Source organism: Polypterus senegalus, chromosome 8 (genome assembly GCF_016835505.1).
Source record: "Polypterus senegalus isolate Bchr_013 chromosome 8, ASM1683550v1, whole genome shotgun sequence".
NCBI lineage: Eukaryota > Metazoa > Chordata > Cladistia > Polypteriformes > Polypteridae > Polypterus > Polypterus senegalus.
In genome coordinates, this window is record NC_053161.1 from 118,854,709 (window position 1) to 118,998,887 (window position 144,179).

The 144,179-nt window shown below is 36.9% G+C and overlaps 1 protein-coding gene across 1 annotated transcript; it reads right to left on the bottom strand.

The window, feature by feature from the left end:
- Positions 1-825: 825 nt before the first annotated feature.
- Positions 826-98,016, bottom strand: igf1 (insulin-like growth factor 1). Its single transcript, XM_039761713.1, has 4 exons — positions 97,800-98,016; positions 96,161-96,317; positions 9,855-10,030; positions 826-1,898 (listed from the first exon to the last, which is right to left on the bottom strand). The coding sequence occupies exons 1-4, from the start codon at positions 97,854-97,856 to the stop codon at positions 1,839-1,841; spliced, it is 450 nt and encodes a 149-aa protein (XP_039617647.1). The 5' UTR covers positions 97,857-98,016; the 3' UTR covers positions 826-1,838.
- Between the last annotated feature and the right edge of the window lie 46,163 nt (positions 98,017-144,179).

Below are 144,179 nucleotides of genomic sequence, written 5' to 3' on the forward strand. Positions count from 1 at the left end.
TCTGTGGCTTAGTTGTGTTTTTGTGTTCTAGATTATGATTTTGCAAATGCGTTAGGATAGGTAAGTGACTTAGGCTAGGGTGTGTTTCGACTTACATCAAAATTCGGGTTACATCACTGTTGTAGGAATGGAACTGTGCCATAACCCGAAGACCCCCTGTAGTTTTGTAAATCTTTTTAAGTTTTCCGAGCTTATCCTTTGATAAAACTGCTATAGAATACATGCATTTGAATTTAAAATATTCTGTTAATATAAGCAACAAAGAGGTTAAGAAGTCATGGAATGAACAAGTGATGCAAAAGAAGCAGAAAAAGATACAGACATATGCAGTTCCATACTATTGTAAAGGAAATTTCATATATCTTTTGATATTTTTGTAAGTTACCTGTGCACATTGGCAGAAAATACATAGAGATTAAAGGTAAAAAATGTGTGTTTGCTTCATGTACACCAAAACATGAAAGTGGAAAAATCAGTAAATAAAAATGAGAAAGGTGGAAACTGTGAAGTACGAATTTGAAATTGTTCTTACAATAATCACATACAGTAATATAACTATCTACTGCATATTACAGAAAGCTGTGTTCATAGAATATGGTCTTCAGAATTAAGAGACAGCAGGACTGACAAGATGGTGAAAGAGTAATAATGAAGACTGTGGAATAAAGTTATCTAGAGGAAATACCACAAATGTTACTAAAATGATTGAAATCGAAAATCGGATCTTAGAGGAATGTTGACGCTGGTGTAAGTCTCAACACATTGCAAAACTTGATATGTAGCAGAAGAATTTTTTCCCAATAAATGATTCATTTTGACGAGAACTTGAATGTTGTTTCTTTTGTGCTTTTTTATTTTGAATTTTTGGATAGAAAATGACATCTGTTGGGTATCTAATAGCAATTTAAACACCTATAAGTGTTGGTCACTTTATCTGTGGAATATTCTGAAAAGAATGGAAAAGACAGAGCAAACAAAAGAATAGGAAAATGTATCACAAAACATGAAGTCGAGGGTTTTTTTTTTCTTACAGATTAAAATTAAATTATAAAGCAGTTACAGTTTTTCCAGTCATTGCCAGCAGGCTTAAAGCACAAATAATTCTCTTTTGTGACATCTCTTCAGCCATCCTTTCATGCATACTGTTGAAAAGATCGAATCCTCCATCCAAAACGCACATGAATTCAGTCCATGTGAAAACTGTTCCTTAGTTGTTACATGGCTCGTAACTTCTGTGGGATCACCGCTTCTGTTTTAGCTGAGGTAAGATGAACATTCATTATATGCTTATTTCCTTGGGTCCTTCATTTTACACTTTATGCACTTCTGTAACATGGAACTGTATTATTTCAAGATAGCCCTTTCATAGTCATTAAATTTCAATTTCAAATAAGCTTTCAATAGAAATCTCCCATTTCAACAATGTTAGGGCCAGAAGTGGATAGAAATGTGTAAGTACTTAATTCCATTTAACACACATCTTCAGATGTGCTGAAGCATACGGGTATAAAGTTCTCATCATCTGTAGGTGCTAAATAACAGCTTCATGTTCTTCACTTGTTGTGCAGAAATGAAACCAATGAGACATGCACGCATGGCCCAGTTCACAGTAGCTACCTTATTAGAAAACATTATATTTTTGAATAAAGATATTTTCTTAACTCATTTTGTATAGTGCCGTTATTCAGCAGAGAGACATAAATTTGAGCTTATCTCAACTAGTTTCCAACATTGACCAAAACTTGCACTTAAAATGTACAATTTGTGCAGTGGTATGCTCATTGTTGTCTTTTTAATTTGTTTTTGTTCTTTTTAATCTAATTCTGAAATTCCTTTTCCTATATCCGGTAGTTTCTGTTGCCTGAATTTCCACGACTTGAGTTCTTCAAATGTACCTCCTAGAAAGAGAGAGAGAGAGAAAGAGAGAGAGAGAAAGAAAACTTTAATTTTCTTTTTTGAAAGGCAAAAAAACACAATATAAAATTATTAGAGCTGAGGACATTGACACATCATGCTCATCTAAAATGCTCAAACTGTGCCTCTGTGCTATGTGGAACTAATATGGATCCTCAGAATGCTCATACTTACTGATAAAGATGATCCGGCAGACTTCCTTCACCTAAACCTCAAATCAATGTCTGAGTTCGACAGTAAAATCAGTGCTGAGCTACTTGGATGCCTTTGCTGACCTACAAAGTGAGTTGGGGGTAATCAGGAGACGTGCTAGAAGTTGACAAGATAATGAACTCACTTTTCTTACCACTACACCTTTACAAGAAGTGATAGTAACCGAGAGTAAGAAACAGAAGAAATGTAGAAGGGGTACAAATGTCCAGATATCTCTGCGGAGCCTTTGCACTGGTGCATTATTCACCATAAAATGATAGCTTCCAGTGAAAGGAGAGTACAGACATACAGTAAAAAGAAAATAACACAGTTATGGAAATTAGTTAATGTCAAATCAAGCATCATTCTGATCCACTTGCAGATGGTCCCACAAAGTTAAAAAGTTCTTAACAGGCACCACGTGAGAATCTTTTGAATTTTTGAGTCTCTGAATTTAACATAAAAGAAGATTGCATGCTGTTTCATTTATTTTTGGTTATCATGGCATTTGGAAGTCATGTGGTGTGGGACTAATCTGGATCCTCAAAATGCTCAACGTTACTGATAAAGATGATCTTTCAGTTATATGCTCAATTGCATACAAGTAAAAATTAAGGAGCAATGTGTTTAATATGGAAATCAGGAAAGACTTCTTCACAAGGTAGGTTACATGTGTCTGAAACAAACTGTCTGAAGTGGAGATCCTGACAGATTTAAATATGTGGAGGAGATACTGGAATAAATTAGTTTTGGAGAAATGAAACAGCTTGATAGACTGAACAGTCTCCTTTGTAAATGTTTTATGTTCCTATTCTGAAGTGGCAAGTTAGGTAGTTTTTTGTTACCTGTACATTCTCATTAATATAAAAACAAATGTATTTACTGTAATTCAATATATTGTGTTTTCTCTTAATTAAAAATACTTTCAAAATGCCTTAAAGGCATGTTGTAATCTGACAGTTTTTTGTCTTGCAGCCAACACTGACAGTATCAGCTCTAATGGTTCTAAAAGGAAAAGATGGGTATAAAAATGGGACAATACATTTTAACTGCCTTTCATTGTGCTCACAATTTTGTTCAAGGGCCATTTACAAAATGACAAATTAGTTGTTCTTATGCTTACGTTGATATGTCTTTATTCTTCCACTCAATCTAATGACTGTTTCATTGCTGAGTTTTGAAGATAAAGCTTCCAAGCTTTATAACTAAAAACAAACTTTAAGCTTGAACCTAAAGCTTCCTTGTTTTTAGCTCAATTTAATTTTACATAATAATGCTGTAATACCACATACAAATTCTTTCAAATTAAATCTTTGTGATTCAATCATATTTAATTACTGTTTTCCTACCAATCAGCATACTGCCTGACCTCAGTTCTCTAAAATGAACTTCCCCATGGATCTGGCCAATATGGAGTAGCTCTAAAGCAACTCTCTGACTTTTTTTAAAAACAGTAATACGTTTTACTTCGACTCTTCTTCTCCTGTTTGCTTGTTGTGATCACAGATGTCTCTTCTTATACACAAATCACATACTGTGTGTAGATCGGAGGATCTATGTCTGGGACCCGTTCGGGGGTCTGCAGATCTTCTTGAATCAGGAGCTGCATTGGACATCCAATTGAATCGTGCCATTTTGTTGCTTGGTTTACTTGACTTGAGTCAGATAACTCCCCCCACAATCATACTTTTGACCATAGTGTAATTGGCTATATCTTGTAACATCACTGATGTATAATGCAATGCGGCAATCTCATCAACAGAGCTGAAGTCTGGGGGTCCACAGCTTGACTCTGTTGGAGTTATTGCTGTCTCATGAATCGTCAAATTAACATCATTGACAGTCACCTATTGAGATCATTTTCCATTAACGAGCAGAGAAATGGCTTCAAGTCAACACCAATTAGGAGCACAGAAAAGGAAAAATCAAAGAGCAGAAAAACAAAAAAATGAAATATATATTTGACCAATTTACAGTAATCTGGGTAATGTTACATCAATCGCCACTACACTAGAGTTAGCGGTATACTGGAGCAATAACAGCATTATGTGTAATAGTTTTGACATCTAGTGTTTAACAGATATCTGATGTTACAGTACTTAGTTGACACATTTTTGTGGATTAGTTATTATCGCCATGTAGACCTCTACGTGTTGTTGCTTTGAGGGCATCTGTTACTTTCACCAACACACAGTCTCTTTTGCCTACTTGTTAGTTACTGGTTGAATTGTGGAAAAGAACCATAAAAGCAACTTTGACATTCAAAAAGAGCAATTAGTGCAGAATAACTTCAATTGTTGGTTAATTTTATTGGCACTGATTTAGTTCATGTCTTATTACTATTTGCCGTCATTGGAAGGACAAAATGAAGTTTGGATTAATTCAAAAGTATAGGAGATATATTCTCATATTCATTTCTTAAATATCTAAATATTAGCTTTATTTGACCCAGTATTTACTGCATTAAGAAAGTTTATTAAGCCAGTTTAGTAGTAGTAGAAGTAGTTTTCATTTTATTATTATTACTAGTAATCATATTCTATATATTTGTAGTAGTAGCAGCAATAGTTGTTGTCATATTTTGTCATATTTTATGTTATTACTTTTATTACTTTCATTATTATTATTATTAGTAGTAGTAGTACTAGTATTAAAATTGTTATTGTTGTATAATGTCACAAGTGATACTGTTGGCTATATTAAGTAACAAAGAGTAAGAGCACATTGATACCCTGGACCATTATTATATTTATTATGACAAATTAGGCCTTCATTTATAAAGGATACAATTCATTTGGTATATCATTGACATTAAATGCCATTGAAGTCCAAGTCTATTGGTTGCTCTCCAGATTTCAGCAACCCTCCCAACTACCAGTTTTTCAAAAGTTCAGCTCATCAGGACATACTTAAGGTCATCAATGACACAAGAAAGTATAGCTTGCATAAAAGCTGTCTTGTGGTGACTATATATATATGTAGATGACTTTGCCATCAAAAAATGTAGAAATGTGCTGTTGTGATATGCAACGAACAAAATGGAAAAAACCATCACTTTCAGATTTTAAAATATTTTAAAAAACATGTTTGCATTCAACATTAAAAGTTACTAGCCAACCCACGGCGTAGCATACGCCGCATAATCAGGCCGCTTTTTAAATGATTTTTAAGCACAGAGGAAAAAATAAACATTTGAAAATCTGTAATTTAATAAACCACCAAGAAAAGTAACATTGCAACAATGCATGCTACGAACCAACATACAATTGTCCGTGACTGAAAACCGGAGGAGCGCCGTCGCGCTTTCTCCTTCTAAAGCGAAGGACGGGGTTGAACGGCGCTTGTTCAGTACACACTGCCCGCTTATGTGCCTGCCCCCAACTCTCTACCTGAGTCGCTTTCGTCTGTGTACAGTCCACACGCACCTGTGAGTCATACCAAGTCACCCGACCATGGGGGTCTTTACAAAGGGCAGGGACGTAATCAGTGCGAGCGTATGACCCGCACGTACTGGGAATTTCTCGTTCGTGGGGACAAATTGGATGCCACGGTCTCTATCACGAATGGGGTTCAACAGCCTCCCCGCGCCGGATAGACACACGTTGATCCATTCAGTGTATCGCGCGTGCAGTACCGGACATACAAGTGCATCACAGACCTGCTCAATCTCACGTGGCTGAAAGCCACTTGTCCCTCTAAGAATTTGGACGCCGACCGCTGTTGGGTCGTGTAACTAATTAGCAGGCGGGAGTCTCGTTCGTTTTCAGAAATAACCAGCCAAATCGCTCCACCAACTAAGAACTGCCATGCACCACCACCCACAGAATCGAGAAAGAGCTATCAATCTGTCAATCCTGTCCGTGTCCGGGCTGGGTGAGGTTACCTGTGTTGAGTCAAATGAAGCGAAAGGCTCCACACCTGGTGGTGCCCTTCCGTCAATTCCTTTAAGTTTCAGCTTTGTAACCATACTCCCCCCCTGAACCCAAAGACTTTGGTTACCCAGTTGGCTGCCCTGTTGCGGGGCCTGCATTGGTGAAGCAGGTGAGACGGTAATGAAACAGAGGCACAGGGCTTATTGGTTTTTAAAGACTGCTTCTTTCATTGTGTTCTAACCTCAGTTGTAAAGGAATGTTTTAAGGATCCCATGGGATACCCCTCGCAAATCATTTTACACGCTGCATATGGCGATTCACCTCCGCGAGAAATATGACTCTATGAACAGTCAGCATGGGTCGGAGCTGCTCTACGACAGACGAATATAAATTACGCTATTTTTTCTGTGTCGTCGCGTCTGAGTTGGTGGGCGTGGCTCTGTGAGTTGTCGTCGTATCCAATGGTCTTGGAGTTGGTGGGCGTGGCTCCTTCCTGCGTTCGCCATAGGTGTCTCACTTGTCGGCGGCTTAGTGAATCCACGCCCCTTCCGGCGTGCTTTCCATGGTCGTCTTGCCTTAGTGAATTATATATATAGATAGTTAGGTTTGTGATGTCTGCTTCCTTGTTTATTTATTAATATATTTATAGCTCAAATTAAAGCTGTTATAAGAAATACTAATGTAATGGATCAGGGAGATGTGGGGTGGCCTTCAGAAGGTTCTGCTTAGGGCCCCCTTTTGGCTTTGGATGGCACTGGCTGTGACTGCCTACTTGCACTCAGCACTTCTTTAAAATCCCAGTGCCCATCCACTGTGCAAGAATCTCTTTTAAATGCAGCTTGATGTGGGCCTTGAGAGCCAACCTGAAGAAAAGCAGTCCTTTATTCTATATGGCAGAGTTAAAATATATTGTGTTCAAGACCAAAGTTATATTATGAAACATTGCCTGAAATCTGGGACCTTGAAATGCATATCCAGGAGCGATGGATTGGATTTTTAGAATTATTGACATACATGAAAATAAATACATTAATTGTCATTCTGAATTACGGATGTGAGTGTGTGACCACTTCATCTTTGACTTTTCAGCATATTCCTCCGAGACCCAAGCTTCAACTTGTTAATGTGAACCCACTAGCTACTAATACTCTACACATTGATTCTCTAATTTATAGCATGCATTTAAACTACATAAAATGTCAATTAGACGACAGCAAAAATGGTTCAGCAGTGTGGACTAGCAGCACTTAAACTAAGCTTCTACTCTTTAGTCTTGTCTATGTGCTTTGTAAAAATAGATGAGATGAAAAATGGGTGGTATAGTTACCTAAAACTATTTTTCTCCACCCTTTTTTAGCAACATAAAACTTTTCAAAACAAGATAAAGGGCACAGAAATAAGAAATTAGTGACTAGAACTTAAATTTAGCTTGGTCAGCTTCAATATGTGAATAAGCTCTTCTGTTCAAGATGTGTTGACACAGCTTATGACCTGCACTGTAAGACTCTACAGTGAGCAGTTGCACAGAAGAAAAAACGCATGTAGCTGCTGAAAGATTAGTCATTAGACAAACATTTGGACAAAAGACAAGAAAAATAGTTTTTTGACTTGAGAGGCACAGGAGCATGGACAGTACTGTTGATTTCAGTATTTCTGGATATGCAGTACTTCTGTATTATTCAAGTATAGGTGGTGGAATAATTAGTGCTACTGCCTCACAGCCCTAGAATTCTGAGTTTGAGTCTGGCCCAAGAGTTGCCTGGGTAGACTATGACTGTCTTCATTCTGTGTCTGCTTTTCTCTTGAAACTCTGGCATTTTCACTTTATAATGGTGTGTGAACTGATTGATTAAGGGGTCTAAATTGACACTATAATAATAAGTGGATGTGTGTTTTAAGTATTGTATTTGATGGACTGGAGCTCTAGCTGTAGACGATTCCTTCATTACACCTGATGATGTGATGCTAGGATAGGCTCTGGCTTTCAAAAAACCCTGAATTGAATTCAGTGAATTCAATAAGGGTTGGATGGGTAATTTCTCTTATCCCAGGATTGATCAGAGAAACAAAGTTTGGTCCATCAATAATAAGCTATTGCCCTTCATAGAAAGTCATACCTTTGGTGTTTTATGTGTTTTTGCTTATTTAAAATATAGTAGTGCCTATGGTTATTATATAATGTGACATTTTTGGAAATTAGACCCTTTCGCCTAACACGGTAATTTACATATTACAGTATATCTCTAACATTTGCTCAAGGTGTGGTGTAACACACATAAACCCTTATGCTAATGTGAGATACTGTACAGCACCACCTTCAATTCATGCTCATCTTGGTGAATTCAAAACTGCATCCGTATTTAAAATGATGGTCAGCATTCTAAAATTCTTTCAAGATCAGGGACAAAGAGTATATATAGGGTCCTTGGAAGAAATGCTACTGAAATATAAGGTTTTTACCAACACATTAGAAGACTGACTGCTGAGAAGAAAAACATGCAGAGACGGGTGTCCTGGCTCTGATCGGTTCCATTCACTTAACCAGACGGGAGGTCAATATGAAGGAACAATGGAGAGAGGCTTCAGTCATCAGTCAGTCATTTTACAACCTGCTATATCCTAACACAGGGTCACGGGGGTCTGCTGGAGCCAATCCCAGCCAACACAGGGCACAAGGCAGGAACAAACCCTGGGCAGGGTGCCAGCCCACCGCATAATCAATAATTTATTTTATTTTATATATTGCAATAGAGGCTTGGTTCCAGAAATATATGCGTCCCCAAAGCGCTTGAAGGCAACATTTCTTACACTTATGGACAACCGCAGGGCTTGCTGGAACTTGTTGTGCCATGAGAGGTCCGTGGGTGCCACCAGAGGGTGCTACTGGGAGTTATGCTCCCTACTTTCGATTCAGTGGGAAGTAATTCCATCGGGCTAAGGCCTGGCACTGGATGTACTCCTGGGTCCAAAATAAAATGAGCCACTTGACCTCATATGATCAAGTTGGAGTCGGGAGGAAGAAGGTAACACTTTTGGGAGGAAGAGGAGTCAGAAAAAAGAGGGGATAGGTATTCCTGATAGTTATCTGTGAATGTCTCTGTGAAGAAAGGTATTGAGGATAATAAAATATCCTTTATTTGAACCCGTGACTCTGCGCATGTCAGTTGTGTCTTGGTTTTGGGGCTCTGTGGTGCCTCCTGTAATCCACACTGCATTTGCACTCATTTATTCTAAACATTCATCCATCCCCACATCCACTCTTTTTTCATTATAGGGTCGCACATTCCAAACATTAGCCTGTTTTATGTTCCAGTTCAGCTTTGTTGTCATACTAGCTGTGCTACCCATCTAAGACAGGTTAAAATCTAAGTATTTAACATAGACCTCAGTGTTAATGTTGGCAGAGTACAATCTATTGGAATGTATTAGTTAATGCATGCAGTAATAAAATGCATTGCATTTGTCATTCCAACAGATGGCACATCATAAACATTTGTACTAATAAAATGCATTAATGTCCAGATGTTTCCAAAGGCAGGTGGTGTGCATTTCAGGGAGTATGACAAATAGAAGTAATGATCAGTGTCATTCCTCTTGAGTGTCATTTGATTAGCTAACATGCAGCAACAGATAAGGAAGTCCAAGAAATATTGCGATTCATAAATTTACAGAGGAAGGGCATAATACTTTAAAAAATATACTTTATCAAACACTAAAAACATATCAATAATTTGCAATTACTGAAGTTAAACAAATGACCAAAGAAGCCATTCAGCAGGAAGGTGTTTATGACTGATAGCATGAACTTTCTTATTGTCTCTTCCTAGTTAAACATTATACTTATACAAACAGCAGAGGTAGAGAAGCCAGTCCTACCTTTTGTGCTTTTGGCATATCCGTATGGCGCTGAGCACGTACAGAGCGTGCCGACTTAGGTTTGATAGGTGCACAGTACATCTCCAGTCTCCGCAGGTCACAACTTTGAAAGCAGCATTCGTCGACAATTCCTCTATTGTGTGACCTTCTCATGCTCGGACCATAACCTTGCTTGTCTATAGGAAGATAACACAAAAATGAAGACATAAAAAAAAAACATAGAACACACTGCATCTGTAAAGCATTTGTCTGTCATTTATAGTAATGCAATTGTAGTCAATGTTTGCCTTATAGATTTGTGTCCTTAACTTAATCTGATGATGATTCCATTTTTAAAGCAGTTAATAAAAATTTTACAGTACAGAAGTGGATAATACCTTTTTATGAGTATTAAAAAAAATATTAAAAAGATTTTCAAGCCTAGGAAGCAGTAAGAATTAAAATGACAGTGGTAAAATTCAACCTCCATGGTTGAAATACAATATCTGGGTGGTGTTCGTGTGGGCGAGATAATAGGCATGACTGCATTGAAACAGGTGCCTGTTTCATTTGTTACAGAATTGATGATGGCAAAGCCACTTGAGAATGGAAGTGTTTCAGTAATAAGAATGTATTTGAGGAAGTTTTCTTTACCAGTATTTACACTTTAACAGGAGGCTCGTAAAGTTATTCAGAAAACAAAGCAACCAAAAATTACCAGGTGTCACATCCAAGCAATGTGAGAAAAAATCCCCCAAATAACAAAACAGCTCACTTTTCTTCAATCAAAAGAACAATCTTTAAGGTCTTTAATTATATCTATACTGGTGAAATAATTTCCCTTTCAGGAACTTTTTTCTGTATTCATGTATCAATTTTCAAAGTTTAAACATCTTAAAAGGCCAGTGCATAAGAAAATTCTACTGCTCAAAGGTTGATCTTAGATGGCACTTAAAAGAGATTCTCATGTATGTTTCATTTAAGAATCAAGGAAAATTTCTTAGGAGAAATACTTTTAGATAAAAAGGAGGCATGAGATACAATTTAAGTAATAGGAGACAAAGAATTTGGTTTGAAAAGCATGTTATATTTTGTGAGATGTCTTTCTAACCTTGTTTTCATCTCTTTCAAGACTTCATATTTTTTACTTATTGACTATTGCCTTTATCCAAGGTGACTTACAACATTTGAGATATAATCGGTTACATTTATTGTTTTATTTGGAGCTGAGGCAGATTAAGTGACTTGCTTGTGGTCACTCATTTTCAACAGTGGGATTTGAACCTACAACCTCAGAGTTTGAAGTCAAAAGTTTTAACCACTACGTTATACTGTCTGTCTTTTCTTCCAGACTGAGTATGATCTAATTGGAGCACAGCACTATAACTTAGAGCAACTAGTAGTATTAGTCAGAAGCAAGGACTACAGTTTTTATTACCACAAACAACTGTCCATACATTTCACCTTATATTACGGAGCAGAGAATGCACATACTTTCAAAATGCAAAAAAAAAAAGTGTCAAGACACTACTTGGAAAATCTGAGTTCATTATGTGAGTTTGCTGAGATCTCAGCTGGAACTCAAGAGAAAGACATTTAAGACACCAGAAAAAAATGTCTCCATTGTACTGATCTCATTGTTGTCTAGGAATTACCAAAAAGATATTAAGTAGATCTCTTTTTTAATTATGCATTCCTATGGGAAATGTTCTTCATGCAACACCATTAATGAACAATGATGCACTACAAAAAAGACTAAGTACACAGAATTGATCAATTAATTCACATCTGCTTGTTGTGATTCCAGGAGACTACCCCAATCTCTGTTAACTGTCTTACTTGAATCCTAGTGTAAGCTAACATTCTGCAAGGCAGATATTAACCCTAGTTTGGGGATATCAGCCTATCACTGAGCTCACAATCCCAGTGTTTTGTCTCCAAAACTTTGAGTTGTTTACTCAGCTAGAGTCTGTACTTATTGTGGGAACCAGAATTGTATCACCTACAGTTAGGTCCATAAATATTTGGACAGAGGCAACGTTTTTCTAATTTTGGTTCTGTACATTATCACAATGAATTTTAAATGAAACAACTCAGATACAGTTGAAGTGCAGACTTTCAGCTTTAATTCAGTGGGTTGAACAAAAAGATTGCATAAAAATATGAGGCAACTAAAGCATTTTTTTAACACAATCCCTTCATTTCAGGGGCTCAAAAGTAATTGGACAAATTAACTCAAATTCTATTTCATGGGCAGGTGTGGGCAAGTCTGTCGTTATGTCTTATCAATTAAGCAGATAAAAGGCCTGGAGTTGATTTGAGGTGTGGTGCTTGCATGTGGAAGATTTTTCTGTGAACAGACAACATGCGGTCAAAGGAGCTCTCCATGCAGGTGAAAGAAGCCATCCTTAAGCTGCAAAAACAGAAAAAACCCATCCGAGAAATTGCCACAATATTACAAGTGGCAAAATCTACAGTTTGGTACATCCTGAGAAAGAAAGCAAACACTGGTGAACTCAGCAACCCAAAAAGACCTGGGCGTCCATGGAAGAAAACAGTTGGATATGATCGCAGAATCATATCCATGGTGAAGAGAAACCCCTTCACAACAGCCAACCAAGTGAACAACACTCTCCAGATGGTAGGCGTATCGATATCCAAGTCTACCATAAAGAGAAGACTGCATGAAAGTAAATACAGAGGGTGCACTGCAAGGTGCAAGCCATTCATAAGCCTCAAGAATAGAAAGGCTAGATTGGACTTTGCTAAAGAACATCTTAAAAATCCAGCACAGTTGTGGAAAAACATTCTTTGGACAGATGAAACCAAGATCAACTCCTACCAGAATGATGGCAAGAAAAAAGTATGGAGAAGGTGTGGAACAGCTCATTATCCAAAGCATATCACATCATCTGTAAAACACGGTGGAGGCAGTGTGATGGCTTGGGCGTGCATGGCTGCCAGTAGCACTGAGACACTAGTGTTTATTGATGATGTGACACAGGACAGAGGCAGCCGAATGAATTCTGAGGTGTTCAGAGACATACTCTCTGCACCTCAACTGCATCCGAGTTGTTTCATTTAAAATTCATTGTGGTAATGTACAGAACCAAAATTAGAAAAAGTTGTCCAAATATTTATGGCCCTAACTGTATATATATATATATATATATATTGTGATAGGGCTTGGCGTCCTTACCTAGCCGGGACGCCCTTGCACACTATATTCAGGGGGAACAGCCATGGACGTTGCTAGTTGGCCACTTCCCTGGGATGGAACAATGTCTTGGGTTCCCGCAGGGCATCCTGGGAATTGGAGTTGGGTGCAGCCCTGTTGCGTCCCACAGGTACCACCAGGGGGCACTGTATTTGGGACTCCTGAGCCCGTATGGCCAACTAATTCGTCAAACCCGGAAGTGCAGCCGGAAATCAGGGATCAAGCACCTGGAGCACTTCCAAGTGAACTAGAAAGGGAGCCAGCAAGAAGGACTTTCAAATGAGTTAATGTCCATAAGGCCTCTGGTTTGGATACGAGTTCAGGATTGTGTAATAAAACCTGTAGAGACCAATTAGCAGATTTCTTTGGTGATATCTTTAATATTTCACTGAAAGAATCTGTGTCTCATTCCTGCTTCAAAAGAACATCTACCATCTTTGTACCCAAAGAAAGCAAAATCAGATTGTTTAAATAATTACATAATGGAGGCACTCACTACAATCATGATAAACGGCTTTGAGAGACTGGTGCTTGGACACATTTAAAAGAATATTCCAAATAGTCATGATCTCCTCCAGGCTACATATTATCACAATCAGTCCAAAGAGAATATCATAGGCTTTGCACTCCATAGCATAACAGAAAATGCTGTGTCAGAATCCTCTTTATAAACTACAGGCTAGCGTTTATCCCTGTTCTACCAGTGAAGCTGACCATCAAACCTCTAATTTTACGACTTAGTGCTGCCTTCCACAATTGGATTTTGGTCTTCCTTACGAGAAGATCTCAGCACGTGTGTATTGGCCACATCACCTCTTCCACTCTGCTCCAAGATTTGGATTCACTTTTAAACCACTAAAAGATGAGAGTTAGTTGTGTCTGAACTAACTCCCTTTTAAGCAGACAGCCAGTGGATGAAAGGGATGTGGAGAAGTAAATCATGAGAAGGTTATGTTGCAAAAAACAGACTATCTGTAAGCAATACCTTTCCTCAATATGTGCTCCAAGAACAGTACAACAAAGAGGATAACATATCTGCTTCTTTCTCTCTGTCAGTAGGGGCTTTATTGGTTCAGATACCTCTTAAATACATACTTTAAACAAAGATAGTGTAGACATGAAGTAGCAAACCATGACAAAATATGAAGATGCTGTAGATTTTCTCAATACTAAACAGTATTTGTTTTCAGTTCTTGACTCCCTGGTGCCAAGTTTCTTGCTAGGTACAGATCAAGAGATTGCTATTATGAAGTCTTCTTGTGCTGATGTTACTCCTTTTATTGCACACCCATCGCAATGTGGTTTTTTAGTCTGGCTGGAGTCCTACTACCCTCAAGCCCTGTTTACATTTTCCTCAAATGTATCTTTTTTTATATAAAACACTTAAGAACATCACGAAGATGAGGCCAGTCTACTCAAACACTATGGTTAACTACATATTGAAGTCTATTGATAGTGTTGCAGCTACCACAAAATCCACAGGGAACAAAAACATATCCTCTAATACAGATGAAAACCATGATTAGTATGTTGTCTACCTTTTTTGGCAAGACCCTATTTTTCTTTTAAAAAGACCCAGAATATCAGCTTTCACACTGTATTATGGTGTTATATACAGCAATGGTAAGTGAAATTTAGCAGTTTTGCTTTTTCGATGTTTCCTTTTTTTATCCTTCTGGATAAAACAAATGCTCAATTCAAACCCCCTGTCAAGTCTGCCTAATCCAACTGGTGGAGGAAATGAAAAGAATTGAGGATATTCAGAGAAAAGCCTGTGCAGTAGTCATGTCATTACAGCTGCTACTGTGAACACCACAAAGACTGGCCAATTTATGTTCCTTAGCTGACTCTAATCATGTAACAACTTCCAAAAGAGTGACAAGGTGATGAAAATAAAATAAGGGACACTACATCCCATAAAGGAATGACTTATAATAGGTCTGTTACGATAATCTGCAGAAGAATGAATGCTGCAGGTTCAAATTTCACAGTAAGGTCCTGACCAAGACAATTAACTTGTTACTGTTAAAACTCTGCAGTAAGATGCGGTAGTATGCATCGAATTCACTAATACTTGGTATAAAATGGAACTCTCTGTATTTTAATTACTTACTTACTTTCACTTACAGCATAATGAAATCCCACCTTATGCTGAAGACGATAAAAAGAACTTGAAATATTTTACCTTAGTATAATCAGCTTGGCAGGCTTTGTAAAAGAAAAGGAGATTCATGGACACAAAAGGGACCAACAGTGGTTCAAAAACCAGAAAACAGAACATGACTAGAGATAAAATCCTGGGTACATTTTCCAGCTTCATAAAAAATGTTTACAACAAATTTAACATAAAATTATTGATTACACAATAGGAAGTCCCATATTTTTTTATCTAAATTCAGTAGTATCTCCAGCTTTTCTGGGGAACTACAAATTGAATAACCCATTATGTGGTTTTCTTTCAAAGATATTAAAATTTCTAAAAGGTTAACACTGGACCCTCATGCTAACTTGAGGAGAACATGAATATGTTCTTTCAAAATTCTAAAAAAATTTTGGATAGTCCAGCGAATGAGGAATTGTATTTTTTTCTCATTTTAAATAGAATAAAGCATACTTTTCTGAGTATCTGATCTCCTAAAATGATGGAGAAAAGCATCTGAACAATTAAACAAAAGTCTGGGTTACAATGAAATGTTATATAGTTTGGTAAGTATCTTCTTATGATTTTGGATCAATTATTCTCATTTACATATTTGTGGCATATTCCTTCTGCTTTAGGGACTTCACTTTTCGGATTTCCTTTTTGTTGATTATTTGTTGTTTGTTCTTCACCCTAAGTTCCTTTGAGTTAGTTTTGTTTGTAGTTTTTTATTTTTTCATTTGTTTCCCTGTTCACTTGCTCAATCATCACTATTTTTTGATTCTTTTGATTTTCTTGCTTGTAATATTGATCTTTACTTGTTCTATGTTTTGTTAAATCTGAATAGGTTAAAATTGATACATCTGTATAATAATTCTAATAATAATAATAATTCTTTACTTTTATTTAGCGCCTTTCTCACTACTCAAACCGCTATTCAGTTCAGGGAGGTCCCGGGATGTGAACCCATGATCTACTTATAAGGTATTTGCTAAATAACTGCCTGATAAACATGCATAATTTACAGTATTATATTGTTGGTGGCTTAGTGTTTTTGGAAGGTTTTCCTTTGGCAATACTCATAACTGTCTTCAGTTGTATATTATACATTGAACATTTCTCAAGAGTTCAATAATATTTGCCGTTCTTTAAGAAATCCGGCTTGCCACATGGAAGAACTTTTCCCATCAGGGCTTGAGCTGGCAACTAAAACTATTGCAATTGTGAACTCCCCATCCTCACTTTCTCTCTATTGATGACTGGGAGGTATACTTCCTACCTCAACCCATCACTCCATCACACCCCATCACACCCCAAAGCCCATATCTGTACCACATCACTCTAGAATGACTTTAATAACTTAATCAGTGATCAGCTTTGGTGGATCTGTTCAATATAATCACTTGCTTCAATTAAAAATACACTTCTATCTGACTAATGCCACATCTCATGCTCTAATTTTAAACATACTGGTCCGATAATAGTGTCAAGTTTGTTAACTGACATGATAAGTGAATTACAAGTTTAGGATAAAGATACAGAAGGACAGCCAGCTGTTGGAAAGTTTAAACATCATGGATACAGGAGGTGGCTAAGGCACAGTATAGAGAAGAAGACCAGTAATTGTGAAGGAGGGAAGTTAAATTTCTGGGGGGCAACTGAATTTATCAGTGGTTAGCATGATTTGAAAAAATAAATTGAGAGAAAACACAGTATAAGTCAAAGGTAAATACCTGAAAGATTCTTTGTGATTGCTAAGAACACACCTAGACACAAAATGAAAGGATGAAAAAGGAAGTTGACTTACAGTATATGACTTCTTATGAAGAATTGCCATCAAATATATTCAATTCTCAAATTGCACTAATGAAAAAGAATGGGTTGAATGTACCAAAGGCAATAACGATGACAAATGACAATAAGACATATTGTGTTCTCAGTTTGATTTTGATATACTTTGTGAATCCCCAAGGAAAAATTGTCTTTTCAAATGATGTTTAGATGTCAGAACATAGGGTCAGCCATTGTACAGCACCTCTGGGACAATTTTCAGGTTAAGGACCTTGATCAAGGGCCCAATGGAAGAGGAACCCTTCTGACAGTAATGAGATTTGAACCGGCAGCCTTCCAGATACCAGCCCAGCATTGCAGATTAAATTAAAGGAAATGTCCTGGAAGAAACACATAAACCCCATAGCAACAGATAATAGCACAGGTATATCATTGTACAGTATGTAGCTGGCAAGCTTCTACAGGCATAACAATAAATCTCAACCATTAGAAATCAACCACAATACTGGATATCTGTCTGGGCCTGTTGTTTTGTAGCTCTCTAAAGATGTGATAGGCCATGTTTACAATGCCTGGTCTCGGTGCATGAAGTGGAATTGGTAAAGAAATCCAGTCCGATGTCTATTACATTACACTAGTGTTTCTCAAACCTTTTGGTGTTGTGACCCACTTTTTCTCATGTGAGTGTCTTTTAATAACCCAACTTCCCTCCTTGGTTATTCGAGCGCAATCGTCAGAGCAGGATAGTGTCCCCTTGATGATTTAGCAGGGGATGTCCCCAACGATAATTTAAGTACAAATATGAGAACAGAGGTGGAATCAAGCATGACTGTCAGGGCGGCAGCCCTGCACAACCCACTTACGACCCTCAACGACTTACCCATCGGCGACAGAACACAACCGATTGTGGCTGAGAATAACTGCATCACACAGTCTAAGTTTGACCTGATCATTTACATACACATTCAACTTAACGTGGAATGTATATATCAGGAGTATGTTTTGATGTAGTGATACAGGTAAGGTGAAAGCTTGGAACCCTACATGTTTTTGCTGCTGGCACACTTCAATTTCTATATTTTTGGAGCAGACCTTGTTTGCAAAATATAGTTGCACAGAAATGTGTTTCTATGTTGCAGCACTGACTGTTTACTTCTTCTATCATGTCATTTTTAACCTGTTGCATGATACACAAAAGTCACAAAATCAAGCCACATGAATGAGTGAAGATCTGATCCGAAAGGTTCAACAAAGGTAGAACACAGGCAGAGAGAATTATATTGAAATTCAGTACCAAATATTGAAGTGTCCTGTATCCTGTCTTAAAAAAAATCGGATACTGTATGTATTTTTGAGGGTTTACACTAAAAAATAATCTGTGGATAAATTGGAATTGGATTACATCACAGTGGGAGCCTGTTGAATCTCATAAAACCTCCACAGTTTTTCCACACATGGTCATTTCCGTTATATAAAGAAAGTCTTGTGCTTCTGTGTGTGTATAACATTGTATATAATTTGTTAAATTTATCTCTTATTTTATTATGGTCAGTAACTTTAATTCCACCTACAGTATTGATTTTTGAAAATTCCAAACTACCTTCTTATGGAACAGCTTGGTCACATTCTTAGTAGCCTTTTCCCTTCGCTCATAATAAAAGTTTTGTAGATAAAAATGAGTCTTCAAAGCAGAATATCACAGATTCAGATCTACAGTATAGTTTCCTTTGCTTATTGTGTGACCCATCTGCATTTGTTGTGAGAAAAACGTTAGTTTGCTTATCAAGGAAGTTTTGTATTACGGCTAATCAAAACACAATGGAGTAGTTTTTATAGGTAAAAACATTATCTATCACAATATATAAAATAAAATTAATTATTGATTATGTGGTGGGCTGGCACCCTGCCCAGGGTTTGTTTCCTGCCTTGTGCCCAGTGTTGGCTGGGATTGGCTCCAGCAGACCCCCGTGACCCTGTAGTTAGGATATAGCGGGTTGGATAATAGATGGATGGATGGAATTATTGATTAATAATAAAACTTTTAAGTGCGTACTCCATCAAAATAAATACTGAACTAACCCTGAGCAAACCATGAGACAGAACCAGTTATGGAAGCAATTTAAAATACCATTTTGCCATGACCACTCACATGAGTTTAACACCTAGTAATGTTGAAGTATGATACCAATTTTAAATAATTTCAAGAGCAGAAGAAATAGTTGAATGTCTTCCATATGGAACAGTTAGATTTGCACTGAAGGCAGAATGCCCAAAGTCTGTTTTTATCATGCTAGAGCTCAAATAATATTTTGGTACTTCAGAAAATTTAATGAAGTTGAGACTTACTTTACATATTACTTTGTACAAATGAATTTATGGGTGACTAAATATACTCTATAGAAGAAGAAAGGAACTGGGTCATGCCAACAGATACTTTTTTGATTACAAAACAGTAATCAAAATATTACTATTACAGTCTATACCCCAAAATAGAAACCAGAAACAAAGCAGGAGGTCAGCACACAAAAAGGTATTAAAACTTTAAAAGGTATTAAAAAAGTAGATAAAAAGCAAAATCCAAGAGTCATTCAAAATAGTTAAAGCACTAGGTCACCTGACTCTAAATGTAACAGTAAACCCAACTACTAGTTCCCCAGTGGCTGATGCCAAATTAATGTTTTTCTATTCACTATCTCTGTTGGAAGTACAGTGTCATTCCATTTGGACATCATGCTTGCCAGCCACATCTCAATAATCCTGGGAAAATTCTCATGCACCCTCAGAAATGAACCATGTACGGTATATGTTATATTATCTTACGTCATGTTATCTTAATTATATTGTTGGAGACGAAAATCTTGAATTTTCAAATATCACCGAGGAGGCAATGCAGCAGTGCAAAATAACGTCTAACAAAATGAATTTACAAATTTGTCTTTTTTAAAACTATTTTTTTTAACACTTTTCATGTGTTACACCAGTGAGAAAAGACATGTCATGAGGACATGAGAGACAGGGATAGGTAGACAGAAGGAGTTGAAAACAAAAGTAAAAGATCAAATCCAGAAAGTCAATAAAATCTACTGTCAAAGGCAAAATGTGATCCTAACTCAAAGTCGATAACTAGAAACAAAATAATTATCTTGAAGAACTTTAAATACATGGGTGCTTTGAATTTCTTTTGACCATCCTGTAGTGGACGGCCAGTGCCCTTACCTGGCCAGGATGCTTTTTTAGTGGAAGGACCTGGATAGAGAGCATTAATTAATCTCCCCTGGGACACTAGATGGCAGCCACACTGGGTTGCTGCAGCACCATGGATTCCCTCAGGGCTTCATTATTCAGTCCTGTTGGGTCCCGTGGGCACCATCAGGGGGCACTGCAGGGACTCCTGAGCCCTACTTCATCAGGCTCCCATCTCACCGTGAAGTGTCTCTCGACCATGGTAAAGGGGCACCAGAAGTACTCCCGGGTACTGCAGGAAAGGAGCTCTGAGAGCCAGAGTTGGGAGGAAGAGGATGAAGCTTGGGAGTAGTGGAGGTAGAGAGGAAGAGAGAGAAAGAGAAAACTAAGAAGAAAAAATTCACTGTTGTTTGCTTATTTGTACTTGAGTTTATGCTGTGGAAAACTCTTACAGACAAGAGTTTCCCAAATTAAAGCCATATATTGTGCTGGACTTGTTCCTGTGTCCGTCCGTGTCATGTTTGGGCAGTTGGAGTGGTCCTTTCAGGCCACAATCCACAAACTCAGAAAATTAGGAAGCCCGAAGGGCTGAATTATACACCTTACCCTTTGATGTCATGCCATTTGTCACCCCTGACATCACCTCTGATGCCCAAATAGCAACCACTATAGAAATCTGCACAAAACTGCAAGAAAAGTGTATCTTTTCAAATAAAATGTGCCAGATCTCTTTTCATTTTACAAACTTTTCTAACAATGGGTTTGAGGCAATTTATTGTCAGTAAAACATAACAATGAACATCCAACCCTTTATTTCAGCCAGAAATGAATATCTGAAAAACCAAGGAGTGTACCTTTGAAAGGTGTAAGCTGATTTTGCCAGTTAAAATCCTGAAACACTACTGAGCTGATGGATCAATGGTCTGAAACTCATGAAGAGCCACAAACATTTTAGGTCACAGTGACATTTAGACCATAGCTGGCTTTATAGGAGTTCATATGGTGGGTATATAGTAACTGGTACTTCAACTAAGCATCCATTTTTAGAATCAATTATTTCCAGGAAAAAGTCAATGAAAACCACCTTAGTGTGAAGCAGTAGAAGAAACAGACATACAGTGGATTGGACCCTGGTCCATTATGGGGCACATTAACATACACCAGACTACAATAATTAACCATCCCCGTGCCACTCTATCGCATGACTTTGGGTTGTAGGAGTAAACCAGGTTCTGAACAAGTAGGTTATAAAAACACTTTTGGGAATTGAGGCTGGGTCAAAACACTGTGGGGTGCCAATTTATCTGCCAACCCTATATATCATATGCCATGTTGGTCCATATAAGTAGCAACTGAAAACTTTGAGTTAAACCTGAGAAGTGCTGCAGTTACACCCTACTAATTTGCCTCTAGCCTTGGATCATATTTGGTGGTGACCCGAACGTTGAGTTCTTCACCTTTTCTTTTTGTTCCTGTGGTGTAGAAACACAAAAATCTACATAAAGAACATTTTTTTAGAATACATGTACAAATACATATACAAACTGAGATGGTTTTCTAAAGAGGCCAAACAGAATGAAATTCCTTTTAAAATATATATAACAGACTATATTTTTTCAGGTCCATATGTTTTCATTCATAAACATAAAATGATTTTTGACTTATTATGAATGACTGAAGTGCTAATTATTATCTTTTTCTTTAATGAATGAACTCAAGTCTGGAGGCATGTATATCTTCTGGCCTTACTCTACATGGAAAAAGAAATCAGATGGGGCTGCTTATAGAAACGGGGAGAAGAAAACCTTCCATGCATTGGTCCTGAAACTCAACATAACAGAGTTCAAATTCACCCTCAAGAAAATAAAAACCTGCTAGCAAAAAACAAATTGTGTGCAGGATCACACTGAAGATTTTGGATCACTAAAATTAAAACTCACAACAAATGAGAATACTGTCTGACCAATTCAAAATACAAAAAAGAAATAAACCCTTGTGATGGACGGCCGGCAGTTCATCCCGGTCGACACATGCAGGACACTAGATGGCGTCCTCCCTGCAGCCTAGAGGTGCCCCTGATTCCTGCAGGGCATCATGGAAAATGGAGTTTGGCTTCACATCTGTGCTGGGTACCGTGGGTGCTGCCAGGGGATGCTGCAGGGAGACACGAAGACTTCTGTTTCTATTATAGCCCGGAGGTACTTTCAAGTCTCGGGGACGGAAGAACTGAAGTACTTCCAGGCTGAAGAAGAAGAAGAGTTTTCATCTGACCCAGAAGTGCTATGGAAGCACATGGACTGAAGGACAGAAGCACTTTCGGGTTAAGGACTATGAAATGGACTGTGGGAAACCCAGCAGACTGAGCTGGAGTTGGGAGGGAGTGTCACAGAGCTGCTGGGAGGAGAGGAGGATTATTGTATTGTGATTAATGATTATTGTGGTGGAGTAGGTGCTTTGTGCACTTTATAGGAGAAATGAAAATACTTCTGGGTGCTTTTAAACAGTGTTTGTATCTGTCTGTTGGGAGAAAGCTGGGCATAGTGCCACCAAGCGTCCATTAACTTACACCCCTTAACCAAATACAGGCACAGTGACAATCAATATTTTACAGTTATTGAAAAGTTGAGCCTTATAAGATATTCTAATGAATTATTTAATTGTATTTGAATTATTTGATTTTGTGATTTACTGTATTTTAGATGGTCTCTCTCTCTCTCTTTCATTTTTTCTAAAATGCTCTGTGAATCCTAAATGAATCTTAAATTAAAGTCCTGATTGAAACTTCAACCACTCAGTTTCGCTGTAACTATTATGTCCCATTGAACTTTGAAGTAGGCAAAATGGTCTCCTCAATAATAATAGGGTTCTATTTTGATACAAGGAAATCAGTAAGTATTCAGGTCCTTTCCCTTTTTCACATTTTCCTATGTTACAGCCATGTGCTAAAATCTTTTAAATTCAAAACAGGGTTTTGGAAATTTTTGCAAATTTATTAAAAATATAAAACTTTAGACCCTTGACAAGGCACTTGAAATCTGGCTCAGGTGCATCCCATGATAGTAATTATCATTAAGATGTTTCTATACCTTGTTTGGGCCCCACCTGTGATGAATTTGGTTGATTGGTCATAGTTAAGAACGGCACATACTTGTCTACATAAAGTCCCATAGCTGACAATATGTATCGGAGGAAAGCCCAAGCCACGAGGTTGAATGAATTGCCTGTAGAGCTTAGAGACAGGATTGTATTGAGACACAGATCTGGGAAATACTATTAAAATTCCTGTAGCATTGAACATTAGAACAATCTAGATAAGAACAGGCCATTCAGCCCAACAAAGCTCACCAATCCTATCCACTTAAGTCTTTCTATTCACCACACTACTTGGTAGCTTATTCCAAATATCTATGGTTCTCTGTGTAAAGAAAAACTTCCTAATGTTTGTGTGAAATTTACCCTTAACAAGTTTCTAACTGTGCCCCCATGTTCTTGAAGAACTCATTTTATAATAACAGTCTCAATCCACTGTATTATTTCCCTTCATAATTTTAAACACTTGAATCATGTCATCTCCTGAGCTTCTTTTGCTTTAACTGAAAAGGCTCAGCTCTTCAAATCTTGTGCCATAATTCACCAACTGTAGCCTTCAAATGAGCCTAGTCACTTTTGTCTGGATCTTTTCTAGTGCTACTATTTCGTTTTTGCAGCCTGGAGACCAAAACTGAACACAGTACTGAGGCCTCACCAGTGCATTATAAACCTTGATGGTTCCCAAGAGCACAGTGGCCTTCATAATTCCTAAACGAAAGAACCACCAAAACTCTTTCTAGAGCAGAGGGCCTTGATAAGAGAGGTGATGGTCATTCTGGCTGAGCTCCAGGGAAAATATGTTGAGATGGAAGAAACGTCCAGAAAGGTAACCATCACTGCAATACTCCACCAATCTGGGATTTATAAAGAGTGGACAGACAGAATCCTCTCCTCAGGAAAAGACACACGAAAGCCCACTTAGAGTTAGCAAAAAGATGCCTGAAGGGCTCTCAGACTACAAGAAGCAAGATTCTTGTCTTTTCTGGAGGAAACAAGACTCCAGTCATCACCTGTGCAATGATATTCCTTTGAAGTATGATTGTGGCAGCAGCAAACCGTGGAGTTGTTTTGAAACATCAGGGAATGAGAGATTAGACAGGGTTGAAGGAAAGTTCAGTGGAGCAAAGAATAGAGATATCCTTAATGGAAACATGCTCCAGAGTGCTCTAGACCTTAGACTGGGCCAAATGTTCACCTTCCAACAGGACAATGACACTAAGTACAAAGCGAATTGGCTTAGGGACAACACTGTGAATATTCTTGAGTAGCCCAACCACAGCCTAGATGTGAACCCAATCAAACATCTCTGGAGATACCTGAAAATAGCTCTCCACCAATGTTCTCTATTCAACAGGACAGAGCTTAAGAGGATCTGAAGAGTAGAATGACAGAAAAGTGTGCAAAGCTTGTCACATCAAACTCAAGAAAACCTCAAGCCAAAATCACAGCCAAATTCTTTAATCAACGTGATATTTCAGGTTTTTGTTTTTATTAAATTTACAAAAACTTCTAAAGTCTTGTTTTTGTGTTGTCATTCTTGGGTATTAAGAGTTGTTTGATGTAGGGAGAAATTAATTTAAATTTTTTTAGTACAAGGCGGGAACATAGCAAAATGTGAAAAAAGTAAAGAAGTCTAAATAATTTCTGAATCCACTGTAACGCAAGTTTGTTTTGATGTTTTCATATTCCAGAAAAGCCAAATGACATGTTCAAACTAAGTGGTCTATTACAAATGTTGTGTTTCTAACACACATTTGCCTTGTTCTGTTAGTTACAGTTAGTTGCGAGACGCATATTTTTCAGTCCTAATAATGAACTTCATCCATCAGTTTTTGGATTCACCTTTTCAATTGAGTACTAATGAGAGCAAAAGACAATTCTCAAATCATCAGACACAGGGCAGGAAGCAACTTGAATGGATCAGAAGGCCAGCACAGTGGCACTTTCTCATATAGGAACTATTTGGAGTCACTAGTCAGTAGATTTATTTATCCTTAGTCACTTTACAAAGTAGAAAATGCTTTCTTGTGACTTGCCAGTTTTCAAATACATTTCAATGGAAATGCTAGTCTTTACTTCCAGTATAGGCAAAGAGTTTTGCATTGATGCTTTTGCAACCGAAAAAAATGACTAGATTGACAATATTTACATCTGAGTTTATGAAAGAATCCTATGACCCAGTGCTCTGGTTCACTTTTTGGATATAAAAAAACTGACAATGATGTGTACTTTTTGGTGTGAACTTTACAGGCTGTTACACAGCGTGATGTAAGGCACGTCTTGGCAGTCGCCCTGCAACCAGGGAGGTTGCCATCTCAAAATGCTGAAATGTCATATTTCACACTTCATATGATGCCTTTGTTTGGCTGAGAATCCAGTACCATGGGAGCATGCTGGCTCCTTCTGTTTCTCATCAGTCATGGGGAAACAGAGATGCACCTGCGAGTTTTAATAGTTCTACATTCCAGATCTGAACACTCTGAACAGGAACACAGGATAATCTGTTTCTCATTCAACAATTCCTTTATAATTCTGGATTGAAGTGCTGACAGCAGTGCTGAGATTACAAGCCATTGGGTGTGTCAAAACACAGAAAACAGCAGGACTGCACATGCTGTAAACAAAATTAAAAGATAAAAAACATGCACACATGTTAAAACATTTTGTTACAGGAAGTAGTAAATAAACATCCACATATGGTCAGTCAATCAATCCACTGATCATAAGTTCATATAGGAGGTTTCATAATAATTCTTCACTTGTGTTTTTCTAAACCATTCAAGATCAATATTAAGCAAATCTAAAGGGTGTCAGTCTGACCATATGTGTTTTCAATGAAAAAGATGAGAAGTCAGTCATCAAATCTTGATTTCAGTGCTAGAAATGAAGGAGCTTAATTCATACACATACATTTTGCAAGGGGTCCAGATACTGCTTGCCAATCATGGTTAAAATTAAACTTTGGAAAAATGATGCATGGCGTACACAGTTATTTCAGACTTTCTAGTTCTCAACACTCTCAGCTTCTGGGGAGAATGAATCATGCCCTGGTCATTTTGTGGTCTCCCTTTTCATGGGTGGGTTTTTCTCTGTGGACTCTGGTTTTCTTCGGCATCACAGGTTACAGTGGGCTGATTGTCAACTGTAAATTGGACTGGCATGAAGGAGTGTGGGTGTACACATGAGTATGCCCTGAGATGAACTGTTGAGATCTTCAGTTTTCATTCCTATCTTGTGTCTGATGCTCATAGGATAGGTCCATGCAAACAATTCACTTAAGTCAATAATAACAGTCAATAATAAAGTTCATGGCTTAGGGAAATAAACAAAGAGATATTTGTATTTTGATCTTTGTTTAGGAGTTACTATGTTTTAAATAGCATTTTGTAATGAATACATTTAAGTCAATAGATGGTATATATTGTAACTGGGCTTGGAATTTGATTTGAGTCAGAGGTCCATAAGGATCAGCAGCATATGTTTCAAACTAGAGATTATTCAGAGTAACCTATCACAGATCATTTAAGATGGAGTTTGCACTTCCTTTGATCAGCAAAGAGGAAGGTCTATCACCTCTGAAATGGAAAGATAAGTAGAACGTACAAGTCTCTCAATCACTGTGAAAAGAAGATAGATAGATAGATAGATAGATAGATAGATAGATAGATAGATAGATAGATAGATAGATAGATAGAACTTAATTTGTTCCCGGGGGAAGTTAAATTAGAATCAAGTAGTTGTTTTACTCTTGCTTTTTCTTTCTTAGTACCAGTATTCTCTGTCAATTACCTACAGTTAGTGCAATGACTTGCCTTCCTATTTAATGAATGCATTTATTTTTCCACTTAGATGCGAATAAATATTTAAACACCAGCATAAGCTGTGATATCTGGCACCCCTGAGACTGTGGCAGCACCAGATATGATATCATACAGTACCAACAATGCCATACAGTACCATTTTGTTTGATATCACAAGGAAATAATAACATAAACTGAATGGAAACGTTATTTATAACAAGAAATATGACTTCAGCATCACATTTCACAAAAAAAACATCAGTACAATTGGATATAACAATTAACAAAATGACTCAGCCAATATCCAAAATTAGGATCAAAATGTATTTTTTTTACAGATGCCACATTAGGATGGTCAGATATCTCTTAATTAGGTGTGTCATGAGAGGCAAGCGCATTAAGAACTCTGCTCATGAGCACAAAATGATATTGGCCAGTCATATTGTTCTAATCGCTCTTAAAAATAAAGGTGCCTGGAGTGGTCCTTCAGATATATGAAACTGTATAGGGATCCCAAAAGACCCATTCACATGAAGGTTCCTGAAAGAGCCTTTATTTATTTAAATTTGTAACATGTTCCGTACAGTAAATAACCATGAATAAACAGTAACAGATTTGTGAACTCTCAATATGTTCCTTATTTAAAGGATTCTTGTACAGACTTAATCCAGGTTTTATTAATCTGTTAGTGTCCTGCTAGGTAGCTTACCATACATTAAAGAAGTCTTCAAAGATGAAAAGTCTCTATCCTGACCCACCATACACATAATGTCTATTCAGCTCACTCATTACCAGAAATGATTTTTTTTTTTTTTGTCACGCTCTGGAGATAATCTGATTCATAATGAGAAGATATCAAGCGGCTCAATGCCCTTACTGTGTCCTTTGTATTTGTACAGTATGTTGGCATTCACCATACCAATACAATACATGTTACACAAGTACTTAAATGCATAATTGAAGGAAAGCCAAATTTAGTCATTGAACTGAACTTTATTATCTTCCATCCATTCCTTATTCCAATTACAGAGTGCCGGAAGCAATCCTAGCTGAAATAGGAGGAATTATCTTTTAATAGGGTGGCACTCTGTTCCATGAGACATTAAATCTAAGTCAAATGGAGTGATTTTAGAGTTGTTAGTAAATCTAGCTAATTTGAATGTAGGAGGACCCAGCAGTGAATGTGTAAACTAAGCACACATAATCACAAGGCTGCATTTCTTGATATAGTTTATTGGATTTGTGAGGCAGCAGCATTGTACAGCACCATGCTGCCCTTCTAGTAAACAGTGAGTAGAATGCACTATCTTTGGACTTCAAGATCTACCTGTATGGCATACATTTCACTCTCCTTCTGTAGAACAGGAAAACAAGTCTGGGTTTAACAGTAACCTATTATATAGTGGATATAATAACTGATAATCATATGATATACCCAGGATATGCGAAAAGGAATCCAATCAAGAGCCAAATCACTAAGGAAGATTTGATAATTCACACCACAACACCTGAACTCACAAAACTGAAGGAAACTCCAGATACAATGTACTGTAGTACATCAGGCAAAAGGCATGAATTAGGTCTCGTCCATTACGGGAGATGGACGTCTGAAGCGGAGCTCCGTTGCAGTGGCTTTATTTATTCTCTTATTTCTTATTACCCTGAGGTATCCTGTATTTACCCAACCCGAGGAGTTTCTACAACAGTATATAAACATGAGTAACAAGAAAGGGGGTCAGAAAGAAACGGAAAAGAAACCTAAAACTGCACACACGTCTAGACAGGCATCAAGCCCAAGTGCAAGGTACTGCCTTTCAGAGACTGACCTGGAACAGGCAGGTGAAAGCACAGACTTCCAGCTCCACTGCGTCATCTCCAGTCGAGAGCGAAAATGTGAGTGAAGATGCAAGTGATGCAGGTCACGATAGCTCACCAATTCCAGAAGATCACTTGAAACTAGAAATGGCCTTGTAGTCCACACATTTATCTACTCCTCGCAAGCTGGAAGCATTGGCTGTAATGGGGGTTGCCACTTCACTCGCGGAGCATGAAAGCTGAAACAATTTGTCCGAACTGAAGGAAATGATTGCAACATTGGCCAAGGCCATAAATGAGCTCAAGAAAGACATTCAGAAAAATATGAAGAAAGAAATAAATGGCTTGCTCAAGACAAACGAGAAGCTGCGGCTGGAGCTGCAAGAGCTGTGGCAGGATAATAAAGACTTGTATCTAATCTATCCTTTTAATCCTTATAATTATAACTTCCAACGTAACAATAAGCTGCATGGCAATATCTCGTTGGAAAATTATAAATTAAGGTTAAAGCTGTCTCACTTCCAGTTAAGACTACAAAATGACATCAAAAATTCAGAATCAATGTCTCCATGATGGGACAGTTAACTTTGTGAGCTGGAATGTTAAAGACCTGAATCATGAATTAAAGAGAAAGAAAGTATTCTCTCACCTAACAGGTCTAAATGCTAAAATAGTATTTTTGCAGGAGACCCACTTACTAAGCAAGGATCAGTTCCGGCTGCAAAAAGACTGGACTGGCCAAATGTTCCATTCCAGATTTACAAAGAAAACTAGAGGTGTGGGAATTCTCATACATAGAACAGTCTCATTTGTAGCATCAGATGTAGTATCTGATCCTGAAGGGAGATATGCGATTTTCATGGGCAATTTATTTAACTGTAAAGTGATTTTGATAAATGTTTATGCACCCAATGTCGATGATAGGGAATTCATGCAAAATGTATTTGCATCCATTCCCAATGTGAACACGCATAGAATTATAATGGCTGGAGACTTTAACTGTGTTTTAAATCCACTCTTACAGTGCATCTGGAAAGTATTCACAGCGCATCACTTTTTCCACATTTTGTTGTTACAGCCTTATTCCAAAATGGATTAAATTCATTTTTTTCCTCAGAATTCTATACACAACACCCCACAATGACAATGTGAAAGAAGTTTACTTGAGGTTTTTGTAAATTTATTAAAAATAAAAACACTGAGAGATCACATGTACATAAGTATTCACAGCCTTTGCTCAATACTTTGTCGATGCACCTTTGGCAGCAATTACAGTCTAAAGTCTTTTTGAATATGATGCCACAAGCTTGGCACACCTATCCTTGGCCAGTCTCGCCCATTCCTTTGGCACCACCACTCAAGCTCCATCAGGTTGGATGGGAAGCGCTGGTGCACAGCCATTTTAAGATCTCTCCAGAGATGTTCAATCGGATTCAAGTCTGGGCTCTGGCCAGGCCACTCAAGGACATTCACAGAGTTGTCCTGAAGCCACTTCATTGATATCTTGGCTGTGTGCTTAGCGTCATTGTCCTGCTGAAAGATGAACCGCCACCCCAGTCTGAGGTCAAGAACGCTCTGGAGCAGGTTTTCATCCAGGATGTCACTGTACATTGCTGCAGTCATCTTTCCCTTTATCCTGACTAGTCTCCCAGTTCCTGCCGCTGAAAAACATCCCCACAGCATGATGCTGCCACCACCATGCTTCACTGTAGGGATGGTATTAGCCTGGTGATGAGCGGTGCCTGGTTTTCTCAAAACGTGACACCTGGCATTCACACCAAAGAGTTCAATCTTTTGCTCAACAGACCAGAGAATTTAGTTTGTCATGGTCTGAGAGTCCTTCAGGTGCCTTTTGGCAAACTCCAGGCAGGCTGCCATGTGCCTTTTACTAAGGAGTGGCTTCTGTCTGGCCACTCTACCATACAGGCCTGATTGGTGGATTGCTGCAGAGATGGTTGTCCTTCTGGAAGGTTCTCCTCTCTCCACAGAGGACCTCTGGAGCTCTGACAGAGTGAACATCAGGCTCTTGGTCACCTCCCTGACTAAGGCCTTTCTCACCCGATTGCTCAGTTTAGATGGCCGGCCAGCTCTAGGAAGAGTCCTGGTAGTTTCGAACTTCTTCCACTTACGGATGATGGAGGCCAATATGCTCATTGGGACCTTCAAAGCAGCAGAAAGTTTTCTGTAACCTTCCCCAGATTTGTGCCTCAAGACATTCCTGTCTCGGAGGTCTACAGACAATTCCTTTGACCTCATGCTTGGTTTGTGTTCTGATATGAACTGTCAACTGTGGGACCTTATATAGACAGGTGTGTGCCTTTCCAAATCACGTCCAATCAACTGAATTTACCACAGGTGGACTCCAATTAAGCTGTAGAAACATCTGAAGGATGATCAGGGGAAACAGGATGCACCTGAGCTCAATTTTGATCTTCATGGCAAAGGCTGTGAATACTTATGTACATGTGCTTTCTCAATTTTTTTATTTTTAATAAATTTGCAAAAACCTCAAGTAAACGTTTTTCATGTTGTGATTATGGGGTGTTGTGTAGAATTCTGAGGAAAAAAAATTAATTTAATCCATTTTGGAATAAGGCTGTAACATAACAAAATGTGGAAAAAGTGATGCGCTGTGAATACGTTCCAGATGCACTGTAGATAGGTCTCCTGTCACAGGGTGGATGACATCTAACACTGCAAAGATAATTACACAGTTTTAAACTGACCCCAACTTATCAGACCCCAGGAGGTTTCTAAACCCAAACTCAAGAACATATTCTTTCTACTCACCAGTACATCATTGCTACTCAAAAATTGATTATTTCTTTATAGATAATAATTTCTTGCCTATGATAAATCTTGCAAGTATGATGCTATTGTTATTTCTGACCATGCCCCTCTGATCTTGGAGCTAAAATCATTATGCCCCACATACTCATCTCGCAGATGGTGTCTTAACCCACTTCTATTAGCAGATGAGAACTGTACAGAATTTATATCAAAACAAATTAGTTTCTTCCTAGAGACAAATACATCCCCAGAGGTCTCTCCAGGAATACTCTGGGAAACTCTAAAGGCCTTCTTGAGAGGACAGATTATTTCATATCTTTCCCACAGAAATAAATTAGAAACCAAGAAGGTATCAGAGCTAACCTAGCGAAATTACTAGAATAGATCAAGAACATGCCAGATGTCCAAGTGAGGCTCTTCATAGGAAAAGGCAGGTTCTGCATTCAGAGCTCAACTTCTTAACAACCAAAGAAACAGAACAACTCATTTCTAAATCAAGACATCATTACTATGAACACGGAGAGAAAGCTAATAAGCTCTTAGCTCAAGAAATCCACAAGCAGGAAGATCACAATGCAATCCCAGCAATCACCAACAAACAGAGATAAAATCATTGACCACAGAAATACAATGCACACATTTAGAGACTACTATAAATCCTTATATTCTACTGAGTTTAATGAATACAACACACTATCTAATGCATTTCTGGATACATTACAGATACCACAAATGGATACTTTTAGTGCAGAGGAACTGGATAAACCTCTGGCGCTAACAGCATTACTAGATGCTATAAAGTCACTTCAGAGCGGGAAGCAGCAGGCCCTGATGGCTACCCTGTCGAACTTTATAAGAAATTCTCCATTCAGCTAGCTCCCCTCTTGTTAGCAACATTTACAGAAGCTAGAGACAATCAAATTTTACCTCAAACTTTTCATCAAGCATTAATCATCGCCTTTCCTAAGCAAAATAAGGACTTATTACAATGTGCATCATACAGACCAATTTCACTTCTGAATAATGATGTTAAGATACTCTCCAAAGTCCTAGCTAGAAGGATGGAGAAAGTGCTGCCTTCGGTAATATCACAAGATCAAACTGGATTGGACAGCTTCCAATCTTTGATGCCTGTTTAATGTAACATATTCACCTGCAAAGTCAAACACCCCAGAGATATTATTATCGTTGGGTACAGAAAAAGCATTTGATATGATAGAATGGAACTACCTTTTCACATTAGAGAAATTTGGGTTTGGTCCGAACATTTGTGCCTTTATCAAACTACTGTACACCAATCCAGAAGCTTCAGTTAGTATTAACAACATTTGTTCAGACTACTTTAAGCTAGAACGTAGTGCTGGGCAGTATACCGGTTCATACCAAAAACCATTTTTTATTTTTGTTATGATATGGATTTTTCTTATACCACAACACTGGTTTAAATTGCCTAAACAACGCTTGGAATGTGGCTCAGCGGGAAACTGTTTAAGGGGGACCTTTTTCACTGCTACACCGCTAAACAAGCATACAACGGAGTACAGTACATGTGTTAGTGGAGGTATTGTGTGGTGAAAATGGACAGAGAACATTCCGAAACTGAATCTGTAGCAGATGATAAAGTTGAACATGATGACACAGAAGAGTCATGTCTGTTGTCTGGAGATAGTTTGGATTTAAAAGGTCGGATGTGGACCATTATGTTCAAATGTGTGAATACTGTGTCTATACTACTAATTAATACTGTAAGCCAAGTTGTATTTTTTTCAATACTGTGTAATGTACCTGGGTACTGTGTAATAGTGTGACGACATGTTGACTTTATTCTCAACATTTCCAGTTTAATCTCAACGCTTATGATGAGAATAAAGTCGACATTTCTACTTCATTCTCACCATTTGTTGAGATTAAAGTTGACATGTTGACTTTATTCTCGTAATTTGTTATTAAAGTAGAACATCGTAAACTAAACTTCATCTTAAAATGAATATTTAATTTACTAGATTTTCTCAAACCCCTTCATAAGTTATGTAGCACATTAAATGCTTTGTGTTGTGTTCCCCGAGCCATGTTAATCAGTACGTGCTTCTTAAAGTGACTTCCTCTTGCACTAAGAGGAGGTGCAGACAGCACACAGAATACATTAATTTCATGCTATTCCTGCTCCCTGAACATTTAGAATGCTAAGATAAATACTTAATATAATTTTCATGATGAAATGCATTAAAGCATGTATTAATCATGTTGGGGGCACGGTGGCTTGGAGTTGCACTGCTGCCTCACGGCAGTGGGATCCCAGGTGTTCCCTGATTTGAATTTGCATGTTTTTCTGGTGGGTTTACTAGGCGTGCTTCAGTTTCCTTTCAAAGTCATGTAGGATGGTGGGTTTTGTTATGCTATACTAACCCTGCTAGTGTATGTATTGCTCGTATTTACCCTGCGATGTTCAGGATTTCCTCCTGCCTTGCACACAATTCTTGCTGGGATGGGCGCAAACCTGAATGGATGGCATAATTAAACATGTATAACAAAGATTTTTTTTTAAAGTTCTGAACACTCCATGGTCTAAGTTTACAACTAGTTTTAATTTCACAAAGATGTTTATCGTGTGGTTATTGGTTATGTGGAGAAAGAAAAAGGAAGGATAGGAACTGGGGGTTTGGTACATCAGACAGAGACAGCACACATGCAATATAGAAAGTCCGCTCAGAAGAACATCCATTGAATTCTGTGTTTGTGTCTTCGACCACCAGATCATGAACCCAACATTTACACAGTATTTAAGTTAAACCTGTGCGATACCCATTCATACATCCAGTTTTTTGGAACCTTGTCACATCTGCCATAAAGTACTCTACACTGAACGTACACTTGGGGACCTCTTACTGCAAGGGAGCAGCACTACCGTGCATGTTTAATACCTGCTTTAATGCATTTCATCATGAAAAATTATCATAGCATTCTTCATTTTCAGAGAGCGGGAATATCATGAAGTGAAGGTATTCTGTGCAGCGATTGCTGCCTCTTAGTGCATGAGGAAGTCAGTTTTGGAAGAGCGTAGCGATTAACAACTGGGTCGGGGAACACTTAGCAAAGCATTTAATGTGCTACCTAACTTATTACAGGGTTTAAAAAAAATCTACTGAATTAAACATTGATTTTAGGATGAAGTTTAGTTTACAACATTCTACAGTAATTTAATGACAAAATATACTACGAGAATAAAGTGGAAATGTCGACTTTAATCTCGACATATCGTTTTTTTTCTTCACTGTGTCCGTATTTTTTTTCTTCACTGTGGCCCTAATATGATTCTGTATTTATTTATTAGTTTAAATATTATGCAGTTTAATGATGGTAAATATGTTTTAAAAGTCACTTTAACATGTCAGTGGACAGAGATTGTTAACATTAACAAAGTGTAGTTGGTTTACAAAAAATATTTACTATTTATTCCTTTTCTAAGACATTGTTCAGTGCAATATAACTTTTGACAAGCACCTTTGGATATTTTACTAAGTCTAAATGCCTCTTTGAATGGTTGAAAATATGTTGTCAAAATTTTAGTTTAAGTTGTTTGCAAATATTGTTCAATAAAAAGGCTCTGTATTTTGACTGCATCTGTCATGCAATGTGATTCCTTCTCTTCATTAGTGCCACCCCCTTGAAAACTATCACTTTATGGGGCCATGCAAACCTGTATTAATACTTGTGTGCACATTAAAATGTTTTTTTTTGTACAATGTACAATTCTCATGACAGTGGAATAGGTTATTCTTAGTCAGTAATTGCAGTGGAAATGTGGTTAACATCCACTCGTGCATGGGGAAAAAATACCGTTCAATACCGTGAAACAGGTACAATTTTGAAAAATACCGTGATATAGAATTTTGGTCATACTGCCCATCACTACTGGAATGTGGTACCAGAAAAGGATGCCCCTTGTCACCACTGCTGTTTGCAATCACCATTGAACCACTGGCAGTTCACTGTTGAAATGCTTATCAGATAAAGGGGATTATCAGAGAAGGACTTGAACAGAAAATTTCTCTATATGCAGATTATATGGTACTGTATATATCAGACCCAGAAAATTCTGTGCCTTCAGTCTTAACAGCACTTACACAATTTCAAAAGATCTCTGGTCTCAGAATTAATTTGACTAAAAGTGCACTCTTTCCAGTGAATTCTCAAGCACACAATACTAGATTGGAACCTTCCCTTTTATCATTGCAGATCAGTTTAAATACCTAGGGGTAAATATCACAAGTAAACATAAAGCTCTTTATCAAAAAAAGTTCGCCGTCTGTATGGAAAAAATTAAACAAGACTTTCATAGATGGTCAAACCTTCATCTCACTCTAGCTGGGAGAATTAACATTGTTAAGATGAATATCCTTCCTAAGCTTCTCTTTTTATTTTAAAACATTCCAATATACATCAATAAATCATTCTTTAAGCAATTAGATTCAACCATAACCTAATTTATTTACTAAGACCTAAGGCGGAAGGTGGCATGGCTCTACCTAACTTTCAGTTTTATTACTGGGCAGCAAACATACAAGATATAAAAACCTGGACACAAATACATAACCAGGCTTGGTCCACAATAGAAATAAAATCCTTCAGTAATTCTTTATATTCCCTACTTTGTGCCCCAATAAATGCAAGTTATTGCCGACATACTAACCCAATTGTGCTTCGCTCACTCAGAATATGGAACCAATGTAGGAAGTGTTTTAAGATGGATAATCTTTTCTCTGTGGCACCTCTGCATGAGAACCACTTTTTTCAACCCCCGCAAACATATACAGTTTTTAATATCTGGAAATTATTTGGGATTAAATTGCTTAGAGATCTTTATATAGACAAAATCTTTGCATCCTATGAACAATTACATTCCAAATTGAACTTTTCAGCTACACATTTCTTTCACGATCTTCAAATTAGAAGTTTTGTTAAACAGAACCCGCCCGATTTTCCTCATCTCCCACCTTTCTATATGCAGGAAAACATATTGCTCAGTTTTGAGGACTCAGACAGTATTTCTGCAATATATAAAATTATTTTACAGTCCCTCCCTTTCAAAGATCCAAGAGGACACTGGGAAAAAGATCTCTTAATCAATATATAAGAAAAGGAGTGGAAGGTAGCAATGTACAGAATGCGCAAAGCATACAATTATTCAACTCAAAATAATATATCAAGCACATCTGTCTCGCTTAAAACTGTCCAAAATGTTTCCAGGGCAAGATCCAACCTGTGAACGCTGCAATCAAGTTCCAGCCTCACTGGGTCACATATTTTGGGCCTGCAACAAATTAACATCATTCTGGACCAAAATCTTTAAATGCCTTTCAGACAGCCTTGATGTCACAATCCCTCCTAACCCAATAACAGCTGTGTTTGGTGTTCTTCCAGATGGGATTAAAGTGGAGAAGGACAAACAAACTGTGATTGCCTTCACTACACTATTGGCACACAGACTTATTTTGCTAAACTGGAAGAATCCTAACTCTCCTCTTTTAAGTGGGTAACTGATGTTTTATATTATTTAAAATTGGAAAAAATCTAATTCTCAGTTAGAGGATCTGTGCAGAAACTTTTTCAAAACCTGGCAGGATCTAATCAATAATATTTTAGAATAAGCTCTTAAAGCACTGAGGAAGCAGATTCTCTTCCCATTTCTTTATCTTCTCCATTTATCTTTATCTGCCTATTAAACTCATCAGTTTATTTATTTTTACTAGCTTTAAGTTTTATTCCGTTGGCCATGGTCTCTTTCTCAGGGATGGGGGTTGATTTGTTTTCAATCCTATTTTTTGTAAAAATGTATCTATTTGTATGGAACAATTTCAATAAAATCAATAAAGTTAAAAAATGGCAGAATGTAAATGCTTGAGCAATGCCATGTTTCAATATTGCCCTTTTGATGCCTCCTGTCACTGTGAGTAATGGCTGGCAAAAGGAGGGATGGAGTGGGAGCAGCCCATTCCTGGCAATATATGCAGTGTGCACATGCAGAGGTAGAGAACTTTACGGCTGAATAAACTGTATAAGAAGTTACTTTTTAAATCAGTACCTGACTGGGTTTGTAGCCTGAAAGTGAACAAAGGTACCCTGTCTCCTGAGCGTGAATACTTTTGTGGTTAAGTACAACTTTATAATCCTGCAAACTCTGCTACAATAAAATCCAAATTTTTTTTTGCTTGGATATTATTGTATATAGAAAAAAAGCAAAACGTGTTTGTGTTTTTTTCGCTGACTGAAATGAAATTGTCATATCCATTATCTACAATATCTGTCTGATAGCTATTTCTGCTCTCAAGAGTTGAGAATTTGTTCTTTTTAGGTGTGATAGGTTTCCATAATTGTGGAAACTCCTTGCTGGGTTGGAACCATGACCACTACCTCTTTGCACTTCTGCACTTTGTGTGGTTTCATGAATAGATGTTTAATCTCCACATTAATAAACTGGATGGCTTGATAAATAGTTGAATCCACAAGCTGAGAAATGTACTTATAGTAGTGGGGGCCAGTGGGACTCGAGTTCATAGACATTGCTGCAGGTCTCTGCACCAGTAATGGTATTTGATAAAGTTCTAAAGATGAATCAATGTTGATTTATTCAACATTTATTTAAAATTGCTGCAAATCACAATACTGTATTGGCATTGAGACCTAAAATTATAAATGGTGCATCATAAAATGGACTTGAATAAATTTTTGCCATCAACATACAGTAAAAGGTTCTAATGCCATCCTCAATCATTCAGTTTCTGCCATATTCAGAACAGCAACTCATTGCTGGCTTTTTCAAAAATGCAAGGTTTTACTTTGGTGAAAAATGTAGTTCATTTCAGAGTTATTACCTTGTAAGATTCTACAACCCCAAAAGTCACTGAAAAGGACATTTTAGAGTTTTAAAATTTTTTAGGTGGTTGAAAGAAAGGAATAATGTTTGGCAACACAATACTAGATCCGAGGTGTGGCAGAAAATTAATGAGACTGATTTTTTATTTACCAAAGTTTTTATTTTTTTCAAACATCAATGTTATCCCCTTCAAAGTAGTTCCCTTGGGCAGCTACACACCGATGGAGACGTTGTTCCCACTGTTGGTAGCAGCGCTGGAAGTCTTCAACCGGTATGGTCTTCAGCATGTCCGTTACACTCTTTTGGATGTTTTCTAAAGTCCCGAAATGAAGTCCTTTGAGGACATTTTTCAGTTTAGGAAAAAGGAAAAAGTCACACGGACTGAGGTCAGGTGAATAAGGGGGCTGGGGAACCACAGGAACGCCTTTTGAGGTCAACAATTCTGTTATGGAGAGAGCAGTTTTTCGGCACCATTTTGGCACGGACCTTTAGCATGTGCAAATGTTCAGTCAAAATTTGATGAACGGTAAATCTGTTCAAATTTAATTGTTCACTCAACATTCTTAATGTTAAACGATGGTCTGATCTCACAAGAGTGTTCACCCGTTCAATGTTTTCATTGGTTTTCGAAGTTGAAGTCCTCCCTGAACGGTGTTCATCTTCAACGTGTTTTCTGCCTTCCAAAAATGATTTGTGCCAGCGAAAAACTTGAGCTCAGGATAAAGAATGTTCCCCATAGGCCTATTTTAACTTTTCAAACGTCACACTTGCCGTTTAATGGCACAACGTTGCTCCAAATTCCGCAGTTCCATTTTGCGTGACACACAACCAAAAACACAACTTCGCTAATAGCAGTCACAAAAATCACGTAGTTAACAGAAGGAGTTGAAACTCGCTCTGAGCTATGGGAGGGTACTGATACACGTGCTCTATCAAGGACAACAGCGCAGCGTTGCCAGAACACTTGCAGTTTTGCCAGTCTCATTACTTTTCTGCCACACCTCGTAGTCTGAACAATGTGGAATTTTATTTTAGAAGGAACATACGATGACAGCAGCTCACGTCATCACTGCTTGACCAGTCACAACTACAGAGACAGCCAGTTTACTTGAACCTTACCAGCTTTTAACATGCTAAAACTGTAGCAGACACTGCTAGCGTGCAGTCTGTTATGGATACTCCAGTCTTCTTCCCAAATTTCAAAGATATGCAGGTAAACTTATCTGATAACTCAAACTTGGCTTCATATGATTAACTATGGATGTGTGTGTGTGTGTGTGAGTGAAGCACCCCATATTGATACACGTGCTCTATCAAGGACAACAGCGCAGCATTGACGGATCGCTTGCAGTGTTGCCAGTCTGATTACTTTTCTGCCACACCTCATATTTCTCAGAAAAGGGTTTAAATGCACAGACAAAATGAATTACTGTTAGACAAAAGCTGTAATCCAGTAAGGCAATTCATTTTTCATTCCAATTAATTGAGAAAAACTGTACCTTCAGTCTTATATGAGATGCCTTGTTGGCAGATGCAAAACTTTGTGTGCACTAATAAAGGTTTCCTCCCATCAGCCCCAGTCCACTTCTGCTGCCTAATGGAAACTGTAGTTTCCTTGTCAGTAAAAATTTTTGAGATGTCCCCTTATTAAAACCCCTTTCCGTGATACACCAAATAGCCTATATTTTAAGTTGGACCAATGGCAATGCATATGCATAATTTTGTGAAAATCAGTTCAAGCTTTTTGTGCAATTGGCAATCAAACAAACAGACAAACAAAATAAGTTATGATTTTATTTATCTACTGTTGATTATTCTTTCATAATAATATGCTACAGCTTGCATTTCTTTATTTTTAACAATAATTTTTACATGGCTATTCTGCTAAATGTACATTGTCTGAATCATCTCAGGTAACTCACTTGTGACATTTCCTAAGACTGCTAAAGGAATTTTCACTGCGCTCTGAGACCATTGATTGATTTCTAAAATTTCAATAGACAGGCCCTGTAGGGCACTAGGTTTTTGTTATTTTTATTCTTATTTCCCTATTGATGCTGAATTGGATTAAATGGGTTTGACAAATTATAGACGGAGGTTGATGCTAGGTCCACAGTCCCATTGTTCTGGCTGTGGTAGACATCTTAAGCAACAGAGACTACTCCTGACCACCAACCCTGCAACTGTCTTCCACCATAAAACATTTACATTACATTTACTTATTTGACGGATGCCTTTATCGAAGGCAACTTACAACATTAATGATACAATTGGTTACAAGTGACTTGCTTATAGTCTCATAGCGTCACTAGCAGGATCTGAAACCCTAGCTTCAGGGTTTAAAGTCCAAAGCCTGCACCACTACAACACACTGTCTGAAAGAAGATGATATTCTCATGTGGTCCTTCCAGTAAACTAACCAGTGCCCCACCCATTCTCCGCCCCAGTGCCTGCCTGACTGAAATGCCTCACTTGGAAAATAAGCCGCTTCTTCAGGAAGTGTGCTGCTCAGCAGCTGTCCAGACACATAGCCCCCTGCATCCTCAACAGGGTCATTACATTTTAAATAGGAATCAGTTACAAGTAAAAAGAAAAACTAAAAGAGAAAAAAATAACTTGCTTAGAGATCTATAGGAGTAATGTCTGGCCTTGCCCATTTTTTTCAACAGGGCAACTAATACACAGAGTTTCAAGACTCTTGGATTTCTGAAACTATACCAATATGTATAAAAAATAAGAACATGGCAGTCATGTCAAAGTGTTGGGACACCAAAAGATGACACATTGTTTTTCAGTGGTAGTGAACAGAGGTTAAAGTAATCAAATACAAAAATGAGTGTTTATTTTTCTTGCCAAATGAATAATCAGCTTCACGGTAGTGTCTTCTTGGTACAAAACTGGACTACTGATGCCTTTATAACTGAGTGCCCAGGAGTCATTTGAAAGCTGGTGGATACAGGTTTACCTTAGACATATTGTCTTGGATGTTCAGGCTGAGAAGAAAGTAGAAGAATATGTGTCTGTTCTAATAAAGTTCTATCTATCTATCTATCTATCTATCTATCTATCTATCTATCTATCTATCTATCTATCTATCTATCTATCACCAGATATTTATCCGTTGAAACTTTAAAATTTGTTCCCATAAGCTATAGAGAGTGGTCACTGTTATGATAAGAGTGGTCTTCTTTGAAGTGCAATGAGTGTTTCTAAATCTTGGTAATATGGATAGCAGAAAGACAGAAGGAAATATATTTATGGGACATTTAAGTGCCTTCTAGAACTGGTAGGACCTGTTACGCATGCCCATGTTGCATTGGAAGTGTTGGGGCAATGATGTTTTAGGCCTAAGCATACATTAGGTTAGTTATGGGCTGTTTGAACTAGAGAATAGTGCTGCATTGAGTATAGGACAGGACAGATCTAAAAGTCTATTTGAAGTCAGACAATAATTATAAAATACCAATCTGAAATGACTAGTTATAGGAATAATTTTAAAGGTGCTTATCATAAAGATGGAAGAATTCTAAATTAAGCTGCTGGTCCACTGTATCAGCAACAGAAACCTGGCTGAATTCTAGAGATAATACTGAGTATAAATAAAATACACAAAGATTATTTAGAAAGACTGGCAAGACTGAAAAGGTGAAGAAGCAGGATTTAAGTAAAGGGTGTCTTAAATATGAATCTTTTTTAATTGACAGATTGGCCACACACAGTACAATCACTACATCTGTTACCTGTGATTGTATTAAAACAACAGTTTGAGCAATTATAGAAAAGTCCAAAAGAATCAAATAGTGGTGACATTGTATGTATAAAAAGAAATGCTGTGGAGTAGTGGGGTCACTGTGAAACTATATTTCATAAAATCCTCAGTGGATTAGTGAAAATCACGAAAAGAAATCACAGAGGAAGAATTAGGAATACAAATGAAACAAAGCTTCGGCTAGCCATTGTGTTTTTAAGAATATAGGCATTGTAGCAAAAAGAGAAATTAGGACAGCTATAATGCGGCTAGAGAAGAATATTGCTGAAAATGCAAAAATCATTCCTTAGAGGTTCTTTCAGCATTTCAGCTACAGGAGAATAGCCAAAATGTAGATGAAGTCTATTAGGAAAAGTCAGAAAGAAACAGAATATACATAAGAGGAAATAAGAAATGCTCTAAGGTTTTCACCTACGAAGAAGTTGGACTCTTACAATAATTATAAGGAATGTCAATACAAGTAATAAAGAAGAGAGATGTAGCACCACAATTTAAACAATCTGGAATCAAATAAATCATTGGGACCGGATAACATTTACTCAGGAAGCTACCAATTAGATAGACAAACCCTTACTGTTTATTTTTCAGGAAATCAGTGCATTGTTTGGAAATTCCTAAAGACTGAAATATTGCCCAGTTACATTAAAAATGTAATGGGCTAGATTAATATACATCACTGGTAGTGTCAGTTAAAAGAAACAATTAAAGACAACATTGAGCACTTCATATTTAAAGTATAGGTATCAGCGAACATTTAATATGTGATTAGATGATGGGAAACATGTCTCATATGAATGTGGGAATCTTATGAGGAAAAATAAAAAATCTGAGCAATGCATACAGAGCTTGTCAAAGCCCATTTGGAGCCCAATGTGGGCTTCACTGATGTGGCCCCTCATTGTCCATAGTGGGTACTTAATATTATTAAACTTCGGCATCCTGTGTACCCCTTAACTTTCTTAAATGTCAGATGACAGTGCCCTAGGCAGCCATATTTGTCTCCTAATGGATTAACTGGTTTTCGGTGCATGTGATATTATTTGCCTCACTGTGATAAGGCATTACCTGAGAGGCTACCGATTGAACTAAATGAAGAGGAAACTCAATGTGCAACTTGGTTTGAATGCCGAAAATGATGAAGTATGGTGTAAAGACCTTTTCTGATATGACTATTTTTAAATTATCTAAATGTTGTAGATGACATTAAAGTGAGTGTAACAACTTACAGCAAATTCATTGCATACATGACCAGGCTGGTATTAAACCCTAAGAAGATAAGTGACACATACATTTTTATGTACAGCAGTAAATGTAAAATTTAAAACAGAGAAATGTTATGGTATAATTACCCAACAGAAAGCCTGAAATTTGAAAGTGCAACTTATAACAATAAATTAAGAGTCATATTATAAATGTCCACAACCAGACATTCTAGCAAAGTATGCAATATCAAGCACAAGTCAATGCAGGTTATATATTCAGTTTTGGTCTCAATAATACAAAAACAACATGCAAGAAATACAAAAAGTTTAGAGATGAGTTTCTAGACTGAATCCAAGACTGCAGGCAGTGTTCTCCCTTTAGGGTGAGTGAGCACTTATACAGATGCACACAGACTATGTACACAGCACGAATTGCAAGTAAGAAAACAAAATAATTCTCTTCCCTGGAACAATAGTGAAAACACAAGAAACATTTTTTTTTTCTCCCAACTGCTTTTTTCTTGCTAAACAGGGAAACTGCAAGGCTTTGTTTGTATTGTAGGAGCTGAGCTGTTTACTGATTGTTACTTTTCTCACGTTAATACTTCATTTAAATAATTGAAAGTTAAATTAATTTTGCTTAAACATTTTAATGTATGTGCTTCTTAAGGCTTCTGAAAAGAAATGCATTTAATTTTATCAAGAGAATGTGATACAAATATAGAGAGATCATCTTTGCACCCTTATGCTGTTGCTTTTTTGGAACTGAGGGATTCAATGTGGAATTATGCCTCATAAAATGGGCAGAAAAATACATCCCTTAACATAAACTGGACAGAGAGTTTCCTACATTCTGTAGAACCACATTTAAAAGAAAAGCCCGATTTGGTCATGATGCCAAACCACTACTGCTGGCTATAAAGTTGCCAGTAGGATACATTATTTTTGAACTAGGCACAGTAATTTCAATGTGGCTTACTGGTGGAGTTGAAAGATGCAGCTAAAGTCGCTACATCTGAATTTAATCGCACTACATATAGCATCAGCAATCCTGCTGTTGTTTGTCTTTGTTAATGAGCTTACCATCTAAAAAAAGTATATTAAATAGATGAAGTATTCTTGGCCAAAATAAGCAGTCCAGCTCAACTCTAAGCTATGTTTATTAACCTAGAGTATCAGAAAATACTGTAGAATGAAATATAGTTGGTCTCAGTGGATAGAAAAGCAGTGCCTTGATAATTTTTCATATATTTAGCAAAACAACCCTGGGCTTTCTCTGTGAGTTTTCGTTGTGTTCCTTCTTTCTTTCCAATGCACTTGGAATTGATCGCCACAAAGCTCACTGCTATGAAAACCATCATCATACTCCTGTCCCAAGAGGCTATGTTATTGTTAGAAATGTATATTTACTGAAATTGTTCTAAAATGCTATGTTTGTATTTCACTTTTTAATATTACTGCAAAAGCCTGACAATAACAGGTGAAAAGCAGAACGCTACCTAGGCCAGACAGTATCACTTATGAATAATCCACTTTGGAAGAACACAATTACATGTAACACCATACAGGTTTGTAACCACTACAGGAAATAATTTTCTGTATTTGTATACAATATTTCAGACATAGTGGATGTAATTAATATTTACCAAAAGAAAGTCGTATTTGTACCAAAAATACCTTTACATAGTTTATTGCAAGTAACAAACCATTAAAAAATTGAAAAACCTAAATGAAAATCCTTAAGATAAACTGATTTGACAGGTAGTGTCCCGGAAAGGGACATATGCTTTTCTACAATTGCTTGGTTCAGAAAATAATCAGATTTCAAATTGTGGGATCAGAACAGCTTAATGGTGTGATATGTATAAACAAAAGTTAAACCATTCAACACGGCAAACAAGCAAAGTTAAATCCATAATGCAGTTAATGTTCCATAGTGTACAATTACGAGGCTGCTTAATCCAGTGGTCTATTTCTACTGCACTCCTTTACATGTATTTAGCACTAAATGTAGCATAAATTCAAATATTCAGCTTACATTTCTTCTCAGTATTTCTCTACGACAAAAACACACGTTGTAATCCATTTAATGTGAAAACTGGCAAACAAGACAGTAATACTTTAGTTTAGGTACTGCAAAAATGAATCTATTACTCATTTATTATTATGTAATAAGACCTTAACATTAACTTCTTTGAATCTTAATAAAAAAATAACATGATACTGATGCTTACAAACCATTAGTGAAATGTTTATTCATCTCTACCATGTGACCTACTAAAAAAACATCACTTTGGGTGGTCTTAGGTGGCTTAACTGAAACGCATTTCTCTTGGTATTACATATTTAGTATAAGACCTGTCAATCCCTAACAAGTAATGTTACCATCATGTCAATATGCCACGCTGCACAGAGCTACTAATGTTTAATAAGTGTAAAAGAAGCCTTTGTTACATGACAATAAATGAGTAGATCCATGCATTTACCCAGATGATTAGTAACATAACAGGAATTGTTTCAGTAACTACTGTAAATGAAAGATTAATTGGTTCAGCACAGGCCTATCATTTGTATTTAGTAAAATGTGCAGCTGTTGTCAAGACAAGAAAACATACAGAAATCACACAATGTCCTAAGGTGCATCTAAGGTACATCTAACCAAATATTAGACATAAGGTTGGCAGAGCTGTACGAGTGGCATAACTGGTGTTCCAGAATATCACACAGGTTTTCTCCTGGAAGAGGATGAGTGTTCAGATACCAGTTAAACATGGCTTGAGAGTGTTTTAAACAGAAAAAGTAGGGAGGGCTGCTGAAAAAGGTAATAAGATATGCTAATAGATTTCCTTCATGTGCTGACATGCTGTCATGATGCCCCTAAGAAGCAATAGAGCTGACTGGTTATCATACAGGTTACGTACGGTGCTTCATGTCATGCATGAGACCTGCTGTTCTGGAGCTCCGCTATTCAGGAAAATGATTGCAGTTTTACAATTCGTGAGTGAATTAAGTGTCTACCAGCTCCAAAACAGTAAAAAGCAGGAAAATATTGTGAATGAATGAATCTGACCATGGAATTACGTTTTTTTAGTTTGTATGGAACATAGAGCTAGGTAGCAAATGACGGCAGATTTTATAACTATCATAATTATTTCTATAATGTAATATCAGACTAAAAGTCTCTCATATTTCCTAAATAGTATCCAAAAGTTTTAATTTTATATGTGCCTTTCAGAACACTCTTACCCTTGTGAAATAAATTCAGAAGATTTTAACATACAGTCGAAAGATAATTGTTATTAAAAAAAACTGAGTTTTGTGATGCCATGTACATCAAAACAACATTTGCAACTTATCAATGACAACTACTTGTTTGGTTTAGTTGATGGTTTGTGGCACAAGGAATATAAAGCATAAAAATAATAAAATTAATTCATTCTTTAATTGACTATCAAAAAAAAAAATTAGCAGGTTAAATATATATTTAACACGAAGGATACATCGCTAAAGATTTCCTGTTGCCAGTCCTCGTTACTGCACTGCGCTTATACCTTAAACCACTCCACTGTACCAGTGTCAAAGGGCAAATATTACTATGGTGACATCCCACCCATGCAGAGTTATCAGGCAATACTCTAGGACATTACCTGTTGAGCTATGGAGGCCACCATACTAATGTAGACAGTGGAAAGCATTGATACATGTTGCCTGATCTAGTAGTCTTCCATTGCTTTGGATTTTTGGACAAGCTCCCACATGCTTTTTGACAGGCACAAAAGGCCTTCACCTACTAGTTTGTCAGCATTATCCTTACATGTCAAACATTATCCAGCCTTGTGAAGGCCAATGATTTGGTCTGTAGTAGATAAAATAGTTTTTGCATCTGACTAACTTATTATAAAGGCAGTCCTGGTCAATTGTGTTAGCAGCTCAGTTATTCTGAAGCTACCAGAGACAAAAACGTGTTGTCACCAGTAATCAGAGAATCAAGCAAATTTCAATTTATATATAGTTTTGTGAGATTAACACTGAAACTTGTTTTGCAGGTCATTTCGTAATTGCGAGATGGAAAACTCACTAAAAAAGCAATGTATGTAGGTTTTAAGGGTTTGTTTTTGAGGTAGAAAACAAGGCAAACTGCTCCCTAAAGCCTCATTCACACTTGTGTGTTTAACTGCTTAATGCATGCAGTCTGTAGCACACCCGTAAGGCCAATTCTGTTCATGCCTCATAGTCACATCTTTGCAGAGGAGCACAGTGTATTTTTTTTTTAAAAAGGGATATGCTGTATATTTTCCAAACATAGACATACTAAATCATACTATTGTGCACATTCCTGTTTTTCACTCACTATAAGAGAACCCATCTCCCCAGCCCTGCTTTTGTCTGTTTCTTGTTTCCTGCAGAAGAGCTTGAGGATATGCACTCTGAAGGCACCATAGAGACTCAAATTTCTTTTCTTCCTTTGATACATCTTTAGGATTGCAGTTGCCAAGGTCATTGTAATTATCAAAGCTGCAATCATACCATGGCTGGCAAAATATTTTTGCACATGACAGAAAACAAGTGCAGTGATTTTTGTTTTTTTCAATTGAGATCTTTATTTAAATACTAAATAACAGGAAGACACATGCAGAATAAATGTATATAAATGCTTCCAGACAGGAATAAAAACCTCTATTCCTGTGTCAGTAGTATGAATTTTTTTTGCCTAGTGAAACAGTGAGTTGCACCTAAAATTCAACTGATTGTGACTGTCAGTATTAGTCACAAAGGAAGAAAGGAATTCAGACATTACATAATTCCATAAATAGTAATTTTTATACAGAAACTTATGTCCTACAATTTGAATTTTAAGCATTAAATAAAAAAGGAAATACCATTAACTGCCTTCTTAAACAGTCAATCAGAAGAGATATCGCCAGGCAACGCTCATATATTTTTGTAATTTCTATGTTAATTGACAATGTCACACATGAGGAAAATAGATATCTAAATCTTGCCAAAATAAAAACAACAGAATAAAAGTAAGCATGCAAAGCAATCTTGTGATGAACACAAAATGTAAACAGAAATAACAGAAAAATTGCAACTGAAAACAACATTCTCTAATCTGCCTAATCCAATTCATAAACATGGGGAACCTGAGCCTGTTATGGAAGCCATGGGCACAAGGCAGTAAGCGGCCTTTAATAGGATGTTGTATCATCACAGGCTCTTTCACACACACACATTCACCCACACTGTGCCAATTTGGAACTAAAAATTGAACTGGATCTAAATGTCTTTGGGGATGTAGAAGGGAAAACTCTCACAGACACAAGGAAACTCAGAAAATCCAGACTCATAATGACCTTAATTGTGTTTTGGATCAAGAATACTGAATCCATGAGCTTGCTGCACCTCCCAAGTTGCAACATAAGTAACAAATACAAATATTACATGAAGACCAACAACTTATCAGCTTCATATAATTAATTTCTCCACAAGAAACTCTTACTTTGCAGAAATATAGCACTCACCTGCACCAATATAGAGAATCACACTATAGAGAGTGATACTAAAAACATCTCAAAATATCTGCTGAAGAATCCATACATCACTGGCTGTAGTCTTGCATAGTAGGAACGCAGTTACTCTAGGTTGAAACAGCTTACTTTGTACGGTGTAAGTAAGCCAGTCAGGGACAAAAATGAATAAGAACACATGTTGTTGGATTCATGCTATTAAAAAAGAACAAATTCAATACAGTAATAATGAAGACCTACTGAAAATCCCTTGACAACAGTAAAATTTCACTTTAAAGTTTAAAGTACGCTCATCTATGACTTGAGTTACACATTATATGTCTGTTATTATTATTACAGTGTGTTCTAATTGTTTCTACTCCTGAAAACATACATTGTTTGTTGGTGCAGTGTTTCCATTTTTAGAAAGGCTTACAATATTCTCACTGAGGCGTGCAATCTAAAATGAATGCGTCACATAGATGATTATACTCAAGTCAAATTGTACAGTAAGTAGCAATGAAGGTCACATTCACTCACTCATAAACACTTTTATGATGCAGGAGTAATTTTTACAATGTTAAGAACAAACTACGCTCACTTCACACATCTGATAATGCTTTTCTCAAATAAATTGAAGTTGCTTTTATTTTCACTGGGGCAGAATGCAATTCAAAACATAACAGACACAGGGTTGAGATTTCTATTATTCATTTACACTGTGATTTCTTTTAACATTAACTTGTCACTTCTTCAAATCTTCATGGAAATCCAAAAATACAAAGAAAAAGAAAAAAAAAAAGGGAAATCAAAAGACAGAGCTAGTTACCAGTTGCATACTGGAATTGTGCAAAAACACGCTGTCCATGAGTTAAATTTTAAAACAAGTCATCAGGATAGCCTTCATCTGAACTGCATTGATCAGATTTGTGTGGTAAATGCATATGTCCAGAGTACATAATATCATAAATTCAATCCCGAGAAAAAAATTAGAATGCTGACAAAAGTTTAGAAGTCAAAATAATTTTTTTATGTTTCAGCATGGAGATTTTGTAATTCTTTACCTTTTGCAGATGAACACTATCCACAATATTAACTCTTGTCTGAAATAAAACAACAATCACATTATTTTAAACATAAATAATTCTCTGCACAATTTTCATAAATATTTACAGGTACACGTCAAGACCTGTATTTACTGGTATGCATTTCCACAGTGTGAAGTGGCATCTTGCATATCATATTAATCTTCTTCTTTCGGCTGCTCCTGTTAGGGGTTGCCACAGTGGATCATCTTCTTTCATATCTTTCTGTCCTCTGCATCTTCCTCTGTAACACCCATCACCTGGATGTCCTCTCTCACCACATCCATAAACCTTTGCTTAGGCCTTCCTCTTTTCCTCTTCACCCCTCATCTCTCCTCTGCACATATCCAAACCAATGCAATCTCGCCTCTCCGACTATGTCTCCCAACCGTCCAACTTGAGCTGACCCTCTAATGTACTCATTTCTAATCCTGTTCATCCTCGTCACACCCAATGCAAATCTTCGCATCTTTAACTCTGCTACCTCCCGCTCTGTCTCCTGCTTTCTGGTCAGTGCCACTGTCTCGAACCCATATAACATAGCTGGTCTCACTACCGTCCTGTAGACCTTCCCTTTCACTCTTGCTGATATCCGTCTGTCACAAATTACTCCTGAGACTCTTCTCCACCCATTCCACCCTGCCTGCACTCACATTTTGAGGTGTCACGACTCAATTTTTCCCATGTTAGTTTCTTCATGTCCCACCAGGCTATCCCTTGGTAATTTGAGAGCAGTTGTCGCAACTTTGTCCTTTGGTGATTTACGACCCACTTCCATTATAAACAATAGCAACTCGTGACTCACCAGTGGTAAACCTATGACCAAAAAGCAGGTTGTGACTCACTAGTTGAGAAGCACTGCTTTAGGGGCAGCATAATCAACAGACATTACTTGAAGGTTTCTTGGGTTTTCATGTTTTTGGTGCTCCTCTAAGGTTTTCTAATGTTATTTTTATACATCATATCCTCAGTTATATCACCAGATGATTCTGTACAATTGTAGATTCACATCATGTGTCATCCTCATACTCAAAAAGTTAAAAAAAAAACATTCATCAGCTTTTTCTTCCATCCTGCTTGTTCTAATGCCCTCTAAATGAACTCTATTTCTCTATATAGTGTTATTCTAATGAATTTTATAGAGCATTAAGCATTAATTTAATTATCACAAAAAAGATTATAATTAACAGTCTGCAGTCCTTGCTTATTTTGACTTCACCTTTGTTGTATTTAAAATATTTTGCCTGTTGCAGGTCACACTGTGATCCAGTGCTAAGAGAGGTTTTAGCAATAATTAGATTATTATTTTCCTTACTATTACTTTTATTTTCTGCTTATTATTTGTCTGTAATAATATAATATAATATTACTAGCAAAATACCCACGCTTCGCAGCGGAGAAGTAGTGTGTTAAAGAAGTTATGAAAAAGAAAAGGAAACATTTTAAAAATAACGTAACATGATTGTCAATGTAATTGTTTTGTCACTGTTATGAGTGTTGCTGTCATATATATATATATATATATATATATATACAGACACATATAAACATATATACATATACATATATACATATCTATATATATATATATATACATATACAAACACATACACATACATACAGTATATACAGTATATATACACATACATACACACATATATATACATATCCACATATATACATATATATATAAATATCTACATATATGTATATACTGTATATAGCAAAATTCCTGCACTTCGCAGAGACGAAGTACTGCTTTTAAATTTTTATTAAGAAGAAAAGAAAACTTTTTAAACTGAGGGAAAATATACCAATAACTATCTGTTAAGGATCTCTTTGTATACCACGTTGTCAGTTCAGCACTCCGGTTGTAATATGACCAAGCTGTGTGAGCTCACTCTTGAAAATGCAACGTATAGTTGTCCAGGAGAAAAGCAATGTTGCCTCAAATCAATGGCAACCTTTTGTAGGGTATGTCCCTGAGACTGTCATTGTCATTGCGAAGCAGAGCCTTACTGGAAATTGGAGGCATTTGAATTGAAATGGGAGATCAGAGGGTATAACGGTGATGCGAGGAATACATTGAGTGTGGAGAAACTCTGGAGACAGCGTGTGTATTAACTTGTGGATTTTTCTGTGAGTATTTAGTGGCAGCGTGACGAAGTTGCTTCCGCAAGACCGCGTTAGCTGTGGAGCTCAGCTCGGAGCATACTTCTTTTCCTACCTTGTCAATTGTGTAATGCGTTTTTTGTACAGGTTTGATGCATGGAAGTGATCACTCGTACTGCGTTCAGTCAGTTCACGTGAGCTGCTCTCTTGTGTGATGTTGTGATGTACACGTCTTTATTTAATGTTAGCTAAGACCCAGCACTTAAAAGTTTCTCGCTACAGCAATTTTAACTCAGTTGCAAAGTGATCCAAAGTCTCATTTATACCTCATGTCTTTTCATTAAACTTGTATCTCGCGAATAAAGTATTCGTTGAAGGCATGACAAATGGCAGAGGGAGCGTGTCCATAAACTTAATTTAAACTTACGGTTTATACCGTGCTTTGTTTCCGCAGTAGCTGCACTTTCGACATACTGCGTTCACAGTCAGTTCACGTGATTATGTGATAGGCGTGATGATGTGAGACGCAACTCCGCCCCCCACTACCATCGTGCTGAAGTCCATTACAGTATATGGAGAAAAATAGGTTCCAGTTATGACCATTACACGTAGAATTAGAAATGAAACCTGCTTAACTTTTGTAAGGAAGCTGTAAGGAATGAGCCTGCCAAATTTCAGCCTTCTACGTACACGGGAAGTTGGAGAATTAGTGATGAGTGAGTGAGTGAGTGAGTGAGTGAGTCAGTCAGTCAGTCAGTCAGTCAGTCAGTCAGTGAAGGCTTTGCCTTTTATTAGTATAGATTTGTATTTTTCAATTGTTTACATTTTGAATTCCTAGTGTAATGCAATGACATTACCAATTTGACTGTTTATGGCAAGCCATGGCTAGAGATATTGGCATTTTGCCATGTGTGAGTGCGTATGTGTTGGGTTGTGATGTTACAGTGGCTATCTATATATCTATATAAATATATATTAAAATGTCTGTCTTTCTGTATGTTTCCTATAGAATCCCATACCCTTTGACCGATCTGGACCAAATTTTGCATAGTTGCTATTGCATACAGACAAGATAGACTACTTTGGAATCCAAAATTTAGAATCATGGGGGTCCTAGTTGGTTTTTTTTCCCCTGCGTGCTACACTTTGCACATTAGTGCCATCTGCTGGTCTAAACTAACTGAAGTAAAGTCAGACTAGCATATAGATTGACCACAACTTAACTTTACTTACTTGGGCAACACAGTGTGCTGCTTCTATCTAATGTAATATTAAAAGGAGTTTTGTGTGCTTTTGCAGGAGGTGTTGGGTGAGGCTTGATTGAGAGTGGAAGTGCACCACAATACAAAGGATAATCAAAGGTTTGTTTTTTAAGTCCTGCTTTGACAGCTTTTATTATATTATTAATGTAAGCACTGTGTACTGTCCACCTTGACGAGTCACACATAACAGTTTTCATGGTTATAGCCCAGCAAAAAGTCCTGCAATTCTGGAATCCAATCAGACCCGAAAGGAACAAATTCTCAACTCATGATAGCAGAGACATTGATAGAGAGGCAGTGTGGATGGCAGATGGGACATCTAGCAATAACAACAGGGTAGTATTGAAAAAAAACACATAAGCCTTTAGTTTCTTTCCTTAGCTCATTCTACAAATAGTAGTCTTAGATAAGAACAAGCTCTATATAAGAAGCTTAAATCAGCACGTTTTTTGCAAAACATTAATTTTTTATTTGCTGTACGAGAGCTTGCTTGCATTCTTCATTGTTTGTGTCCTTTAGGAGATTACATGACTCTCAAGTAGTACTAGGGTGTTGTACCATGTTAGCCATTATGAATGTGGTGAGAAGTCAGCCTTTTATTCTTATTCCCAACTGTTTAATTCCTTACCTTTTCGGTTTTAATGCTTTCCAAAGGCACCGTTTTCTCACGACTCCTATAGATGTGACAGGGAAAGCATGAAAAAGTTTGATAGCCTTTTCCCTGTGATAGACCGTCCCCTAAAGCCACACTTTTGTGTGACCCTTTGACACTGTATATCAAAACTGAAGTTGTCAAAAAAAAAAAAAGAAAAAAGAAAGGCCTCCAGTAGTTACTGGGTTTAAGGTCCATTTAATCTCAATCTCTGAGGACATTTAGTTGTAATGAATATCACTCCTGCAGTTTAGTGCTGTTGTCCTCTGAGGCTGTCTGGCTATTCTAGAACTGGAGCAAAGCTAGACAGATGTATCTGCCTTAGTCACTTGTGGCCAGTATAGCTAGCTAAGTAAAAATAATTGACGGTCAGTTGTAAGGCGTCAGTCACGAGGAAAACTGGACTCGATACATTACAAACTATATTTTGCAAAAATGCATAAAGAATTCTTAAAAAGTACTTGTGCCAATTACTTATTTCTTGCATGTTTCTGTCTACAGCAGTATAACTTATTCAATTGTTTGGGCAGCTGGAGTGATTTGTACATTAACTTATTAGGAAGTTTAGCTTCCTTCATGTATCCCCTGAGCTCATTAAATCAGTTATATTCTTAGCCTCTATTGTTCTTAAGGTAATGTATTTAACCATAACTATGTACCCCATTGAGAAAATGCTATTAATCCTTTTTTTTAAACTTTCACTTAAAACTGCATGTGGTGAATTGTTCTCAGCAATGTAAATGTATTAAGTGAAATGCGTGTTGAAGTAATAGCCATCTTATACATTCATATGTACTGTTTCACTACTTATATGCTTATCTTTCGAAACACCACAGAGTAAAAAGGAATTTCTTTGAGGATAGTTTTGCTCACTGCTCCTAACTCCATGTGTCATTCATATTAAAGTAATCTAAACTGTGCAGTAAATAACTATACAAAAGAACTTCAAACTTGTTTTTCTTTGACTTTGATGTTATTAGGTAAATATTTCCTGATCCTGCCAAAATGAAGCAGTGCTTTTTCAAAACTGCACTATTGTATTTCCAAATATTCTTTATTTTGCCTACTTACTTTTTGAAGAGATGTCAGATAGGGGCTCCAAGAAATTTTTGGACAAAATACAATTACAACGCCTAAATCAACCTTTTACTGGTACTGCCATCTTCCACAAATATTTTTCCAGAATTAAAGCAAAGCATTAATTATAGGTGGTTGACATTGCCTATAAATTTATCTAGGTACTCAATTTCCAGAAATCCCATTGAGTGAAAGTGGTTTACAAATATATCTCCATAAACCTTTTAGGAGTGCAACTGATACTATTGTTCTTCTAATCATATTCACTTTGCATGTGTTAATGTTAGCCTGGGGTAATTTTATACAATATTTTGTAATTTATTGCTTTTGTATTCCTCTCCTTTTTAAGTGGCCAGGTATCATGAGTACATACCTAGTATGTTATTATATTAATATAGCTGCTCGATCTGTTTCTTTTGTTTTCTGGTTGTATATACTGTCATGCACGTGAACATGTTAGGCAGCTTAAGAGTTTTAATGATGGTAATTACCCACCGAACCAGGGGCTGGTGCTGTGTTTTAATGCATTCTGTCTTCTTCCCTCTACAAAATGGAAGACTGATGGCCATTTCACTGCTGATGTCACTTCCATTGCCTACCCTCATGGAACTTGCCTCTTCCTGCCTGGGACCCATATGAATAGACGTTCGGCCATTTTGAAATTAGCTCTATTTTGAGCTCTCATTAGAACATTAGAACAGTTTAGACAAGAACAGGACATTCAGCCCAACAAAGCTCGCCAGTCTTATCCACTTATTTTAGAACACTCTAGATTTCTATCTACTTATTTCCTCCAAGAAAACATCAAGTCGAGTTTTGAAAGTCCCTAACGTCTTACTGTCTACCACACTACTTGGTAGTTTATTCCAAGTGTCTATCGTTCTTTGTGTAAAGAAAAACTTCCTAATGTTTGTGCGAAATTTACCCTTACCAAGTTTCCAACTGTGTCCCCGTGTTCTTGATGAGCTCATTTTAAAATACAAGTCTCGATCCACTGTACTAATTCCCTTCATAATTTTAAACACTTCAATCATGTCACCTCTTAATCTTCTTTTGCTTAAACTGTAAAGGCTCAGCTCTTTTAATCTTTCCTCATAATTCAACCCCTGTAGACCTGGAATCAGCCTAGTCGCTCTTCTCTGGACCTTTTCTAGTGCTGCTATGTCCTTTTTGTAGCCTGGAGACCAAAACTGCACACAGTACTCAAGATGAGGCCTCTGAAAAGATGCATCTGCAGCTTGTGTGTATTGAAAAATTTGTAATGATACTTCACATATCATTTGCCAATATATTAGTATGTTAAATAAGTTGGTGGTTGTAATTTAGAATGTCATAAGTGAGCATGAGTGAATGTGCCTCCTGATGGACTGGCATCTTGTTCAGGGTAGTTTTGCCCTTGTAACTGGTAATGCCTGAATAAGCTCTGGTTCAACTGAACCCTGCAATAGACATTCAACCACAAAAAAAGGGACAGCTGAATAGTTTGCATGAATATTGGTTTGTGGCACTGCATAATGAAAATGTTAATGCACTTAAAAAAATTGTAGTCTACTGTACATGAATCAAAATATCAGAAGATTATATTTTGGAGAATTCTTCAGTGACTTGGGAGTGTATAATACTTCCTTCACCTCTGCCTTTGATGCCACTTTGTTTTAGAAATTTACAGTGGGATGCAAAAGTTTGGGCAACCTTGTTAATAGTCATTATTTTCCTGTATAAATCGTTGATTGTTATGATAAAAAAATGTCAGTTAAATATATCATATAGGAGACACACACAGTGATATTTGAGAAGTGAAATGAAGTTTATTGGATTTACAGAAAGTGTGCAATGATTGTTCAAACAAAATCAGGCAGGTGCATAAATTTGGGCACCACAAAAAAGAAATGAAATCAATATTTAGTAGATCTGCTTTTTGCAGAAATTACAGCCTCTAAACGCTTCCTGTAGGTTCCAATGAGAGTCTGGATTGTGGTTGAAGGTATTTTGGACCATTCCTCTTTACAAAACATCTCTAGTTCATTCAGGTTTGATGGCTTCCGAGCATGGACAGCTCTCTTTAACTCACACCACAGATTTTCAATTATATTCAGGTCTGGGGACTGAGATGGCCATTCCAGAACGTTGTACTTGTTCCTCTGCATGAATGCCTTAGTGGATTTTGAACAGTGTTTCGGGTCGTTGTCTTGTTGAAAGATCCAGCCCCAGTGCAGCTTCAGCTTTGTCACTGATTCCTGGACATTGGTCTCCAGAATCTGCTGATACTGAGTGGAATCCATGCGTCCCTCAACTTTGACAAGATTCCCAGTCCCTGCACTGGCCACACAGCCCCACAGCATGATGGAACCACCACCATATTTTACTGTAGGTAGCAGGTGTTTTTCTTGGAATGCTGTGTTCTTTTTCCTCCATGCATAACGCCCTTTGTTATGCCCAAATAACTCAATTTTAGTTTCATCAGTCCACAGCACCTTATTCCAAAATGAAGCTGGCTTGTCCAAATGTGCTTGAGCATACCTCAATCGGCTCTGTTTGTGCTGTGGGCGGAGAAAAGGCTTCCTCTGCATCACTCTCGCATACAGCATCTCCTTGTGTAAAGTCGCGAATGGTTGAACGATGTACAGTGACTCCATCTGCTGCAAGATGATGTTGTAGGTCTTTGGTGCTGGTCTGTGGGTTGACTCTGACTGTTCTCACCATTCGTCACTTCTGTCTATCCGAAATCTTTCTTGGTCTGCCACTTCGAGCCTTAACTTGAACTGAGCCTGTGGTCTTCCATTTCCTCAATATGTTCCTAACTGTGGAAACAGACAGCTTAAATCTCTGGGACAGCTTTCTGTATCCTTCCCCTAAACCATGATGGTGAACAATCTTTGTCTTCAGGTCATTAGAGAGTTGTTTTGTGACCCCCATGTTGCTACTCTTCAGAGAAAATTAAAGGAGGAGGGAAACTTACAATTGACCCCCTTAAATACTCTTTCTCATTATAGGATTCACCTGTGTATGTAGGTCAGGGGTCACTGAGCTTACCAAGCCAATTTGAGTTTCAATAATTAGTTCTAAAAGTTTTGGAATCAATAAAATGACAACGGTGCCCAAATTTATGCACCTGCCTGATTTTGTTTGAACAATTATTGCACACTTTCTGTAAATCCAATAAACTTCATTTCACTTCTCAAATATCACTGTGTGTGTCTCCTATATGATATATTTAACTGACATTTTTTATCGTAACAACTAACGATTTATACAGGAAAATAATGACTATTAACAAGGTTGCCCAAACGTTTGCATCCCACTGTATATTATATGAGCAGGTTAGGAAGGTTGAGTGATGGATGTTTATATCCAAATTGTTATTTGCCCTACATTATTTCATTCCTTCTAAGAAGACCTCGGCCTCTTCCCTTTACTCCAAAATTTTCACTACTTTTCAACAATCAGATTCAGCAAATCATTCATCTGCAAGGCATGTTTTTATTTACACTCTTCTTACTTTTCAAAAAATGAGGGTTTTTCATTGTCCGTGGAATTTATGGAATTGAATAGCTTTTATTTCATGTTCAAGCTCTAATTTATTGACATTTGTATATAGTACAATAAAATGTTTACTTGGATGTCTACGCACAGAATAGTAAGAGTTGTATAAAACAAACATCAGACAGTAAATATACAGGCAGTGTTTATATATTTCTCCATAAACGAGTGCTGCTCTGGTGAAAAGGACTGCAACATGATAGTAGTGAGGTCTGGGGCTGAGCCCAGACTCAGTGGAAGTGGTCCTGAGGCAAAAGCTCTGGTGTTGTCAAAACACTGACTAGACACAATAATACATACACAATTAACAATATTGAGATTGGGAACTTTTTTGTTGTCTCTGTGTTATTGACATACACACTTATATGAAAAGACCCCTATAAACACTCAGATCATTAGATGGTTACACTTGCTCTTATATGAAAGGTAATGCTGAATGATATTCTGCTAGTATATTGGCCTGTCAACTTCTAAGATTTATTACTTGCAACCATTAAATTATTTTTCACTACTCTGCATAGCAGACCAAAAAGTTAAAAAAGCTACCACATGTACAGTACACTTAGACATTTTCTAAAACAACATCATCTTGCTTCATATCACCAATAGACTTTATATGCTTTCATTTTTAAATAGATGAAGGTTAAAAAGCAAGTTGCAAAGCTACTCCTTTGTTGGATTGTCATGCATAGCAGATGAAATGTAGGAATTTAAACCATTATAATGTTAGTTTACTGCTAATTAACTGATAATCCACACGGAGTGTACTTGTCAGGATTTGGTCTATGCTCTGCCAAAATGATCTTGTTTTCAGTTAATTTATGTCACAGCCTAATTGGAGTTATTGTTTTCTGATATGCCTAATTCTTAAACTGACTAACTTTCATGGGTTAGGTGTAGTGCTGCTATATCTAATTAGAACACTAAGATATATAGGTAATCAAGAATTAAGATTAATGTTTAGATTAATGATTGTATTCAGCCAGTTTTTGGATGATTCTGGTTTACATTCTAATTTTCTAATAATTATAATTAAAATTCTAATTTTCTTCAATATGCAAATAGTGAAGCATACTTTCAGATGCTTAGATCCATCCATCCATTTTCTAACCTGCTGAATCCGAATACAGGGTCACGGGGGTTTGCTGGAGCCAATCCCAGCCAACACAGGGCAGGAACCAATCCCGGGCAGGGTGCCAACCCACTGCAGGACACACACAAACACACCAAGCACACACTAGGGCCAATTTAGAATCGCCAATCCACCTAACCTGCATGTCTCTGGATTGTGGGAGGAAACCCACGCAGACACGGGGAGAACATGCAAACTCCACACAGGGAGAAGACCCGGGAAGCGAACCTGGGTCTCCTAACTGCGAGGCAGCAGCGCTACCACTGCGCCACCCTACTTAGATCCTAGCCTGTAATATTCTGTTTTGAGAGGTCTAGAAAACTTAAATGTAAATGTGAATATTAGTTTGACATTAATGAATATCAGTTATCTTTAGAATTTATTCGACTAAATAAATAACAATATAAGGTGTATCCCAGTTACACTAGACTGATCCGACACAGTAAGTCTATGTCAAAATATTGAACCGGGGAATCTGTCTGAGAGATGAACCTCTGATTTAAGAGAGACAGTGTGGATTCCATTCTAATTGGACAATGGAGAGCAAACTGTTCACCCCTGCACAGATCTCTGAGGAGTTATAAGAAATGCCAGACTGTGTATACAGTATGTGCTTTGCGGCTTTGGAAAACACTATGATCATTCACCTTGTAGTATTTGGTGGTAAACATAGAAATCTGAGATATTATTAATTGGTAGGAATAATATAGACGTTGTGGATAGTAGGGGGCGTTCCAGCTCCCTAAACAACCAATAAAAATAGGCACAGATACAGGTTACACGGCAGAGAGCATTTTATTATGGGAAAACTCTTCTTTTATAAGGGTTTCCCACTATCACTGCCACAAGTACACTGTGCACAATACAGCACACTCTTTGTCTTCTCTCTCTCTCTGTCTCTCTCACTGCCTCCTCCACTCCTCCTGCAAGCTTTGTCCTCTTTCCTCCTGACTCTGGCTCTCTGATGCCAGGTAGGCAGAACCTTTTACTTTAGCCGCCCTGGAAGTGCATGACAAACCCCATGATATAGGGCCTCCCCAATCCTGTAGCTTCCCCTGGTGGGCCCCCAGGGGCCCAACTTGGCTGTTCCCTAGGACTACAATACCCAGCATGCCCTGTGGGCACCCATGTGGGAATCTGAGCCTGGGCTTGCTGCCATCTTGTGTCCTGGGGGAGCCTTGTGTAAGCTGCCTCTCCCTGTCCTTTTCATCCAAAGAGCATCCCGGCCAGGTAAAAACACCGGCTGTCCTTCACAATGGTTCCTATCACATTTTAACTTGTTGGGCCTAATGTTAGATGCAGTGAATGAGCATGCAATTTAGTTTTAACTTTGATTCCAGTCTGCCTTTTACCACAATCACATTACAATACCACTTTAAATCATAAAATTATAGGAAAATTATGTTGTTTTCCAACTATAGAAAATACAGACAGGTTAATTCATCCAAATATTCCTAATAGAATTAATGACAACCATGGTAAGCTGTACAAACTGCTCTATTTGTATCTTTAAGTTCATTTTGAATGGCTGCTGCAAGAATGAATACTCTTACCAGGAATTACAATGACATAACCATGGTTCTTAAGTCTTTACGCTGGCTTCTAGGAAGGTTTAGAGCTGGTTTCAAAATCCTTCTTCTTACATAAAAGGCTTTAAGTGGACTAGGCCCTGCTTACTTATCTAAACTCATCAATATGTACATATCGGAGCATATGTTACATTCTCCAGATGTTGGTCCACTAAAGTGTTAAAGGATTAAAGCAACGACAGTGAGTAGTCAAGATTTTAGCTGCAAGTGATCTATCTGCTTGTGTAAGGAGTGCTCCATTTCTCACAGTATTTATATGTGGAGTCATTTCTTTAGTTTGGCATTCACTGGTTGTAATTATTGGATTAAAAGTTGAAGAAGTAATCAGAAGGTTAAAAATTCAAGTGAGAACACTGAATATTGCCTTAGTGAAGAGATACCTGAAGTCTGCAAGAGTCCTATTTAATTGGGCCTGCAAAAAGGTGTCAGATTACTATGGCACAATGAGTGATAAACTGTAAGACAAAAGTGACCACAAACAGGGGGTACGATAAAGAGCAGGACCAGGTATCAAGCATCACACTTACTTTTCAATCAATCAGAACTTTATATAGTTAAACATTTTAATTGTGTGTTGTCTCACTTCTCCATGAAAATTAGTTTGAATACATCACCTGTCATTGTAGAATAACTGCATAACCTTATATCTAGGTAATCTGTTTTTCTTGTACATCCCAAAGACCTGTGTGTGAAATGTTAACTAGCTAAGAATTACGGATGGTGGATGAATCAATGAGTGAGTGAAACCCGCAATAGACCAGTATCATATCGAAAGGCTGATGGCTCCCTGAAACTCTGAAATTGTTCACTTTCCTTTTTATGCTGACATCAGCTTTTGTGCTTTAATAAGAAAACTTTTCATATAGTATAAAAAGAATGACTAAGGTCACCTTAATATAAAGGATTATAAGTGATTACGTGGACAGAGGTAGCACTAGGAAGCTACAGCACAGGACTCATGGACCAAAAGAAACTCAGTGTGACAATAGGAAGCAAGTAAATCATCTAGGAGCACCCACGTTAGAAGCAATGGAGGACTAGCAGAAAATCAGAAAGATAAGTGGAGCTGCTGACTACAGTGGAGTGTAGGTGTTCAAAGGGACTTTGATATCTGGCAGTTTTAATTGAGAAGGAGATCCTCACAGTGAAGAAAGCTCAAAGAAGGCCAGATGAAGCTCAACTAAGGAGTCTGCTGAAGGACACGTTCAGTTTCAGGAATAATGGTCACAGGGTAGTGTGGCTGCAAGCTTTTATAAACTGCTCTTGAGTCCAGAAGTTACTTTGGGTAATGCCAAGATTTAAACCAGGGAGGGGTCCAAAGGTTGCTCTCAGTCAATGTATAACTGAGTTTAGAGTTGACTGGGTAGTTGACAAAGATAAGAAAACAGAGAAAGTAACAAAGAGATGGCAAGGTAGATGCAAAATGATTTTGTGGAGTATTAGAAAGTGGGAAGATGTCAGCAGAGAGGCTGAGACTTTGTCCCATTCATTGTTCTTGAAAATTCATCTTGGGTCCCCTCCTGACAATGCCTGTTGCTGGGTAGCATTAATCGTCTGGCAGACATGTGACAAGATAAATAAAACAGGGAGCTAGGCGTTGTGCATCCTGCATTAGTGTTATGTAATTTCTGTTAATTTTTCCTGCTTTTTCTGTGATGGTTGATTGTTTGCCTTGCTTTTGGTTTTGATTTAGTGCTCTTCTTTCTTAGATACCTTTACATGATCCTGTTTGTGTCCTTCTTTCTACTTTGAACATCCCTGCTTAGGCTGCTGCCCCCGCGACCTGACCTCGGATAAACGGTGGATAATGGATGGACAATGAACGTTGTAATACATATTTGTTGTTTTCTTATTCACAACATTTATGTCCTTTTCTCAGTTTTTCCATGTTTTGCATTTATTTTATTATTTTTTTATTTTTTAAAGTTATTTCATTGATGTCTTTCTGTTTCTGGTTTTCATGGGCGTTGTCATTTTGAGTGTCTGGTCAAAGAGATGCTACATGGTTGCTATGCATGTGATGTACAAGTATGTATCATTTGACCCATTATAGCCTTTATAGATATGATGGTTGAAGTATTGTTGGAACATTTTTGGAAAATAAAGGAAACACCTCATGAAAATTTTTTTTAGCATAGGTACTTTTCATATGTACTTTTGACTAGTTCATAGTTTTGGCTATGAATGTTGTTATTTTCCTTGTACTCTCTTGCATTGTGATTGACGACTTTGGTTATTTGTTGGTGGGAATGCCTAAATAGATTTTAGCAACCTACACCTACAAAGAATCCAATTCTGATGTTTGTTTCTACTCAGCAGTTGTCTTGAAGAACTTGTAATATTTTTGTGTCTTCCCGCAATGCAATTTTGTTTGTTTACAGCTGTCATCATTTTGTACTGTTCGCTCCACCTGCCACTTCGGCAAACATTCCCACTATCACCTTGGAGTGTGCGACGTGTGATGTTATCAGTGTGACGGTATAAAGGTTGGCAAGTGTTGCCAACTCATCGAAATTCAGGATTAAAACAATAATGCTTGGTGTTCTATTTTTGTAATTTAAACTTATTCTGACTAACAAACTTCTTTTTGGTATAAAGGTCCTTGGTTTTGTTTAGAATTCTAATTTTTGATGACAGATTGGGTTGATTTTTGGTTTTAACCTTGGTTCAGCCTCCTGATTGAGTTTCATTTCCTGTTCCCATTCATTAAAAATAAATGCGTTCTCATTATGAAGCAGAGCACCTTGAACTTGACGATCAGTTTATTGACATTTCATGTTGTGACTCAGTTTTAGATTTTAATTGAAAGCGTGGTCATGCAGCTTTTTTTTTCTTTTGAAAAAACCAGCACTTACATTGACCAGAGCTCTCTTCTACTTCTATGGGTATGTCTGGTCAGTGTGATTTCAATGCACGTCAACGAAAACTGCTTCAAAAGTGCCAGGTGGACAGCAAACGTTTTACTTTAACTTATACAAGGGATGTTCAAAAAGTTTCTGCACTTTTATATTTTCGTTGGAAACGGTGAAGGTGGGAGAAGTAGTAATTGGGCATTAAAAGTTGGTATGATGCTGGGAAAATTGCATCGCAAACAAAGGTGAGTATATAGAAAAGTGATGTAATTTGTTTTTGAAATTCTTAATAAACAGAGTGCGGAAACCTCCTTCATGGTTTGGTTTGAATTAAACCTGTAATTTTGGGCACTTTTCAGTTTTTTAGCTATTTTATTTTGAGTTGGATTGACTTCTGGTGGTTTCCCCTTTTACGCGATGAGATAAGGCACAATCTGCTGGAAAAATGTAAGGTATTAAATGAATCTGTTCCTCCTTGGAAGTATTGTGAAGAGCATCAATGTTTCTTCTTTTACCTGGTAATCGTAATGGAAAGCTTTGTCTTAGATCTTCTTCTGCCACCACTCCCCTTTAGCAAATTGAACTCTTGATCTATTGTTCATCCTTCTAAAAACTAAACCATTTATGCTAGGTTGCCATACTGAGCATGGCAGATGTGCATTTTTTCCATTGGCCATGTCACTAATGGGATACACACAGGAGCCTCATTGAAAGAATACTATTGGAGTCAATGAGGAGTCTTGTATCCAGTTTTATACCTTAGGGATGCAGCTCATTCTTTCATTGGTGATCTACAAGCACTCTTAGATAAATCAGCAAATATACATGAAGAACCTTTGTTCTGTTATCATTTTTAAAAAAATTAATGACCAAACTGTAAAACTACTGGATCGCCATTTGGTATTAAAAGAACTGCAGCATATGTGGACAACTTCTCTATCAATGTAGCCACAGGTGTTGTGAAGGAGAAATTACATTCACCTCTCCATGCTTGAGAAATTCGGTTGCTCAATTAAAAAATGCAAAAAAATAATACATTGTTTAGTTAAAACATGTTGCAAAAATTGGAAAATTCTTTTGTCTGACAAGCTGCTGAATGATGAATGTACAAATGAGCTCCACCTTTTAAACTGCCATCATTGACATCTGCATTTTGACTTGAGAGTCTCATCGTAGCAATCATCGAACCACATGGATCCAAATAATAATTTCAAAAAAAGTTGAGTAAAGAAAACATTTCAACATTTAATAATACATTTTTGTAAGTGAACAAAGTAGGAAAATAAAGAAAGTTCCACACTTAAAGCCCTCACTTAAAACAAAAATATCAAAATGAATAATTGGGTCTGGACATGTGATTAATGAAGACAGAGTAAGAAATGTTTTGCTGAAAATAGCATATACTGTCAGAAAAAAAAAAACATTTCTTATATTTTATAGTTGATACCAAAACATGGCAAAGTCAAGTTGGTCAAAATCATTTATGTGTCACTTGGTGTTGTGATTAGTATAAGATTTGCCTACAGAACTTTACCGAACTACAATAGCTGTTCTCATGTTGTTGCTACATGATATCTTTGTAGTGTGGCCACAATAAAAATCAAGATTTCAAAATGAATAGATTAAGCTGGAAAAAGTTCAAAAGTGCTCTAAGGTTGATTTTAGCAAAACAAAGTGAAAGTCCCGCTGTCATTCAGTCCTCTGATAGACAGTTAATCTGTTGTAACATGATTTACCTCATTTGGTAGCAAACAATTATACAGCATATCACTGTGCCAACTGCTTTTATGTAAATGCCAAAAGCTGGGTGCACTGTTCTCTTAATTATGTTAAAAAATGTAATTTGTTTTCTTTATTATTGTGGAAATTCCCTCTGCAGCTATCTGTTATGAAACATTTCTATCTTTCTTTGAACATGTGACAATATAATCATACATCAATGTGTTGGGGCAAAAACTTGCACAGTTGGCCTGAATGTAGACTCCATTGAAGTAATTGCACAGTTTAACACTCTGTAGCTTGAGTGTCCTGTGTTTTAAGATAATCATTATTAGATGGTCTCTCTGGATACTAAATTCTTGTCTTTTTCTGCTTGCAAATACTTGTAGTAAGCTGTCACTGTATGGATGTCAAATAATGTTGCATGTAACAATATTCTTATAGTTTTTGCAAGTCGATAATAGTGCAATGTTTTCCCATGTGACGGATGGCCGGGGCCCATGCCTGGCCAGGATGCTTCTTCACCACATCTGCCAGGGGGACAAGGATGGAAAGCCCAGTATCTCCCCCTGGATGCTAGATGGTAGCCTCCCTGGGTTGCAGCGGTGCCTTGGACTCCCCCAGGGCTTTGTGGGGGTTGGAGTTCTGTGTAGTTCTGTGGGGTTCTGCAGGCGCCGGCCAGGGGGTGCTGCAACAGGAGCAGCTGTCCCCTTTTGGGCACTGGTTTCGCCTTACCTGGAAGTGCAGCCAGATGTCGGCAATCAACCACCTGGAGCACTTCTGGGTGCTTGATTAAAGGGAGCCAGCGACCACCATTCAGCAGCCAGAGTCGGGAGGTGGAGGACAAAGCTTGCTGAGTAGGAGTGGTGGAGGAAGAGAAAGTGCTTGGTGTACTTGGGACTGTGCTGTGGCTGGAGGGATTGTGGGAAAGACATGCCCTTCAGCTGAAGAAAAATAAATACTTGGTTTATTTTAACAGTGTCTCCCTTGGGAATCTGTGTTGGGTCGGGTGCTATATAGAGCCTTTCTTACACCCATAAATGAAAATTATTTTTAAATGTTGGAAAAATGAAATCTCATATAGTGCCTTTATTATCAAGCATCTACAGAAAGATAATATGAACATGCAGGTAGTGGATTCTTTAACATAGATAGATAGACAGACTGTATATATATATATATATATAAATATATATGTGTGTGTGTCTGTATAGTTGCACTGTATATACAGTATACGTATATAAAGATATTTTTTGGTTCAATAGATGCAGTGATCCCTCGCTATATCTCGCTTCGACCTTCGCGGCTTCACTCCATTGGGGATTTTAAATGTAAGCATATCTAAATATAGTCCAGAACTGTGACTTTGGGTTTTGTGCACTAATTTGGGGTCTGAGTGACCAATTATTATTGTATATATTTGTAAATAAACGTGTGGTGGTATTTTAACAACATGTCCGCCTGTCTGTGTCCAGGTCGGCTCCACACTTTTTATACTTGTAAATATCTGTTGGTGGAATATGTTATGCTTATAGGTGTTAGTTAGTTAGTTTAAATGAATCACATTCAGTCAGTCAGTCATTGTCCAACCCGCTATATCCTAACACAGGGTCACGGGGGTCTGCTGGAGCCAATCTCAGCCAGCACAGAGCGCAAGGCAAGAAACAAACCCCGGGCAGGGCACCAGCCCACCGCAGGGCACACACACCAAGCACATACTTCAGACAATTTATGATCGCCAATGCATCTAACCTGCATGTCTTTGGACATGCAGACACGGGGAGAACATGCAAACTCCATGCAGGGAGGATCCTGGAAGAGAACCCGGGTCTCCTTTCTGAGAGGCAGCAGCACTACCACTGTGCCGCCCAAAAACATTCATTATATCAATAAAACTTTACTATAATTGATTTTTGAACATAGAAATCAAAGATCATTTAAACACAAAATAAATATTGAGACTTTGGAAAGAACCTGCAGATATCCAATAATTAAAGCAGTAACTGCATTTACTTTGAGGCCGAGCCACATTAAGAGTCAATAGTTAGTACAGAAGAGTCCAAATCAATATATTTTTTCAAAACATTTACTTAAAAAATGAAAGAGAGAAATTAAATAAAAATGAATAAATCGAAAGTGAGAATGGTGGCATAGTAATTAGAGCTGTTGTTTCATAATTCTACAGACCAGAATCTGATTCTCCTGGCCCATATTGTGGCATTTGCACGTTGTATCCTGAACCACACTGAGTTTTCTTTGGGTACATATGTTTCAAATATGTCTGTGAGGTCAGTTGGTGACTATAAAATTGTCCTGGCAAGAGTGATTCATGTTATGTGCATAAATACATCCTGTGATTGGCGGGTGACTTGCTCAGAGTTTATTCCTTGTTAGTGGAATGTTACTGTTACATCCTGCAACTCAGTATTGGACAAAGTTGTTCCTGTAAATGGATGGATGAGCTGACAGAAATTAAAAAATAAATTAGAAATTTACAAATAAATAAAACACAGCAAAAATAAAAGATGACATTTTCTTTTTTGTACTCGTGGACAGTACAACAGTACACTTTTCTGTCATTGCAGTTAATGTACAGTTTTGTAATAGAATACACTTGAACTTCTGTAATTCAAGATGTGTTCTGCTTTTGCAATTTTTAATATGGTGTACGTTTGTTTAATGTTTTTTTCTATGTAATTTTCTCAACTATATTTCTTTATTCCAACATCCTGTGTCAAATGGTGCTTTACATCTTTGTTGACCCATATGTCACTTTGGTTTCCTCTTCGATATAGGGAAGGGTAGCCAGTATAAATGATTCTTAAATATCTAAATATTTCCCTCTGTTACCCTTGGTGTGTGAGAGTAAACTGCCGTGAAAGATGTAAAATAAATAAAGTCACTGGGTTTTGTTATCTGGCCCATACTTTTTGCATAGAGTCAGAAATTGGAAGGAGTATTTCTAGGCTCCCTTTGATTTCATATATAAAGCTCAAGTGCAGTGGCCTGAATGGACCAGTGGAAACCTGGGATCAGCAGCTATCTGAGGAAAGCATGCCCTACAATGAAATGAAATGAAAAGGGGAAATGATTTAATTTATTCTCTGGGAACAGCCCCAATTCCCAGGAGAGTACGCACCTTGCCAGCACAGCACAATTTACAGGCCTAGGTCAGAATCCAACAGTGGAAAGGCAGTGTCCTTGCCAATAAATTCACTTTTGGCAGGAGAATTGCTTTGCTGTTCAAATTATTATTACTTTTTTTCTCAGCAAATGACTATTCTTTCAAGGTCTGTGATAAGATAGGTAAATGCCATTGATATGTGGTATTATTTATTCAAGTATTTCCAGAATGGAAGCTCCACGAATCATTTTTCTGTGTAAGAAATGTGCTCCAGATTTTCTTTGCCCACTTTGTGCACCTCACAGTGGAGATGCTATGAACCAGGAGGCTGAATGTATGGTGTAACTGTCAGCAAATCAAAACAAAGATAATGGCAAAAGTGCCTTTGTTTATGTCCTTTTTAAAAAATGAAGAGTATTTATTTTATAAAATGCCTTACTATAAGAAACATCCTTGTGAGTTTTTTTTATATAAGTACGCTGTCATTGTACAAGTCATGACCTATATTTCTAGAGATAGAGCATAGGCACAATGAATAATTGGGAGGCACACTGATTGCTTACGTAGTTGAATAGATAAACAGCTATCACACCAGTTTATTAAATTATACTTTTATTTCCTATAATAGATTCACAAACAAAAATTAAAAAATTGACACAGGGGCTCGTCATCTGCAAGCCAAGTGACAATGGTGAATGGAAGTGCCAGTCTTAAGGCTGCAGAACCCACATTTAATGTGTAACTTTTGCCCTACCCCTTATCAAATTTACAAAGCAGCGATTGTGTAAATTAATGGTAAGGATGGCTAACATCAATGTGTTGACAGAATCAAGAGCATTGTTTCATTCCAGTTTTCCAGTTGAAGGTTATAGGACAACACATTGTGTTGGACTGATTAGGTCATCATATTATGAGCAACGTGCACCACCTTATCCTAAGGAATTCACAGATGTTCTCTGTACAGTCCAGTCATGAGATATAATCCCTCCAATGCATCCTGTGTCTCCCTCTAGGTGTTCTTCTATTTGGACTATGCCTGGGACATCTCCTGTGGGAGACACTCAGGTGGTATCTTAGCCAGATGCCCACACAACTTCATTTGGCTTTGAATCTGAAGAAGCAGTGGTTCTGCCATGAAGTCCTTCCATATTGCTGTGCTCCTCAACTTATCAGAAAGAGTAATCACTGAAATGCATGCAGGACACCCATTTTAGTTGCTTATACTCAAAATCTCACTCTTTTCATTACAACCAAAATCTCATCTGCAAGCTCTGAAATAACATAACTGTTGTTACTACCATGATTTGTTAATCTGCAGAAATGGAGTAATGAAATAGTCATCCTGACCTTGCAACCTATAAGTAACTCTTCCCTTTCTATACTTGAGGGGTTATGTGAGTTTGCTAATCCTGTACATAAATCTAACTTAAAAAGATAAAGTGCCTGTGTGTCCGTCCTGTTGCTATGTCTCTGTCATTCCAAAAGACGGAACATAACAAACATTTTTAATAATATCATGCATTACATTTGTCATTCCAACAGAAAGCGCACCACAAACCTCAACACTACTTTTATGAATCCCATATTAAATGAGATATAACAGAGACATATGTAGTGCATGGTGAACTGAAAACATTTATGCTGAGGTCTGCGTTGATTACATAGATTTATTCCTGTCTTAGATAGGTAGCACAACTAGTATATCTATATTTGTTAGATTATATAAAATTAGAATTATTAATCCCAAGGAGAAATTCATACTTATATGGTGTGATGGACAGCACATTCATAGGCGGACATCCCAGCCAAGAAGGATTATGGTTCCTTAAGTGGACTGGAGGACAGCCCAATGCCATCACAATAAACACAGCAAAGATTATCCTGTCTCTCACAGAAGACAGGCAGAAGATGCCAATGCCAGGCTGAGTTGAACCCAGGAACAATACCCAGCTAGGGGGACAGTATAATGGAAGGATAGGAGAGACAATGAGCTCCAACAAAACAATTCCTTGGGTGATGTTACCTCCATGGCACTCTGGATATTGTAGTTTCCTAGAACAGCCTTGTTGGGTTCCATGGGGCCACAAGTGGATGCTGCAGGGATTACTCATCCCTCCCTTATGGGACTTGAGCCAGAAGTGCTTCCATTGGGACGTGCTGTAGCCATGGAAGTATCCCTAGGTGCAGGATAAAAGAAGCCAGTCAAACTCATCCAGGAGAGTCAGATTCAGGTGGAAGCGGACAAAGCTTACTTGGGAGGTGGAGAGGAGGAGATGGGAACGAGACAGAGACAGAGTGGAAAGATTTGTGTTTATTGCACCTTTGGAACCTCCATGGAATGTAGTTGTATAAATAAACCAGTTTTATTTAAACAGAACTTGTGTCTGTGAGGTTGTTTCTGGGGTTGGGTAATCTCTGGCACCCTCTACTGTCTACAGTATGTACATGTATTATATGTATTATATATATACTGTATATATATATACACACACATAAAGCATATGACCCTGTATATCTTATAGAGATGGGGTTTCTGCTGTATGCCGCTCTGTTCCCACATTTGCTCATTGAGAGCTGTTTTGTAGGGTTGACATTAAGTCAGATTCATTTAATGTGAATGTAGGACTTTGCCCAGTGTACATCTTGTTTTCTTTCCACTAAATGTCAAGTTTTCAGGAATATCTATTTTGGGAACCTAAGTGTTGCATCTCTCTTTTTTCCAGGTGAGATTAAACATTTGGTGTCATCAGAATGTCATGTTCAGTGCTCACTGGAACAATCTGCTGCTTATTGTGATGCTGGTGGATGAACATTATCACATAAAATCTGAAGACCAGTTCTAAACAAACGTGGATTGTTCCCTGCAGGCAGGGAAAGGGTGTGCAGCTGCTCCAGATGGAGGAATTTTGGGTCTTGTTCATGAGTGAATCACTGGTATAGATAGATAGATAGATAGATAGATAGATAGATAGATAGATAGATAGATAGATAGATAGATAGATAGATAGATAGATAGATAGATAGATAGATAGATAGATAGATAGATAGAACTTTATTTGCCCCTAGGGGAAATGTGAGCTTCTATGGAAATGCATTATATAAATTATTAAATAAATAACAAATATATATACAAAAATATGGTGTGAACACATAACATAATGTATAAAAGAAAAGTATAAAGAAAGAAAACCTCCAACTTGGCAGTCCCAGTCCTAGTGAAGCATTATGCAGGCATACTGTTGTTGGTATAAAGGAATAATTTGTGGACTGAAAGTCCTCAGACTTAGTGTATTAGAGAGGGGATTGTGCAGCTTTGTTCATAATGGCACTCAGTTTTGTTTTAATCCTCTCCTTTGCTACCAGTTGTAGAGGTTCAAGAGTGTGTCTCATAACAGAGTCTGCACTTTTAATTAGCTTGTTGATTCAGTGGGCCTTTCTTGAAGTGATTCTATCAGCCCATAGCACCCCAACATAGAAAATCGCACTGGTGATCACAGAGTTGTAGATCATGTGAAGGAAGTCATAACCCACATTTTTTTAATGTGATGAACACAGTAGCTCAAAGAACATTAAATGTGGAGCTTGTTTTAGAAATTATTTTACTGCTCTTAACCATTTAAATAAAAAGAGCATCATTTTTGCATGGTTAATAAGAGTGTAATTGACTGACTAGCTATACTGGCTGGATGACCTACAGTATATTTCAAAATAGTACCATATGTAATTGGTATGCAGCAAAATAAGTTGATAACAGTACTCTGTAATTAAGAATTCAGTATTTGAAAGTTAGCAACGATGTGAATAAAACAAATAAAGTTTGTAAAAAAATAAAACAGGAAAGATTTGGTTTGTTATATATACCTTTGCTACATGCTAATTTACTGTAGATATAGTAGCAATGATTAACTTGACAGCTATGCCTCAGCCACTGTACTTACAGGATACAAAAGTATTTATGAGGAAGCATATAATAAAATGTCATTTGCCAATCTTGCTGGATATTCATGTAAACAGGAAAGATGGTTAATAAATCATTTCACAATCTGACATTATGATAGCACTCTATGATCATTACCATACAATAACTTTAAAAAATGCACACTTCTACATTTGAAGCACAGATGAAAGTAGCAGCCTGATGATTTCTCAGAAAGACACCCTAAGACCTGTGAAACACAAGCATTAGGTTCATTTGAGTTTCTAAATTGGCACAGTCTGAGTGCATGTGTGTTAGATGGATTGATATACCTCCTAGGGTTAGTTCCTGTCTTCCACTACATGCGCACATTTAGAAAATGGATGGATGTATAGATGAATTTCGACACCATTAACAGCAGAGAGAGCCAGCTTAATGCACAAACTATCAAATGTAAAGCAGAGAAAATCCAAAAATAATAAGGAATAAAAAGAGTATATATTAAAATATGTCGTGTTCTTATTAACTACAGTAAGCATCCATAAAAGTATATATATGAAAGAAACTGTTTAAAAGGAGTTACTTAATCTAAACAGATAAAATCATCTTTGGCAACTTGCAGAAGAGGCCCAGAATAAAAACTTTATGCCAGTCTTCTCATTACAAAATATTGTATGTAAGCCTGCAGGCTTTAGCTGGGAGGCTCCAGGATGTAATTTCAGATTTAACTATCCGAGCAGGGCAATTTATCAATTTCCATTTGCCAGAAGAGCTGTGATAGTGAAGCCAACTGGAGTTTTCCTGAGGTACGGATTTGCTGAATTTCTGGAAGTGTCAAGTACACACGTGCTGTTCCACACATAAGTATGGAATACGTTCTTTTGCTTGAACCACAAAAGAGGCCCATTCAATCAGTGTGTGGGTAGTTATAAATGTGTCAGCAAACACTCCAGGTTCATTTCAGGACATGCACTTCTTTACTGTTTTGCAGCTTTTGCACTTATTTAACAAAACAATGGCTGCCCTCTGAATTACCAGCCAAAAGCACTACTCATAAATTTAATGTCTTTTTTTTCCCTGAAAGACTAGTGTATGCCTCATTCCAGTTTTAGAAAGTGAATGACTTTGGCCTAGAGTTTTTTTCTATTATTTGTTTCCTCACACGGTATAAGACATGCAGTTAGAATGATTGATGATTCTGTATTAACCAAGTGTTAGTGAGAGAATTAGTTAGTGACTGTGTGCAAGAATGCCCTGTAATCGACTAGCCTGCTATTCACACTTAATTTCTAACTGTGGGAGCAGGAACAGACCCTGGTACCCTGTAGCTTTAATCAGAATAGAGCTAGCTTCAAAAATAGATACATATTTTTTTAATCTTATCCAGAAGTCAGGCATGAATGCTTGAGGAACCTCTAGTCCTACAATTTCTTCCATCCATCCATTATTCAACCCGCTATATCCTAACTACTGGGTCACGGGGGTCTGCTGGATCCAATCCCAGCCAACACAGGGCACAAGGCAGGGAACAAACCCTGGGCAGGGTGCCAGCCCACCACAGGGCACTCACACACACACACACACACACACCCACACACCAAGCACACACTAGGGACAATTTAGAATTGCCAATGCACCTAACCCACATGACTTTGGACTGTGGAAGGAAACCGGAGCACCCGGAGGAAACCCATTTAGACACGGGGAGAACATGCAAACTCCACGCAGGGAGGACCTGGTAAGCAAACCTAGGTCTCCTAACTGCGAGGCAGCAGCGCTACCCACTGCGCCACCATGCCGCCCCCTACAATTTCTTTTTTTTTTTTAATTATAACTAGTTAGCCTTCAATTAATTACTCAAAAAGAAGCTTTCTTTGGCACAGAGTATATGATGCCTCCAAATTAAGCACCAAAATCAAAAAATAACTCATTTGGCCATTCTGATTGAAAACCATAATTGAAAGGTGGATATTGGATGGGCAGGCACAAGCCTTGACCAACCTGATGCCACCCTGCACAAACAGGCACGCATGTCACAAACCATACACAGGCTAATGAACAGACGGGTTTCAGTTTAAACTGCTATTCAAACTCTACTCAAAAGGGAGCAGTTGAATGATGAGTTCTTCAAACATACTAGAAATACAGCATTGTCTATAAACAGACAACACGTGGTAGAGACCATTCTGCAAGGGTTGCATTTCATTACACATGACGATTTATTATATTTTGTGTTAGATCACCAGAGTGAAAAGAGGCAGCAGCTATTAGTTCTGCACTCATACCACAATGAAATATCCAAGCTGGGGCACACTCATACATTATTATAGGAGGACACTTGGGGGCTGATGAGACTTAAGAGCGAAATAAACAAAGCTTCTCTTTGCCTAGAATAGACCAGGAGATTCTCTTACAGAGAATGTTGATTATACAAAATTCTAAGATGTCTAAAGGCTCTTTTTGTGCTTCTTCCTGTAACTGACATACGATTTGAACGCAATGGGCACTGTAGGTCCAGTGAAGTCCTATGTTCACAATAACAAATGCCAGCCAGTATCCTGAAGCCATTGCTATTGCTCTTCTTGTTGCTACCTGAAAAACCTTTGCCTTGGAACTAGAGAGGATGTTTGAGCGATTTGGCATTCCTAAAGATATTTTTACTAACCAAAAAAAAACCAAAACAAAACACCATACACACTTACAAACCAGTTAAACATTGAAACTGTTATAATCATGGACCAGACTCATATAAAAGTTATGATTTAATCTATGTTCCCAAACTCACTTATGGTCATGAACTCTCTAGTTCTTAAACTGAGGAAACATGGGTTCAGATGTTCTACATGAAATTAGTCAGATTTACATAGCAAAGAAGAGTAACGCTTTTAAAATGAGGGACGGACAGAATCAGGCCAACACCTAAGCCCTGCAGTATTTCCACCCTGCCTCCTGAATATTAACAACACCCCAGGAAAATTCTTATATAGATTAAACACATTGATCACTCAACTATATAAATATCCCTTATTTACTATAATAACTACTTACAAACTTGGTGAAGAAAAACAGTGACAAAAGTGCTAAACAAAGACCACGAACAAACCCCTATACAATCATATTTACAGTCCTAGAAAAAGTCATGACTGTAGGCAATGGAAGTGGTTCTGGAAACGTAAATAGTGCTTAAAGGATGGAAATATGTGTGGAACACCTCCTTTTAATAAACTGCTACGAGGAATTTGAATAGTAAATACATTCCTACCACCAGAATCCAAAAGAATAATAATCATCTCAAAGAGCAACGGTGGAGTGTATCGGGAGGAAAAAGAAACCACCACCATCCTTAAATCCGGTGGCCGAGCACCATCTTTCTTTGTTATGAATGTGCAGTTGATAAAAGTTTTGGGGGCTACTGGCAATGGAAAATGGTACAATCATTCTTCTCTTCTGGTTTTATCAGCACAATGCATACAAAGCACAGATTAAAAATCCAACAAGCCCCTCTGCATCAGTGCAAACCTGTTTAAAAGGACAAACCCCAATTTACAAATATGAACCGCAGCAACCAGTGTTGTTATTCACATTTAACAAACACTCAATAGGACGTATAAACAGTATATATTTAATTATATATATATATATATATATATATATATATATATATATATATATATATATTAATATATATATATATTGTGATGATATATGTTCCGGGGGAGCCATCATGGACAGCTCAATACCTCCCCCGGGACGCTAGGTGGCAGCCTCCCTGGCCAATATTCCACTCTCCCACGTGGCTCCATGGGACATGGAGTCCTCTACAGCCTGGTTGGGAGAGGGGGTGGCCGCTAGGGGGCGCTGCCATGACTCAAGAGCCTGGCTGGACGAATCTTCAGCCCCACACTTCCGGGTGGGGTAAAAAACGAACCAGCCTCCACCATTGAGGGACCAGAATCGGGAGGAAGAGGACAAGGTTGCCTGGGAGGAGTGGTGGTGCCAGAAAGGGTTGTTTAAAGTCTGTGTTTTGTGCTTGTGGGACTGTGTTGGGCCTGTGGGACACGGGGAAGACGTGCCCCACGGCTGAAGAGAAAAATAAAAGCCTATTTGTTTTACACGTGCCTCTGTGTAAGTCTGTGCCGGGTCGGGCGCTATATAGCGCCTTTTACAATTACTACACAAGTAAAATTCCGTTACAACGAATATCTTTACAACAAAATTTTCATTACAACAAAGTATTTTTATGGTCCCGACAGTTTCCCCATATGACACAAGTCTATAGAAATCTTGTTACTACGAAGTACATTCAGCAGACACTTTCATTACAACGAAGTGACCTTGAAATGCCTGAATGAATCATCCTGAGAGCAGTTAGTTCTGTGGTTGCAGCTCAGTTGTGCACAATGATCCCTAAACAGAAACATTGTAAAAAAAAATTTTCTTTCTTCGAACTTTCCTTGTACTGTTTTTTTTTTGCTGTTTTTGTTTTAGGTGGTTTTCAGTGATACCTTTTGCTTATTGCTCGTCAACATTTGGAAAACGTCCATTGGAATTTAACTCATTGTCACACTCCTATAGAAACGGCAGACACGAAAAAATGATAACAGTTCATATTAAAAAAAAATAATAATTTTTGCAGCTCTCAATTGCAGCAAAAAGAAAAAAGACATTGCCAGTGAATTCAGAATTTCACAATTGGCACTGTCAACTTTCTTGAAAGACTTAGCAAAAAAAAAAGAAAAATCTCGGGTTGCAAATGTATGTGAACTGTTGCATTTGAAGATGCAGAAGAAGCTGCTTTTATGTGGTTCAGTGATGCTCGTTCAAGAAACATTCCTATTAATGCAGCACTTATTCAAGAAAATGTAAGGTTCATAAACTCTCTTGGGACCTCCCCCAACTGGACAACACGCCGAAGACCGTCCTGAAGTGTGATCACCACGTCTGTGGAAGACTGTTTATCTGTTGCAGGCTCACAGCTCTGCTGTGGCTCGGCACTGAAGCAAACAGAAAAGATCTTGAAAGGTGATGAAAGGAATATTGTAAATGCAGGGAACAGGATTGCTTGGCCACTAACCTGGTCACAACCCTGTCTGACTGCTGTGTCTGTTTATAGGTGAGTGGCAGATCCCACTACAATAAATAACCATGCTGCTCCTGTTTCAAGCTGAATAAAGCTGGTTTTGCTAAAGTACTGAGACTCAGCCTCATGTTTTGGGGTGTAAGACAGGGACAGCATGCCTATGGTCTTTTAGGGTTCACTTCTGTGGAGCTTCACTGCAGCACTTTGAGCCTGCTGTTGCCCTGCCCCAACAACGGACAAACAATCTTCCACAGATGCTGCAATGGATGCACTTCTGTCTGTTTGGTCCCAAAAGAGTTCAGAAACCTCACAATATTAAGAAGAAGAAAAGGATGATTTGACTTCTGATTGATAACTGTGCTGCCCACAACATGCTTCTGCATTTAGATAATGTTCGCGTTGAATTCCTCCCACCCAATTGCACAGCAGTGCTTCAGCCATTGGGTTTGGGCATCATTCACATCATGAAAGTGTATTATCGCAAGGAAATGCTGAGAAAAATTCTTGTCAGCATATCTTGTAGACAGGAGAAAATGAAAATTAACGTGAAAGAAGCTATTGAAATGATTGCAAACGCCTGGACACAAGTTAAAGAAAGCACCATAGCGACAAATACAGAATCTCATTACAACGAAATTTTCATTACAACGAAATATGTTTTAGGTCCCTGGCAGTTCGTTGTAATGGAATATTACCTGTATATAAAAATATGTATATATATATGTACACTATATATTTATTTATTTATATATATATATATATAGCTGGGACTTGGAGTTTGTGTTTCGGACGTGCCACCAGGGGGTCTTGCAGGAATCAGTGAGCTCTATTTCGTCAGGCTTCTGCCACACCCGTGAGTACTTCTGGATCATGCTATTTGGACCAACTGTAGCACTCCTAGGTACAGCATAAAAGGGATCACCTCACTTCATTTGGGGAGCCAGAGTTGAGAGGTAGACAGAAAAGAGTGAAAAAGAGAGAAAGAAGAGGAAGTGTTTCCCACAGAAAAAATAAAAAACGTGTTGCTGAACTTGTGCCCCCTGGTGGCCACTATACATATCTACATATATACTGTACTAGCAGAATACCCGCGCTTCACAGCGGAAAAGTACTGTGTTAAAGAAGTTATGAAAAAGAAAAGGAAACATTTTAAAAATAGCATAACATGATTGTCAGTGTAATTGTTTTGTCACTGCTATGAGTGTTGCTGTCATTAAGGATTTGATTATCATTATTTGTTTCAATCAGGTTTGTATTTGGAGGACATGTTGTGTTCAAGTTACATTCCGTGTTTGTCAACCGTTGTAAAGATAGCAGGTTTCATTCATCGAAGTGTTCACTACCCAAATCGCTACTCATGAATCTAAGATATTTAAAAGGCATTCCCGGTATTAACTTGTGGATTTGCCTGCGAATATTTAGCGGCAGCGTGTCTATGAGGTTGTGGAATTGCCTGCGAGTATTTAGCGACAGCGTCTCTATTAAGTTGTGGATTTCCTGTGAGTATTTAGCGACAGCATGTCTATTAACTTGTGGATTTTTCTGCGAGTATTTAGCGACAGTGTCACAAAGTTGTTTCTGTCTAGCTGCATCAGAAAATGTACCACGACATCTGACACACCTCCTTTTTACTGTTTTCTCACAGCTTGGATTGCTACTGTCATAATTGGTTTGAGTTTCATGGTTTGTTTCAATTACGTTAGTATTTGCAGGACTTGTGTTGAAGTGACATTCGGCATCTGTCAAGCGTTGTAAGCATACAACCGGCTTCATTGATAACTTCACATTCAGCTTTTGACAGTTGAAACATTCATAAACATCAAAGTTTCCACTACTGAAATCGACACCTGTGAATCTAAGATGTTTAAGAGGCATTGGCGGTTGTCCAAAGGTGTAAAATATTTGGCCATTTCGGTACACTTGAAAGCGACAACCGAACAATTCAGCGTCAGCCATCTACTCACATGCAGAAGCATAGGTGAAGGGCTTAAGCATTTCACTCTTATAGTGCCCCTGTGTAGTATAATTATCTCCTGTACCGTCATCAGTCCACACCTTGAACCTGTCCCAGTCATTCAATACATAAGACACACTGTTCCTCCAGATGTCAAGATTGAGCCCGATATGGCCGTGCAATATGTAACACAGAGAATGGAAAAGGCAGGCGGCATCTCCGGGCATGGAAACCACTCAGTAAGTGACAGTTCTTTGATCGATGGTGATCACCTCGATAGACATGGTAATGGGAGTACGGTTGGAACGGTAAAAGTCTCAGTAATCTATGCATGTATACTGTATATATTTTATTAAAAAAACAGTCATTTTAAGTAGATGACATATTGCTATTACTTCCTATATTCATTCTTTCAGAAAGCAAAAGCTCATACCTAAAACACTAGGCCATGTATTATTTCTGTTTTCCCAAGAAAAATAAAATCCTTGTATAATGTGCATCCAACAGGCCAATTTTTCTACTAAACACATATGTTAAGCATCTGGCCAAAGTGCTTCCTTCTATTATTTCACAAGGTCAGATTGGATTTGTTAAAGGCAGACAATTACTGCCAAAGCCTTGACTTGTGCTCAGCTTAATGCATACCTCAGCAGCAGCAGCAGAGCTTCCTGATGTGTTGCTATCTTTGGATGCAGAAGAAAATGTTAAAAAAATGAGTTGAATGGGTTTACTTAATAACAGAAAAGACATAAATCTGAGTTTGGACTCTGTTTATCTGCATGGATTTAAAGTAACATACTCTAAAAGATTAATTTCATGTAAATAATATAAATTCTGATTTCTTTGTTGAAGAATATGGAACCAGACAAGTGTACTCTTTATTGCTGATAGTTTTGGCTCTATTATCAAACCTCTTGCCATCTAACTGAGGCAACTGTTGAAGAATTAGGTAACTGTAATAGAAGTATCTGAACTAAAAAATATGTTTAGGCAGATGACAAGCTCCTTTATGCTACTGATCCATACTCATTTTTCTTTAGCTCCATACAAAACCTTGCTCATCATCCTAGCATGAATACATTTTAGTGGTTGGAGGAAACCATAGGATCCTCCTCTCAGACAGGAAACAGTCCTGTTGCTAAGACTTTATATATGTAATCAATTTAGAAAAAGTCTCTAAAAGTGTTAAACACTATACCACTGTGCTCTACAGAAGAAGGCAAGTTATAAACAACAGTGAACATGTTTTGCTTGCCTTCCATGTCTGTTGTATTATATGTATCAAACAACTGTGAGGTGGTAGAACATACTACACTCATGAAGATTTTGATCATTGTTACTGTATTTCAAACATGATTGCAAACTTGGAGCTCTTTGATGTAACCTTTCCTTAATTATAATGAATCAAAGAGCTACTCACTCATTGTATAGCTCCTCTAAGTTTGCTTCAGTGCAGCATCTCTTTATGTAGCTGTTAGGGACTGGAAATTGAGAGCTTTCTCTAGTATTTAAGAATAAATGCGTAACTATTAAAAGTCATTAACAGTAAATTAGCAACCAGGTATTAAGATAAAATTAAAAAAAAAAAAAGTTGTTGAAGACATTTCCGTTTTCAATCATATTATCATGCCATAATAAAAAGTAGAAAATCACCTTGCTGTCAACAGTGATTCATTTTTAAGTACTACAAAAATTATTTTTTTTCAGTCACTGAGATCTATATATAGTGGGTTGCATGTGTGATTATTTCATTTTTTGGCTATTTTTCAGACTGTGGTCTGAACAGCAAAAAAACAACAAGGAACCGTTGTCAAAAAAACAAAACAAAAGCCGAAATACAAAGCCAATGAGGTCTTGATACTTTATTAATATCTCTTCCCCATTTACACTTTTTAAGATGTGAATCCAGAACTAACAGTGAGAGTGGACAACATTATGGCTGAGGCTATGCCCAGAGAAACACAAAATGGTGGAAAACTGAGTAAAAGCACAAATTAGTTTTGCAATATCAACACCATAACAATAACTACATTAACAATGAAACATCCCAAATAAAGTGAATCTGTAAATTCTAAAAATAAGATTATGACACTCCCTAACTATTATGGTTATCTTTTGCATTAGTAGAAATGTTGTTCTGCATCAGTTTTTTGCCATATCTAACATCATTTTAAGCTGTTATTGTCATATTTTTTATAGAGCCTACAGTCATTGTCGATAATATACTGTATAGGAGTTGAAGAACTGTCTTTACTTCTGCACTTTTTTTTATATCATTGCTAATTCACAGGTCAGATCTCCTACATTTATTATTGATTTTCTTTGTTGATGTAAATATCCCGTGGTATATGAAGTATACTTTTAAGTACTTTATGGCTTGAGTGAGCATTGTAGAGACTGTGAGATCAAACGAGTTAAGCAGTGAAAGTGTCGAATGTATGATTTAATCTACTTTCCCATCCTCACTTACGATCATGAACGCTGGAGATCTTAAACTAAGAAAACATGAGTACAACTGGTCTAAATGAGAGTAGTCTCTATATCTGTGGACCTGAGTCTCCAATATCTTTACACACTCTCTCTACAGGATATTTAAATGTACTCCTCCAGTTTCCTAGTTGGTAACACTCTTCTTCTCAAGGTCTGTAGCGCTGCTAGAAACAGGTGTAAATACCAACATCAACGTCAAACAAGACTGACATTACAACAGCCTCATTTATACAATTTCTGAATGAAACGTATTTTTGTAAATTATTTATGAGATAGATAGATAGATAGATAGATAGATAGATAGATAGATAGATAGATAGATAGATAGACAGATAGATAGAACTTAATTTGTTTGTTGGGAAGTTTAATTTGAATCAAGTAGTTGTTTTACTCTTGATTTTTCTTTCTTAGTACCAGTATTCTCTGTCAATTACCTACAGTTAGTGCAATAACTTGCCTTCCTATTTAATTAATGTATTTATTTTTCCACTCAGATGCAAATAAACATTTAAACACCAGCATAAGCTGTGCTATCTGGCACCTCTGAGACCGTGGCAGCACCAGATATTGATATCATACAGTACCAACAACACTATACAGTACCATTTTGTTGGATATTACAATGAAATAATAACATAAACTGAATGGAAACTCTAGTAATGGTGGGAATTAGTATAGAAGCAACTGATTACACAAACTTGAAGAATCATGTCGTTCTGGAATCTTCTAGAAGGTTAACAAGGAAATGTGACATTTTAGAATATGGAGAAAGTAATTAGGTGAGCTTCAGAACGTTTAAAAAAGATGTGTAAGAGAAAACAGTGCTTGCAGTTGAATATTTCAGATTAGAAAATGAGATTATATGTAACATTTAATGAAACGTCTTGTTTATTATACTTAGAACTTTTAATACGTTTAACTAGTTTTACATAATAATTATTTCAGAGGTGTGTTTCCAGAGTATACAGTTTATCTAAAGACGATTGGTGAAAACTAAAATACATTGAAATATGGTACGTAAAACCACAGTTTTCTGTTAGATGTCTTCAGTCTGCCCTCATGCTTTGATGAAAGAACACGGGGGGCTCCACTTATTGATGCAAATAAACAATGTCCATCTTTGAACTTCTGATATAACAATAGCGCAAGACTCTTCTGTATTCAGTATTTTCCGCAACAGATGCAAGCATTGTCAGACAAATTGGTTCATTAAGTAGTTATGATGAAACAAAACAAAACCTGAAAAAGTAATAGGAATATGGTAGAACGACAAATTACAAAAATCTACAATGTTCAAAGACTGAGCTAAGCGCAGTGCTGAGTTAAGTACTGAGACCTAATGAAAGGATGTGATGTCAAAGAAACCAGACAGAAAGTCACATATTACTTTATTGCTATTTTAATTACCATCTTGCTAAAAGAATTTGCCAAATTAAAATGTTGTGGATGTTGGAGGTACTGGATGTTGGAGATACTATCAACCATTTTTTTTATCTTTTGGAGAAATTGCACTAAAATGAAAATGCTAAAGGACATTCATGACAACCATTTTAAATGATAAATTAAATTAGGTTATATGATTTCATTTTCCTCAGAGACCCAACATTCTGATAGAACAACAACATTTAGCAGTTTTTAGAACGTTGTCTAATCACATAGCATTCTCAGACATTTGCAAACCTTATTGGCGATTGCAAGTTAAGATAACAGCAAATACAGAATATAGAAGTACATCTGTTTGTGTGGTTAAAATAGTTAAGATGTACCAGATGGTGGGCAGGGCAAATTAATCCACTGACGTCTTTAATGCTCCTTCCTTTTATTTTTCTATTTATTTTCTCAGATTTCACACGGTTACGATTTTATTTATTTTAATTTCTCATTGCTTGGCTCACTGTAACACTGAGTATAAGAACACATTTAACTGGCAGTGCCTTACTTTATGATTTATAGGAATGGCAAACTAATTGGATAATTAAGTGAAAACGGAAAAAGGGGAAAAAAAAGAAAGCCTGAATAAGGTATTGGGAAGCCATGAGTGTTAGTGGAGAGTAGAAAGGAGGGCTTAGCGTTTCTAGCTGAGGACACAGGAACCTGGGCACCTTGGCATGCTTTTATTTTCAGCAGATGCAATTTTAAAATGACCTGGCCCATGCCACTGTGCATTTCTGAAGCACTCTGGATGCAATCCAGAAGATTATTTAACCTGAACTGCACTCTTTATTTTTGTCTCACTGGGACACTGACTAAATACGTATTTTCAGGAAGCAAGGTACTATTGCTTTGATGTGCGGCTTTTGCTATTTTGAATGGGAAATCTGATTTTAAGCTTATTTTAATCAATGTTTATTTTAACAGTCATTGTACTGTACATTTGTGGGTGTGGTGTGGCGGGGCTGTTGCTGGCCTGAAAGTGTCAAGCCAGCTGGGGAAATGCTATGGGATGTTTATTTCTGCTGTATTTGTTTAGCATTCAATTATCATGCATATGTCTTTCATTAGTACTAATTCTTCATTTCAGTCCTAATTATGCCCTCATATACTTTTCTTTCCTGCTTAATTTATTATCTTTTGGGTTCATTTTGGATTTTAACTTTTTTATTCAGAGGCTCCTAGAGATAAAAAAAGGAACATAAACCCAGCCCTGAGTTGTTAAGCATAACTAGGGTAATATTTTTATGGTTTAAATCACACCCAGTTAATATCACTTGAGTGATACATAGGGAATACTCCTATCTAACCCCATTGTGAAAACATTTTATGGCCATTATCTGCAAGAAACAGTAAAAGGTCAGAAAGACCTCAACAATATGAAATAACTCAGTGTCTCAGAGGCCTTCAGGCAGCACACTACAACTACATCTTTGTCTCTTGTACAATATTTTGCTTGCTTTCATTAATGTTTGCTTAGCTTAATTAAAATATAGTTTAGAGGTTTTAGATGTTGGGAACACTATCATAATGTGCTATGTTTAGATAGAATGAGAATGTTTAAGGGACACCAATGAAAATAAATATAGAGAACATTGTCATTTTTCACGTATTCTGAGATAGTGTCACCCTTCATTTGGTCTTTTTTTATCATAAACAGTTATAAGAACAAAGAAAATAGAACATGTACAATTCTATGCAGAAAGAGTCCTAATGAAGAACTGTGGCACAATTCATGTTCAAGTATGTACTAAAATTAAATTCTTAATTGCATGTCTCCTCAGAACAATTAGGAAAGGTGTGAAACAACAGAAAAGAAGGCTGTGGAAATACAAAGGCACCCTCTTAAAAATACTGGCTCTTTAATGGCATTTTATGGTTCTTTACTGGGCTGTGTAGTTCCTTGTACAACCATCATTTGATCAAACACCACTTCATTCTGGGAAAGGCCCTTTGCATGTGAAGTTAGTTCTTTATGGTTTGAAAAACTTCATAATATGTAAAAGAGAACTGTAATTGTTAATGTATGATAGGCTACCTAGCAGGACACTAACAGATTAAGAAAATCTGAACTTAATCTGAGTTAGTGTATGTAGCCTTTAATGTACCTTTTAAAATCAGGAACACTTTGGTATTTCACAAATCTGTTACCTTCTATTTATGCTTACTGTATGAAGCCTGTTACACATCTAAATAAATACAGATTCTTTCTGGAACCTTCATGTGGATGTATCTTTGGGGAAACAAAAATGGTTCCCCTATGGCATTTCTCTGAAGAACCACTCAGGCATCTTTATTTTTAAGAATGCATAAAGATAGGGTGGATTGATACTAAGAGGAAAGTACAAGAATCTTATACTGTATGTCTTGAATCTTATACTGTATTAGCATACCACATAGGAAAAGAATATTGTATACTGAATAAGAAGCCTGAGATCTATCTATCCATCTATTCACTGAACCTAACTGTTTAGATTCTATACCAAGAGAAACTGCTGTAAGCCAGGAATCAACCCCGAATGTCATGCCAGTCTGAGGCAGAACACACTAACACATGCATTGAAATCTGCAACATGATTTAAAAATGATGATCTAAAAAAAAAACACAAACATTGTACACTCCAAGATGTAAAGTAGCTAATATGGCATATGTTAGCTTAACTAAATATTAACTCATACTTATGCAAGCTGTGCATTTTAGTTTTAACTTTAAAATCATCAAAAATAAATATAATGATATTTTTCAACACATTTTGGTAACAGTATGAAAATAAATCAATCAAGATACTAACAAGTGATTTCCCCTCCATCTCACATTTGCAGAGAGACTCAATACTGTCAAGATAAACATCCTTCACAATCTTCTTTTCCTACTTTAGAGCATCCCCATACACATAAACAAATTGCTCTTTACGAGAATCTAGACTCAACTATAACCTCATTTATCTGCAATTCGAGACATTCACAGTTTCAAAAGGCAACTCTACAAAGACCTATAGCTGAAGGTGGCATGGCACTTCCTAACTTTCAACTTTATTACTGGGTGGCTACTACTGTACTTCTTTATATGCCCTGCTGTTTGCCCCAGTAAATACTATTATTGTCAATACACCAATAATCCAATTGTTCATCAATCACTCTGAATATGGAACCAATGCAGGACGCACTTCAGGGAAGAGAAGCTTTTATCTATTGCACCTCTACATGATAACCACCTTTTTTAACCCTCTCAAGCCTACACACAATTTAATCTTTGGAACACTTAGGGAACTGTATATAGAGAATGTTTGTGTATCTTATGAACAATTATGGTGTAAATTTAACTTCCCAGAATCACAATTTTTCTACTACTTGCAAATCAGAAACTTTTTTCCATACTTCCCACCCATTTTTATTTTAGAAGAAATACTGATCAATATTGTAGACACAGACAGTATCTCAACAATATATAAAAACATCTCAAAGTCTCTTCCTTTCAAAGATCCCAGGGTATAGTAGGGAAATGATCTTTCAATTAACATCTCAGAAAAGGAGTGGAGTAAGCCATACGTAGAATTCATTTACATGCAAAGTATTCAATAATGAAACTTAAAATCTTTCATCAATCACATTTATCTTGTTTAAAATTGTCAAAATGCATCCAGGACAAGATCCAACCTACAACTGCTGCAATCTAGCACCAGTCTCGCAGGTTCACATGTTTTGGGAGTGCACCAAATTAATATCACTTGGATAAAAAGCTTTAAATACTTATCAGACAGCCTTGGCGTCACAATCGCTCCTAACAAAATTAACAGCCAGGTTTGGTGTACACTCAGATGGGCTTGAAGTGGAGAAGGACAAATTGATTGTAATTGCCTTTACCGTACTAATAGCACACAGACTTATCTTGCTTAACTTGAAGAATCTTAGCCCACTTTTATAACTCAGTGGGTTACAGACTTTCTTTATTATTTGAAATTGGAAATATTCGAAATTTTCATTTAGAAGACCTACCCAAAATGTTTTCAAAACATGGCAAGACCTAATTAAAAAAATTAGAATAAGCATTCATTTACGGGGAAAAGAATGTTTTAACATGTTTTATTAATTAATTAATTTATTTATTTATTTGTTTATTTTCAATGCTCTTGGCTCTTCTGTCTTTCTCTTGGGTGTGGGTTGATTTTTTGTTTTGTTCTGTTAGGTTTTTGAAGTTATTTGTTGCATAAGTTCTGTATTTTATTTTGTGGGTAGAGAGTGGGTATGAAAAGGTATGGACTCCAACTCTATCTATCTATCTATCTATCTATCTATCTATCTCTCTATCTATCAGTGTTTTCACATCTATCTATCTATCTATCTATCTATCTATCTATCTATCTATCTATCTATCTATCTATCTATCTATCTGAAGGCTGGAAATTATGGTACATGGCAGGGTTAGTGCTTGCCAAAACCTAAATGAAAGAAAAGAAGTAGAAGGTAGGCTGTGACAATGCATGTTGCAATGAATGTGTAGAATAAAGTACACTGCTATACTGCAAGGCGGTAGCATGTCCTGTGTCTGTGTTCATCTGCACAAAGAGAATATGGCAGTCTGGACAGATAACCCGATGGTTAGTGATGTTGCTTGACCATTTGAAATAGAAAGAAGGCCCAGAGGAGAAAATTGCAAGAGGTCTCAACACACTGCTACCCTATGTACAGACCACGTAACACAATATTACTCCTGGAAATCTGTCTTTTTAAGACTAACTGAAAGCTTAAGGATGCAAGGACACCAGGAACTGTTAAAGAGAATTCTAACCAGATACCTCTGGTGGAATTTTAGAGGAGGCCTAGCTGGAAGTGGAAGTTAAAATAAGCAGAAGTCAATTGAGTGTATATGAGAAAGAGTGGTCAGATTTAGGACAGAAAAGAGAGACAGACAGAGATGAGTGGTACAAGGGAGTCTGGGAAAACCACATCAGAAGGTACAGTAAGTGAAAAAGCCTCAAAGGCAGCAACTAAAAACTGTGCAGGTGGCACCAAAAGGCAGTTCGATTTACTTTCTACTTCTATTGAATCAATATGATTTTTTTCTCTCTAATTTGTCCCCTTTTGTACATTAGGCTTTCTTTGGCATTATTTGTGTTACGATCATGTTTTTTTTAGCATTATTTTGTTTTTTTTCTGATTCTTTTTTGATTTTATATATATTGTGAATGTACTGCCGTTAACTCATTTGTTACTTGTCAAGTAAACTTAATAATGAATACAATACATGTCTGATGAGAAGCATATTGTTTTTATTATGGATGTTGCCATGTTTTTGTTGCTTTTATGGTGTTGCTATATTTGGGTACTGGAGGTCATGATGGGTGACGTGATTTCCTGGTATACAACTTTACTGACATTTCAGTCTAAATCTCTGTGCGTTGATGTATTGTTATGAAAAGGATTTTGATTTTCGAGTTTGTTTTATTGACTTCAAATTAATGTTAAAGTTTTGAGGACTGATTATCTGGCACAAACCTAACTTTGTTTAAACGTCCCCAGGTTGCTATCTTTCGTTACAATTATCTGTCTCGCTGGGGGTGTCATATCAATATGAATGTAGTGAAGCCACCTGAGTACCTCAGTTGTGCACTACAAATAGTCAGATATTAATAAATTACTATTTTAGAGAAGGCCCAGACTGTGCCCTGGGTTGCAGGCAATTTTATACCATATACCACATATAAAAGCCCTGACAAAGGAATCACTGGTAATAGGTGCTTTTGTGGCAATATTAGTTTATCTGGGTTTCCAACTCAATGTTAAGTCATGCTCCATAGTTCGGTATTGGATGCTGGGCAGTCAACCTGGTATTTGACAGAGCTGGATGACCCTCTGTCAAATGAAACAATCTATGGTAGCTGAAGCCCTGTACTGTAATGTCCAGGTGAAATAGGTGGCAGAAGGGAAAACTGCTGTGTTATATGCAGCTCCCTGTGAGATACTGGAGTAGGTAGACTATCTGGAGGATGTCTGGTCCTTTAGCAATGTGCTGCGGTTCAGAATTGCAGGGACACTTGGAGCCACCAAGGTGAGTTCTAAGAGGGCAGTGGCCCTGTAAATGATTACCATGATATCCCTTGAACTGGTGTATGGCTGGGGTTTAAAAGCTTCTTTCTGACAGTTCCTCAGTTATTATGGAGTTGTGTTAATATTAAGGAGTGATAGAAATGCTGGAAGTGATAGTCATTTTAAACTGAACACTGGATAACTTAGTAAATATATGACTTCTGAGTATCCTCTTCAGTTATGCAGCTCTCAGTCAATCATAAGTTTGTAGTGTAGTCCGGATAAGTTGCCCCCTACATTTCACCCCAACACATTTTGCCCCAGGTAAATTACAAAGATATTAATTTAGTACATAATTGTATTTCATGTATGTTTTTTTCGCAACAACATGTGATATTAATTTTTGTAAAATCTTTTGGATTCGTTTAATCAAAATAAAAATGTATATATGTTTACAGAGCGTTTCATTTAAGTGATGCACTATATGCTTTTTTATCATTTTGCTACAAAAATGTTTAAATTAGGAAAGTCAGTTTTGAACGCTGAGAAAAATTATTCACTTTATTTTTTCTAGGAACTTCCAACACTCAAAACGTCTGGGTGTGGTTATTAGAAGTTACTGGGGTGGGGGAGAAATATCATGGAGGTGAAATGTAGTGGGGGCGAAACGTGCTGGGGTGAAATGTTGAGGGCAAAATGTGAGAGGCGAAATTTCTGTAAACTTTTTGTAGTGCCCTACCAATGTAAATTGATTTACCTCAGTACTCTGCAGCTAAAGTACATCTTGCTTGTCACTGAAAGACCACTCAACTTGTTACTATAAACAACTGGATATCTTTCAATTTAACTTACCCTAAAGTGTCATCATCAAAGATCAATAATGAGTCTAGCAAATCAAATGAAAAGTGGAATGAATAAATCGCGTTGTTCAAATGCTGCCTCTATGTTGCCTTGTAAGGCAGTTTTAGTCCAATGCTGCTGTTTGTCATTTTAGTGGTGATGTTTGGTTTCCTTTTCCTCCTTATTTTCTGGACATTAGGTAATCCTATAATAGCTGCCTCTTGGCTCAAATTGAAATGATAAGGTTAGTGTGTTGTTTTACCTTTATGGTTTTGCTCCTATTTCATTTCCTGTTGCTATTATATATTTGATTTAATAAATAAAAATAAGAAAATTATTACAAAAAATAAGTAAGCTAGTTTCTTGAACTGCTCCCAACATGTATATGCAGGTCAAGGAAAAGTAGCATGTTGCTATATTTGGCTTAATCTTTGCACAGTTAAAACATTTTATTCTTTTTTTATTGCAGTTTCATTCACTTTTCTGGTGGAGATGAGGGTTGTTTTTTCGGTTGGATAAATGTTTATGATGGATGGTAATTATCAGTAGTACATCTGTTAATCACAGGTATTTATTGAAATCTGAGCCATGACCTTATTTGTTTGTGATAAAACTTTGCAAGTGCCTTTAGAAGTGTCATGCACATATTATGATTTTAAAACTTAACTTGAATTTCTAGCGAAGTGCGCCTATTGCAAAACAACCACATAAATTCAAGACAAGACAGATAATTAAGTGAAAGAACTTCTGTTTGCTTGTTGCTAGCTCTGCATGTGTAGGACTGGACACAAGTTTGAATCCTGCTAAGGACTGAGCAAAACTCATAATTAACACAAGGAACACTGAGACATTCCTTGATATCTCGCATTTATGCACATAATAATTTGCTGTTGCCTTTCTAATGTGCCCAACACCTGCAAAGTACTCAAATATAGAGACTGTAGAGATTTAGCATAAAGTAGAATGACTGAAGTTGCAGTCATGCACTTCTCCTGTTCGAGAGCACTGTGTTAATTTGTTGAGACTGAGGTCAATTAGAACAATATTGAACAAAACCATATTGAAAATGTTATATTTTTGTATTGTGAACTTTAAATTGATACATGTTTCATATTGGGAGGTTTGCATAGTTTTTTGTCGTAAATATATACATAAACTAGCAGTGTTACCAGACTTCAGCTGTGAAATTTCCTAAGACAAAGCACCTTGGTTATATTGTCGATAACTGGATGTATCTAACGTACTATATAACTAAGTACTTTTCTGTATACAATTTTTGTTAATTTTTTTTAACTAGAGGCTAATATATTGAATATGCTACATGCAATTGGCAAAGATTAAAAAATTCCTGCCATAGATCGATTTGTACTTTTCATAGTGACTGACCTTGTCTTTTGTTGACAGTCATTGAAAAACACAACTTTACAGGTAATTAGTAGGAATAATAAGAATTTGGGGTATAAATATAATTTCTGCTGTAGCACATCTTGTAAAAAAAAGAATGTAATGCTTTGATTTATAATCTTATAGCATTAAAAGGTTTTGGAGGCTTTAGATCAAAAACAATATACACTGACTCATGGTTTAATTTAACTTATTATTACATACAGCATTGGTGTTTATAGGCTGCACATTTATGTTGCACATGTAATCATTTTAAGCACAGTACATAAAAGAACAGATGAAAAGAAATAATACAGTGAACTATCTACAATGTATACCTCTTAAATGTTCTGTCTGTGCTTATTCTTGTCCTTTTACTGAGCTGCACAAAGCATTTAAGCTTTCCAAGGCATGCTCTCTTTTCTGGTTTATGATGAAGTGGTTCGGTATGCTGTACTGCAAATGGGAGCATAGCTGAATGAGGAAAGGGGAGACCCCAGTTCTCCACAATATTGCATGCCCCACACTCCACTCTTCGCAGTAGATTTACTGTATATACAGTAAGTGTGACTGACAATCCAAGCATGACAACTCTTACACTCACCCTTGCCCTTCAACCTTATTTGAATTTGCATGTGTTTTATACTTTGTCATGAGGAGTAGGAAGAAGCCAGCAGATTAGGGAGTGCTGTCTGTGCCTAAGGACCTGCTAAGGATGTCTTCTTTGAGCTTCACAAAACTCTGTTTCTGGTAGCAGCCTTCATTTGGATAAAGCTTTAGCCCCTTTGATCTGCGCGATTCCTTCAACTCCTTCACGGTGCTCAGCTGAAAAAAGGACACTGTGCCTAAGGATACCCCACTTGCTACAGCATTTTTAACGACGAATATCGAAAAATAAAAGAGAATTGGGAGAGCTCATTTTCTTTTCTATAATGCCACCAAATTTCATTCAATTCAGTCATAGTGTTTTTGAGATTTGGGCGTATACCTGTAAAATATTATACATTTATTCTATGCATAGCTGTGAAAGTGGTAGAAAATTACTTTAATGCCAGAAAGTATTGTCACATAGTGTTAATAGTAAAAGGATCTCAATTTCCTGAATAATTTTTCAATAGGGTTAAAAACTAGACATTTTCAAGTGTTTTAAACATTTATTCTGTTGATGGGAGCTACGTGTTCTTGTCCAAAAAGCAAAAATAATCAGCTGCATGGTCCACTGTAATAGCAAATTTTAGCAAGTGCCAACGAAGAAAAAAAGATTGGAAGGAGCTGTTCAGACTTCAGCTGCCGACTGATTTCTTCATTTAGCACGGACAAGGGTTAAGGTGGCAAGTGGAGTTCCAATATCTTATTGCTTCATACTTTTTTCCATGATTGTTACCAGGTTCTCAAGTGTGGTTTTTCAATTGTAAAGCCTTTTAGGCAGCTACTAAGCCAGTTGCCTCAACCAAAATTATATAGTAAATCACTTTATTGGAAAAAGATATTCAAACACATCTAGTTCAAAAAGATGTGAGAATAAAGATGTTTCAGCATTGAAAGTTAATACGCCTGGCATGGTCAAGCAAAGTAGATCAGCAGGATTGGAAAAATGCATGACGCCAATACCAAGAAGTTAAAGCCCTTGTTGTAGGAGGTGAAGGTGTTTCTGCTAGTATGATGATACGAGAGTGGGTTCATTTCTCACGTGCATTGGTATAGTTTTATTCTCTCTCTGATGGAAAAGCAAAGGCAAAGATGACAAAACTGGGTATTCAACATCAGAGCCGTCTTTGCCCATAAAGTGTGTTCTTTTTTGCTGACAATTTGGACTATAAAACATACATTTGCCATTTCATGTCACCAGCAGCACTAGTTCATTGTGAACCCCCAAGCAAGCCACTTTTCTTATAGAAATCTATTATCGAATCTGCTTAACTTAGTTCAGGAACATAGTGGCAAGAGCCCATGTTAGGATCTGAGCGAATATTAAAATAATTTGTTTTACAATAAACAATTGAAACACCTAATTTTACACCTAGAAAGGCACTACATAAAAATATTTGTTTGAAATAGCCATGTATTCCTCCATTTAACAACCTACTTAACTCAAAAACTGGATCATGGTGGAATTGGGGCCTATCCTTGCAGCTTTGGGGGAGTCACAGTAGAAACCAGACCCAGACAGGAAGCCAGTCTCTCATAGGACACATGTATATATCCATTCAATTAAAGTAATACCAACACACATGCATGTTTTTAGAATGAGGAAGGAAAACTAAGCCAAGAGAAACATCTAAACAAACTGAGGCTGAACACTACCTAGACAGTGATCTGGCCAGGATTGGAACCCAGTCACTGGAGCTGGGAGCAGCAGCAGCATTAACCATTGAACCAGTTTGTGCTGCAATTATTTGAAATTAAATAATGATTATTAAATTTAGGAGAAACACATTTTAAGAGAAAATGATTGACCTTGGAAACTCATTCAAACACCATATAAACACAACTCCACAAAAAAAACACTGAATTCATGGGTGCACCCTGGCAACATTCTCTATAAACTACATAAGAGGCCCATCTGCATTTGACAAACGGCATAAAACAAATAATATGCATCCGTGCCTTAGAGCCTTTGATGGACTTTTTTTTTTTTCTTTTTTTTTAAAATCCAACTTTGTGTGGTCCTTGAGATGTATGCATTGGCTTTGCGATTGCCAAAGCTAATCAAATACTGAACTGCAAATAATTATGTCAAGGCAAATACATAGGAACATGCAAGACAATGGCCAAGAGTGGGCCTTTGCCAAGAATAGAGTCACTTAAGGGTTTTTCTTGGTATTTAAGGTTCAGTGAAAATAAGAGTAGAAGCACTGCCAAGAATGAGCGCACATGCAGCCAGCAGTTCCTTTGTGTGCCTATTGTTCTATCCACTGTAAGAGTAAGGAACTAACTATGATGCATAAACTTGAAGATTTTAGTAAAATATGATGACACATTTCAATGTTTTGTCCACTTTGGGAAAAGTCACACAGGCCTCTTCACCTTTAAATTAAGAACTTTCAATCAACCACTCAGGTAAAGAGGTTACTGCATGAATAGTCAAGTCATCTATATTTGGCAAAAAATGCAAAGTATAGTTGCCATTTTTTTAATAGTATATTAACCTAAGCTTACTTGCAAGGCTTAGAGTCAGGAAGGTGTCTGGTGTTTGACACTGTGTTACCAAATGATATTGATATATAAATACACACATGCAGGGTGGGCATGCATATTTATACTGAGTACTTCGGAAGTTCAAGGGCTAGTGTGGCCTGGCTGACATTCTTGGAAAAACAATTTATCTATAAAAGACAATTTAACCACTTCCTTTTTCTGCTGGTTAGGAAATACAACATAGATAAGTTTTAAAACTTTCAGCCTCAAACTCTGACAGTGACAAAAGTCACATTAGAAAATAGACAGGAACAAATATCATATAGGGTAATTATCAAAATATTTCCAAACTACACAACATTTATTCCAGGTGAAATCCAACTGAATATAACTCAGTTCTCGACTATGCAACGCTAGCTGACTTCCCGAAAGACCGAGCTACCTGTTCGCCTGCAAATCAGTGTTCAGATTTCCCTGGCTGGACATATCCTGCTTGTGCTAATTCACAATTTTGGGCTTCTCAGGTATTGGACCGATGACAGAAATTTACAACTCCAAAGAAAGAGCAACATTTACTCAAATGCCTCCCAGAAAGATCAGACACCACATATGATGGAACTTAAGATTTTCTACCCAATCAAAACAATAAAAACAAACAAAAAAAATGAAAGTCAGAAGCGGCCGTAGAGCAGAATGACAAATAAATACACACAACAAAACAAATAAGAGAAAACCCCAAAACTTACTGAAATAAAAGCCTCTCTCCCCACACACGAACTGAAGAGTGTCCACCAGCTCCGCTCCGCAGAGTGTCTCTGATCCGGCTTCAACAGCCTGACTCAGGCACACAGCACACAGCATCAAGTACAGTATATGGGTACATGAGAAGGAGCACATCTTAAACTGCAACCAATAAGAAAGGGAGATAAGCTTTTAATGCAGCGCGGCAAAACATGTGCAGAGCAAAACAGCCTTTAGCCCCACTACAGGCTGCTAGCATTTGTCTTTTTGTTTCTGTTTACTTTTCTGCTGATCAAGTCACCTTTACCTGACAAGAGGAAAATAAACAAAAGACATGGGGGAAGGGATGCAGGATGATGATGATGGAGTTTCAACTAGTTGTATGTAGACTGATAAGTGGAAGAGAAGCATTGCTGGAGCAGGATGCCATCATTGCTGCAGGGGAGCCCCCACAAAGTCAAATCAGGTCATGTCGATGTGCTGAGATAGAAGCAGCTCCGCTCAAGATCTCAAGCGTGCGCCTGTTGATATTTATACCGTATTGAATCTAAACCTTAAAGCTGGTAGAGTGTCTGCCTGTCAAGTTTCATTTTTTTGGAGGCAGTTTTGCAAGACTCATAGTGAAAGAATGATTTACAAAGTCTGTAATAACTGGTTTCTGTTTACTTTAGAATACAAGATTAACCTACTGCAACAGTAAGCACTGCTCCTCTTGTATTTCGACTCAGATTGCAATGTGGAAAGTTTGGTCAAGTCTGATTACCTGCCACAGGTAGGCAGGTGCTGTTTCCAGGTCTGCGATCTGCGTATTGATTGGATATCAATGAAAAGAGTCCATAACAAGGTCCGGTTTTATTTTGAGGTGGGTGGGGGGGTTCTGGATGTTTAAAAGAGAGTCTCGAATGGAAATCTCTTGAGAGAGTTCATATGCGGAAAGTGGCAACAGTTAGTGAAGGGAATTGACATATAGTTAAAAGAAGCGGATTCATCCTAATGTCACCGAGAGGACCCCTGAAAGAGCGCCGGGGGCAAAAAAAAAAAAAACCGCGCTTCCTTTTTCAGTATCAGCAGATTTGCGGCAATGAAAATAATGATACATGCACTACTTGTAATAAATAAATAAAATTATTAAACATCTAATATTTATAAGTGCACTCAACAGGACCGGAGGAGAGGTAATTGGATCCGGACATAACATTCACATTTAATAATTAAAAAAGAAAGACGGAAAAAGATTTGATTTGGTTTTATCTCATCTGTTTGAAACACATTATCACTTTTATTTTCTCCATTTCTGGTAGAGCATTAATATTGAAATAAAAATTTTAAAACCAGTAATATTACATATGGTAATATAAATAGTAATTAATAACACCCGAATCCCAAGTGACTTGGGACTGGGTTTTGAATAATAATAATAATAATAATAATTGCTATTAATAACAATGATGTAGAAAGTTTTTACTTTCAGAATGTTACACAGTATACTTCCTTAGTAGTCATGCATTTAAAACATTTCAAAGTGCCATTTAGATACATTCTAAAAATCTTTAAACAAGATACTCCAAGAATATAAAAAAGTGCCCCTAACATTCTCTCTAAGTATATTGTCAGGAGTTTAGAAAAAGTAAACGGTGCAGTTACCTGAAAGACATCACAAAAGTGCCAGTGAAAAAGCCGTGCTGAGTGACTGCTGGACATCCCCCCGGCTTCCTAAATTACAAAGCCCAGAAAAATGAACGCGTTTGAAGTCATTAAAAATCCAGCCCGAAAGAGGATGAGATGTTGATAGTAATGTCAAATTTCAATATTCAGACTTTGTTCCATTGCGCAGACTCATCTGCTCTGATTTTTTTTTTTTTGAGCAGCGTAGTGAGATTTAGCAAACAGAAGAGGGATTTAGAGAAAATCCTCACATTTATCTACATTACACAGACATGTTCGACAGGAAACAGCTGGGGGACCATTTGCTTTCTCCTCTGGCAAAGTTACTTATTAAAGACTTTTGGGCACATTTACAAATCACGTCATAGCTCATTTCTAGGATTGGGATTGAGTTCTGATCTCGTAAGGACTAACCTTACGGAGTTCACCGGCAACTGAGCAAGTCAATCGCAAAACAGACCCTTTTTTTAGCACAACGTCTGCCCGAACTGAATAGTCTACTGGCTCTTTTTTATTTCAACAAAGTCATTCTAAGATGAGCCAGAAACAGAGACGAAGAAGAATTAGACGAAGAAGAAGAAGAAGAAGAAGAAGAAGAAGAAGAAGAAGAAGAAGAAGAAGAAGAAGAAGAAATTCAGCAGCAATGTCTAATCTGCACGGGAATTCTCTGTTAAAAGGCAGGGCTCGACTGGCTGCTTGCCTCAAGGCGCTATATCCGGAGGGTTACTGACTTCGATAGGGAACGAAATCTCGTACTTGCCATCTGTTTAAAACGTTACAGGAAAATGGACACACGCGTTGAAGTCATTCAGTACTACTTACGTTGAATTAATGGGTTGTAAAATCAGTTAAAAAAACACATTAACCGGAGAATTCCTGTTGTCTTCACTTATCTGAAAAGTTTTATTGTATTTAATAAATATATCGCTAGATACACCTGTATATTTTAATATAGCATAACACATCCCTAGTGTGGAAAAGTAAATGAGTACAGGATACGAGGGAGAATCCACGAAATATACACGAGATGAACATAATACCTGTGGTACACAGCTCACTAGCGGATCGTTTTTCAAACTAATGCCACAGCTTTTCAAAACTCCGCATCCTGTTTCACAAAACTACATTTATCATTATCAACAAAAAAGAATAGACTTGATAAGACGCTACACATGAATGCATAACTTCTGTCATATCATGGTTGCTGGCACTGCATGTCTCTCTTAAAATATATTTAGAGTTAATGATGAGAGAATATTGGATGTTTTCTCATCTGCAAGACTGAGTCAAAGGAGATTTGCAAAGGTATGTGATAATAGAGCATCTTCTGAATTTTGCCTTTACCTGAGAATACTTCAGGATCAGTCTTCTTAAATCCCAGCAAAGGTGAGCAAAGTCTTTTCAGATTTGGTTGTTTTTCTGAGGTACAGGTGGTGAGCATTTCAGTCTTGCTTTCTGCCGCACTTGCGTAGAGCATTTAAGTAGACTTTAGTACTTTACAATTACTTATTAAGTGGTAAGCCAACTGCAAATAAAAACACAAACAAATAAATACGTACATAATTTAGATCTAGAGGTTCTCATTTTCTTATGTTCCTCTTACACAACCGGTGTTATGATTTACTGGAAAGCCAAGCAGACTTATTGAGGTTTGAAGCTAACAACAGCAGTTTCTCTGACAGCTGCTGACTCAGACAAAGGGTGCAACAGACAGATATAAGGTGATACGGTGTGGCACAAATTGCAGAGTCATCTCGTTTGGTAGATACCAAGGTGGTACATTTTGAAAATGGCATAATCCTGTTGACTAAAACCATGCTTAGTTGACTTTAAATTATGGACTAATGAATCATCTTTAAGAAATCTGTTGAAAGGTTAACAAGCAATGAAAATGCTTTGGGTTTCTGTTTTCCCCATTTGGGTTTTTTACGGTATCTTCAAGGCCTCACTTGAATGGGATAAGATAACATATGCATGGTGAGACTTCATTTTTTGGTCTCAAGGATATCAGCATCATTCATATCTCAAGTAGTAAGTATTTCATTAATTTATTCTTATCCTCCCATTCTTATTTTCACACCCACTTAATCCAGTTGAGTCACTAAGGCTGTCCGAGCAGCATCAGATGTCAATTTGGAACCAGCCTTGAATAAGGTATGTGTCTATTGCAGGGCACATTCACACAAAATCCCAACACATACAACATTAATTTAGAGTTACCAATTTGCATGTTTTTAAATGAGCAGGAATAACTAATCCAGAGAAATCGGCAAGGATAGTGACTGGGATGTTGGACCCATGAGATAGGAGTACTATTGACTGCACCACTGTAGAGTATTTATTCATTTCTTTACTAAAACCTCTTATTCAAATACAAGGTCCTGGGGAGTTGGAGCCTATTCTGGCAACACTGGGTGCAAGACAATAACCAAATCTGAAAAAATGCACTATTGCAGAAATACTTCCTCAATCCAGCCAAGTCAAATTTACTACTAGTATTCAACTTAATAGATTTGTATTCTAGATGTGAGTGGAAGCTGATCTGTCCAGCGGAAGCCTATAAGTAAACATAAAGATAGCACAGACTCCACACAAACTGATAAGGCTGGGGTTTGAATGTGGATCTCCGGAACTATAAGGCAGTAACGCCAACCACTGACCATCCGTGCTGGAAATTTTTGTTTTCATAACTTTTCAGAGGTTGTCAGTGAATGTTGAGTTTTTAAGTACATTAGTCATTCCATGATCTGAACCTCTGTTTTTTAAATGTTCTCTTCAAAACAATGGGCGTGATCAGCAACTGCTTAGATGTTGAAGGGAATGTAAGAGTTATCGGCATACATAAGTAGCACTTCTCACCACAAGGGAATGAGTTTAAAAACATTGCATATGAAACTTATTTAAAATGATATAAGGTATATTTTTATCCATTATGATTCTTAAAATTCTCTTCAGCTTCCTTAAAGATGCCTTCCTGGTAGGGTTTGTAATCTATTGAATAATGGCATTCTATTCTGTAATTTATGTTATCTCATATGTTGTTGAAGAATTTGTTGAAAGCACATCTATCTATCTATCTATCTATCTATCTATCTATCTATCTATCTATCTATCTATCTATCTATCTATCTATCTATCTATCTATCTATCTATCTATCTCATGCTTATTCTAAAGACTATGATAGTTTTGAAGTTTATACTTGAGGCTTTTGCTGTGTGAGTGACATTTCAAATTACAGCATTTTCACATTCAGGAAACAGTTGACTGAAATCTACTACTGTTTACTTAGGTTTAGCTCTTTTCTATTTATCCTTTTTTAAATTTGTTATTTTGTGTCCATTGATTGTTAAACATTTCAAAATAAATTGTGGTAGTAAGGCAATTAGCGACACTGTGCATAGCCAACAGATAGTGCTATAAGTCAAGCACAGGGATGAAAAGTTCTGATTTTATTAAATAGTGATGGAACATACTTCGGTTAATATGTTAGGAGTTCCCCGGGACACTAGTGCAAAGAGTGGACTCCCGCAAGTCATTGGTGAAGACAGCATGTTTGGACTTCCTTAGTTCCTATCTACAGAATACATGTTCAGTAGAGGCTGGGTTAGCTAGAGTGAGCTCTGAGAATGTCATCCCAGACATTTTACCAATTATCCGAGACCCAAGAACTGATTCTTGGGGTCTACCTAAAAGTGATTCATTGATTAAACATGATGCCAACAGGTGTGAGGAAGAAAGATGCCAGAGTGTAGAGAGGAGTATAGTAGAAGATGAGAAGGCAGTGAATGTAGGCTAGTATGGGCAACTGAACTAGACACCCCATATAGTAAATAGAGGGCCTAGTTTGTATAGATAGGCCTAGTGGGGCATAAGCTGTTTATTAGTTTCCTGTTTCATAGTGCCTTGTCAACCTTTCTGTCAATTAATTCCCCTCAATTTGAAATTTTTTACCTATTTGGTCTTCTTTAGGCTTTAGGGATAGCCCAAGGACACTCCACTTTCTGTAAAATAAATTATACACTACTTTCTTAGATAGTAAAAATCATTCTATCTATAAATCTAAATTGTGAACAGAAAATAAAGCATTTAGGTTGTTTCTTGTGTGAGATCAAAATTAATGAATGGGTACAATGGGTACTAAATGTTAATAATGACCATAATATTTAAGGGAGGGTCATAAGTTTTTGCTTGGCTGTGAAGGCATTTATCATAGGCAAATATGCTAATAAGATTTCACAGGGCAGAGAACAACCCAGCATAGAGAAACTGAACCCCACACTGGCAAATGACAAGTTCCCCTGAATGCCAGTATAGAAAGATGGTAACAGTAGGTTTTGTTATTGTAGAGTTTACAGCAAAATATTATTTAGAGAGCAAGTGAGGCTGTGGCAATCTGAGAATAAATGTGCAACACTTCCCAAATGACACTACAGGGTACAAAGTACAGAAAATACTATGGATAAATGACCCTTTAACATAGAACAATAGATGATAAAGAGCTACAGGGAGGCACAAGTTTTCCAGTTGGAAAGGGTAGTGGCAGGGCAGCAGTTAGGAATAGGGAACATTAGACACCTTCTAAGACCATTTAAGGTTTGAGGAATTGAATAGCTGATGGCACTTGGGAGGTGAGAAAATGGGGAAACCATAACATCAGAAAAGGCAGGGCAAGGATCTATCTATGACGGTACAACGTGGCTGTAAGTGGCATTTTATTCACTCCTTTAGTATTTGTGTGTTCTTCTTTTCATAATCCTATGTGTTATTGCATGAATAATAATTACATATTTGATACATTCATCATTTTTAATATGTCATGAAACCTAGTAAAAGAGTTATAGTTTACAGGTTTAAATAATATAATATACCGTATATGCTGTATATATCTCTCAATCTATTATGAATCCAACTTAGGGTCATAGGGGCCATTCCTGGAGACTCTGGATGCAGTCAGAAAGCAGCCACAGATGATCACAGTCAATCTCAATTACACTCATGCACAGAACCACACTGTCTCAGATTGGAACAATATTGAGTCTCCAATTAAAGTAAAATATATTGTGGGATATAAAGGAAACTATAGTGCTAGCAGAGATGGGTGTCATTTTATACTGTCAAATACTGCATTATCTAACTTGGCATCAACATTCTAATAGCCTAGTATCACTTTTTTTTTTTTTTGCTTTTTGGTGTGGGAATGAAGATGCAATGTGTTTTATTGATAGTTGCGTAACAAAACACATTGATTCGATATTCCATACATAATGCAGTGCTAACTGTTGTGATTACTTACAGTATTAAGCTATTGCATGCAGGAAGGATTTTATTGGTGTTAACAAGACTGACTAATCTTCTAAAGGGGACAGTTAGACAGCAGACAGGGCCACACTGGAAACCTAAACAAATAATTAAAATTAAATTACCAAATCCAAAAGGCAGGAAGATATTTGTACTCAAGACAAAAGAAAGTTTAAAAACCTCAAAACCGTGAAGAGAATTTGCTCAGAAATGAAATTGTCTTGCTCTGTTTTCTTTATTAGAAAGACCAGATGCATTTTGAAGATGGGGTTTACTATTTGAAAACTGGCAGTGTGACCTCCCAATCGATAAAGTAATATACCCTCAAAGAAGGGTGACATCATAGCCTCCTTTTCCCCTAGTTCCATGAAATCACAAAGAGAAAAGTGAAAAATAAAATAAGACTAAAAAAGTAAAACAAAAGAATACAGTTTTTTTTTGGGTAAATCATGAAACGAACATTAATGTAGATACTACATTGATTCTCATAGGAGCTCTGTCCACATTTAAGTCAACTGTTTGGGCTTAATTTGGTTTTCAGAGATTACATGATTTAGAAAGAATATGCAATTTGCAAAGCATCACTATATAAGCACCAGGCCCTTTAACTAGGATTATCTGACCCCTACCATTCTCCTAACAAAATATTGCAGAATTTTGTGCAGAAAAAACCTTAGCTGAAATTGTTAGTCTATTTTGGCTGCAGTGCTGCCATGTTGCATGTTTTGGACAATTTATTGTGAAATAACACATTTATGATATGCATCACACATGGGAGAGTATGCGTATGAAGTCAAAAGAATTTGAAATGCACATATTTATATATTCATTGCCACAAAATAGTCAAAAGATATCAAAAAGGTTTGGGGTAGCCACCCATATATTGTGCCCTAGTTGCAAATGGATGGAGTTCTTAACAGGTTTAAATCCAAAACAGAACGGACTCAAGATTAGAAATATGGCGACTTTAAAGGCAGAGAAAGAAAGTGACATCATCCTTGGGCCCAGAACCGGAAGTAACATCATTCATGGGCCCGGAATTGGAAGTGATGTCATCCATGGGGCCGGAACCGTGTGAGATTTCCCGTGGATGATCTGCAGAGGATTGAGAGAGAGAGTTAGTTCAACTCGCCACCCTCTGGTCTGACATGGAACTACTATTATTCAGGCCCTTTAGCTTCCTCCCATTCGCACGTCTGTGACAGTATGTATTTGAAATATTCTATTACAAAGAATTACTTGACAGTCCTGCTAAGCACTCATCTCAAGAGTAACCGCCCCTAGAGCTTGGTTAGATGATCTATTGATGTGTGGCAGGTACTACCACAGAATGTTCCCAGTTTTATAGTGTAGATTGCTAAAATACTTTAAATTCATCTCCACAGTCAAAAAAGATCTAGGGGATTAATTTGTCTCAAAGGATTTTCATAAAGAGGTACAAGAGATTGAGATTTGTTTTTACTATAGAGACATTACTTCAGTTGTAACTTTAGTCTATCAAATGAAAAATGGATTAACAGGCTGTTAAATATTGCAGAACTGAATTGCAAAGCATTATAAAAAAGTACTACAACATTGTCTCATGACCCACGTATATTAATAGAAATGTTATCGTGGTGTCACGGGTAATTTTGATTTCTTGTACCTGTACAAAAATCTGCACAGAAGCAAAAAGAATGACCAGACTGCAGTTTGAATTCTAGACTCTGCAGCTATGAGACAATTCCACTATACCAGCCCAAAAATAACATGTACAGGATTATGTATGTCAGTAATTCTGGAATATTTAAGTTTTCACTCTGTTTCTTTCCCAACTCCAGTTTACTAAGAGTACCAGCAAGTTTAAATAAAAACAGAAATTGTCTTCTAGCTGCTGCTTATATTTAATAGACCCTCTGCAGTTTACATACCAGGAGAAGGTTGGAGCGGAGGATGCCATCATCTATATGCTACACCGATCTCTCTCCCACTTGGACAGAGGCAGTGGTGCTGTAAGAATTATGTTTCTGGACTTCTCTAGCACCTTCAACACCATCCAACCTCTGCTCCTTAGGGACAAGCTGACAGAAATGGGAGTAGATTCATACCTGGTAGCATGGATCGTCAACTATCTTACAGACAGACCTCAGTATGTGCGTCTCTGGAACTGCAGGTCTGAAATTGTGGTCAACAGTACAGGAGTGCCGCAGGGGACTGTACTTTTTCTGGTCCTGTTCAGCCTATATATATTGGACTTCCAATACAACTCGGAGTCCTGCTACGTGCAAAAGTGCGCTGACGACACTGCTATCATGGGCTGCATCAGGAGTGGGCAGGAGGAATACAACTGAACACCAGCAAAACCAAGGAGCAGGTGGTGGATTTTAGGAGGCCCAGGCCCCTCATGGACCCCATGATTATCAGAGGTGACTGTGTGCAGAGAGTGCAGATCTATAAATACCTGGGAGTGCAGCTGGATGATAAATTGGACTGGACTGCCAATACTGATGCTCTGCGCAAGAAAGGACAGAGCCGAAAATACTTCCTTAGAAGGCTGGTGTCCTTCAACATCTGCAATAAGATGCTGCAGATGTTCTATCAGACGGTTGTGGCGATAGCTCTCTTCTATGCGGTGGTGTGCTGGGGAGGCAGCATAAAGAAGAGGGACGCCTCATGCCTGGACAAACTGGTGAGGAAGGCAGGCTCTATTGTAGGCGCGGAGCTGGACAATTTGACATTTGTGGCAGAGCGACAGGCGCTGAGCAGGCTCATGTCAATAATCGAGAATCCAATGTATGCACTGAACAGGATCATCTCCAGGCAGAGGAGTAGCTTTAGTGACAGACTGTAGTCACCGTCCTGCTCCACTGCCAGACTGAGGAGATCGTACCTCTCCTAGACTATGCGACTCTTCAATTCCACCCGGGGTGGGGGGTAAACATTAACATTATACAAAGTTATTGTCTGTTTTACCTGCATTTTTATTACTCTTTAATTTAATATTGTTTTTTTTTATCAATATGCTGCTGCTGGAGTATGTGAATTTCCCCTTGGGGATTAATAACGTATCTATCTATCTATCTATCTATCTATCTATCTATCTATCTATCTATCTATCTATCTATCTATCTATCTATCTATCTATCTATCTATCTATCTATCTATCTATCTATCTATCTACATCAAACAGTCTTCCAGGTTTATGTAGCTGAAGGGGCATCCTTGTGAACTTTAAATAGTATCTGGATAAAATAATGACTCCTCACTCTTAAAAATAGAAATAAAAGAGTGGTTCTTCAGAGCAGTGCCATAGGAAAACCATTTTTGGTTCCTAAAAGACCCATCTACATGAAGGTTCCATAAAGAAACTTTATAAGATCCTTAACAGGCTCCATACAGTTAATAACCATAAATAGATGGTAATAGATTTATGAAATACCAATGGGTAATGATTTTAAAAGGAGTCTTGCTTCATATGTAAAGTGACACAGGCTAATTTCAGGTTTTCTTAATCTGTTAGTGTCTTTTTAGGTAGAATACCATACATTAAAGATTTGTTTTACAGGAGGTTTTCAAAGCACAAAGAACTGACTACATATGCAAGGAACCCTTCCAGAATGAAGTGTTGCTTTGTCAAGAAAGGGTTCTACAAGGAACCATACAACCCACTAAAGAACCACAAAATGCCATTAAAGAACAACTATTTTTAAGTGTACATTTAACTTTAAAAAAGCAAATAAGCTTTATATGCTGAATGGTTTTCTCACATTTGTTTATTTCTTTTAGGTTCTTACATTCTGTGTTGCTGTTGTTCTCAACACCCCTATTGTCTCCAATGCTGACTTTCAGAGTTTCTATTGTACTGTTGTTCTACAGGATTATAAGTGCACTGATGTTTTTAAATGAGATTCTAGAGGACCACTCACACTTCTTCAAGGGATGTTAGCCAGAATTTTCAATGAGGGAGATAAAGGCATATAGTAGAATTCTTCGATTAATATCTGCAAATGTTTCCCCCTTATATATGTCTGACTATCCTTGTTCTAGAAATGTCCACATTGATATATAGGGAAACACCATTTCAGTATAAAATGCTGTGTAAGACCATCCCTGCTTTCTAATAAAAATCAATGGCCCATTTCATTTTAAGACACTTATGTCAGATAGTATAGATTGGCTGACCAACTTTCAACATAGTCAAGGGGATCTTGTGCTAGAATGTTAAAGTGTTTGGTTTTACAACCCTACTATTTTTGATATTTTCAACAAAAGGAAACCATTCCCCAGCACACATAAAAAAAGTTTGCAACTAATATCAATGCACCCGTTATTCTTTGCTTTTAAGTGTTGCTAGGTTAGAGTGCCTCTACAGTTAAAGACATTTTCATGTGTTAAAGACGGGTCAAGGTGTCCTAAAGTCAGCACTGAACTGCTCGAGCAAACATTTGCTATTTTTTTCCACCTACATGTTTTCTTTTTGACTTGCAAGTTATTCTTTGACTTGTCATTTTCATAAAGTTTGTTTTCTTTGGCTGGCTAAGAGAAATTAATAATTTTGACCTCTAGGACTGTAACAGAGTTTGGCAGGCATAAGCAGACAGAAGTTATTTAACAACTATAATCTCTGGTGATTTTTTTCTTACTTCTACACTTAGGCAGCAATTCTGACCAATGAACAGTGTCAACACAACAAATGTTATTCTTCACTCTTCTGTGACCCCTATTAAAACTGGCCGTGTCTGTGTACTGAGCATTCAGCTGCTGTTAAAGATTACTTTAAGGTTAATTAAATGATTATAACTTATTTTTATTACAGTCCACATTGTTGTAGTCCTTTTGTGTCACTGTACATCCTTTCAACCATTTTCAAAATCTTATTTGTCCAGGTTGCATTGAGTCACATCAGCAATATTACTATCCTTTTGGTTTGCATTTATATTCTATTGATAAACGCTTGAGCAGTTGTATATTTGTTTGTTAGTGTTACTTGTTCTTCATATGAACTTTAAAGGCTTGCTTTCTTAACACATTGGTTTTATAGATGCACTATATGCTGATCATAAATTGGATTAGCAGGTTCAGAAGAAGATTGGCTGGATAGAAAATATTTAAAAATTAAAAAACCTTTATAATAACCCAAGGATATATACAATTTGTACATACATTGAAATCATATTTTTACATCCAAGACTTTATGTAAATCATGTATTGATTTTGATAGCTTATTATGTTCAGAAAACTATTTCTCTTTTTTACGAAAATTTAGGATGTTTTTAAAAAAATGATATTTTGTAACATCTAAGTGTTTAACTCTTTGCGCTATTGTGATATTGCACTTAAAGAATAAAAAAAAAACCAAAAAGTAGTGTGGGTCAGGCTAACCCCACCGTGGTTACATACAGATCACTTTCCTGATCCACAATGCTGTGCCAGAATGCTGTTTTCCTCATTACCAAACCCCACTTGAGGTCAACTAATAAAATATGCATGTTAAACCAAATTTTTTCACATATAAAAAGAGCATAAAATCTGTAAAATGTGTGTACAAAAGCAAAACATACTTGCATAAGTCCTGTATAAAAGTAATGAGGGATTAGGGTCAATTTGTCATGACTCTGCTATGACATGCTGCACTCCAGTAATGGTTTCTAAATGCCCTACTATTGCTTTCCTGATTCTTGTAACCCGATGTAGCAAAAAACATAAGAGAAAGTCAGTCAGTCATTCTCCAACCCGCTATACCCTAACACAGGGTCACGGGGGTCTGCTGGAGCCAATCCCAGCCAGCACAGGGCGCAAGGCAGGAACAAACCCCAGGCAGGGCACACACACACACCCATACACCCACACACCAAGCACACACTAGGGACAATTTAGGATTGACAATGTACCTAACCTGCATGTCTTTGTACTGTGGGAGGAAACCAGAGGGCCCGGAGGAAACCCACGCAGACACGGGGAGAACATGCAAACTCCACGCAGGGAAGACCCGGGAAGTGAAGCTACCACTGCACCACCGTGCCACCCTATAAGAGAAAGTGCATCATCAAGTATCAACACTTCCATTTGAGTTCATTCAAGACTTAGTTTCTTGTATTGAGACCTTATTTTCAGTGTTTCTTTATTATTATGTCCATGTGCTTTAAAAAACATTTTAGGTACCAATAACCTCAGTGTATCTGACCTCCACCTACCTCTGCTTCAATTGTGTTGAACCCAGTTATTCCTTCTTCTAGCCCTTGCATTAACCTTGGGTACAACTCCAGGCATATCCATGCTCATACTGGGCCAGTTCAGAGTTACTAATTAACCTAACCTGCATGTCTTTGGGGTGTAGGTGGGAAATCTGAGTACCCAGAGAAACAAGTCATGGTAATATGGGAAGAACACGCAATGTCACACTGTATTACACCATACTTGACTTTCAAAGGTCAATAAACAATAAATTCTGGATTCTCAGTTTGTTTCTATGTTGCCTTACTGTTTTGTTCCTGTTGCACCTGCATATATTTGATGGGTCTCATGGAGCTACTTAGGAGTTCATCACTCTCGATAATAATCCCTATCAATGAAGTGAAAGATAAACTATGGTGTTCCTAAATGCTGCAAGACGGTATTTATTTGGTAGTCTGACAAGTTGGCACGTCCTCCTACACATTATTATAATTACTCAATTATTCAAAACTGAAAATGTTGATCAGCTACGAAAAAACTAACTGTTTATCAATGTCAGAAACAACCAGCTGCGTTGGGCATAAATCTGTAATGCCCCAGGACAGGGTGGCCCAGAAAAAAGTCACACAGGTGAAGAATATACCCACGTTAAATTTGAAATGCGGCTTTAATATTCTTTTCATTATTTTTCTAAATGAAACTGCTGTCATAACGTACTTAGAGTGTTTCTCGGATGTAATTGAAGCTGACGGTTTAATTAAATCATGCAATGAATTGGGGCCACTGATCACATTAAGTCAAAACGTTACTTTTCCTACTTTAAATTTACAACAAACATTTGAAAAAATACCTGGGCAAAGCCAGGAAGCACAGCTATCTCTAAGTAAATAAAGATGACATGGCGTCTGTATGTTTGCATATTTGTCCTGGGAATAGGAGGTAGGGGAGAAAGTTTACAACAGGTTCAGAACTTCCCATAATGGAACAGTCAGTGATATAAATATAATTATGCAAGATAACTTTGAACGTGTAGGTCACTGTTAAGAAGCCAAAGTAAAGTAAGTAATATATTAAAAATTGCAGGTCTTAATTCTAGACATATTAAAAATAAAATATATGAGTTTGAGTTGGATTTATATGTAGTTGCACACAGCCATGATATAATAGGAATAACAAAAGCCTGGCTAAATAATAGAAACAGAAATGAATATAACCCCGATGGGTACACATTATATAGGAAAGACAGGTAGGACTAAAAAAGTGGAGTAGACACCATTTATGTAAAACAGAATTTCAATGCAAGGCTTCTTCAATTAGTGGGAAGGACGGCTGGCATCTTTACCCAGCCAGGACACCTTCGGAATGGAAGGATGGGGGAGACGACTTACACAAAGCTAGATGGCAACAAGCCCAGGCTTAGATTCCCACATGGGTTCCTGCAGGACATTCCAGGTATTATAGTCCTGTAGGACAGCCCTGTTGGGTCCTGTGGGGTCTGCCAAGGGGAGCTGCAGAATTGGGGAGTCCCGACATCTTGGGATTTCCACCTCACCCGGAAGTGCTTGCAGACCACGTGGAGCAAAACAGCGAAAGCACTTCTTTGCCAGCTTAAATAAAAAGAGCTGCCTGCCTCACATCAGAAAGCCAGAGTCGGGAGGAGGTGGACAAAGCTTGTGAGGAGGCATGGAAGAGGCAGTGACAGAGAGAAGACAAAGAGACAGCAAAGTATTGCCTAATTGTGCTTGTGCATACTTGTGGCTGTGGTGGGAAGCACCTTGGGGAAGAGTTTCCCATAATAAACACGCTTTCACTTTTACTTGTGTCTTGAGCCTATTTGTGTTGAGTGCTTAGGTAGCTGGAGCACACCCTACTGTTCACTTTAGACAGTCAGCTAACAGGTTGGTATGGACAATTAGATTCAACCTGTCTTGTATTTAACCACCCGAGACCTCTCTTAAGGTCACTACATTGGTTCCCTGTAGCAACACCTATCAAGTTCAAATCCCTGATGCTTGCCTATAGAGTAATCCATGGGTTGGCACCTGAGTAATACGGAGACACAAGAGAAATCTTATACTCCTTCTCACTGAGTCATGTCTGCCAGTGAACAGCATTTGTGCAGTATCAAGTATCAATCCAGACTCTTTTCCTGTGTAGGTCCTAGTTGGTGGAACAAGTTGCCCACCTCCATCTGAACTGGTGACTACCCCAATGTATTTAAGAAGCAATTAAAAACCCATCTGTTCTGTGAATATCTTGACTAATTGATAGAAGAAAAAAAACTTTGCTCTGTGCTCTTTCATACTGTAGGTTGATTTATTGTTACATTAGGTTGAACTGCTTTATCGATTGTTAATCTATGTTTGTAACTAGTTATTACATCTTTTCACTTGTGGCAATCAAGTTTTTTTATTTGTCCTACTACACATTCTGAAAAAACAGGCCTCAGCATAATATTACTTGAGTATATTTACCTCTTTTGTGAGTCATGTTGGATAAAAGTATCTACCAAGCAAATAAATTTAAATGTAAATGTAAACTAGAAAGTGTCCTTACAATTGGAGTCTATTATAGTTGTGGAGATGTTTATACATGTGAAAAGCTATATAACATCCCATAAGCAGTAGGGACAACTAAGGACTTACTTAGTGATTTGGAAATTGTACAGTACAAAGTACTGTTTAGATTTAATAGGCTGAAATCTGACAAATCACAAGTACAAAATAAAATTTGTCCTCATGTTCTTAAGGAAGTTAGTAAATCCATCCCCTGGGGCAACTTAATGAGTCTAAGAGAATAATCCCTCTCAATGAAGTAAAAGGTAAAGTATGGTTATGCATTATATAAACTCTTGGCACTTATTTTTCACAAATCTCTGTAGACTGGAAAAATTCCCAAATACTCAAGCTAGCAAAAATGATCCCATTGTATAAAACGGGTCATTGGGCTGATTCAAGTAACTATAGGCGAGTTAACTTAATGTGCATCACAGGTTAATTAATAAAAGTAATTAATAAGGTAAAGATCAAGCAAGCAACACATGTGTAGAACAGGTAGAGGTGAGTACAAAATTGGCTCATATACACAATGCAAATGGTTATGGTGAAGGGGACCTTTTTCTTAGAATTAGGTGATGTTAAAAGTGGTGTCCCTCAGGGACCAGTGCTGGGACTACTGAACTTTTTAACATTCATAAATGATCTGGAAAAGAATATAATCAATAAGCTAGATAAGTTTAATGTTGATACCAAACCAGGTGGAAGGGCAGATAATATAGAATCAGCTTGATTGTTACAGAGCAACCCGGATATCATTGAGGATTGCACAGACAGTAAGTAAATGAAACATATAACCTGTAGGATGTAAGAATGTTTGATTGAATACAAAATGGAAAGTCTGAAACTTGAAAGTAGTAGTACAGTAGATCTAGAGGTCATAGTGAATGTATCACTATCTGCTCATCATTTAGACAGTGCACAGATGCAATCAAGAAGACCAATAGGATATTAGGTTATTTACTGTGTCATAATGTGTGGAGCACAAGTCAATGAGAGGTTATACTAAAGTTATGTAATACTCTCACCTGGAGTACTGTGTACAGGTTTGGTCTCCACATTACAAAAAGAGACATATCAGCACTGAAGTTGAACACTTTCATTTTAAACAAATGGAAATTAGGCAGTGATGTGATCAAAGTTTTTAAAATTATGAAGGGAATTAGTACAGTGAATCCCAGCTGTTAGTTCAAAAACAGTTCTTCAACAAGAACATGGGGACACACTTGAAAACTTGTTAAGGGCAGATTTCACACAAATATTTGGAGGTTTTTTCATGCAAAGAACCATACACAAATGGGATATATTTGATATATTACCAAGTTGACAGTAAGACTTATGGGACCTTCAAATATCCACTTGACATTATTTTAAAAATATGTGTTCATAGGATGATTAAGCTTGTTGGACTGTTGGAACAGTCCAATTTTGAACATAGGCTATAACAGTGTAATGTGGCTTGATAAAGCTGATATCATCAAGTTTCTCTTGATGAAAGAATTAAGTCTCTCCTTTACAAAATATCAAGGTTTACCTTTAAACCTGATCGGTTGAAATTGAATAACAGATTGTCTGGGGAAGCTCAGGTTAGTAATGGAATGGAATGAAGGAGATGAAGGAGAATTTATAGTTATACCATAGATTTCTGACATTCTGTCAAATTCCCAGTCCATTTTAAATGACAACAGCTCTTTGTAAGTTTATGTTATGAAGCCTAATTTCTCCAGTCGAAACTGCTTCTGTCATGGTCATCAATGTGTTGCTTGTTCATATAAGTGTAAAGTAAAAGTTACATTGAAATTCTGAAATAAACCAAAGTAATTCTGGAAAACATAGTAAACCAGAAAACATCTGGATGATAACCTAAACTTTTTAGGAGAATGTTTTGTGAACAGACAAGACAAAAATGGAACTTTCGGATGACACAGGTCCCATTATGTCTACCATAAATCAAGAATGGTATTTCACAATAAGAATCTCATACCAACATTCAAATAGACTGGTGGTAGTGTGATGGTGTGGGGATTATTACCGCTTCAAGACCTGGATTATTTTTTAATTAAAAAAACATATATTTTAATCTAAAATAGAATTTGTTTTGTGATCAATTGTTTTTTTTTTTTTTAAATAAAAAACCAAAACAGGAACATAGGCCATTCTGACAGGAATTATAATCAAATAAAAGCCCATGCTTGACACCCACCCACACATGAAATAGAATATTTTCATGGAGAATGCCCATAAACTGATGCTGAAGTATAGCTGAGTCACATAATAGAACAATGATTCAAAGTGCAAACCCAAATCCACATCAAAATGGCTAAAACAAGCAACATTAAAGTATTGGACTGGCCATATCAAACTCCAGACGTAAAATACACCACAGAATTTATGTTTGAAAACAAAACCTGACAATTTTTTGAATTACAGCATTTCTGCAAAGAAAAGTCAGCTAAAATTCCTCCAAAACAATATGAAGATTGATATTGGGTTATAGAGAGGAGGTGCGATTACTTCTTCAATGTAATTGAGCAGTTACTTTGCACACATGACAGTTGATTTTAGATAACTTTGTTCATTTCATATTTGATTGCACAGGGTTACTTAATATTAGATTTTGGTTGAAGACTTCAAAACATTTATTGTCAAAATTTTGCAATAATACAGGAAATTAGGATGGGCAAATATTTTCCACAACAGTCTTATTCAAAACTATTTATCAGGAAAAGTTAAACATTTTATTTAGTCATGTTTATACAACAAAATAGGAAGAAAACAAAGAGCATATAAAAAACATTACATTTAAAACTAGAAAATAGTTCACTGACCAGTTATGTACATTTCATGACTTTTAAAAACATTATTTTTGGTTAATATTTAGAAATAAACACATTTTTAATTCCAAATCCTGAACAGCTACTTCTAAGAGCTTCAAAGATTTCACCTGGACATATGGACAATTCTTGCCACCAGTGATGCTTTTTTAAAAGAATATGGCGCTACGGAGGATAAAATTCCTTGAGAGGTTTGTGCAAGTTTTCAGGGCAACTATCTTTAATGCGTTTGACTTTTATGAGGTCATCCACATTAGCTCCAACAGTTTTAGCTGACTATCTGGTAAACTGCTAATGTTTCCTTCCCAGATTTTCATTTGCCAGGTAACTTAGCTGAAAAATTGGATCAAAGTCTTTACAACATTTTAAGAGGTCGGCTGAGCACTAAAACCAAAGGACAGGGGAACATTTTTGCCACTCAGTTCACATACAGTATAATAACAGTGAGGCTGATTAACTTGCCCATCACTGCCCATTAATATTATACTGTATTTATTACGCAAATTTCTATAATCATATTAAATTAATAATTCACTTTTTAATTCATTTAAACATTCACCCATTAATTTTCCAAACCCATTTATTAGTAGTGGTTTATTTGTTTTGTCACTGTTTAATTGGGCAGACATTATTAACTTTGTGGCTTACTTGTTCTTATCTATACTAATAAAAGGCAAAGCCCTCACTCACTCACTCACTCACTGACTCATCACTAATTCTCCAACTTCCCGTGTAGGTAGAGGGCTGAAATTTGGCAGGCTTATTCCTTACAGCTTACTTACAAAAGTTGGGCAGGTTTCATTTCGAAATTCTACGCATAAGGGTCATAACTGGAAGCTATTTTTCCCCATATAATGTAATGGAGTCTTGAGTTGGAGATGGCCGCGGGGGGCGGAGTTTCGTGTGACATCATCACGCCTCCTACGTAAGTACGTAGAGCACAAGGAAGAACTCCAAACAGCGATGAGCACAAAACGCCATTTCACAATTGAGAAGGCAGAAAAACATTATGAAGCAAATGATGCATACAAGCATATTCATAAGTACAGCTACTGCGGAAACAAAGCACGCGTGAACCGTAAGTTTATATTAAATTAAGTTCATAGGCTACCACTAGCGTTTGTAATTTAGTGCCTGCCCATATAAGGCCGTCCATCAGCGGCAATCCAATACAAACACTGCCGGTAAATATTCACGTGTGAAGGACTGTGCTTATGCAGAGGAAGATGAGATGGTCAGGGTGGTGTTTGGCACAAACTCATTGAAACTGCGAGAGAAAGTTTTAAGTGCCGGGTCTTAGCTGACATTACACGAGATGGCACCAGTACAGCTGGGAACCTTCGATGCAAGAACACCAAGCGACTCACGTGAACTGGACGAGTGCACAGACAAAAGCAACAGTTCCAAAGAGTGCTGAACAAAAACCGAATTACACAATTGAGAAGGCAGCAAAAAAATATGAAGCGCCTTATACATACAATCATATTCATAAGTGCAGCTACTGCGGAAACAAAGCACACGGTGGAAAAAGTGAATGTCCTGCTAAAGGAAGACAGTGTAAAAAAAACCCGTGCATGCAGTTTGTCACATCACAGATAAAAGGAAGACGAGCTGTTTATTGATGCAGTAAGGAACTAATCGATGAATGAAACCTCTTATCTTTACAACGATTGACAAACACGGAATGTAACTTGAACACATCCTACAAATACGAGCCTGATTGAAAGAAATAATGATAATCAAATCCTTGATGACAGCAACATTCAATAACACTCACAAAACAATTACTGTATATTGACAATCATGTTACGTTATTTTTAAAATGTTCCCTTTTCTTTTTCATAACTTCTACTTCTCCACTGCGATACACGGGTATATATATAAATGTATATATATACCCGATCTACAATATATACTTTAGCATAGACAAGCCACACGCTGTGGCTAATTGTAGAGTCTTAAGCCTCTAACGCCGAGGTTCGATTCGAGAGGGATGCACTGAGTATGTACGCGTGCTACCGATTCATTTTACCTTCGATCTCCTTGGTTTGGGACGTATGAAAAAATATTAGGTTAACGCAGAATCATGTTACGTTATTTTTAAAATGTTCCCTTTCTTAGCACAAGCACAGCTGAGAAGCTTCGATGCATGTACTCCATAACGCGTTAAAAAATAACGCATTTAATCACACTTTCAATTCCAAGCAAACGGAACTTTTGTCAATGCATGATTTCCTGGTACATCCATTACACTGATGCACACATCACAGCTACAAAAATGTTAGAGTCGGAATAAAGCACGTTCCTACGACTGATCATTTCGACTACCCGAAGCCTTGATAAAAGCATGGTTTTGTGCACACTGAAAAGCAAGCAAAATTAGATGCATTACAGAAAGCGGACTTTGTGGCTCTTACTGGGGATCATTGGACTTCTGTGACCGTTAGTAATTCTAAATACATCTAATTACAAAATGTTCAATGATCACACTGTTTTAGCCTAATGTACAAAATAATTTTGGCTAATGTTACTCAGAGTTTAAAGAGTAAGCTGGTCAAATTACCTTTTATGTTTCTGACTTATTTTTTTAAGAAGAAAAACTGCACTTTATGGTGAAATTTTGGTTATTATTATTTAAAGACAATACTATTCTGCAAATGTACTTAAACTACTTAAACTACCACTTTATTTTTAAGTCTGCCCAATTTTAACCAGGGATGATATTTTTGTTTCTGTTTTGAATTCAAATGCAGTTTAAAGGCTTTTTTTTCAGAAATTAAAACAGCTTCAGTTTACAATATTCATGTCCATGTCTATTATTTGATTCTGTCGCCCACTAAAACCGTTTTAAATAAAAAAAAAAACATTTGCGATTTGGGGCAAATTTACGTGTGCGATTACATACGATTAATCAAGATTAATTCTTACACAGCCTCTAATTAATTGGATTAATTTTTTTAATCGAGTCCCACCCCTAATATATATATGTAGATATATATATGTAGATTTGTATATATGTGTATATATATATAACTGTATATATATGTGTATAGATGTGTATATATATATATATTTATATATATATTTATATATATGTTTATATGTATATATATGTTTATATATGTGTCTGTGTGTGTATATATATATATATATATATATATATATATATATATATATATATATATATATATATATATATATGCCAGCAACACTCATATCAATGACAAAACAATTACATTAACAATCATCTTACGTTATTTTTAAAATGTTTGCTTTTCTTTTTCATAACTTCTTTAACACACTACTTCTCCGCTGCGAAGCGCGGGTATTCTGCTAGTACAGTATATATGTAGATATGTATATGTGTATATACAGTATGTATATACGTGTGTGTGTATATATACAGTATGTGTGTATATATGTATATGTATATATATATGTATGTGTGTATATGTATATATATGTTTATATATGTGTCTGTGTGTGTATATATATATGCCAGCAACACTCATGACAATGGCAAAACAATTACATTGTCAATCATGTTACATTATTATTAAAATGTTTCCTTTTCTTTTTACTTCTCCGCTGCCAATTGCAGGTATTTTGCTATATATATATATATATATATATATATATATATATATACAGATATATATAAATATATATATATATAAATAGATAGTTATGACAACAACACTCATATCAATGACAAAACAATTACATTAACAATCATCTTACGTTATTTTTAAAATGTTTGCTTTTCTTTTTCATAACTTCTTTAACACACTACTTCTCCGCTGCGAAGCGCGGGTATTCTGCTAGTTCATTATATATTTCTAATTGTTTTTTAATCTTTTTTTTACTTATTTTCTATTATTTTGCAATTTATATTTTTACTAGGGGGTTCCCCCCTGCTCACTTTGCTTGCCAGCCACTTTGTGTCTCTGCCAATTGCATTGTGAAGACAGGGACTAAACACACCCCAAGGAGATGCGGTCGCTCCTCCGAAACCCCCTCTTAAACAGTGATATAATGGGAAACAAATTGTTTTTTTTTTTACCTCCTCTTTGCTTGATCAACTGCTGGCTTGCTGTTGCTGCCATGACATGTGATCTGCATCTGCAGCACTTCGAACATTTAAAACCTTTACAGCAGCTGTCCTATTATTTGTGTTTTATTTCCGGCCCCAGGTGTGGTTAAATCTTTTGGCACAAAGTCCTATCTCGCAAGATGTCAGTTCTTGATATTTTTTAGTTTATAATTAAAAAAATGGAATAAGAATCTGAAAATCTAACAACCTCACATTAAAGTACGATAAATTCTAAAAAGAATTGTACCAAACATATTTATAAATAAGCTTTTTAAAATAGAATAAGGTTTTAAAATAAGCCAGATGTGTGACAAAAAATGTGCCAAAAAGATGTCCCCGTTGAACTTTTAGGTTTTATATATAGAGATTAGATTAGATTCTCATAATTTAGTTGCATAATATTAGCTTTTCCTTAGTATATTTTCTTCATGTCGATCACCATTTTTAAGTGTTGCCATTTTGTGCCCTTTTAAAAATAGTTGTCTACATGGTTTTTGAATCTTAAAATTACATATTTTTCTTAGTCAATTTTTTAAAAGTTTTTTTTTATTTCACCTAATAAGAATAATGTGGTTATTTATTTGGCAAACATCACTGAACCTTAATTTTTGTTGGGTTTGGCTTTTAACGTTTTAAATTTACCAGTGTTGCTCATAGTATAAGGCTAAGGTAACAGAAAATAATCTAACAATACCAAAAAATTTCATTTTTGGTTTCACAAAATCAGAAATAAATAGGAACTGTAAATATGAAGTCTGCAAATGTGCCAGTAAAATATGAGTACCTAACAGGTTTAAACTGTTTCATAAAAATGCTCTTTTCCTGTGAAATTAAAAATAAAAATAGACAAAAACTAAACATGACCTTTCGTGACTAATTAAGTATATGGCATAAAATGCTTTTAAAAATGGTAAATTAGTTTTTTATGTAAAAATTTTAGTAGCTGATTATGGATACTTAAAAAAAATGTATTCTATTTTAAAATAAGTAGAATTTATAAATTAAATGTTACCCTAAATTTCCAAGTGCCATCAAATAAAATATTTCTCATCTGGGTAGTGAAGGAAAGAAGGGGAAGGAAGGCAATATCCATGAGAATTAGCTTTTACTGCAAAATTTTCTAATTTGCAGAACATTTTCAAAACACATCTGTTGAACCTTTTGAGGTGTAAATCTATCAAAGCTTAAAATAATAGGCTTGCTCACCCACCGACGTCAGAGACTACTCTAAAACTGAAGATCAGCACTAATGCAATCAAGATCTAGTTAATGAGCCTCTTTTTAAGAAATAAACAATTCTAAGACTGTTGTAATCATCTACTGAAAGCTTCAATGCTTCTTAGGAGAATTAGGGCAGGGTAAAATGTTCAGATGTAGGCTCAGAGCTATGTGCGCTGTATCATCAGCTTCTCAATCCTGTTTAGAATGCGCATGAGTAAGCAGTGAACATATGATCAAAAGCTTGTGCTGAGTTACCAGGAAGTGCATAAGCATCCAGCAGAAACAGCTCTTTACTGTGAAAAAATGAAAATAATCCATAGTTAGAAAATAAACAGATGGTTGGTCTATTTTTAGGTTTGGTCGCACTACATAGCTAGAAACATGATCATCAAAACAAATAACAGCTGTGAGTGTCTATTCAAAAAAATATTAATTTATGTACAGTGCAGTTCTTATAATTTTCATTAAAAAACAAATAAATTTTGTCCATGTATATCTATAAATATATACAGCATTGCATATAGTATTGTATGCATTTACATATATTATTACTACAGTTTTTGGGATACATACTGGCAAAATATGTTAATAATAAAAATACTTTTCATCTTATAACCATGATTCTGTGATATTTTGTATGTTTCCATGTCTCACCTGCACTGCTGTAAATAATAATCAAAGGCAACATAATGTAATATATATCACATTTAACCAGAATTTATACAAGAGTGGACTGGACTTCAAGCAACTGAAATCAAACAAGATCATTCACTCACCAAGTAGTGAAAAGCTATCCTAAATTCAAAATGCCAGCAAAAACATTAAAATCAAGGAATATATGAAATATGTTATGACAATAAGAAACTCATAACAAAATAAACAAAAGAACTTTATAAAACAAATAAAAAACTTAACACTAAGTAACCAAAAACAGGAGTTGAACATTCTAAAAAAACATTCAGGAATTGAACACTTTGTAAATAAAAAAAAAACAAAAGGACAATTTCAAAAGCATAAATCTATAAGGCAAGGGAACTGGCTAAAGAAATTCAAATATTCTTAACAATAAGTCTCCTTTAACATGATACGCTGATACAAACCAGCAGTTCTAATTTAATTTTTTTACATTTTTATTTCAAATTTAAATTTGCAAGCATATAATTACAACAAATCCATTATAACTAAAATTAAAATAAAACATTTCTAAGGCATAGATCTAATGATTAACTGACGAGCGGCGCCACTGCTGCTGCTTTTATAGTCGCGTATTTTCAGTCCAGAAAGTTTGAGACGTATCGGTATCTGTCGTGAACATTTGGGTAACAGTAGATCAGGTGATAATGCAGCGCGACTGCACCATATTGGCCAATATTGCCAAATTGAGTTAAATTATTTACAGCGCATTCGGTTATTATGATACAACTAACAGCAGTATAATATTTGTTGGACAAAAATACGTTCAACTCACGCAGATTGACTTCAATGGTGTCTTCGTTTACAAGATTTTTAAAAATTAAAACATATTTAATTGTTTTTTTCACAAAAAAAAAAATTAAATAAGAATAAATAATTTATTCTTTGTTTTTGGGATTATAATTACTGCCAAAAACCACACGAGGCATTTTAACAGTTATTAAAGCACTTTAAAAAAATAAATTGCAAATATTTCATCAAAGTTAGCTGAACACATGCAAATCTTATGGAAGTAAAAATGATAGGATACCGCGACACCGCACGAGTATCATACCTTTGTTAGTTGTATCATGGGTTATTCTCATATATCTTATATTATGCAGGGGGCGCAGAATTATTCCAGGTAGAAAAGGGGGGCATGAAATACGAAAGTTTAAGAACCACTGCCATAAACAATCAAAGAGGGAAAGAGCACAAAAGGGACCAAAACACAGCAGTTAACACAAGCAAATGCCACTGCAACATCCTGAAGCACTGATGGTCTTAAATAGCCCTGTCATGGACGGTGACTGCAGCCCTAATGAATGTAGCAGCTTAGAGTCCTAATTCCAAATCAGATCCTACCCTAGCAGACACAGAACACAACTGAGGAAGCGGGAAAAATGACAAAGCAAAAACAATTTGAAAGAAAGGGATTGGGGGGAAAAAATGAAAAACATAAAAAGGACAAGGTAATGCTGGAATCCTAACAGATGTGTGTCTGGATTGGTCTCGTCCTTTGCGAGAGATGGACGTCTAAAGCGGAGCTCCGCTAGCAGCGGTGTTATTTTTCATATTATCTTCTTATTATCCTGAGATATCCTGTATTTATCCAGGCTGAGGGCACTACTACAGTATATGCAAGCATATATAAACATGGCCAACAAGAAAGGGGTTCAGAAAGAAACGAAAACAAAAGCTACATCCAAGCTCAGATCGGCAAGTTCAAGCTCAAGGTACAGCCTTTCAGAGATTGACCTGGATCAGATGGGCAAAAGCCCAGACTCTTCAGAACCACGGTCTGCTACATCGTCTCTGGCTGAGAGCGAAATAGGGAGCGAATGTATGAGCATGAGTGACGCAGGTCACGATAGCTCGTCGATTGGAGAAGATCATCTGAAACTGGAAAAGGCCTTGCAGTCTGCGCTTTCAACTACTCCACGTGAGTCTGGAACACCGGCTACAATAGAGCCCACCGCCTCACCTACGGTGCACGAAAGCAGAATTGATATGTCTGAATTGAAGGTAATGATCACTGAGCTCATGCAAGAGATAAAGAAAGATATAAAGAAAAGCAAGAAAGCAAATGAGAAGGCAAGGGAAAAGGCAAATGAGAAGCTGCAACAGGAGCAGCAGCAGGATAATAAAGACTTGGAGAAACGCATATGTGTTTGCTTTGAGGCAGTCTTTAAAGATATGCTGGGTAAATTTGAAGAGCACATTCAGGAAACCTCGTTTAAACTGAGCACACTTGTTGATCAACTGCAGGATGTCAAGGAGACATTCACAACTCGGGTTGAAACAGCCGAAAATCTAGCTGCCAGTGCTGAAGAAAAAGCAACAACTGCCAACTCGGAATGCAAAAAACTCGGAGACAGACTTGCTGCTTTGGAAGATGGAAGCAGAAGGAATAACATTAAAATCGAATGTCTACCTGAGAATCGAAAAAGTCCAAAAACAAGTGAAATTCGCAGCCAAACTATTTTCTAAAATAATTGGAGAGAACTTTAAAGCAAATTATGAGATAGCAGTGGCTTATCCCGTACGCAGATCAAATACCGTTAGACCTAGATCTTTTATTATTTGCTTCGAGAGATTATTACTTAAGCAAAACATCAAAACATTCCAATATACATCAATAAATCATTTTTAAGCAATTAGATTCAACAATAACCTCATTTATTTGGAACTCAAAACATCCACGTATCCAAAGAGCGACCCTACAAAGACAAAAGGCAGAAGGTGGCATGGCTCTACCTAACTTCAAGTTTTATTACTGGGCAGCAAACATACAAGCTGTAAAACCCTGGACATAAATAGATGAACATACACATGCCTGGTCCGCAATAGAACTAAAATCCTGCAGTACTTCTTTGTATTCCTTGCTCTGTGCCCCAATAAATGCAAGTTATCGGCAATATACTAATAACCCAATTGTGCTTCACTCACTCAGAATATGGAACCAATGTAGAAAGCATTTTAAGATGGAGAATCTTTTATCTGTGGCACCTCTGCAAGAGAACCACCTCTTTCAACCTTCGCAAACATACGCAGTTTTTAATATTTGGAAAAAATTTGGGATTAACTTGCTTAGAGATCTTTATATAGACAACGTCTTTGCATCCTATGAACAATTACATTCCAAATTTAACATTCAAGCTACACATTTCTTTCACGATCTTCAAATTAGGAACTTTGTTAAACAGAACCTGCCTGATTTTCCTCATCTTGCACCCTTGTCCATTCTGGAAAAAATATTGCTCAATCTCAAGGACTCGGACACCATCTCTGCAATGTATAAAATTATTTTACAGTCCCTCCCTTTCAAAGATCCAAGAGGACACTGGGAAAAAGATTTCTCAATCAATATATCAGAAAAGGACTGGAAAATAGCAATGCAGAGAATTCACTCGAGCTCCATATGTGCAAAGCATACAATTATACAACTCAAAATTATATATCGAGCACATCTGTCTCATCTAAAACTCTCCAAAATGTTTCCAGGGCATGATCCAACCTGAGAACGCTACAATCAAGTCCCAGCCTTACTGGGTCACATGTTCTGGGCCTGCACCAAATTAACATCATTCTGGACCAAAATTTTTAATTACCTTTCAGACAGCCCTGGTCTCACAGTCCCTCCTAACCCATTAACAGCTGTGTTTGAGGTTCTTCCAGATGGGTTTAAAGTGGAGAAGGACAAACAAACTGTGATTGCATTCACTACACTTTTGGCACATAGATTTATTTTGCTAAACTGGAAGAATCCTAACTCTCCTCTTTCAGTGGGTCAGTGGGAAACCGATGTTTTATACTATTTCAAATTGGAAAAAATCAATTACTCAGTTAGAGGATCTGTGCAGATTTTTTCAAAACATGGCAGGATCTAATCAGTAATATTTTAGAATAAACTCGAAGCACAGAGGAAGCTATTATTTCTGCATTTCTTTTTCTTCTCCATTCATCTCTATCAAACTCATCAATTCAGGTATGTTTACAAGCCTTAAGTTTTACTCCGTTGGCCTTGCTCTCTCTCTCAGGGGTGGGGGTCGAACTGTTCTTAATCCTACTTTTTGTAAAAATTGATTGATTTGTATGGAATGATTGCAATAAAATTAATAAAATAAAAAAAAAGTGTGTCTGTTAAGACTATTAGAAAAGGATTGCCACAAAGGATAAAAAGAACTTTAGTGTGATTGCATTAATAATCCTAAACCAGGCAAAAGGTCAATATCAAAAAAGTCAGGGAAGAAATCAAATGTCAAATTACAAAATGATAACCAACAAGTGAAGTAAATAAAAAAATATAAGCAAAGGTCCTGAACCAAGGCGTAATTCTGGGAGGATTTGGGGTGTTACATAAAGCCCGTGCACGAGCGTTACTTTTCACGCTGATCGGGATTTATGTAGCGGAAGAACGTGGAAGTTGGAGTACGCACAGATTCCTGCATCTGGATTTTTCTGTGCGTAAGCACATTTCAGCTTTTGTGCTTACACCATGTTATAGTGCGAGTTCTACGCACGGCGTTATACATGAGGTCCCTGGAGCACTGCTGGGTGACTTATATAAGGGGCCAACAGAAACTACTCGGTGAGCCAGAGTCGGGAGGAGGGAGACGAAACTTGCCAAGGAGAAGTGGAGGAGAAAGAAAAGAGAGAGAAAAGAAAAGAGAGTAGGTGGCGCAGTGGGTAGCGCTGCTGCCTCGCAGTTAGGAGACCCGGGTTTGCTTCCCGGGTCCTCCCTGCGTGGAGTTTGCATGTTCTCCCTGTGTCTGCATGGGTTTCCTCCCACAGTTCAAAGACATGCAGGTTAGGTGCATTGGCCATTCTAAATTGTCCCGTGCATGTGCCTTGTGGTGGACTGGTGCCCTACCCGGGGTTTGTTTCCTGCCTTGTGTTGGCTGGGATTGGCTCCAGCAGACCCCTGTGTTAGGATATAAAGCAGTGGAAAATGACTGACTGGCTTCTTTATTGGCAAATTTGATTTCTCATAGTCAGTATCTCAGAGAATACAAGAAGACTGGTAATCCACTCTCCTGTTGTGATGTTTATCGAGGTTATTCATTCTCCGCTTGTCTACACAGGTTTTTCTCAGAGTTCTTCGGTTTTTCCCTAACGATCCCAAAGATGTGCTGTCTAGGTTACTCTAAATTACATGAGATTTTATTTATATATATATATATATATATATATATATATATATATATATATAGTTTCCATTGTAATTAATTAGAAGGTTTCTTGCCTTATGTCCAGTAATGCTGGTATAGGGTCTGGAAACTACAACCTTGAATTCAATAGCAGGAGCAAAAAATAGATGAATAGCAGGACTTTGTGTGTTGATGTGCTTTATAATTGATCAACATTCAGTTTTTATAGAGTTTGAACTTCATGCTTGATGTTACTGGGACAGATTCAGCCATCTTGCAATCTTAAAGTAATAGTGATTTTAGTAATGGTTAAGCTAAGTTATCAATAGGCTTGCTATGTAAATTTGAATTTGATAACTGTGCTGTACCCCTAAAATAACCCTTTCTTAATGCAGCTGCCATCTGCTTAAACCAGTTTTTATAATTTCCTTTGTTGTTGCTATTCATTCTGTGGGGAAGATTTTCACTCCTTTTATTGTTCTTTATAAAAAGAAATATTTTGTATCCCCTAATGTCTTTGTATGCAGCTTTTGGCAGGTTGAAAAAGTCCCTGTTGTGTGAATCTGCAGTTTATGACACTTGATGAATAGCTGCTATTTGCCCCTGGCTACAGATGATAGTCTGGTAGGGCTTTCTTCTAAAGATGTATTGTTTGTGTTTTTTTTTTTTTTTTGGCAAATATTTTTTTTATTCTATACATCTCCAAAAGAAACCTAATTAGAGAGTTGTGCTTATTTAAATGTAAGGAAATCTACTATATTTCCAACACATTCATTATGAAGATGATGAAATCATATCACATTTAACTTTTATTTTTATTAACCAATATTTAATACTATAGTGTAGTATTCTGTAATATTTACATACAAGAAGACCTTAAATAATAAAATGTTTAGGCAAAGATATTTAAAGCCATCTGGATATGTTGAGACATTTCAGTCTATAAAGATGTAGAAAGAATGCTTTATGGATTGTACTACTTGTCTGTATGTTGATTGGAGCAAACTTGTATATTCCATAGCTGTGTTATGCTAATTTTCTTGAGTTCATACACAAAATGCTTTTTCAGATTTTAAGATACTTAACAGAACAGTGGTACATTGGGTATTTCTGCTCCAGATTTCTATATTTGAATTCTGGGCCTGGTCACCTCTCTCAGTGTCTGTATTGTTTTGTTTCTAGGTGCTTAATTTCCTGCCACATACCAAGATTTGAGCGCTAGGTTGATTGTTGCCTGTAATTGTGCCCTATTTGTGTGGGTGTACCCTGTGATAAACTAGCTTGCCATCCAGATTCATTTCCTGTCTTGCTTCTGTATTGCTGGTTAGGCTTCAGTTCCCATGCTCCTAAATGAAGATTAAATATAGTTAAAAATAGATATATATTTAAAATGGCCACACGTTCAAAAGGTAACAAAGTTCTAAAGTAGAAGGTGGCATGGCACTACCTAATTTTAAATTTTAGTACTGAGCAGCAAATTTATGCACAGTAAAATCTTGGAAATCAACTGAAAATCACAAATTCACACCAGCCTTGCTTGCATTGGAAAACAAACCCTGTTCTAAATCTTACTAGTATGCTCTGGGATCCAATCATTACTAACTATTGTCAATTCAATTTATCAGCAATCCATCTGTCTACCAAATACTTATAATATTGAACCACTACATGACTAATTTCAGGGTAGAGTAGGTCTTATACACAATAATGAACTTTTTCCACTTTCTCAGACCAACTCATTGTTTAGCTTATAGAAAATGCTCAGTAATCTTTTTTACAGACAACTATTTGCATCTTATAAACAATTATGCTTTAAAACTAACTTTACAGCTACAAACATTTTTTTAATATGCAAATTAGAAATTATAATAAAAGATGCCTATCCAACTTTCCACATCTTGCACGCATATCAGTCTTAGAGGCCATACTGGTTAGTCTTGATGAGACTCGGACAACATTTCAACAATGTATGTTTCAAAGAATGTACACAGATCCTAGCAGAGAGTGGGGAGTGTACCTTTCAATTGGCATCTTAGAAAAGGAGTGGAACTCAGCCATACATAAATACACTGTAGTTTTATGTGCATTAAGCATTCCATAATTTACCTAAAGGTCTTTCATCAATCACACTTATCTCATTTAAAATTGTCCAGAATGTAAGATCCAACTTACAAGTGCTGCCATAATGCTCCAGGTTCACTAGGCCAAATGATTTGGGAATACACTAATTTAACATTATTTTGGACAAAACTGTTAGCTTACTTTTCAAACAGGCTTGGTGTCTCAAGCCATTTATCCGTTAACAGTGATATTTGGTGTCTACCCAGATGGCACTAAAGTATACATGCACAATTGCCAATTGTAATATCCTATACCAAACTGCTTGCATACAGACTTGTCTTGCTGAGCTGGAAAAATTCCACTCCAACTTCAATGAGTTAGTGGGTAAGTATGATTCTCTCTGAGAGAATATATTCAAAACTTTTTTAAAATATGGCAAGAATTCATTAATATCATTTTAGAATAAATATGCTGGGCCTTGGACAGTTTGATTGAGTAGCATGCCATTGTAATATTCTGGTTTTTGAAAATAAAATATGAAAAAAAAGGTTTTATGGGTAAATCTAGAAAATAAAGCATCATTTATACTTCAGATTTATACTTTTGGGGGTCTACACTTGACCAACCACTAACTTGAGTACAATATAATAAAACACTTAAGGTTTGTGTGTCCAGTCCCTCAGAGCAATCTGATTGGCTAGTTTGACTTTGGTGTGATTGGTCACTTCAGCTTTGGTAACACAGCGAAAGAGGAAGAACGAGACACACAAAGAGGAGTAAAGGTTCACGCTAAGAGTGTCTCCTTCAAAGAGAGAAAGTACAAAACCAGACAGGAAGCGAGTCTGAGAAGCAGGCTTTACAGGAACATGTTTGACAGAGGGAGTGCCGGTAAAGAGAGGTTCAGACACACGTGAATACAGAGGAAAGACATTGAATGTAAATGTAGGGCAAGAGGTAGGAAATATCTTTTAATTACACTGTATTCTACTAACTGTCTTCGACGGTTACAGTGGAAAGCCATAAAGTCACTGTGCTGAAATCAGAAAGTAAAATGTTTGCCTAATAAAAGCTAAAACTACAGCAGAAGGCTTATTAATTCACTGAGGAAAATACAGACTTTTGATGTTCATATTGCTGTTCTGCCTTGTGTGACCATACATTGGAATTAGCAGGTTTCAGAATGTGACTTTATGCTATGAAGAATTCCTGAAATATGCTGAATCAAAAGAGGTGAATAATGACAAAAACAATCTAGGAATACATTTTGCGAAAATGTAAAATGTCCGACAAAGCTAGCAAGGTTTGCAAGACAGGATTCAAATTTGGATGGATTGCCAGTCCATTGTGGAATTAAACTGGAGTATCGGGTAAAACCCATGAAGACATGTGGGGAAAATGCAAACCCTGCCACACAGAGCCAACATATTAAGTATACTTTCTGGAAATCAAACAATACTTTCTGAAATCCTAAAAGGATTTTATACTCCTTTCATGTTGAAAAAAAAAGAAATTAAAGATACCTACCTCTCAAAATGCATCTTCCATTTCCTGTTATTTATGTTTCTATAAAATATAATATTTAACATAAATTGTAAATACATTTATGACTAAATTATATTCACTGAACTTCTTCCAAGTCCTTTTATTAAGCAGGTTTAAAAAGTTATATTGTTTCATAATAAAGATAATTACATAATTGAAGGCCATTTAGATAGCATATAGCACTTTACTGTTACTGCTCTGAAGCTGGATCTGATTCCATAGCTAGCATAATTAGCTCATTGTTCCAAAAGTGAATGTAGAAAAGTAATTAACTTGTCAGAGAAGTAGAAATGTACCTTGCCACAACAAAGAAAAATTCTTAGATCTTTATTACAAAAACATATTAAATCAAAGAATAAACAAAAGGCAATATAAAAATCACACTCTTCTACTCAAAATGTATCCTGTGTTACACACTTATTATTTTCATAACATATAAATCATCAAACAATTAAAATGGTTGTGTGAACTAACCTTGCAGAAATGAACACGTAAAATAAAATATATTATCATGGACATGGTAGTTTGTTTATAATACTCTGTTTGTCTTTATTCCTTCATCCATATTATTGTTATGTCTGTCTAGACTTTTAGAGATAAAAGCTCTGTGACTAAATATAGCTAATGGTAGACTCCAGATTATCTCTTGAATATGTCCATTTAAGAATTCATGTTGGTAATTTTTTGATATTTCTGTCTGTTTTAGTCTTATGTACTCTATTTTAATTGTAATTTTTTAAATGTAATTTGGTGTCATAATTACAGCTATCCATCCATATTCTTATACAATTATGGAAATGTTTGTGCTATGCATTAACTTGTGTGCATTTTCACACACAAGCACAATTTTGTTCGATTAATACATTTCAGTAAATCTAAAGGAAAAAAATAAAGCTCACAGAAATCAATCAAGTTTTAGAATAGACATCCTGAGATACCTAGAGTATTTATATTATCATTTACACACACTTCCTTGGCTTTTTTTCCTATTAGCAGAATGTTTTATTGTCTTGAAATTATGCATTAACTTGTTTTTGGTTATCTTTGATCATTCTCCATGGCATATAGTCTCATTTATTAAAAGTCAGCATGACTGTTGTCTTATACTAACCATCACATTTCTGATAACTACTGAATAGTTTGTTTCACAATGGAGGTGTCTCCATGACTGAAGAATCCCAGGTTGAAGAAAGCTTGGCAACATAATTGTAAGGGTTGAAGGAAATCTTGACTAGGTGTTAAATTGTATTTCTAACCATGCAGCAGACTTGACTTACATTTTATTTAAGCTCAAATGTGTGTTAGCTCATAATTGCTTTTATGCTTGTTTTTATTTTTTGCCTCAGTTTATACATTGACTTTTGACAAATACTGCAGCAGCAATGTTAAGACTCTTAAGTCTCTTTCTGTGGTTTATACTAGCAAAAGCTGCCTCTGAATGATTCTTTCAAAATTAGCCTTTCCAATAGTTTTTATGATCATGTGTTCTTTCAGGGAAATGATAAGAGTTAAATGATGATGAAGTTATGACTTATAAAAACCCAGCCTTTTTTGTGTGGGTTAATTAATTAATAAAGTAGTAATACAATGCGTGTTAAAAATTAATCTAACCTGTGGCAAATGAAAAACCATTCTGTAACATCAAATTATTCATTGGTGTTTAAAGGAATCAATGTACTAGTGGTAAAAGTGAATGATATGCTATCACAGGTGCTGTGTGTGCTCTCTGTTGTGCAGCATTACAGTGATAGCTTAGGAATCAAATTAGACTTCAACAAATTGTCAGCTACTTTGTAGTTCATGTCCGAGCAATAAACCAGGGAAGTGGAGAAATACCAACATGTGAGATGTAAAAAAAAATAGAATGCATTTATTTTACACTGTACAAAAACTGAACAAACACAGTCTTGTGTCAAGCCATTATCAGTTCAAGTGAAATATTTCAAATATAGAATAAAAAACCATTAATAAAAATATAAAAGAAAAACCAAACACAGACAGATTTTTCTAGGAAGAAGCTCTGAGAAATGAAATCTTAAGGAAACAAATCATCCATTTCAAGCTCACTACTCAAGTCAGTAATATACACTGTACCTCCATTTCAAGTGTCATTTTTGAGGTCTGCACAATAGCACAGCACAACCCTCTCTGATCTCTGGTTATCCAGAGGGTTAAGAGAAATGAGCTCATGCACCCCAATAGCTCCGTGTTACCTTCTCTCTCTCTCAAGTAATTCAGAAGGCTTCTGTCGACTGGCACAGGCACTTCCACAGAGGACACAACATGCTCCTTCTCAAATAAATCAGAAGGTTTACTGATGAAAGAATATGAGCATACACCAAAATGGGCTAAACTGAACTTATTGAACTAAACTACCTACCTCGCAATTGAAGCAAGACTTTAAATGCCTTGAGTCAGTCCCCCATGAAGTCTCACCCATCCCCTTTAGTAAGAGCCTATGCTGCTATGCCCACAATTTACCATAACTAATCACATAGCAACTCAGAGAACTAGGGATAACCGACTCATGTGCATGTGCATGCATACATGCAACAGCTCCTCAATCCAGGCATCTTACCTGAACACTGCACTGTAACCTTTTGCTTTGTTACCCTCTAGGCCAGGGGTATTCAACTAAAATCTAAAGAGGTCCAATTAGAGAAAATTTCTTGAAGCAATGGTCCAGAAGATCATGTTGTCTGACTATTTAATATTATATATATTTAAGTATCCCAGTAGTTGTATCAGCATCTGCACATAATCAATACCAGACTTTCAAATCAAATGAGTTCAGTACAATTCAAACACTTTTTGACAATATTTATTGTCACATAGCACAGAACTGAACATGTATGTATGACTGCAGATATGTATAATGTTCCGTCACAGTATATAATGTTCTTAAATTTACTAAATAAAAGTAGGGCTGCATTTCAAAATAAAACAAAAAAAATAAAATGTGAAAATTGTGCATGTTTAAATAAAGTGCTTAACTTCAGAAAAATAAAATAAATGGAGAAAAAGCTTGAATTTCCCCTCTTCTGTTTCACATCTTGACTCAACAATCTCAACCAATTTTCCAGCTAATAAAACTCGCATACAATTGGTCTGTGCATTTCTTCATCCACTAAAACATTACCATGAAGACTACAAAAGCTGTGCTGGCTAAAACAGAAGTGCCCTGTCAGGTTTTAAATCATAACTCTCTGTTTTGGCTGTAAGTCTGGGTCCGTATGAGACAGCTTCTGGGTCCGGACCTGGACCGCGGCCCGCCTGTTAGTGACCTCTGCTCTAGGCCCTCACATACCTCTTGGCTCTCCATTTCACCTTGACAGGAAGTAATCTACATATTCCTTCGTGTAGTGCTGGCACCTCTGCCCGCACACATGTGTACAGCCCAGTGGCCCTTGTGAACTCCACATGTCTCCACAAGTGCAGTGCCACCTGCAGCATGGCTCTGTGCAGCTGTCCAGCCAGTTCTTCCAGGTTCCTTCCCGCTGCACCACTGCCAATGCAAACAGGTGACATCTAAGTAAAACTACCTCGAAATAAGTAAATAAATGCATAGCTCTACCTGCAAATCACCCTCTTATAACACAACCTGCCACAACAATACAAAATCCATTGCAAGGCACACTCAGTGCACATCAATACTTAACTATTTAGGATGAACTTAGAGTATCCAATTATCTTAAAACACATGTCTTTAGGATGTGGAATGAAAACTTGAGTACCCAGAAGAAAATCCAAAGAGAGCCACAAATTGAGGGTTGAAAATCACAGAACTCTAGAGCTGTGACATAGTTGAGCCACCATGCCGCTCACACAACCACATAACATAACCTTCTCCAGTCCGCTTATTCCACATTAGTGTCATGGGTGGGCAGATTCTGACAACAGCATCAGGTGCAAAGCACATACCAACCCTTAATAAGACATGAGTACTTTACAAAGTTCACACACACATAGTTACTATCACTAACATTGAATCAGATTAGATTTGCTAATTAATCAACATGTACCTTTGGGAGGAGGAATGTACAGTAAACTGTAGTACAGTATTTGGAGAAGACCCCTCGGACATGGTGAGAACATGAAACCTCCACACAGACAATGAACAGGCCAGGGTACAAGCCCAGACCTCTGTTTAAATGGAGTTGCCTAAGTGTTTCTTGCACTGCCATACTGCCTGCAAAACAACTCATGCAATAAAAAATAAAGAATAATAGGAAAGACTTTGATAAATTAAAAATGTTAAGAGCCTGACAAACAGATGTCACTGCACTCATCAAAGCAAAGTTGTAACATGTAAATTGTTCCAGTTCTGTCATATCGCAGCCAAAATTAAAATGAATACCCTACCCAGAACATATTCAGACATATCCCAATTGGAACAAAAAACATTTAAATAAGTAAAGTTATACAACCTTATGGCCCAAGGAAACTTAAGATAGACAGGGTAGAAGTTAAAGGCCCATTGCCAGAAGAAGCTCCATCAATTTCTGCAGTGAATTGGCTCATTAACACTTTCATCCTGTTACCCGTGCTGAAGTCCATTGTTGCCTATTAAACAAGGAAAGAAAAAATAAAAATCTTATAGGCTGTCCATATCCTTCAGGAACTGAGAGAACACTTTGAGATCTCACTTGTATTTATTAGGCTATACGGGCTTTCATTTCAATTTAAAGCCTTTAAAAAGTATCAAATGAGTTATTGTTTGAAAGAAAGATGATTTTACAGATGTAAGGAGTCTTTCCAGGTCATTACGCTTGTTCTGTTAGCTCAGAGCTAAGTTGCTCCAATATCTCATGCGGCTGTTTTTAAAAGAACTCCCAGATTTTAAAAACAAATTTAAGAAACTTCCCCTCTCTCACCTACATACTGTAGCTGTGGCATTGCCTGTAAATGTGGCCAAGCATAGTGTGCAGCTCAGTCAGTTTAAATTTGATGCTACAAGGTTATTTTTGTTACTAAAGGCTTAAGTTTGGAGAGACAAATAGTTATTCTTATTAGAATAATAAAATAACCTACAAAAAGTAGTCCTAACTTTTGACCATGTTTATGGTTGTATGGGAAGGCCTTAACACTTTTCAACTGATAGATTTCAGGTAAATGGCTGAGGCCTGAAAGAAATGTCAAACTGAACATGAATGAAGTGTATTCTGGGAAAGTTGATTAGTAACAAGCCTGTTTTTTGAGAATCTCCCTTCTGTTCCAGGTGCTTACTGTTATACCTGCGTGTCTGTGGATCACCCTCAGGACTCCTCTAAGGTATGTGATACCACCCCAGGCTAAAAGGGGGTGCTGGCACTAATCAAGTCTTCTATTTCCTCCACAGCACTGAGAACACGCCCAGTGAGGGCACCTGACTCTGCACCTTCTGGTCTCCCAGCTGTAAATCATGTGGTCGACAGAAAGAAGTGTCACACTGTGAACAGAGCACAGCACAGGGCAGAACTCTTGCGCGATTGACATTCCTGAAGTAACCAAATGTTAACTCCCATATTTGGATACCTTTTATTTTCTATCTGTTTTCACTGTCTCTGTGCTATTGAGCACTTGTACTTTTATTGGATATTCAGTTTGATGTAAACGGGTACAACCAGATTGGCACCCCGACATTTATTGAACCGACTTATATTTCCTCATTCAACTGCATTAGTTTGGGTGAGAAGGGCTGAGAGAGTGGCTGCATTTTATTAAAGCTTTCTTTATAAAGAGTCCCAGTTCTGTTTTTAGTTTAGTTTTTGTTCAGTTTGGGTTTTGTTACCTTTCTGACATTCTGAGACAAACATTTAAACTGCGCTTGCCATTGGCTTTACTGCTGAACACTTACCAAGGAGTTGCCGTTTTTTTCACTCTTAAATTAAGGATATACAGTATAATGTGTAACTAAGGAACTGCCATCTGGGAAATGTCATCTGGGACTGAATGAAGACTGCATGAATCCACTCCAGTTGCATAATTATGTGTATTACTTATATTTGCTGCTATTGGTTAGTATACAAATAAATATACTAGAGTTTTAAGTTAAAGCTTAAGCTCAGCGTTTCTGTCCAGTTACTAGTGATTCCTTATCTAGCTGCAGTCCCTTAAGGCACAACATATGCTTTGCAAAGTCCTCTATTGATGATAAACTGGGTTGAAATAAAGGAGTGGAAATAACAGACAGTCCCAGTCAATGAGCACCCTGCCATTAAAGGTCCCTGGGGTTCAATATGCAGGGTACAATAAGGACAGTGAGACAGGTTAGAGGTTACTGGTTCGATACCAGTTGGTACCTTTCATGTGAGGTGCATGTTACAGTTTATTTCATATTATGAGAAAACAATGGTCAACACTATAGCCCAATTAAACCCTAAGTGATCTCATATCTACTATAATTAAAAACTTGTATGCTTTCCTTCAGATCAATTGGCAGATAAATATAAGTACAAATACACTATTGTAATGATTTTGTCACCTGTTTAGGTAGTCTTTAGCTCTGTGCTAAAAGCAGACAGCCATGAGGCTTTTTAGAGCCATGTAGGAATCTATTTTTGGTCATGTTAATGCAATTGTGAATTGTAGGGCTATTCCGAGACTGCCAATAAGAGATGGAGGTAAAACATGAATTTCAATCAATCAATCATTCAATCAATCAATCAATCTCTTTTAAAATAAAATACAAAAAACAATAGTGCACTGTTAAGTTATAGGAGCTACAAACCCTGGAATACTTCTCCTGTCTGTTTAGTATACAACATGTCCCATGCACAGTGCCTGGATAGAACAATCTAGAACTTAGCTAACATTCTAACATAACATTCAAAAACCCACTTGATCCAATTCATTGTAATAGGTTTACAAAGCCTATGATGGAAACATTGCACCCAAGGCAGGAAACAGCCCTGGAATGGACACCAGTCCATCACAGGGCCCACTTCTCACTTCTGGCCACTTTAGAGTCACCCATTAGCTTAATACATGTGGCTTTGGGGATGTGGGAAAGAAACCACAGAAAATCCCACACAGACACGAGGATAAAGTGCAGACTCTGCATGGATAAAGACTTCAAACCAGGGTACTGGGTTTGTGGGTCAGCCGTGCCACATGGCTGGGGATCTTGTTACCTTTTTCATTCATTTCTGTCGAAGTTCAGTTCCTTGCATTTTTTAGTTTTACGGGTCACAAACATCATGCAACTTACCCACTATGGTTTAAGGAGTAGTAGAAGTGAACTGCTAAGGCTGAAATTTGTATAAACTGATGGTTAGCCATAGGAGACACTTCCTTGGGAAATATATCAAGGAGAAGCTATGACTTTGGAGGTGTTCACTGCTTTGCTATGGTGACTGTTGAATGAGCTAAACACAAAAATACACGAAACATGCAATGTGAAGCAACCCCTTTCAAGGGAAATTTATAACAGAAAACTAACCTGTAATTGAAGTCATACAAAATATTGCTCTGTTTTATGGCAGACAAGTTTGAAAATTTGTTTATGATTTTGAAATATCAAAACTTTGAGATATTTTAGCAAAAACGATACTTCTCTGACACATTTCCTATACGAATATGAGTGATAAATTTGAACAAAATTGGTCCACTGGGAACCAAGTTGTTTCATGTAGACAGACAAATAGGCACACTTGATGATGATAGGTGCTTTTGTATTGAATGCAAACTTTGCTAAAATATGTAAGTTAATGCCATTATGAAATGTAAAAAAGTGGTAGACTCTTGAGCATTTAAGAGTATATCACCATCTTAAACGGCAGTCTAACATGCTGCTGATGCACTTTACTTTTTTAAGTTCTCCTTCTTTCCTGTGTTATTTTGCAGGAGGTTCATCCTCCCTGAACATCAGGTTTTTTGCTCTTGCTGCCTAATACTGGACCAAAAACATCTACATACAACTCAGAATGAGAGGGAGAGGACAAGACATTTGAACAGCAGTGAAAAAATGGATTAATGCTGAGTTTTTGAAAGAAATAACATCAATAGCAGCACATTAACATTATCAAATAAAAATATCATTTAAATGAAAAGTAAAGGCTCAGGTTTTGCCTCTCAAATTATGTCCAGATAATTTATTTCAGGAAAAAAAGTTACAAAAGTCTGGTGCAAAGACTTGACAACTTTCAAGAAGACAACATATAAATGTTAAAACTTTGTGATAAGCTGCCAGTATGTGAGTAAATGAGTAACTTTGAGTTTTAGCTGTGCTTGTCATCTTATTTGAGTATTCTTATCAAAATAAATCCATAAAAGTACACATTCTTATCTTTCTTTTCTGTTTCTGTAACCAGAATACCCCAGCAAGTTTTCAGTTATATGAAAGATACTCTCCTTGATCTTCAGTTCTGTTCTTGTTTTCTAGTGTGTCTCTGGATGTTTGTATTTCACAAAGATCCTGATATAATGACTCAAATTGTAAGCACAAACTGCTATACTTTTATTTGTGGTTCTATTGTGCATTCCAGGTAAATCTACTGTATATATAAATATTTAAATGTAAAATAAAATAGATGTCTTTATTTCAGTTAAAACAGAAATCACAGTGACTTACTAATTATTAATAACTAGTAACGGCGCAATGCACGATAACTTGCAGTGAATACGCTTGACTTGAGCATTCATTGTTTTCATCCTCTTTCTCTGTACGTTTAGCATTCGTTTGCTTCGAGGTTGATGCGTTTGCTGCTTCCTGAGCAGCTCTTGTTTTCTCCACCCTAGCGGCCCACTTCTTCCCTTCTTGTGTCTGCATCTTTTCGTGTTAAAACTGATTAAGTCAGTGTTTGTGTTGCAATTACTTAGCATGTTTTCCTTAATTTTTCACTTAAGCTGGCACTTAAGTCTTCAATCTGCCTCAAGAATGATTTAAGATATAAAGAGGTAAGGGACGTGATGGCGAAGGTGGTAGGGATGAGAACGGCAGCCGTATGCATATGCCTCACAGTTGCCCTGCTGGCCTCTGACGAGAGTTGATTCTACAATGAAATAAAATAAGAAAAAAAATAACCTTGGAGGTCAATTATCACCCCGAAAGCGGATAGTAGACATCACGTAGTATATGTGTACCAAATTTCAGGTCAATAGGTCAAATGGTTTGGAAGCTACAGGCTGATTTAAAATCCTGGACAGACAAATTGATAGCCATGACAGCGTATTATATAAAAAGATATTTTCTGCTCACTACTTCTACTTCTCCAGTGCCACAGGAAGCTGGTGTTATGAAGTGATTGATGCTGTATTGCATTTACGGTTTCGTTTAGAACTTGGAATTAAAATTTAACATCTGTTTTGTGAAAAATCACATCTTTAGGTTTTATTTTGGGCCATTATCGCTGCCATTTTTTTTGTGATGGGGTGCCACCATTTTGTGCTACCTGTCATTGGGATGGTATCTCAGAGGTCATGACTTTCACATTAAAAGACTGACAATTTGATGTGTTTCCCTATCCAAGATTTTGGATATCAACTTTCTTGGGTGAAAAAAAATTTGCCTCCAAAAATTACCTTTTACTTTGGTACAATCTTAGTTTTGAATTTTGAACATGATTTTTGTTTAACGTTAATGTTATGACAACCATTCTTTTTAGTTTTGACTTTCTCATTTCTGACTGTGTCTCATCTTCTGATCTCTCTTTTTACATTTTTGCTAGATTTGTCTCTAGCATAACAACTGGTATCCATCTATTACACAATTGATATTAAAACTCAGAACTGATTATTTGTGCCAGATACGCATTTCAGCTGTGATGCTTCACTGTTCAGTACTGCTGCTGAAACTTCTATAAGATCTGTATGTCAGTTTTACTGCTAGCTTTTTATTAAACACATTATCATGATGTGAATATCCATTCATTGAGACTTGATTTGTACATTTCTGGCGAAGACACATAGAAGAGTATTTTTTTGGGTATAATTCAGACTTCACAAACACATTAATAGGATCAAAAAAGAGAAATATCGCACACATAGATACTGCAAACCACTTCTAAGAACTGACAACTGACTGTGGCACACAAAATAACAAGGGCATTCCAAAGATCCCGCTGATGATTAAGATAAAAGGTTGGCTCTCGGCATATGATGCATATTGCCTTTTTTAAATACATTTTTTGGATGGGTGTATTTAACAGATGGCTTATTAATTAAAGTCATTCTAACAACTTTTTATCTACAAGATCAGACCTCACAAGGACTAAATGATAATCATATTTGGAATGGACTGCTCCGTAACAATGTGCTTGCTGCTGGATCACTCTGATGTAGCTGTGCTTGTAATAAATAATCTAAATCAAGTGCCAAAGTAGTCATCTTGAAGCTCTCATCTAGGCTTAGTGTTGTACTTTGAATTATAGTGTCAATGTCAACACTAGTTTCTGTGGAAACTGGAAATGTTTGTTACCAACCACATTATTGAGTAATGCTTTGCTTAAAAGCAGTTTACATTGCATACTAAGCAATTATTACAATTCTTTAATGAAATTTAAGTTGATCATAAATATCTAAGAGCATTGTAAAGTTTATAAATAAGAAATCAGAATTTCATTCAGACACTTCGTTCATTCAATAGCACATGTAGGTGGTCTCTTCCAGACTCTCGCCTTTTACATGTAAATGATTAATTTTGCCTTTTATTTTTTTCATGCCTATGCACCATGGCAAGACTGATGACCATTGTGGAAATGCCACAGAAGATGGTTGTGAGTGTTAGCCAGCAAAATGAGTAAATAATATAACAAAAACCGCAGGAAAAGCCTATGTTATCCTGAGCAGTTAAGCAACCAGGCTTCCTTGCTTAAGGAATCTCCTCTCTGACATAACTTTGCATAATATCTGAGACTTTCTTAACTGTCTTTAGTCATGTGTAAACCAGCCATTACATCTTAAGAAAAAAAAAGCTTACAGAGAATCAAATGCAGTACCAGGCCATTAAAGATGTCAACTTTTCTTAACTAAATTGCTAGTCAGGAAGACATGACATCCAGGTAAAAGAAATAGTTAGAAGACGCTAGGCTTTCACTGCAGATGACATCGAGATCTATCATGTTGTTTAGCATAAGAATTGTCTCCACCACAGTGGCAAAAATCCTTGCAAAGATCTTGCCCATCTTCTGGATTTTCCTGTTAAGGACCACAATGGCAACAAGCAGAGGTGAACAGAACAGGCCAGGCTATTTGTAATATGTTTCCAGACAATTCTGGGGAGTGCCCAGACACACCTGTTCAGACCGAGAAAGGCACTGTATTTATGCCAGTGTTCCTTTGGTGTTCACCCAGAGGTCCTCTCAGTGGGCCATGTCTGGTAACTCTTTGTGGGTGGCACCTTGGAGCATCTTGACTTCATTTCCAAACCACCTAAAATCCTTCTGAAATGGAGAAACAATAGTTCTCCTGTGGCATCCTTTTGTATTGCTGAACTCCTCACTCTGTCACAGAAAGTGAGTCCATCAAACTTGTTCAAAAACTTCTTTTAGGCTACTTGAACTCACAGTCACATTTTTATTCACTACCTAGAACTTGTGACTAAGGGTAAAAAATGCAATTCACTTCCAAATATGAATTAATTCCTGTTCATTGTTATCTCAAATAATCATAATGAAAGAGAATGTGTATATCATGAACATTTAAGTATCTACTACACCAATAAAGGGTAGTGTGGTATTGCAGTTGTCTACACTGAAGCTTCAAAGATTCAGTGTCTTACATTTAAATCTTGTGTTCAGTCAGTGTCTGTGCTGCGCTTGCTTATTTTTGTGTGAGGTTTTATTAAAAAATATCCATATACTTGTAGATGTCCATATTAGGCTAAATTGTAAGTGTGTGCATAAGTAGGCCATGTGATGGACTTGCACCTTGTCCAGCAGTAATTCCTTCTTTGCATCCGGTACTGCTTGGTTAGAATCAGAATCTAAACAAAGCACAAGATGACTGGAACAATGTTCTTAAGACAGACTAGACCAAAGTAGGATTGATAAATCATTATAGTTAGCCACACATTTACCAAAAAAAACCAAGCACCACACGAATCTTATCGACAGCTGTCAAGCATCTTGGTGGATGAGTGAAGAGTGGGGTTAGTTTGTCAACACAGGGCATCGATGTCCCTGAAACGAGTCCTCTAAGAACTCTTCTTTCTAGCAGAGTATTCTAGTGGAAAATGTGAAGCCATCTGTCTGAAAGCTAAAACGTGACTGAAACTGTTTCTTATAACTAGAAAATGATCCTAAGAACACCTGCAAATCTGCAACTGCATTCCTAAACAAAGAAAAGAATAAAGATTTTGGAATGGTCAAATCAATGTCCAGACCTCAACCACATTTGGGTACTGTGGCAGAACTTCATGAGAGCTGTGCACAAATGTTTGTCCTGAAACACTGAAGAAATGTAGATTAGTTCTAATGAGGAGTGGGCCTAAATTCGTACAAGGTAGAGACAATAGTGATGCTCATTAGATACTCAGTGTGTCAAAATGGTCAATATATTTAATGTACTTTAAGCTCATATACTGTACATAACCTGTTTATTAAATATTATTAATGAGGTAAATACTATTCTTCTTAAAATATGAATACTGTAATTATAAATATTTAATAAGAACACACCAGAGCAACAGTTTGATGTTCTGTTTTAGATAAGGGCTTTTGTTAATTCTTCAATGTAAAAACGAACCAGACTTACAACAAATAATCATTTTAAACCAAGTGAAAATGGACAGTAAAGAAATAGAGATTGTTATAGGTAGAAATTGAGAATACAGTCATAAATTAATAATAAAAATAAATTGCCAACCCGGACAAGCTAATACATTCTCAATCAGGAAACTGGAACCATCAAGAAAACTGCAGAAAATAAAATGCATGTTTCTGAGGTGTGATACTAGAGAAGGATTATTTCTCATGCTCTGGAGTGCAGGAAAAATGAGTAAGATGAAAAATGAAAATCACTCAGTTGATACATCTCTACTCTAAAAATAGATAAAAAAGTATGTTGGATGCATCACACATTTCCTCATTAATTCCAGTGTTAATTGATTTTTCTCCTTTTCTGCCATTAGATGCCGTTGGTACCAACGACAAGTTACATGTCTTTAAAAAAAATTGCCATATAGAGCTCATTTCTTCAGCATTTAGTCTAGTGGCATTGTTTTTATTACATCACTAACTGGTTACTTAATTTTCTACAGCTATTCACGTTTTTACAATGGCTTAATAGCACTCTTTAGTTTTTGAAATGGGAAACAGTCACCTTATAAAATTCACCTACCTTTACCAGATACATGTATTTCCTACCCCAAGAGATTTCTTTTCTGCCTTTTTTTTTGTTTTATCTTCAAAAATTGACAGACATCATAATTGTGTACTACCCTGTAGTGAATCTCCTGGACTCAGAAGTGCCCAAACATATAATATAACAAACTGAGGTGCTGATCAGTGTTCTTTAATTCTACTGGATATATGACAGTATTAATACTAAAGTGAAACAGAAATGGTGAACGTTGAGCTGTTTATATCAGTGTCTTACTTTAATATTATACTAAACAACACTATAACCTTATACTATATCTTATGTTTATTATACATCTATCCATCAATTCATTTACTAACGCTGCTTTACTTGATTTTAATGTTACAGTCTGGAAGAGAAGTGAAAAAGAGTGCAGGCAGGGTGGAATGGGTGTAGAAGAGTGTCAGGAGTAATTTGTGACAGACAGGTATCAGCAAGAGTGAAAGGGAAGGTCTACAGGACAGTAGTGAGACCAGCTTTGTTATATGGGTTGGAGACGGTGGCACTGACCAGAAAGAAGGAGACAGACAGAGCTGGAGGTGGCAGAGTTAAAGATGCTAAAATTTGCATTGGGTGTGATGAGGATGGACAGGATTAGAAATGAGTACATTAGAGGGTTAGCTGAAGTTGGACGGTTGGGAGACAAAGTCAGAGAGGCGAGATTGCATTGGTTTGGATATATGCAGCGGAGAGGTGCTGAGTATATTGGGAGAAGGATGCTGATGGAACTGCCAGGTAAGAGGAAAAGAGGAAAGCTTAATTGAAGATTTATGGATGTGGTGAGAGAGGACATACAGGTGGTGGGTGTGACAGAACAAGATGCAGAGGACAGGAAGATATGGAAGAAGATGATCCGCTTTGGCAACTCCTAACTGAAGCAGCCGAAAGAAGAAGATGAAGAAGTCTATCGTGCATCATATGGCAATAATATATGGGGTGCCAGTTCATCATAATGCTCTCTCACTTTAGAGACACCAGTATGGATAACCTTTGAGATGCGGAACCTAAGTCTGAACCCACTGAAATACCTTCTTAGACACACATTGAATATGCAGACTCTGAACAGACTGTAACTATGTCAACCCAGGATTGGAAAGCAGTAATATTAACCCTTTCACCATGATGTTGCTCTAAAGACAAGTTAATAGTATTATTATTAATAAACTAATATAATTCACTTGAGACACTGAATTTGGTCGGTGGTTTTTTTAATTGTTTTTTCACACTGCTGGCTGGATGAGGATATGTTTGGTGTTTCACTAAATTCAAGAACCTGGCCTGAAAACTGTGCGTTTGGAGTTCACACATCCTCCATTTATCTTCACATGCTTTCTCTTGTACTCTGGTTTCCACTTCTAATCCAGTGATGTTTAGATTTTGGCACAGTATGAGTTAGTGATGGTTCTGTTAATGAGGAAATATAATCTCTTTGAGGGCCATAAATCATTTGTGAATACTGGGAAAGTGTATACCCAATAGAGGTAGTGACTATGCTGGGATT

Excerpts from the sequence above, each read along its gene's own strand:
- igf1 (XM_039761713.1), bottom strand. The coding sequence starts at position 97,856 with ATGTCCAGCAGTCACTCAGCACGGCTTTTTCACTGGCACTTTTGTGAT. Across the intron at positions 10,031-96,160 it reads GGAGAGAGGCTTTTATTTCA|ACAAGCAAGGTTATGGTCCG; the intron begins GTAAGTTTTGGG and ends ATCTTCCTATAG. Across the intron at positions 1,899-9,854 it reads ATATGCCAAAAGCACAAAAG|GAGGTACATTTGAAGAACTC; the intron begins GTAGGACTGGCT and ends CTCTCTTTCTAG.